The 131,123-nt window shown below is 32.9% G+C and overlaps 2 protein-coding genes and 1 long non-coding RNA gene across 5 annotated transcripts; all 3 read right to left on the bottom strand.

Moving 5' to 3' along the window:
- Nucleotides 1-37,012: 37,012 nt before the first annotated feature.
- LOC143079071 (uncharacterized) lies at nt 37,013-124,956 on the bottom strand. 3 transcript variants are annotated; one of them, XM_076254231.1, is made up of 7 exons: nt 124,885-124,953; nt 119,408-119,449; nt 117,190-117,340; nt 112,327-113,462; nt 109,479-109,642; nt 107,969-108,281; nt 37,013-37,947 (listed from the first exon to the last, which is right to left on the bottom strand). In XM_076254231.1, the coding sequence occupies exons 2-7, from the start codon at nt 119,436-119,438 to the stop codon at nt 37,754-37,756; spliced, it is 1,989 nt and encodes a 662-aa protein (XP_076110346.1). In that variant the 5' UTR covers nt 119,439-119,449; nt 124,885-124,953; the 3' UTR covers nt 37,013-37,753. The 3 variants fall into 3 exon arrangements, with proteins under 3 accessions (XP_076110346.1, XP_076110345.1, XP_076110347.1); XM_076254230.1 differs by lacking the exon at nt 37,013-37,947 and adding an exon at nt 101,881-102,672; XM_076254232.1 differs by lacking the exons at nt 37,013-37,947; nt 119,408-119,449 and adding an exon at nt 101,881-102,672 and having other exon boundaries at nt 124,885-124,956.
- On the bottom strand, nt 52,638-66,411 carry LOC143078473 (uncharacterized). The gene is made up of 3 exons (XM_076253331.1): nt 66,340-66,411; nt 60,384-60,587; nt 52,638-53,592 (listed from the first exon to the last, which is right to left on the bottom strand). The coding sequence occupies exons 2-3, from the start codon at nt 60,572-60,574 to the stop codon at nt 52,638-52,640; spliced, it is 1,146 nt and encodes a 381-aa protein (XP_076109446.1). The 5' UTR covers nt 60,575-60,587; nt 66,340-66,411.
- Nucleotides 94,042-100,523, bottom strand: LOC143078010 (uncharacterized). Its single transcript, XR_012978991.1, has 3 exons — nt 100,411-100,523; nt 97,027-97,188; nt 94,042-94,717 (listed from the first exon to the last, which is right to left on the bottom strand). It is a non-coding gene; the product is annotated as an uncharacterized LOC143078010 (long non-coding RNA).
- Nucleotides 124,957-131,123: the final 6,167 nt, after the last annotated feature.

Genomic DNA, 131,123 nt, shown 5'->3' with positions numbered 1-131,123 from the left:
CTCCCCTAAGCCAGAGTTTTGGAAAGATATGATATCGGTATCATTTATATTATAGTATCGTTTTAACAATGCAAGTTAGTACATTTATAGGATTCACGCATCAACTGAAATAAAAACTCATTTCATCAAAATACAACATAACATAAGAAAAACACGACTAAAACTCATGTTAATAGTTTGTTATCTAATGATCCCTCACCGTCTAAATAAAAATAAAAGAAAAAGTAAAAAAAACACCCAGTTGCCTAAAATATTAAGGATTAGAAAATAAAGTGTCAACACGTGTCAATGGTATTAAAGTATTACGTCTCATGATATTGACCGGACAATAGCATCTTTTTGTGTGTTGTTAAATGTTTCATATACACTGAAACATCTCTGGTTGTTTTCCAATGTCCTTAAGACATGATGACTTGTAAAAGCGGACAATTCCTGGTTATACAAGTTACCGGGAAATAAATGACTTGATCCTTTGTCCCTTACGTATGTCACAAATACATCAGCTGTAAAATAAATATTAGAGAAGTTTAAAAAAAATATTTCTAATCATAAAATCGCAAGTAGAAAGTTACTTGTCTAGGCAATAAAAAAATAAAAACAAATTTCATATCATGGTTATGTTGTAAAGTGGAGGCCCCAAAAAATAAAACGCTGTCTGTGGCAAAGACTGTTATAATGTGTGACAAAAGGTCAACTACAAACAAAGCTTGACCCCTTACCTATTAAAATTACAATAATTTGGTTGAAGCGGCGGTTCATTTAAAGTGCAACAGAATGGTCAAAGTTCTAATGAATGTCACTATATTATTATTTTATGTGTATTTTTGGTTTCGTAAGAATGCTATCTCAGTTACTTTCGACTGCATTAGTGGTCTCTTGATGATACAGAATGGTTGATTTGGGTATTAGATATCGTTGGTTTGAATCCCGGCTGGGTCAAACCAAAGTCTTTTTTTCATTTATGGATAACGAACAAAGACTGGTGGGCACGATGTCGGAATAAAGTTGCCGGGTAGGATGACATGTCTTCCTTCAGACTGCATATCTTTTTCTTTTTTTTTTGTGTATGAATTCAACTATGTGCAACTCATGCATAAATTGTGAATTTGTTAGGTCTATTATTGTATAGTTTTCTTTTAATTTGGTAGCACAACAGTCTAATGAAAAAAAATGAGATAGTTTTTTTTCAATAAGATATAATTTCGGCAATTTCGAAGATTTTTAGACAAATATACTAGTATTACCATCATACAGGAAAAAATTCAAGAATTGTTTACAAAAAGTTAGTAAAACCATTATTAGTGCATGAATATAATAGACCATACTTGAAAGAAAATTGTTAAACAATTATACTAGTCTAAATCTAACATTATCTTTTCATTTCATCAATAATTGAAAACTCCTTTTTATAATTATTACATTTTTTTTATCCTCTTATCATGAAGTTAAGAGTTTCATCAAGATTTTCGTTTGCTATCCATATTTTCAAATAATTATTTTTACATTGTCACGGTTAACTTATTCAGTATTTTCTAGGGCAATACAAATATATTCGAGTGCCTCACATTGTTGACAAATCTATGGATTCTAATAAAACGTACATGTAATGTAATTATACGAAACTAAACGTATATTTATTTCATCATCAAAAGTAATTAAAAATATCCACAAAACCATAAAACCATGTGTTAGAATATCTAAATAAAGTTAAAAAAATCAAATCAATTTAATATTTGCGATAAAACAAAAATAGATCAAGCCATTTATACCGTAAAAGAACAACAAATAATAAATCCGAGACATGGTTAAGCAACATGTATCAAATGTTTAAATTAAAAATGCAAAATCACAAAAATACTGAACTCCGAGGAAAATTCAAAACTGAAAGTCCTTAATCAAATGGCAATATCAAAAGCTCAAACACATCACACGAATGGATAACTTTCATATATCTGACTTGGTACTGGCATTTTCTGATGTTAACAAGGTGGATTAAACCTGGTTTTATAGCTAGCTAAACCTCTAACTTGTATGACAGTCGCGTCAAATTGCATTATATTGACAACGATGTGAATACAATACAAACAGACATAATAGGTAAAAATGTCAAAAATAAGGGTACAGTAGCCAACATTGTGTTATAATCTTGAAGCAGCTTAATGATACTTTTCATTTGGTACTCATTTGCTCTTATACCTCAGCAAATATAAATATAAATATACAGCATTACAAACAAGTCTCCTGCATTTTCATAAAAAGGCTTATGTACAATCTTAAGGCGAAGTGTACGTAATTGCACGCCTCTAGCGGATTACGGGATTAAAAACGTTCGTCGTTAGTTACGCAAGTTATCTCCCTTACTCCAAGAAAGGACACACGGAAGAGAAACTACTTTCTGCGGTCTATAATGAATCCAACAAGCACTCCTATGCTGTCTTAAACCTCATAGAAATTATCTAAATAACTCCAATTAGAAATCACAGCATTCTGTACGTTGTTCTGTGTGCAGCCTGACTTAAAAACACTGTTTTTTTTTGTTTTAGACGCGTAGGAGAAGGCATTTCGTGTTTATGATATCAACAGAAAGAAAAAACGCCTCACAACAAAATTATAAACAAATAAACAAATAAACATGTAACAATGTTTCTTCTATTGATATCAAATTAATAAAAATGAAACCTGAATTGACCCAACAATATCGTTTTAAAAAGCCGTAGTCTTGAACGAAAAACACAGTACTCAACGTAAAGTTTTATAATAGGTTACAAATAATTAATGAAAGACGTGTGAATTTAATTATTTAATTAAAAAGACGTTGAAATCATCGTATTTTGTGCAATTGAAAATTTTTAAGGACATGATTTATATTCATATAAGAAATCAGACGATACCAAGAGAATAATTTGACCACTAGTGCAACACTTACAGGTCGGAAGAACAAAGACGGAAAACAAACAAAAAATAAACAAATTAGGCCCCAAAAATTATTCAGTAACTTAAAAATTGTCTCACTCTAACATTTATATTAAAATAAGTAAAAATTATGTCATTCAACTCCCAGTTTTCAACCTTACATGTGCAGAAAATAAACAGGTGTCTTCTATTCCGTCCGCAATTTATGGGAAAACTAAATCTAAATTTAGAACCATATTGAAATTGAAAGTACACATGTAAGATAAAATATATATAACATGTTCTTTCACAAATTCCAATTTCGAAGAGATATATAGCGAAATCTGTTTTCTTTTATTGTGCCTGTGTGTATCATTCAAAATTAGAAAATGTAATTTTGAAGTATCAAGTCTCAATTCAAGATTATGAATGAATAGAATATAGAATTGGGGGGGGGGGGGGTAGGACCTTAATCGGAACTCCGGGATCGGGTGTTTTTAAGCTCGGGATTTCGGGATTGACCCTTTCGGGATCCGGGAATTCTATTTCCGAATTTCGTGTAGTCGGGATTTTATTTTTTTTTTAAATTCAGGACCTCGGGATGTCGTGTTTTTAAGCCCGGGATTTCGGGATCTGGATCCCCCGTCCCTCCTCCCTCTATTATGGTTAAAGAAAAGAGGTCAGGGAAGTTTTGTGATACTTGTAACTGCAATTTAATATTTAGTGGAATGAGAGGTGAAATGTGTTCAGACTATTACATTTCGATTTTTTTTTTTAATTTAACCCAAGTTTACTGCAAGAGGTGTTTAACAAACTCGATGATTATCCATGAGGATCTCGCACTCGGTCAGCTCTAGGTTTTCACCTAGTTCATGATCATACAAGAATTGAGAAGCCTGTGGTTTACAAGTCTCATAATATGAGACTTTGGAGTTCATATAATTTACATTCAACGTTTTTTATCGATTATTTCAAGGCTTTTTGACTATCAATGTTAACCCCCCCCCCCAAATTGATTGGATAAAATGAATGGATTACCCTATTTCAAACTAAAGTCCTATAAACTGACTGGTATTCGAATTTGTTAAAAGAAAAAAAATGGTATCTCTCATATTGATTCAATACCGTAATGCCGAAAAACAATTATTTGTTTCCGCGAATTCCGAACAGCTAGAAATATATTCCCGAGTTTCAATTGGAGTAACTCGAATAATTCAAGCCCTTTCCATGTCCGATTTTCTCCCACACGAAAAATGTAGCATTCGTTCATTAGCTGAATAATACGACTGAATTATTCGGGTTACAATTTGTGTATATCCCGAATGCACATAAAAGTAAAGGTCCAGCCCGACTTTCGGGAAAGGACTGTTGTAGATTTCAGTTTATTTCCAGAAATAAAACTTATACAAAAATGTTTCACGCAAATATTCGTGTAAAAATATAAAACGGTTACTAGCCGGTCTGGATTGTGATAAAAAGAAGCGCATGCAATGCATAAAAAATATAATGTCGTGGCTCAGGGAGGTGTTGCATTATAGGGATGCTTATGCGGCACAAAGATAAGATTAATTTACCCAAATGTACTAAGAATTACCACACAACTTAAATTTACTTAAATATTGATTTGTTATCCTGTGCCAGACAGATGGCTGATATTCTGAGAAGAGACCTTGATGAAATGAAGTTTTATGGGAACAAAGACTTTGAAAACACGTCGCAGTGTTTAGATTTTAACAAAAATAAGGCACCAAGGTCGAAAATAGTTCTAGTTCATAATGAAGAAAAAGTCAACCGTTTTCTAGCTTGGTGATTTCCGCACGCACCCGAATATAAAAGACAAATACAATACAATAGTACACAAAAAGTAACATAAAGAACTAAAGACCGAGCAACACGAACTCAAACAAAACGGTATATATTTCATACAAGTATAGATTTATATGAAGCGTCGTAACTGTTGCGGCGACGTCAATAACGTTGTCGTTGTGTTTTGTTGTTTTTTTTACACTCAAGATTCAACTTTAACAGGGTATAGCTTGAAAAGTAGCACGGTTGCTAAGGACTTTCTTTGCACAAATCGATTCCTCAAGACATTTTAGAATCGTAAATTAAAAAAAAAATCGATTGTCTAATATAATAGAAAATCTTGGAAATGTAACAATTCCTGCCGAATTTCACGATTTTCCCTATATATCCTTTGTAATTTTGGTGTATGATGCTGTTAACTTCAACAGCTCGTATCTCAAAAACGAAAACGGTTACCCCCTTTTTTTTATTTTACTTTCCGATTTATTATTACAAGCAGAATCTACATCTACATGTAAAATTTAAAAAAAAATCCATTGTGTAGTTTAATTACGTACACTTCGCCTTAAGGAGGTAGACCTAAGTTAAAGAAAATAACTCTTAAAATCATCAGTACGTTTGTGTCAACAATTTTCATAAATATATTCTAAGCTCCAGGTTACATAGGTTATTTTCAATCTGTGTTTCATGTAAATGCTTAAAATACATTGATCAAATTAGGCCGTGTTCACATTGACCTAAACTCAATGTTAGCATGTAGTGTAAATTGTGTACAACCTAGGCATTTAGAACATTAATTTTACCATGTATATTTAAGGAAGAACCGTTTTTTTTTAATAAAATTGATATTAATATCAATTTTTAATAAAGTTCTTTACAGAAATATTTGTCTAAACTTGATACATTGATTTGTTATAAAAAAAACTTTAGGTAGCTTTGTTAACCCTTTATCAAGACTCAAAGCATCATCATTGCCGAACACGTAATTCATTTGTAAAGGTCTTCTCGAATCGACTGGACGTACACAGAAATATTTGCCACTGGTATTTACTCAAAAAACGATTCATTCATAAATGCATTTCTAAAAAAGTGTGAGGTAAATTGTATTGTTTGTCTAGTATTTCAGATCCATTAAAATACATTTAGAAATTTAAAAAAAACATTACTCCCTCCCATTTCTAAATACTCCTTAGAGAAGAAATATCATTCGAACCAAACAGAAAAGAAAGAAATGTAGTGATCCTTAACATCTCAATCTTTTTTCTTCGTCTGTACGCACGCTGGCGTAGCCTACGTTTTCTAATGCGTAATCGAGACATCTTTAGTATCTTTAAACTACTGCAAATCATCAAAATTGCTTTCATAAAGGAGCAACCACTTAAGTTAAAAAAAGGGGGGTATATTTTGTTTTCTAAGACAGATTTTTTTTTTCTCGCGAACGTTTTTATTCAGTTTTTTCGATGCTTGCAATCAAATAATATTTTTTTCAATATTTAACACTATAATGAAAGGGGATACTCTGGATTCAGAATATTTTTTTCTCATCTGTATGACCAGAGTATTCTTTTTTTTATCAAATTGGGGGTCAGAATTTTTTTCAAGGAAACATCAATCCCCCCCTTTTTTTTAAGTCAAATGGTCGTTCCCTAACTGCTAGAAAAGTTGTCCGAAAAAATTGCATTCAGTTCTATGTCATGAACATGTAAACGACATATAGTTTAAAAGTGTGAACAAATCTTATGTACAGGTAATTAAACAAGGTCAGTGTGACTAAAGGTGGCACGGTAGTATTTCCTGGCCCATAAGGGATAATGATAGCCTTTTTAGAATTTTCACCACTTTCTAACACCGCAAAAAAATCTACATTCACAGTTAACTGAAGTACTTTCATTTTACTATTCAGAAATGAATTTGAATATGTATCATGACCGTTTACTTTTTTTGCTATTTTTAAAAACCTAAGGCCACTAGTACGTTTATGTCTTTTATGGTGCAGTGAATACAAAATTTAAAAAAATTCTCAAAAATTAATTTTCATCTGTATGTAAAATTATTTCATATTTTTCTACACCTGATTCATCCCTCAGTTTGGGAAAGTATGTTCAGTTGATACTGTATTTTTTGTCCAATCACACTGTTTAGATACATTTACCTAAGTAGGGTACACAAAAGAGCAACCTAAATTCTGGAATGCAAATACTACCGTGCCACCTAAACCACACCGGCAAACTTTGATCGGACTCGATGGTATCTAACATCCGGCACAATGACGGAACATCAATAAACAGAAGAAAGATAGGTTTCTTCTTATTTTCTTATTTTCTTAATGATATCGAAGAATATATATACATATACAACTATTTTCTATTGTGATATGCAATATTTTCTACAACCGTTCTATATTAACGAAGAAATAAGTAAAAATGCATGTCAAAATGACGAATTGAGTGAACCTTGTCTCGAAATTGTTTAATTTCTCGTTAAATTGTTCACATTGTACGGAAAGAAAGATACGGGAAGATAGATACTGACACGGAGATTGCAAAACTAGTCATTATGAGCATCTCAATACTTGTATTTCTGTGTATGGAACGAAAGAAATGGGTCATGTCAAATTAAAATACACCGGTTTCGTCATTGTTGTTTACTAACAATCACCCGGTTTCGTCAATATATATCACCCGGTATTTTATATTTTTTTAAAACCAACAATTTATAAAAAGCAACGTTAACACGGATCTGAACATTGTCTTACGAAAGAATTTATATATATATTTATTATAAAGTAAACTTGGCGTGTTTACATTTATTTACATAGGTTATTATAGTACTACACATGTTCCTAATGAAAGACGTATCCGTTATTTCACTGATCTTCAAACTAATTTTAAATGGAATATAAATACTCATTAGCAAACACTGATATCTGAGACTACTATAACATGTGTTATAGTAGTCTCAGCTGATATCTAATTATTTTTTTAACATTAACATTATGATATTTATTATATAGGTTTTGAGATACATCGCAATATGTGACCCCCCTTTTTTTTTACAAAAAAAAACCCTAAATAACGCTTAATAAACAAAATTTAAAACATCACCAAAAAGTATGCAGAAGTTAAGATTTATATTACTAAGAAGTGTGTAAAGTTTGATGCAATAATGATAAATCGTTTTGAGATATGGCGCGACATGTTAAAAAAAACCACACTCCTGTTTTACTTACAAAGTTCTGTAACTCAATAAGATTTCATTTGATTTTCACTAAAAGGTTTATAGATCGTTTGACCATTTCAAGAAATAACTTTGTTAAGTTTCATGAAAACTAGATAAGCTGTTCTCAAGTTACGGTGCGACATGTTTACGCTGGACGGAAAGATGGACGGACGGACAGAATGACTGATAGATGGAGGAACGGACGGATGGAAGGAAGAACAGACGGACGGACGGATGTATACAATAATACGTCCTGTTAAAATTTTGACGGGCGTGTAAAAACGCAATGAAATGAAAAAAACCTCTTAATAAAAGGTCAAAATTTTTATTAGGATATCGACCAAGTCGATTTATTTGTATATCTTCTTGACTTCCTAAGTCATTTTTGCTATATGACTTTTATATATGTGTTCGAAAATAATAATTTCTATCTATTATTTTATTATTGAAAAAAATTAAATTAAAGAATTCCAAACAAAATAACACCGTTCTTGAATTAAAAAAAAATGTGTAACAACTGAAAATTTCAAATTTCACGAACCGGATCGGACATAGCTTCACTGGCGTTTTTTTCAATAGAACAAAAAAGACATATTATTTATATTTAAGTGTACGCACTGACATGTCACAAATGCTTAAATGGTCGCAATTCAATTTATGGTTAAGGTCTGTGGCCGAAGGGAAAAATAATATAAAAATGTCAAGGGCAAGGGCAATGGACATATGACAAATAGGGAAAAAAATCGTTAGATCTGTGTTTCATAAGGAAAAAGAAAAACTACAAGAAAAACTATATTCAACGAACCAAAGAGAATTTTGGAAGTCTATAGGAAAATTGGGAATAGCGAGTGAGAGAAATGAAAGTATTCCATGGTCCGTAATCGATAATGAAGGAAATATCAGTACAGAAAAAGATTTTGTTTTAAAACGTTGGAAATCTGACTTTGAAGATCTTTTTAACAAAAATGACCATGCACAACCATCGATAGAGGATAACGAAAATGCCATTCAGTATGATGTGACGAAATTAAATGATCCTATATCACGAGAAGAAATCATCAAAGCAGTCGAAAGTGCTTAAGTGCGTAAAGCTACCGGTTTCGATGAAATCCCCGCAGAAGTTTTGAAAAACCCGACAGCTGTTGAACTTTTATTCGTCATATGTAATGGATGCTTTGAGTTGGGTAAAGTACCGGAACAGTGGACAACAGGGATTATTAATCCGATCTTTAAAACAGGATCCAACGATAGGAAGAATCCTATGAACTATCGTGGTATTACATTAGTGTCCGTTCCTAGCAAAATATACTGTCATGTATTAAATTCACGACTGAATGAGTGGATGGAAGCTAATAAAACTCTGTGCGACGAACAGAACGGTTTTCGTGAGAAGAGAAGTTGCGAGGAGCATATACATACGCTACATACTGTCATCAATGATAGAAAGATATCGAAACTTTCAACTTTTGTGTGCTTCATAGATATGAGAAAGGCGTTCGACTCCGTCCCTAGAAATCTTCTTTGGTATAAGATGTTTAAAGCTGGAATACGTGGAAAGTTCCTTGCCGCAATACAATCTCTGTACGATGATGTTAAATGCTCCGTGAAAGTTAACGACCGTCTTACACCATGGTTCAACGTCGATTCAGGGGTTAAACAAGGATGTTTGATGTCGCCTAGTCTTTTTGCGGTGTATATAAATGACCTGGCTGAACGAGTAAACAACTTAAACTGTGGTATTAAGATTGACGATATTGAGTTAAGCATACTACTGTATGCCGATGACATAGCTGTTTTTGCGCCGGATGAACACAAACTACAGAGAATGCTTAACGAGGTTGCGTCTTGGTGTGATGACTGGAAACTTGAAGTCAATCGGTCGAAAACTAAAGTAGTGCATTTTAGAAATCCTTCGATACCTCGGTCAGACTTTGATTTTGAATGTGGAACTCACAACTTAGAATATATTGACTCATACAAATATTTGGGACTTTGGTTCGATGAGTTCTTAACACTAGAAAAGGCAGTTACAGAACTTTCTAAATCAGCCAGTAGAGCTTTGGGAGCCCTTTTTGGTAAATTCATAGCGACAGGTGGTATGACTTGGAACGTTTATCACAAACTTTATACGACGATGGTAGAAACAGTTCTATTCTATGGTAGTGCTGTTTGGGGATACAAATCCCACAGAGTAATTAACAATGTACAGAACAAAGCTGCAAAATACTTTCTTGCAGTTGGGAAGCGAACCTCCAACACAGCGGTGCGCGGAAATCTTGGACTAACCTCATGTTATACGAAGCAAAAACTATCATGCCTACGTCTAAAATGTAAGATCATACGAGTTAACGATGATAGACTTATATCAAAAGTAGCAGCGTGGGCCTCGCGGCGACGAAAAGGGTGGCATCATCAAATAGACAAACTTGCAAACGATATACATGTTGCTGATATTGTACATAACGCCACTATCAGTGTTAAAACGGCGATGCGCCTCATAAGTGAAAAACTAACGAACTTTGACCAGGCTGATTTCGAGAAAGATTTATATGATGACAGAAACAATGCTAACGACAACAAGCTAAGGACTTACCGTATTTACAAGCAAAGTGTTAAAACAGAACAGTATATTCTCTCGCTTTTACCAAGAAACGTAACTCGAACTATGGCATTATTCCGCAGTGGATCGCTACCCCTAGCTGTAGAGACAGGAAGATACACAAGACCGCAGATTCCATTGAATAATAGACTATGTAAATTTTGTAAATTGAATGATATTGAACACGAAACTCACTTTTTAATGGTTTGCACTCTGTATGAAGACATTAGATATGAATTGTTTCAAAAGGCACGTCAATGTATTGAAAATTTTGAAAACATGAGTACAGAGCTCAAGTTCAATGCTTTAATGACATGTAATGACATTCAAGTAACACTGTCCTACTCTATTCACAAATTTTATGTCAGGAGAAATTTTTTTTTATAACATTTAATTGTCCATAAAGCCTATTCTTTTTATCAGGGTAAAAATATAATTTAAAGAAAATATATATTAATTAAGGGAAATAACTTTTGGTACATAAATAATGAAAGTATATGTATTGTAATAGTTTATGTAATATGTCAATAGAACATTTTAAATATATTTTTTGAAAATTGTTGAAAGTGGTTTAAATGTACTGATGATTCAATTTACTTTTAATATTTTATTCTTATCGCAGTTTTACCCATAATTTTGTTTTAGTCGTTAGACGCAATTTTTTAAATTCGGTGTATTTAACATTCTTACATTTCTTTAAAATCTAATTTTTATTAGTCCGTTTAATTTATCAGGTTTGCAATGTTTTGTTTTTTTTATATTATTTCTAATTTTGACATTGTGTGATTGAGCTGTTTTATATGTATATAACAGTGTCTCATAAGTCTTTTAAGGCTGGGTGTTGATCTTTTTTTTATGTGATTGTACTTGTGTAAATATTTTACTATTGTGTAAGATCAATACGTGACACTTTAATAAAATAAATTTATCTTATCTTATCTACCATACTTGTATATGTTACAGTCAAACCTTCTTACTTTTGACATATGCAGCTTTATACAAATACATGTAGTTCAAAACGCTATGAATTCGAATCAATTAGTGTCGCTTGTTTAAAAATATCAATGAGAATGTTTATAATAAACATAATCAGACTCACATAATCCGATTTCGCGGGTGTCCCTGTTTTCTTATTTCTTACAATATTTTAATTCGGTATACACTTTATAATATAAGTGGCGAATCTAGAAGACGTATATATTGCACCCCCTTCCCCCCGATCCAACCTTTGATGCATGGTAGTTGTAATCCTTTTCTTCCTATAAACATTCATTTTCCATGTCGATTATGCATGCATATATACATTTGTCTTATCATATTTTACATAATTCATATAGAAAACGCATATTTGAGAGCTTTAACCTCAATTTGCGTTATAACCTTCATTTATATATGTATTCTGCTGTTAAAAAATTTTGAATGCAAAATAAAATTAAAATTATTTGTGTTCTATAAGAGTAGGAATTCTAGTGTTTGCTTATTTATTATTTGAATCTGAGACTAATCATATAAATAATAAGCCGTTGTCCTGTGAAAGAACTTGTTTTCCAACTACCCGGTCACAAAACTCCATTTTTAACACTGAAGTTAAATTATCAATTATAATGCAATGCGATTATGATTTTTTTTTATTTGACCAAACCGGGTTATGCATTGTAAAATATAAGACCAAACCGGGTGGTACACATTGACGAAACCGGCCAGTTTCATTTTGACATGACCCATTTCTTTCGTTCCATACTCAGAAGTACAAGTATTGAGATGTTCATAAAAACAAGTTTTGCAATCTCCGTGTCAGTATCTATCTTCTCGTACCATTCTTTCCGTACAATGTGAACAAGTTAACGAGAAATTAAGCAATTTCGAGGCAAGGTTCACTCAATTCGTCATTTTGACATGCATTTTTACTTATTTCTCCGTTAATATAGAACGGTTGTAGAAAATATTGCATATCACAATAGAAAATAGTTGCATATGTATATATATTCTTCGATATCATAAAAAAGAAAGAAAATAAGGAGAAACCTAGCTTTCTTCTGTCTATTAATGTTCTGTCATTGTGCCGGATGTTAGATACCATTGAGTCCGAACAAATTTTGCCGGTGTGGTTTAGACACAGTGAAGGTGTATAGATTTGAACCAATTAAATGTGAAACCATGTACATTACATTAAACTAATTGTAAACATGTTTACTTAACATGGCGTATGCTGTGAACACGGCCTCAGACTTTCACAAACGCATACTGAATGATAAAGAGTTATCTCCTGAAATCCTTAAGTGTTGAAAACTTGGTTTAATAAGTTACATATTTTAATGAGATATCAAATGTGTAAAATCGTTTTGTGTATAAGAGCTTACCACCAATTCTCTGAGCAGCCTGTACAGTCACTAGCTTCTTAACACCCAAGTCTTGTCCAGGATTCTCTAAGATAACATTGCGTTCATTGAAGTCGACAAATACAAAGATATATCTTGCAGGTGGAATAGTTAGGATATCTTCATGTCTCCGGACCAGATGATGGATAACTTTTATGTTGTTTCCTCTTCTGCTTGTTGCTAGAGCCGATTCTACCAATTGCTTGTGCAAATTCATAGTTTCAGAGTTAAAGCTCAATACACATACTTTGTTATCTAAGACCGGAACTCTGTGAATCCTATCCAGTATACCCTGTGGTCTCTACAACAGTATTTCAATAATGGCTTATGCAGAAAAAAAACAAAAATTCATGAAAATCGTTTCATGATAACTGCTCAAAAAATTGTACAAAAACTGGAAAATCCCCTCTTTTTATGAATAAAAAACTCCGTAACATAAAACATAAAATCATGAATTTATTAAAATCGAAATGGAGCTTATACCAATAGATGTGAACAATTCACCAAAGTTTCATGAAAACTGCTATAAGCATATTGGAGTAATTGTCTAAAAACAGGAAAGTCCCCATTTTCCTAATGAATAAAACCCCATACCTCGGAAACGTAAACTCTAAAATTTATAAAAATCGAAAGGAAGATCATGTCAATAGATATAAACAATTCACTAAAGTTTCCTACAAATTGGTGAAAGCGTTTATGAGTTATTGTACGACGAACGGACGGACGGACAGACGGATAACGGTATATTATAATACGACACGTAAACGGGTATATGTAATGACAGATTAAAGAAAAAACTATTTTTAGGTGTTATTGGTCGTTAAAATGGGCACCTTAAAACGTTTTATTGGATGACGAGCTAAATTTAAACAAACCTTCAAAACACTACCAAAATGATTAAATTTCATTAATAGTACAATGTATATCAATAATAAGTACAATTTCATAAAGCCAAACTGAGTTCAATGAAAACTTATTCACCAAAATAAGAACAAAATAAATCAAAATGAGAAAGTCTCCAATCAAATGGCAAAGTCAAAATCAAAAGCTAAAACAAATCAAACGAATGGATCACAACTGTCATATTCCTGACTTGTTACAGGAATTTTCTTATTCGAAAAAAAGTATTTTATAGCTATCTATATAAATACTAGTAGCTATATAAACCTCTCTTTGTATGACAATCGTATAAAATTCCATTATCCTCACAACGATGTATGAACAAAATAAACATACATAATAGGCAAAAATGTAAAATAAAAATAGGGGTATATATATAGTCAATATTGTGTTATAATATCAATCAATGGAAAATTGAAAACTGTGGTATTTTCTTCTTCAAATTTTGCATCGAATAATGTGTAACAGATTGGTTAATAACCAATCAGTCCGTGACCCTTTCATAATTTTACATCGTAAAAACAGAGTTAAGTCAACGACTAATATATTTTAGGAAAACACTATGGATTTATAATTAGAGATTAATAGTTCTTTGACCAATTCAAGAACGTATATCGCCAGTTATATGTGCTTTCTACACAAACGTTCATTTATTTTGACAATTATTGTAAGTGTCTAACATAATTGTTATGTTCACATATTTTTAAATCATTTGTTTGATTTCAATAAAGAGTATAATTGTAAAAATGATTTTGAACTGTTTTTATTATCAATTTGCTTGGATTCATTCTTATCTTAGTCTTATTGAGAAGATACGTTGTGTTTACTTTATATAATATGGGTTTCTTCTACAGAATTCTTAAAACATTTGCAAAGTAAAATTGAATTTCCCAAAAAAATAATGTGAAATAATTCGGGACAGTCGTTTTCTATATCTGGCATCTCTTTGAATGTTAAGTATAAGCAAAATGAGATGTGAAATACTTACAACGTTACCCTGTCTTCTGCCATGTCCATTTCCGTTAGGATTTTGAGGCATATCGTCCTGGGAGTGTTCAACATACCAATGATGATTATTTAAATAGACAACAATTAATACAAGTACAAACAAAACATCAACGACAGATACTACACTCATCCAGGGAAAAGCATCTGCAATTAAAAAGAAATTAAGCTACATATAATCTGAACGAGGCTAGGCTGAAAGCTGTCCAAAAATATATTTCCCTTTTCAAGATGTTCTGATTGTTCATGATCCCCTCAAAATACTTTATTTTTTGTCGTTGTATTTAATTCGAAAAGGATTTCAGCTTTCCAATTGTAAACTTTCCATTTCTATGTAGCAGATATGTAGTGTATATCTCTCATGTTTTCCCGGGATGACTTTTCCTCTCATGACTTTCTAAAAAGACGGTTGTTGTTTGTTTGAAGCTGTTTGATCAAGGATGTGCCTAGTGGTTAAGCTAAAGTCGTTCCTTTGAAAATTGAAGCCACCATCAGTTGGTTTTTAATGTTTTGGAAGATGACTAATAATATGTTATCATTTTTGTAGCCCACCTGTCCCTATCTCCTCACCGAACGAAACTTGTCACTAAAATAACTATGATTAACACGACAGGTTCCACATGATGAGCATGACCTGGTTTTCCTACCGAAGCAGCTGAGATAATCACCAATTGAGTAGTCCAATATTTCGTGTCAAAAGACTAATGATTATCTTTCTGTCGTTTTCGGGATGAGTTTTTTCATTGTGTTGATGGTTTATCTTCGACTTTTGAATTGTTAGTGTTCTTTTTTTGAATTCATTGAATCAGGGTTCCTTTTTCTCTAGACATTAATCTGTCAAATATCAGTAATAATTTGTTTTACTTTTAAAATATTTTTTTTGATTCGACGTAAACAAATTCTACCAAAATAAGATTTTCCTATTAATACTAAAGATACATGTATGAGCATCAGTCTAACATTATTTGTGTATTTTTACAACAGCTATTACTTCACTTTTAATTACAATAGCATTACTATTTCTATTTAAGATTTTTTGTTGTTGTGCAGACAAGCACTGAATTTAAGCAGTTCCTGTATCAATAATTACACCCTGATTTGAACAAATTTTCACTGCAAATGCAAAAAGCTTGATTACATGTACAATAAGTAAACGACAAGCAATCGTGTTGATTTTCCACTTAAGAAAATGTGACATTCTAAAGAATCAATCCTTTTTCCTTTCTTTTTTTTCTTAACAAAAGGTGATTATTTTCTAAATTTTATTTTAATATGTTGAAATTTGATGAATAGAAATATGTGGGGAGTTATTTTATGAAATAGTATCCCGTTAATATCGAGCTGTTAGTAATGTTTTTATAACAATATTCATGAAGAAAGCTCTAATTTTCTTACCATTACATTATATTAGAAATATTTCTTTAAAGGGGAGTTGACTATAAAAGAGGGACAAAAGACACCAGAGTGACATTCAAACTCATTGACCGAAAATAAACGGTCAACGCCATGGTTAAAAAACAACCAAAGACAAACAGACCAATAATAGTACACAAGACACAACGTAGGAAACTAACGGCTTAGCAACATGAAACACCATCAAAAACTGGGCATGATCTCATGTGCTCTGGAAGAGCAAGCAGATCCTGCTCCACATGTTACATCCGTCGTTGTTACAAACCCGGTAAATAGTCTAATTCGGTAGGCTACATTCGTGGAAGGGTAATAGGGTTGTAGTTACGACATAAGGAATATATGCGATATCATCTGTGAAACGGATATTCCATAACGGTCAACCAACTCGTGATGGCGTCCGTAAAATTTGCGAAGAGATGATTTCAATTTCAATTTCACCATTTGGAACTCTTTGTTTAAAGGCTTCCTTTTGAGCAGCAACCCTCTATCAAGGAAATCATAATAAGAAATACAAGCCCGGGAATTTCGTATCAATAGGGGAGATATATAATCGGTATGCATGCACTGCTGGAATGTCAATTGCTACATAGAAATGAAAGTTTAAAATTTTGTTTTCAATCAGACCTTATTGAAAATTGTTTTGATGTCAAGTCAAGATATGAGGCAGACATAGCTGTATCTGTTGTATCCTCTAGTTTGATGGAATAGATGCATTCAACATTGTCACCAAATTTCAAAGTATTTAGTGAGAGAACATCGTATAACTTATTATTCATTTACCAAAAAACTTAGATTTAATAATGAATGGGTTCAAGAATTGAACTGTTTAAAACGGATGGTTTCAACTTTATAATATGAAACTCATACAAAATTTCTTTTATATTCTGGTATATTTTATATAGCAACCGATTACCGCAATGTAAAAACTTATTTACGCATGGTTTAAAATAGCGCACTGCAATAGTTTTTGCCATTCGCCATCGTATATATATGTAAATCACCGTCATTCAAAAGAGACTTCAAATTTGTTTTTCTTTCGCTTATCTTCACATTTTTCAGCATTGTGGTTTAATTATTGCTGCAATCTTTTATATTTTTGTGTGTAAATGTATAAACGATCGCAGCAATAATAGAACTCGGACATGTATTTGAAATAAAGTACTGTTATACTATAAATACAGTACTTTATTTCAAATATATGTCCCAGTTCCATCAAATTTTCAAACATATTATGTTTTTCTTTCAGTTAATATCGAACTAGTTCAGCTAACTCGTGCATAAAACATGATCATCATTTTCACATGGAACAGTTGTTTCTTTAACGAAATTGTCGCTATAAGATTATAGTAATTACATTCAACTAAATATATTTTAACAACTGTAAACTTAAAATAGATATTTTTACCTAAGGTCTGTAAGGTTTGCCCAATTGAAACCAAGGTTGGAAGTGTTTTTTCTATATACGTTGCGTTTGATGAGACTTCTTTGGACAGATTTGCAATCGTTTCATTAAGGGTGTCAATGCTCACATTACAAAACCACATCTCTTTCTGTACTTTCGAAGCAGCTTCGTCTATTTCAGATTTTATATTTTCTACTTTATTTCCACTTTCAGTCACTTCATTCTGTAATACATCAAATCGGATTTTCGCATTCGACACATCAATCTCTAACTGTTTTGTGCTTTCGTGTGACTTTTCAATGTTTGTATTAACATCAGATTGCTTATTTTGAAGGGTTTTTAATTCTTTTTCATAACCAGAAACACCACTGCTCAATTCGTCGACCTTTGTTGCCGTCTTTGATACAAAAGATTTAGTTATTTTCATTTTTAAATTCAATGTGGACATAATTGAATTAACGTTAATAATTTCTGTTTCAAGTTGGTCTACACCTTCATGCATTTCAGTCATTTTAGCAGCTGCTTTGCCGGCTATCTCTAACTGAGGCTGCAGGTCTGTTACATTCTTAGTTACTTCAGATAAATGCAAGGTCATACTATTGACAGAGTCATTTATTTCTAACATCCTTACGTTAGAATCCGTTATATTTTTAAAAAGCTCTGTCTGATTTTGAATAATAGGTGCCAGTATACTGTTTGCAGCATCTGCATTTTTCAATAATGAATCAATTTGGCTTTTGGTGGTTTCAATTGAAGTATTGAACCCCTCCAATTGCTCCCTTTGATTGTCAGATAACTGTTTGAGCTTTAAAAAATCCTTGTTAATCAAAGATACAGAAGACTCTATGTCTTTTACCCTTTTGTCTGTGGAATTCATACTTTCCAATTCCTTTCGTATAGATTCAACATCATGTTTTGCACCCGAAATAAAGGTTTTAATTACATCAATTCTTCTCCCAACATCTGTCAATGTATCTTTAAAGCGTGGAACATCTCTCTTTATCTCATTCAACCCATCGATGTGCTTTGTAAATTCGTTTAAGTGTTTTAACGCTAGGTCGTATTCGTTTAGCCTAATCATGTTGTTAATGGATAATCCTATACATGGTACTATCACTACACCTATTATTATCGCAAGTCTAAAATTATGTAAAATAATCGACTTTAAAATAAGATTATACGGCAGTCATTAAACTCAATGAGAAAGAATGATAAGGTCACTCAACACTGAATATATTCTTTGAAAGATAACTAAAACACTCTGTGTTAAAATAATCAAAGATACCAAGTCTATGCAAGACGCTTCAGTGACACTCAAATTTAAATAGATGGAAAATTCAATCAAATACGAGATTGAAGTGCACTGAAAACAGCTTAGCCCGATGTACAATTTGAAAACTTGTGGTTTTAAGGGCACAACCTTTGAACAATGTTAACGTTTTATTATCAGTTTAATTATCAGTTTTTCAACAGAAAAGACCATAACTATTAACAATAGAATATCATGTCAGCAAAGGTATGATAGGGGATCCTGGTATCTATGATGCGTTTATATACACCACACATAACTTTTTTATCCAGGTTTTTATTATAAAAAAGTGGTAAATTAAGAAAATGTTGGTATTGTCGCCTATTGCAGAATAAATAGTACCGCTTTCTCTCTAAGACCGCATTTCGCTTGTGATTTAGTACAAGAACAAATGGTATCGGTAGATTAAACTGAGATTGTTACCATAAAACTTATAATTATGTAGCATGACTTTAGTTGTTCTTCATCACAACTTCATAGGAGCACCCCCTGTGAATGATTTTTTTTTATGTGAACATCCAAATTCGCCGTTTCAATCAATATATGAGCCACGTCGGGTAGAAATCGACCTTGTGCAATTCGACGTCAAACCGAGTAACGTTACGATAAAGTTTCGCATCGTTTTCATACATGTAGGAAAAAAAAAACATGTTTCTTTCCTACAAAACACAAACTACGTTTTTTTCAAAAAAATATTGTGTGGACATTTCTAATCGAATGTTAATGTACTAATTGGTAGCAATAGAACAAGAATTGTCAGAGTTATATTTGTTTGTTTGTTGGATGTTGATGGTTAATATGGGCTGTTGGCCATGGTCTGTGGGATATTTTGGACAATTTCTGTTTTTCCTCGACATATTATTTTTTATCCAGACTTTCATCTAGGTTTTTCCCCATATTGTCCAAAATATCCCACAGACTAACAACCCATAGCAACATCCAACAAACAAACAAACAAAAAATGTCAAAACAAGAATGTGTCCAAAGTACACGGATGTCCCACTAGCATTATCATATTCAATGTTCAATGGACCCTGAAATTGGGAAAAAATATAATTTGGCATTAAAAAGAAAGATCATACAATAGGGAACATGTGCACTAAGTTTCAAGTTGATTTTACTTTAACTTCATCAAAAACTACCTTGACCAAAAACTTTAACCTGAAACTCGCACTTTCATTTTCTATGTTCAATGGACCTTGGAATTAGGGTCAAAAGTCTTATTTGGCACTAAAATTAGAAAGATCATAGCATAAGAAACATGTTTAATTAGTTTCAAATTGATTGGATTTCAGCTTCATCAAGAACTACCTTGACCAAAAACTTTAACCTGAAACTTGAACTTTCATTTTGTATGTTCAGTGGACCGTGAAATTGGGGTCAAAAGTCTAATTTGGCTTTAAAATTAGACAGATCATATCATAAGCAACAAGTGTACCAGTTTCAAATTGATTGGACTTCAGCTTCATTAAAAACTACCTTGACCGAAAACTTTAACCTGAAACTCCCACTTTCATTTTCTATGTTCAGTGGACCGTGAAGTTGGGAAAAATATAATTTGGCTTTAAAATTAGAAAGATCATAATTATCATAAGCAACAAGTGTACTAAGTTTCAAGTTGATTGGACTTCAGCTTCATCAAAAACTACCTTGACCAAAATCTTTAACCTGAACGAACGCACAGACGAACGGACGGACGAACGGTACGACGAATGAACGGAAGCACAGACCAGAAAACATAATGCCCCTCTAATGTCGTAGGTGGGGCATAAAAACACAGAACAAACAACTACTTACATGGTACAAAAAGCCATAATACCATAATAAAACAAAATTCAGTCATTGATATTAAGAGAAAAAAAATATACTTTAAAAATCCAACACTTAAAAGTTAGCGCAAAACATTACAACTTTCAAAATTGACCATGTGATTGTGACAAAATTGTATATATGACACAAAAGGGCGTTATAATTGTACTTACAATGATAATAGTTTTTTCTTTTCTTTTCTGCTAACGTCTTCTTTTAATCTCCAAAGATCTTCCAATCTCCGAAGATCTTCTTTGAGTTTTTTCATGTCCTCTCCATGTGCCTGTGCCTGTGCCTGTGTAGTGGGCATTGCAATGATAAAACCTGAAACCAAAATATATAGTCGATATACTCATCATTATAGACGTCATTTATGGCAAGCCGTTTTACTATTTATTCTATCTTCAAGATATCTCATCATGTTCATAAACTTTATAATATATCTTATATAGTGTATAAGATATCTTATATAATTTATGAGATATCTTATAAAGAAAATTATATAAGATATCTTATAATAAAATCAACGGTACTAATTTTGTTGCACCAGATGCGCATTTCGACAAAACATGTCTCTTCAGTGATGCTCGTGGCCAAAATATATTATAAATTATATGAGATATCTTATAAAGTATATAAGATATTTTATAAAGTATATAAGATATTCTTTACAAAAAAATATTCATAATATATCTCTTATACGTTACAAGATATCTTATAAACTTTAAAAGATATCTTATAACGTATATATAAGATGTCTTATAAAATATATGAGATATCTTATCTTATATAATATTTTTCTGAAATTAGGCAAAGTGTTGAAAGAGAAGCTAATGTACCTATGGTGAAAAGAAAGAAGTGATCGAAATCACCATGATTACTGTTTAAAATATTGAAAGAGATGTGGGCATAATCATATAAAGAAAAACTCGTCCTTCGTGGTATAGTTATGGAGAAAAAAGTAATATAGATAGATTACAATAGCAATGTTGCATTAATGTCATTCATTAGAAATTCCAGAAGATAAAACGATGTCAGTAGATCACATATTCAAATATAAAAGCAATTCCTTTGAAATCAATAAGACATATTCATTTAATCGTATTCACAATTTTATATTTATATTGAGAAACAATACTAATAAAGTTTCATCGTCAGTAAGGAATTCATATACCCCGAATATAAAACGAGTATTTCAATTTGTGTATAAAATTGTCAAAATGATGATCAACTATTAGTAGTTATCTCTTTCACATGTACGCAAATGTCGCTTCTATCTTATTATATTATTGTCAGATATATTGTAAGTTTTTCATGTATTAATCAGTTTTAAATGTCATGAATGTAAATGTGTAATGTTTGTATACATCCCGATATACATATTGCATTTTATCTATATCTCGAATTACTTCCATTAATTTACTGTACGTTGAATTTGTTCTGATTTTTACTTTTCTTGGTAACCAGGTTTCATAATATTCATTTATTTATTAAACATCTAACGAAAGTGTCGACTTACTTGACTGGGTTATAGAAAAATGCTTAACCATGGACTTTTCTCGTCAGACAGTTAACCCATTGGTAATTCTATAGTGGGTCGTTCGTTATGCTGTGTAGGTTGTATTTATACTGAACACGCATCCGGTTGTAATGGGACGTTACCATATCCTCGCGAAGAGAGAGTACTTACTCTGCTCACGGTGAATAAGATCCTTGCTACAGCATGATATGAGGGGTCCGTATTTTGCCTGTTTCAAGTCAAAATTTCTGTTTTGTCTATCATACTCTCTTTTTTCAATGGCAGTCAAATTTCTCAGTTCTTCCTTTCAGATAGCATGTCTTTCAGAAGCTTGCTATTTATTTGTGCTCTTCTATACAATGTATGAACTATTTGCCTCAAGAAGTTAAGCAAGGGAGCCACAATCAATCAATCTTACAAATGTGTATAACGTTGTATAATACTTGTTGATAACCAGTGAACAACTAGAAAGATTGAAATGCTGAGCTATTCTAAATTGTCATAATGAAACAAGATATGCTTCTATTAATTGATATGCATAAACATGCATGAAATGTTTGCCACTGGAAGTTAAGCCTATTAATTGACACAAACAAATATTATCTCATTATTATTTAAATATATTGGTATATTTTGTGAAGACTCAAGGGAAAATACATACACATTGGGGTGATGAAAGGTATTATGTACATGCAGTAAGAATGGTAGTATCTTGATAATGCATGTTAAATCAAAGCCTTGTTTAAAAAAAAATTGAAAATAAAATAGGTTTCAATTTACAAATTGTTTTCTGGTTTTATAACAACTCTGATAATCTAGCCTACTAAAGACCAGTCATGGCATTGATAAATTTAAAAGTAAATGAAATAGGATATATACCAATGGGAAGCTGGAGCTGAAGTAAAGACATGGCTTAGATATCTGCATATAAAAAAACAGCCGCTATATATATCTGCATATATTATCTGATAGGCAAATCATAGTATTTGAGTATCAATACATTACTATATTTAGTAAATAAGTAATTTGTACATGATGTATTCCTTAGAATTTACCATCATAATTAAATAAGTTGGCACAATATTGTACTTTTGTTATTAATAACATAATGATGATCTTTAAAAACCTGAATTAGTTGTTTCTTGTTTGCACTCTATAATTGGACCAAAATGTATTGTCTTCTTAAGAAATCAATAAGAAGTAGCTATTCTTTAGCTTAATTGAGTAATTAATGATAAATAAAATTTTGTGGTCACACCAAAGATTCTAAACTACACATACTTAATTTATTTTGTCTTTTTTATAACACAAACATCAGGTTTTCCTATAATTCTATTTGGTTCCTCTCAAAGGCAACTTTCAGCTCCAAATTAACCCCTCCATATGTCCATGTGCATGTAAGGAACCTAGTCAATTTTATCTCTTTGTTTATTTTTACTTTTTTGTCATCTGGATAATTTGATTCTTGATAGAAATCTTTGATGGTTTCTTATAAATTAAAGCTCATTTTTTTTCTAGTTTAAGCAATTTATCTTTAATCACTTATGTTTGTGATGTCTTGGTGTTCTGTGTTCTTATGTTGCTTTTGAATTAACATAAATCCCACGTTCATTTGTTTTTATATACCTTGATGTCCTTCAATAATAAGGACAATTTCAATTTAGACTTTTGATACCAATCCGGTCTTTTCCGTGATATTACTTCCTAGTGCAAGTAGCAAATAATCATTTACCTAAAAAAAAAAACAGCCTCTGTTATAGCGATTAGTGTTTACAATAAGAAATAATAACAATGGATATGCGGATAATTGCCTCAAAAATTTCTATAAGCATATTTAAATAATGACCGAGGAACCGAGAGAAATTTTCATCTTCACAACGAGATTATGTATTGTTGACTTAAGCCCAAAAGTAAAACAGAAAAATCGGTTATTTTTTAACTTTCAATTAAACACATAATATTTATAGGGGAGGACTCACTGGTTATATGCTATTATTGGTAACTGTATACGTACATAATAAATTAATACCTGAATTCATCAATTTGAAAAAAGGATTATTATTTCTAATACCCCAGTCCCACAAGGCCACGATCGCACTACGATCTGTGAAAAAAAATCATTTTTTTATGATCGTGGTACGATCTTGTAGGTCGCAGTAAAGTCGTGGTGAGGTCTTCAAAATCGTGAAGAGCGTGGCCAACTTTGAACATGTTCAAAACAATCGTGGTGCGGTCGTGGCGAAATTAGGTCGTAGTAGAAGCGTAGTGAGAGCGCACTAAGATCGTAGTAAGATTGAAAAGGTCGCTGTACAATCGTAGCGAGAGCGTAGCGAAAGCGTGATTCTATTCGGAGAGATTGCGCTTCGATCTCACAGCGACGTTATCACGACCTTACTACGACCATCACGTTCTCACCTTGACCCAACTACGCTTCCGCTACGACTTTACCACGCTGTTCACGACCATAGTACGATTCTAGCACGCCCTTGCCGTCCTCATCACGCTCTTCCCACGACCTTCCTACGTTCACACTACGATCATCATTTTTATTGTCATTTTCACATAAAATATATAAAAAAAAACTCCCTAGATTACGTTTGTCTGAATGTATTTATCCATTTGCCCTAACGGCTCAACCATGCTTCTCGTTTTTATATAGAATAGACCGTTGGTTTTTCCCGTTTAAATGGTTTTACATTAGTATATTTTTGGGCCCTTTATAGCATGCTGTTCGGTGTGAGCCAAGGATCCGTATTGAAGGCCGGACCTTGGCCTATAATGGTTTACTTTTATAGATTTTTACGTTGATGGAGAGTTGTCTCATTGACACTCATACCACATCTTCCTATATATATTGACACATCTGTGTCATCTCTGCTATCGTTCACTAAAATATCGTCATTTGAGCTTTATGGACCAGCAATAGGTTGTAATTTAGGTTTGATTGGTCGTTCCGACATCTCTTGATGACAAGTATTATACTACTTATGTGTATAGTATCAGTTTAATTGAAGTCTGGAGCTGGCATGTCAGTTAGCTGCTAGTAGTCTGTTGTTATTTATGTATTATTGTCATTTTGTTTATTTTCTTTAGTCACATCTTCTGACATCAGACTCGGACTTCTCTTGAACTGAATTTTAATGTGCGTATTGTTATGCGTTTACTTTTCTTCATTGGTTAGAGGTATAGGGGGAGGGTTGAGATCTCACAACATGTTTAACCCCACTATTTTTGCGCCTGTCCCAAGTCAGGAGCCTCTGGCCTTTGTTAGTCTTGTACTATTTTTAATTTTAGTTTCTTGTGTACTATTTGGAGTTTAGTATGGCGTTCATACTTTGCTCCCTCTGCCTCAACATCAACCCCTACCACCACGCCCACGTGTTCTAGTGAATTTTGGTGGCATGACTGTATTGTTTCCGAGAAATCTCCGTTTTAATCAGAAATAGAAGGAATAGAACTATATTGATATGAAACGCGATATTGACGGTATTACTGAGAACGTAGTAAGATCGCGGTATGAACGAAGTGTAATCGTGGTAAGAACGTGCTATAATCGCAGTAAGATCGTGTTGCAATCGGATTACTCGTGGTATGGTCGTAGTGAGAACGCGAAGAGCGTAGAAAGATCTTTATAAGCGTAGTGAGGTCGCAGAGTAAGCGCGATGAGAACGTGGTTTAATCGTAGCGGGATCGTTGTAGAAGTGTAATTAGGACGTAGTAGCATCGTGTAAGCAACGAAAATTAACATTTTCATGCCGCTCATACCGCGACCTCACCACGATCTAAATTTATTTTAGATCGCGGTGAGCGTGGTGCGATCGTAGTCTAGTGGGACTGGGGCTTAACAAAGGAAGTAAGACAGTCTCCAAGAACTACAGAGGAATTGTTGTGTTATTCATTTTATGTGAAGTCATTGAACACATCGCTAGAATAGACTTTAAACAAATAAGTTTGAGAAACAATCCCCACTACAAAGAGGATTTACACCTAGAAATTCCACTATAAAGGCATAAATTATATTGAAAGACATTTATCGAGAATACAATGACGGTATTAGTCCTTTATATTTAGCATTGCTTGATGCTTAATCAGAATTTGATGATGTCAAAGACTGTAAGAACGATTGCATGCTTGGATAACATCGCAATAGCAAGTCATAGTCCATATGAGTTACACATTTTGGTAAACCATGTCTTACAATTCATTTAACTAAACCATTATACGCTACTACCCCAGAAAAGTGTCATCACTTAAGCAAAGAGCAAAATGAAGAAAACAAAAAAAACAAAAAAAAAACCAACTGGACGTTAAATCTTATTAAACAAAGGCAACAGTAGTATAGGGAAAACGGTACTATTTATTCTGCCATATATAGGCGACAATACTAACATTTTCTAAATTAACAAGTTTTTATAACAAAAACCTGGATAAAACAGTTATGTGTGGTGTTATTACTTTATTACTGTATTCTAAAAATTGAAGCCAAATAGTATCATGACCAATTTCCAACGGAGCTTATTTGTGTTATCCATGCCCATCGTCATTTTGCACCAAATTTATGAAATTTTAGAAGCCTTTTCGAATAATTCTCTAGAAAGTATTTCAATAGGTTTTAAAAGTTATATTGTAAATTTACACACTGCAGTTATTCATAGATAAATAAAAAAAATATATTGTACCCTTACATCCAATCACAGCTCTCTTAAGTTGACTTCCTTCACCTGTCTTAGGTACACAAAAGGCCAACCTAATGCTGGGAAAATGTAATACTACCGTTTTCCCTATACTGTGACACAAAGCTATAAAGAATTCTTATAACACCATCAATGCAATACTGTGTTATTGTGGAAATCTTGACTGTAATTAATACTTGTATGTCCCTATTACTTAAAGAAACATGGATAATTCTATGACCCCACCCCTAAATGCTGATTTAACTTTTTCTCTACTTCTTTCAGATAAGGCTTAACAAACAACCTGAATCCAACTATATCTTATCTTATTTAAAAAGAATAATAAACATTTCCATTTAAGCAGATAAAAATGACAATTTCATTCAATTTGTAAACATTTTATCCAAAATTTACAACATAAGCACACATACAAGATTTGTCATACTAATCTCCATTCCATGCTTTAGTATATGCCATATTGTGGTTTAAAATTTCAGAGCTGGTTATAAAATCCAATATTCTGTTTTGAGATGATAAAAACAAGGATATTAGACACTTAAAACATTAAATCTGCGAAATACTCAGCTGTAAAGTTGCCTTTGTTGCCTGTATTAATCTATGAAAAAGCTGAATTATGTCCCTTGGGAGTATTAAATTCCAACAAAAGTCCTTTCAAACAGTACAAAATGACAAATTATATATGCCTGATATAATAAAAGATAGAAACTACAAAATGAAGCACTATTGAAATATTTGCTGCATGAATTGCCAACAATGTGAGCAATTCTTTATACAGGAGAGTATAAATTTTATCTAAATTTAGCCTCAAGAGGGCCTCTTTTTTTCTTAGATGAACAGTTCTAACAGTGAAAATGATTCAAGTATGACCAAATACTGCCTTACTATATAAACAGTACAAACTTAACCAGACAATATCCAATTTTAATAGATTGTGTCAAGGGAAATACCCAATTGATACATTTAGGGAATTACACAGCAAAAAAGGCAAATATTTCAGTTAAAAATATGTGTCGCGACTTGAATTTTGGGTCTTCCAATTGAATTAATCATTGCGAAAGGTGAAAACAAATACAAAAGAACAATAGTTTGGTGCAGTTTATACAATATAGTTAATATTGACACCCTAGAATAAAGTTTTATATCAGTACCCATCAATTTGACTTATTATGATGACTCAGCACTTTTCTCAACACAGTACTGTTCTCAGATAAAAAATTCTATTCTTTGTGGTAAAAAATCAAATGTTCTTATCAAATGCTTCAAAATAGTATATTATGACTGAAGTCTGATTGATTTTGATTTCCCTTGCTATCTTGATTATAGGGAAAACGGTACTATTTATTCTGCCATAGGCGACAATACTAACATTTTCTAAATTTGCAAGTTTTTATAATAAAAACCTGGATAAAACAGTTATGTGTGGTGTTAGTATTTTTTTTACTGTATTCTAAAAATTGAAGCCAAATAGTATCATGACCAATTTCCAACGGAGCTTGTTTATGTTATCCATGCCCACCGTCATTTTGCACCAAATTTATGAAATTTTAGAACCCTTTTCGAATAATTCTCTAGATCAAATATAAGAGAACTACGACACAACACTAACAAAGAAATGCTAAATAAAAACACTTCAACGCATTCAGAAATAATTCAGTCAACAACTAAATCAAATTCACATATACTCCATATAGAAAAAAATCACAAAAATACGTAGAATAGCATGACGTTTACTAGCAGGAGGTTTTTATGGGAATTACGATATGGATCAAGTAACACCCATATCAATATATATAAAAGACAAATATCTGACCTGTCCTACCAGTAGTTAACCCAAATTCAACAAAGATGCTAGAATTAGAGCAGTTTCAAAAGTTATTAACCCCCGGTTCTTTCCAGTACTTCTGTTTCATCCACCATAGTAGCAGGCTTCACATTGTCCCTGTGCCCCTTTTGCGTTGGGATGGGGATTGACCTTGTACATATTGTTGTGAATACGTTAGTAACACATCTCTTTTACTCTCCAAATAACGGAGGATTGAATCTAACAGTCCATACGTAATACGAAATAAAAACATCAGTACTTTATAATCTATTCCAAAGGGGAGCAATGTGGACATTACCACTGAATTGTTGTGATTTCTTTTATTCGAAACTGTCTTTGTGTGACTTTATTCTGCAACAATTTTTTTTTTCACATACAAGATTTGGTTTTAAACAGAATGTTGTATTTTCTTTTCCCTCTTATTTTGAAATGGAAACCAACAGTTTGTTTTACCCCTCCCCCCCCCCCTTTTTTCCACAGAAAATGGTTTGGATTGGCATTGTCTAATATATAATCATTAAAACAATGTTATTATATTTTTCTGAGACATATTCAATAACACCATCTGGGACTAATTATATGTAATAATTTTTATTCCACTACTACCTCCAATCCCCTAATGAAAGAAAATGACCCGATTCCCTTAGACATACCGTTTTAGATTGTAGAAAGTTGTTCCGAAAATTTTACCCTAAATTCATCATGGAAGAAAGATTTTGATTGGACAATGAAATAATTTTTGCCATACCATTAATGTAATTATGCGATTGCATAAAGCTTTTTGCGATTGCATTAATAAAAGTGCGATCGCATAAATAATTACGCCATTGCATAAATATAATTGTGCAATGGCAAAATTAATTAGGCGATGGCATAAAACGCCATTTATTCAATCGCATAATTATTTATCCCATCGCAAAATTATTTATGCAATCGCATAAAAAAATATATGCGATTGCATTAAAACGCCATTGTGACACTATTCCCGCGCCATAGACACCACACTGACACGATGTTAGATGTTTAAAAAATAACTTCGACTTTATTAAAACGAAACAGTTATTCAATTTTATATGACTAGTGACTGAGACTAGTGACATCATTTAAAAGAAATGGATGCAGAAATATAATATCGCATATTGTTACAGTAATTCCTACCTGTTGACTGTTGTCAAGTGCGTTAACGACGATAGTGAAAGTAGAATAATCGGAAATCCACAATACTTTTAAATAGCGATTATGTATAAATTATGTTCAACAAATCCGGGATCATACAGCAGTCACCTAGGGAAAACTTTATTTGTTCAAATCGCATTTTAAAAAAAACAATTACAATACACCAAATGTTTTTATAAATTATTAAACAATATTTGAAAAAAGATTTGTAATCAGCAGAAAGATACGTCCTTATATTATCTCTTTTTTCGATTATCTCCTAGTTATAAATGTTTATTACAATCTGTATAATTATATTATGAGATCTGGAAACAAGCTAGACAAATATTGCAATACCTATGTTCATACGGTTATTTGTACAGCTATTAAATGTTATACCTGTTCTATGGAATATGTGTATATTATGAGTATTCAGCATACTTTTTAAAATAAAGCTTATTATGTATGATCTTTAATTATAATAATATATAGTCTAAAATATGGTAAAATTAGTCTCACCATTGATTGATTATGTTAACGCCACTATCAACACTATTGGCTGTATCATGGCAGTCAGTACCTATTGGCTAAGGAAGCCGGAATGCCCGGAAAGAAACACCGACCTTCGGCAGTGACATTCTTTGTAAATTCAGATTTCTTGCCACTATCTTTTATAACGAAGTATATATCCTAGGTGTCGTAAGGTTTTGTCAAATTTGTAAAATACTTGTATTCATCTCCAACAAAGAATCGATTTTCTTGTTTATTTTACAGAAATAATAATGGTTTCCAGTTAAGGGGATTAAACGATACAAGTAATTTTAAAAACAACAAATCACAAAAATGACCAAGAATTTAACACCGTATGGCCTTCTACAATGAGCAATTCCATACCGCATAAGTGAGCTATAAAAGCGACAAAAAAAAAACAAATGTGTAACACAGCAACAAACGACAAAAACTAAATCACAGGATCCTGACATGGCGGACAGGCACATACAGAAGGTGGGGATAAACTCGTTTGTTGGCGCCACCTCCAACCCCCCCCCCCCCCCCAACCCCTTAAACCGTGGACAGAGGTGTAGCAGTACAACATCATGAGAACAAACTATACAAACCAGTTAAAATATGATTAACTCAACAAATGGATACAAATAGAAATACTTCAACAAAACAGAGTGGACGAGGACGCCAAAAAGAATTTGTACATACACACACAACCGAACGACAAAGTACAGATTTGATTGTAATCGCAGTTACCATGGTTACAGGGAGCTATTTCAAAGCCAATATCAACTAATGAAAAATAATGCATTTAAGACTAAAATATCAACCAGTACACATCCAAAATCCGTTTGATTTAGTATAAAGACGTCATAAACTGTCAGAGAAAAACACGACCTTGTGAAATGTCAATTTTAATATATGAGATACAGGTATCGACAGATTGAAGAGTCATGAATATGCATATATGTTTATAAAAATATGATATTTCATTAGTTTGATTTTAAATTACTGATATTAAAATCAATATTAATATTAATACCAATAAAACCTTATTCAAAGATCTATTCAGAAACATTTTATAATTAGTTTATTTGAAGATCGAAAAGTTTACACGGATCGTTTTCAAATTTCAGGGCTATGCTAATAACATCTCCGTACATATGCGGATGTGCTATCCCGTTTGATATTAGTTTTTACAAGTACAACCAAACTTCGTAAACAAATATTTCTATCTATTGAAGAATTTAATAAAGTTTTTTAAAAATACTGCTATTTGTTGTATTGAAATCCGTGACTTGATAATTCCCCAGTGATAGAATCACTGGTTTAAACGTTTTCTACTAAATATATATTTCTGCACCCAACTAAATAAAAGAAATCTGAGAGTACCGTAGATCCAAAAAGCAAAGTTTTTGTGTCATCTTGGAGAGGAAGAACTGAAAAATAATGTAATAGTTCATGTCTTAAATCAGTGTATATGGAACAAGATAACAGGAGGTGAGAATTTGTTTCTACAACACCACCACAACAATTAGGAGAGTTTACCAAATTGCGAAAGGAATAGGTCAGAGTTCCATTAATCCATTCTTATGAAGAACAAGAAGAATTTAACAAAAGATATCCTTTATAATAATACGTTGGGGCCTTAGTATTTTGAGTACAGTTTAACTTTTGAATAATGATAGAGATTCACATTTTCTTATGTATAAGTTAAGAGTGTTCCATAGTCTTCTTGTTGCTGAGAGAAAATATATTTTAATGTAGAAGAACTAAGAATGTCATTCTTAAGAACGTTATATATATGTGGTATTAAACGGCATACCACCATCCCATTGTTGGCTGCTCTGTCGGCCGTTTCAAACACAAACCGCTTTGAAAATACTTGAAGTTTATTTCTTGTTTTAGAAATAGGCCTATAATGTACTAATTCATGTTTCTTAATTATTTCAAAATCGAATAACCAAAACTTAATCGATATTTGTAACTTATTTATCTACATGTTGTAACACCAACTTTGATACAGTATATCCGATATTGTATTTTTAGGTCACCTGGCCCGAAGGGCCAAGTGAGCTTTTCTCATCACTTGGCGTCCGGCGTCCGTCGTCGTCCGTCGTCGTCCGTCGTCGTTAACTTTTACAAAAATCTTCTCCTCTGAAACTGTTGGGCCAAATTAATCCAAACTTGGCCATAATCATCATTGGGGTATCTAGTTTAGAAATTGTGTGGCGTGACCCCGCCAACCAACCAAGATGGCAGCCACGGCTAAAAATAGAACATAGGGGTAAAATGCAGTTTTTGGCTTATAACTCAAAAACCAAAGCATTTAGAGCAAATCTGACATGGGGTAAAAATGTTCATCAGGTCAAGATCTATCTGCCCTGAAATTTTCAGATGAATCAGACAACCAGTTGTTGGGTTGCTGCCCCTAAATTGGTAATTTTAAGGAAATTTTGCTGTTTTTGGTTATTATCTTGAATATTATTATAGATAGAGATAAACTGTAAACAGCAATAATGTTCAGCAAAGTAAGATTTACAAATAAGTTAGCATGACGGAAATGGTCAAATGACCCCTTTAAGAGTTATTGCCCTTTATAGTCAATTTTTAACCATTTTTTGTAGATCTTAGTTATCTTTTACAAAAATCTTCTCCTCTGAAACTGCTGGGCCAAATTAATCCAAACTTGGCCATAATTATCATTGGGGTATCTAGTTTAGAAATTGTGTGGCGTGACCCCGCCAACCAACCAAGATGGCCGCCACGGCTAAAAATAGATCATAGGGGTAAAATGCAGTTTTTGGCTTATAACTCAAAAACCAAAGCATTTAGAGCAAATCTGACATGGGGGTAAAAATGTTCATCAGGTCAAGATCTATCTGCCCTGAAATTTTCAGATGAATCAGACAACCAGTTGTTGGGTTGCTGCCCCTAAATTGGTAATTTTAAGGAAATTTTGCTGTTTTTGGTTATTATCTTGAATATTATTATAGATAGAGATAAACTGTAAACAGCAATAATGTTCAGCAAAGTAAGATTTACAAATAAGTTAACATGACGGAAATGGTCAAATGACCAATTAAGAGTTATTGCCCTTTATAGTCAATTTTTAACCATTTTTTGTAGATCTTAGTTATCTTTTACAAAAATCTTCTCCTCTGAAACTGCTGGGCCAAATTAATCCAAACTTGGCCATAATCATCATTGGGGTATCTAGTTTAGAAATTGTGTGGCGTGACCCCGCCAACCAACCAAGATGGCCGCCACGGCTAAAAATAGAACATAGGGGTAAAATGCAGTTTTTGGCTTATAACTCAAAAACCAAAGCATTTAGAGCAAATCTGACAGGGGTCAAAATGTTCATCAGGTCAAGATCTATCTGCCCTGAAATTTTCAGATGAATCAGACAACCAGTTGTTGGGTTGCTGCCCCTAAATTGGTAATTTTAAGGAAATTTTGCTGTTTTTGGTTATTATCTTGAATATTATTATAGATAGAGATAAACTGTAAACAGCAATAATGTTCAGCAAAGTAAGATTTACAAATAAGTTAACATGACGGAAATGGTCAAATGACCCCTTTAAGAGTTATTGCCCTTTATAGTCAATTTTTAACCATTTTTTGTAGATCTTAGTTATCTTTTACAAAAATCTTCTCCTCTGATAATACGTGGCCAAATTAAACCAAACTTGGCCACAATCATCATTTGGGAATTTAGTTTTAAAAATGTGTGGCGTGACCCGGTCAACTTACCATGATGGCCGCCATGGCTAAAAGTAGAACATAGGGGTAAAATTCAGTTTTTGGCTTATAACTCAAAAACCAAAGCATTTAGAGCAAATCTGACATGGGGTAAATGTTCATCAGGTCCAGATCTATCTGCCCTGAATTTTTCAGGTGAATCGGACAACCTGTTGTTGGGTTTTACAAAAATCTTCTCTGAAACTACTAAGCCAAGTTAATTATAGATAGAGATAATTGTAAGCAGTTAGAATGTTCAGTAAAGTAAGATGAACAAACACATCACCATCACCAAAACACAATTTTGTCATGAATCCATCTACGTCCTTTGTTTAATATTCACAAAAACCAAGGTGAGCGACACAGGCTCTTTAGAGCCTCTAGTTCTTTGTTTACAAAACAATGTTTTCCATTTTTAAACAACATACAAAGCGAAACTGTACTAATACAGCCCTTCATTTGATTACCATCCCATAATAGGATGGTAGTCAAATGAAGGGCTGTATATTGGGATTCCCATTATATAAATCTTCAAACTTTGATATACTTACTATAGGTATATAGTGTTGATCGGATATTTTCGAGTGTGACCACGAATTTTGATCTGAATATTTTTTGGTAAGACGTAGAAGAGGGCCGAAAGATACCAAAGGGACAGTCAAACTCATAAATCTAAAACAAACTGACAACACCATGGCTACAAATGAAAAAGACAAATAAACAACAGCACACACGACACAACATAGAAAACTAAAGAATAAACAACACGAACCTCACCAAAACACTAGGGGTGATCTCAGGTGCTCCGGAAGGGTAAGCAGATCCTGCTCCACATGCGGCACCCGTCGTGTTGCTTATGTAATAACAAATCCGGTAAATAGTCTAATTCGGTAGGTCACATTCATGAAAGGGAAGGGGATTGTAGTTACGACGTAAGGGGCGACATCAAAAGTTCAATGAAGGATAAAAAAAACTTTATTCACATAGTTTTTTCACTGACCCCCACACACCCCTCTTAACTTAATTTGGGAAAAAATGATTCACCAATAGGGATATATGTAAAATCGATTTTAGATTAACAAAACTTGCAGCAATGTTGACCAACCCCCCCCCCCTACCCCAAACTATTTGATTTAAGTTTTTTTATCCTACATCGATCTTTTGATGTCGTCCCTAAGGAACATATCCGATATCATTTGTGAAACGGTTATTCCATAACGGTTAACCAACTCGTGATAGCGTCCGTAAAATTTACGAAGGGATGATTTCAACTTCACCATTGGAACTCTTGGTTTGATAGCTTCCTTGTGAGCAGCAACCCTCTATCAAGAAAATCATAATCGGAAATGCAAGTACGGGAATATCGTATCAATTGGGAGATATACACCCCGTATGCAGGTGCTGCTGGAATGTTGCTACTTAGAAATTGAAAGTTCACAATTGGAAAGCTGAAATCATCTCTTTTGTCGTAAAGTTTTGTTTTCAACCGACCCTCATTGTCAATTTCTATATGTAAGTCAAGATATGAGGCCGACTTAACTGTATCTGTAGTATCCTTTATCTCTAGCTCGATGGGATAGATGCATTCCACATAGTCACCAAATTTTGAATTATTTAGTGAAAGAACATCATCTATATAGCGGAAAGTAGAGTTAAAGGATATTGCTAACTTCTTATCTTTCTTCTTAAGAAGTTCCTTCATGTAGTCAGCCTCATAATAATAAAGAAACAAGTCGGCAAGTAGAGGGTCCGGTTTGTTCCCATTGGACTGCCGACAGTCTGTTGAAAAACATGTCCTCCGAATGTAAAAAATATGTTGTGAATCAAGAAATCAAGCATCTTGATTATATCAGTTTCAGAGAATTTTTTGTTTGAATCAGACTGATCCTTTACAAAGTAGGATTTATCCCTCCCTAAGACAAGATACTTGTATCTACGTTGGCCATTTTTTTTTGTGAAGCAAAGCAATACCAACTCTTTCGATTAATCTCTTAGTTTGGGATGTGGAATACTTTTCTAAAGAGTACAAAAGTCAAATGTTTTAATACTGTTACCAGATGAAAGAGAGTTAGATCGTATGTACTCTAAAAGATCTTTTGAAATTTTATGTATCCACATTAGATTCACGCCCCCTCTAGAATAGGCAGTTTCACAATAACTTTGAAGCCCGTCTTTGATTGCTGATCAAATAGATGTTAATAATTTAGAAACAGGTTTCGTTGAGCACTTGGAAGACCCAGCAATATACCGCTGTTAAAGAAACTTATGTAGTTTAGGTATCCAATACAGTGATGGAAGATCCAGTTCTTCATCTTTGGTTGAAATTCCAAAGGAACACAGAACAGACCTATGATTATCCAGTATTTCCTCTTTGGTAAGTGTCGTGAGGGTAGTAAGAAAATATACATACTATTCATATCAGGTGTTACTAAATTTAAAGTAGGAAAACGCTATTACCTTCATTTTAATGGTGTAATAATTGTATTTGCATGAACAAAGACTTCTGACAGTAGTCGATTGTACCAAGTCAGGAAAATGGCCATTGTTATATTATAGTTCGTTTTTGTGAGTGTTAGATGTTTGTGTTGTGTTTCTGTTGTGTCGTAGTTCTCCTCTGACATTTGATGTGTTTCCCTCAGTTTAAGTTTGTAACCCGGATCTGTTTTTTTTTTTTCTCAATCGATTTTTGAATTTCGAACAGCGGTATACTACTGTTGCCTTTATTATTCAACTGGCATCGGTAAAAGTAATGTTTTGTTAAATGGGTGAAAACCAGTAAAGTATATTGATTATCCATGCTGATATCTAAAACTATAATGCATGGATTTAAAACTTCGAAATAAACATTTTAAATCTTTTAATATGCAAGTCAAAATATATGAACATAGAACGCAAGCATAAGTAGAAACTGCATAATTTTTAGTAACATTCATACAACCACTCATAAGTTTTCATTTACAAACAATACTAAACTACAACAGTTACTCCCCTAAGCCAGAGTTTTGGAGAGATATGATTTGACTGATGCAACACAATGATATTTTATTGTTCTCATTATGACGTAAAGATCCTCTTCATGTTATATCAATTGATCATGCTTTAAAAAGAACATTTCAGTAACTTCACTTTTCAAGCTTTGATTCACACACAAATCTTACTGAAGTTTATCAAGAAACAATTAGCATATGAACTGACATCGGTATCATTTATATTATAATATCATATTTACAATGGAAGTTAGTACATTATTAGTATACACGCATCGACTGAAATTAAAACTCACTACATCAAAATACTGCATAACGTTAGAAAAACCCAACTAAAATTCATGGTAAGAGTTTGTTATCTGATGATCCCTCACCGTTAAAAAAAAAAAAAGTAAAAGTAAAAAAAAACACCCAGTTGCCTTAAATATTAAGGATTAGAAAATGAAGTGTCGACACATGTCAATGATAATTCAATAAAGTATCACGTTTCATGATATTGAACGGATAATATATTCTTTTTGTGTGTTGTTAAATGTTTTATATACACTGAAACATCTCTGGTTGTTTCACAATCTCTTAAAGACATGATAATTGTCTTATGATATTGAACGGACAATAGAATCTTTCTGTGTGTTGTTAAATGTTTCATATACACTGAAACATCTTTGCTTGTTTTCCAATGTCCTTAAGACATGATGACTTGTGAAAGCGAACAATTCCTGGTTATACAAGTTACCAGGAACTAATTGGTTTGATCCTCTGTCCCTCACATATGTCACAAATACATCAGCTGAAACATAAATATTAGATAAGTGTTCTTGCATAAAACTTACTGTTAAACATATAAAAAATCTTTCTAATCAAAATATCTAGGTGTCCTGCAGGACGTAAGCCGTCTTAGACAACAAAAATAAGAACTGACCTCGCATTAATGTTGTGTTGCACAGTGGATGCGTGAAAATACAATATGATGTCTGCGACAACGGTTGCAATTATGTATGGCAAGAGGTCATCTACGGACAGTAGCTAAACGTTTTCTTTTAGGATTCGTTATCAAGTACGTGTACATAGCTAAACTATTTACGTATCAAATCGATTGACTGAGACCACGGTCCATTAAAAATGCAACAGTGAATGATTGAAGGACTGATGAATGTAAACTATGTATTTTTTAAATATTTTTAGCACATCAAAAATCTTAGAACAACATTTTTATGCTCTAATCATGAAATTAAAAGATTTATTAAGCTTTTTCTACGTAAGGAAATGCCATTTACCAAGTAAGAATATCAAAGTTGTATTTAATATGTTCAAGCTTTATATTTTGCCATTTGACAAGGGCCTTTCCAATTATTTTTTTATTTTAACAGTTTTATTTTGTTATTGTCTTTTTTCGTTTGTTTTTTCAGTGAAATATTTTTACATTGTCACGGGGAGCACATTCAGTCACAGCTGTTGTACATTATATTGAAATAAAATGATGTTGGAGTGCCTCGCGAAGGTCAGCCAATCAAATTGACGGATACATGTAGTATAAGTATGATAAACTGTATTTTGTTATAAAAAATAGAAAGTCCCCAAAAATACAAATACAAAATCAATTTTGAATATATGCAATTTACACGGTAATTTATTTTTTTGTGCTGTGAATGTGTACTGTCGTAAATTCATTTTATGTGTTTATTGTTATTCTGTGGCTTACATTTTAAAATGTGTTATCATGTCGTTTATTTGTGTATTTCTCTGTCCGAGGTATTAATGCATTTATTTGTACTGTATTCCTGTCACGTTAGATTGTCATTTTAGTGGTAATTTTTACATTACAATATAAGCGAGATGTTTTACTGGTTATATATCAAGTTTCAAACCACCATTTTCTCTTTACATCTATTCTACCAAGTTAGGGATATGGCAGCTGTTTCAAATAAATCGTTTCTATATATTGTGGCGTTTATTTTTGTCGCAGTTTAGCGTTTCTGTTGTTTTCGATGTTTTTTCTTATATTTGATGTGTTACCCTCGGTTTTGGTTTTGACCCGGATTTGTTTCAGCAAAATGGATTTGTAACTATCGAACAGCGATGTGCTTCTATTGCCTTAATTAACACTTGTTTTATGTGGAAGACTTACCACCAATGTTCTGAGCAGCTTGTACAGTTACAAGCCGCTTATCGCCTAAGCTCTGTACAGGAGTCTCTAAGATTATGTTGGATTCATTGAAGTCGACAAATACAAATATATATATTGCAGGTGGAATACTTAGAATATCTTCATGTCTCCTGACCAGATGCTGGATAACTATGATGTTTCTTTTTCTGCTTCTTGCTACAGCCGATTCTACCAATTGTTTGTGCAAATTCATAGTTTCAGAGTGAAAACTCAAGACACATAATATGTTTTTCAACACTGGAACTTTATGAATCCTATCCAGTATACTAGGAGCCCTCTAAAACAGTAACGTGAAAACCCCCATCAAACAGTTTATCTTTTAATACTGTTAAAGGGGCACTATCTGTCAAATTTATATTCAACGGTTTGCTAAATTCTCATTATTGATTTATAACTATGTAAAACATTTATCCTAATTATAACAAGAGGCTATAAAGAGCCTGAATCGCTCACCTGTAATGTTTTGCTTAAATCTTTTATCAATGATTAATTTTGCTATTTTTGCTAATTTATTTTAATGAATGGCTTGAAACTTCCATTGAAATGTTCTATGCATCTGTAATATTTTCCTCAAAATCAAAGAAATGCATTTTACCCCTTTTGTTCCATTTTAAAATACAATGTAGTGACTATGTTTCTTCACATACAAGAAAATAAAATATAAAATGTATATACTCTGATACTCATTCACTCCTTGTTTGTCATAGCTGATTCAGCAGTTTCAAATGAGAAAATGTTTCAAAGTAAACTAAATGAACAAATTGTGAAAAATTATTTTAAAAGGCAATAACTCCTTAAGGAGAAAACTAACAGTTTTGGTTATACGAACTTATTTGTAGATCTTACTTTGATGAACATTTTTGTTTATCTTTCTCATTAATAATACTCGAGATACTAACTAAAATCTGCAAAATTTCCGTTAAATTGCCAATTAAGTGGCAGTAATCAAACTTTGGTTGAAAAATGCATCTCAAAATTTCAGGGCTGACAGACCTTGGCCTAATTAACATTTTTTCCCTCAAGAGATTAGCTCTAAATGCTTTGGTTTTTGATATATAAGCCAAAAACTACATTTGACCCTATGTTCTATTTTAGCCATGTCGGCCATGTTTCTTTTTACGAAACAGAAAATAAAACACAAACTTTTAAACGATTATGATCATTCAGCAAAAGTTTGGTTGGAATTGGTTTAGAAGTTTTAGAGAAGAATATTTTTTTTAAGTTAGAAAACAAATTGTGTAAAATTGTCCTCAAAGGTCAATAACTCATTAAGGGGTCAATTTAAACGTTTAGTCTTATATACTTATTTGCAGATCTTACCTTTCTGAACATTTTTGCTGTTCACAGATTATCTTTATCATTAATATTATTAAAGATAATATTCAAAAACTGCAAAAATTTCTTAAAATTACCAATTTAGTCGCAGCAACCCAACAAAAGGGTATCAAACAAAACTGAAAAATTCAGGACTGATAGAACTCCACATAATGAGCACTTTTACCCCTGTCAGATTTGCTCTAAATGCTTTGCTTTTTTCATATATAAGCCAAAAACTGCATTTTACCCTTATGTTCTATTTTAAGCCATGGCGGCCATGTTTTTTGACGAAACAGTAAATCAAACACAAGATTTATTCTAGATACCCTAAGAATCATTCAGCTAAAGTCTGGTTGGAATTGGTTCAGTAGTTCAAGAGAAGAAGATGTTTGAAATAGTTCGAAGACCAGACGAACGATGACTGACGACTACGGACGACGACGACTGACACAAAGAGATGAAAAAAGTTCACTAATCCATCGGAACGGTGACCTAAAAAGTCAAACTGCAATGTAGCTTCGTTTTGTTTGTATTTTAGTCTGGACGCTATCTAATTAATTAATGAGTTGACATCCAAAGAACTCCGATGTTCATATAAGAGAAACAAATATATATATAGATATGAATAGAAAACGATCCCGTATTAGGAGATTTTTCTAGGTCTGATTAATTTCATATTATTGATTACAGTGAAACCTGTTATAAGAGACCACTTAAGGTACAGCAAAAAAGTTGTCATTTAAGACAGATGGTATTTTAATACAGGTTCTATTCATATGAAATGTACTACAGAGGGATCTAGAATTAATGGTTTTATGGCACAGGGTTTTTCTTTATACAGGTGGTCTCTTAAACAGTTCTGTCTGTTAATGTTAATCATCGTTTTTACCTTTTTTGAATGATTTTTATGGATCGAATCAGTCATTTCAAAGATTTAGCTTTGTTTCACTTGCAATGTTGACACTATTTTTCTTTAAATAACCACCAAACACGCACAATACATGCGTTATCCATGTCTAGCTAAGGATTTATATTGAAGTTCTACGGAATGTGGATTTAATGAGGTCGAATAATTCACTTGCAAGTGCATAATTAATTATAAATGTTTCTTAGCTTATTTGGATAAAATAGAACCATTCTGGTTGCTAAAAGCGAATCATTATTTCACTATTCCACTTTCATTAATGATTGAACAACAATAATCATGATTTACATTTTTCATATATCTCGTACCTAGTGCCCTTTAAGTAAGTACACATTTCCTCATGCATGCCAGATAAGACACAATTCCTTTATAATAGATACAGGAAGATGATGTATGAGTGCCAATGAGACAACTCTCTATCCAAGTCACAATTTAAAAAGTAAACCATTATAGGTCAAGGTACAGTCTTCAACACAGATCCTTGGCTCTCACCAAACAGCAAGCTATAAGGGCCCCCAATTACTACCAGCATTAAACCATTCAAACAGGAAAACAAACAGTCTAATCTAAATAAAAACCGAGAAACGAGAATTTACTTATTTTCATTTTTTCAATAAAAATATATGGAAAATGTGCCTCTGCTTTTATAGTATATCGGGTCTGTTTGCTCGAAAAACATGTTCGCACCCTTCACGTGTACACCGTAGTCCAAATGATAAAGACTTCAGAAAGGCGTCAAAGCAAACATTTCAAAATAACCTTCCAAGACGGCATAATTATTTGGACTAGTAAACACCGTTGGGTCGTTTTCACCCTATTTTTATTCGAATAACGTTTTAATTCGTATATTTGAAAACATTACTATTTTCAGAAATAAGATTCGAGAATTGTTCAAACTTTTTTTTTTAATGATTAGATGATTGATTATCAAATAATGTTTTATTTAAGATTACTGTTAATTGGTATACACAACGCATTTTTGGTATCAGTGTTATGTGTTGGTGTGCTTGGTGTAAAGTAAAATACAAAAGTTAACGTGTAAGAAAAAAAAACAATGAAGATTTTTAAAGAAAGAAATGAGAGATAACAGTTTGTTACCAGTTTGATAGCCGTTTGAAAATTAAACAATAAAGAAAAAACGGGGTGCGAACGTGTGAAGTGCGACATAAAAGGGGTCTAACAAAAATGTGAGCGAACAAGTTTGGTGGCTTGATTCTTGCAGATAACGTAATAAAGGGACATAACCCATGAACGGTAATAGTGACGCTCCCAAAATTTGTAGTTTATCTGAGTTGTATTTGGAACACTCGTTTCAACTAAGACTCGTGTCAACCAATTCGTCCCCAAATTGCTTAGTCAATTTTAAACTGTTTACCGAACAGTGTTAAACCATTTAAACTTTTGAAATAACCTTATATATTTAATTCTTACTGTATATATGTATATATGATAAATGTTAGAACTTATTTAAAATTGATTTTTGTGGTTTACACTAGAAATGATGGTATCGTTTTAAGCAAATATTCCATGACGCTGTTTTTTAATATTAAGTACTTAAAAGTAAAAGTCTTGTATGAATTCATTAAAAGAATACATCCGACTGATATCGTCTGGAAGACATAACGTTGCGCCGACCATTTAACAGTAAAATGCATCAGTGATGAACGCATGAATTAAAAAATAATCAGTGAAATGCTGTTGTTGTTTTCTGCTATATGCACATGTTAATATATTCTTATTTGTATCAATGCAGTGCATATTATATAAAACTGAAATCGTATTGTTTATGCATAAGTAAGATTATCTGAAATATTCCTACAGGTTGACTAGAAAAAAAGCAACGACAACACAAAACCAATTGGCTAGCATTCATCTGAGCTTTGTGGTAATACGCATTGTGTATAAGTTTCATAACATTAGGTTGCAGCAAATTTAAGTAAAAGAACGGAAACAAAAAATACAGCATTTTTTCAATTTATAAAGGGGTATAACTCAAGAACGGTAAAAGTGATGCTACCAAAACTCAATATCGATCTGGGTATTATTTGGTAATAAATTTAACATTGTGTATAAGATTCATTACATTTGGTTGAGACAAACTATAGTTGGAGAACGAAACAAACCCGATTTCCGGACGTACGGAAGAACGGACGAACGTACAGACGTACAAGGGTAAAAATGGTGACCCCTTTGGACATATAAAAAACTTAGTTTAATCATGAAATGTTATTCTGCAAGTGAAGCATGATCAATGATGAAAAATGTTTACAAAAACGTCAGACGCAAACTGAAAGATATGATTTAGACTGTACAGGTTGTACTGTTGTTATCAATTTAACCAATAATTAATTTACTGACAAATAAAAAAAATCGGTTCTTTCACTTCACAAAAGATTCATATATTCTGAATCTTATCTCGAGACGACATTTTTGTAGAAATATTTGATATTTAATGATAAAAAATGTATACTTGGTTTGTTTTTATAGATTGCATCTATTTTACCACTAACATTGATCGTTTCATATTTTTTCAACATATCTTATTTGTGTGGTCTGAATCACCTCCAATCCTGATGAAAAAAAAGTAAACTCACAAAAATACCGAACTCCGCGGAAAATTCAAATAAAAACAAAAATGAGTACCCAGTAAACGGATTCCTTACTCGCACTATCATTTTCTATGTTCATTGGACCGTGAGATTGGAATAAAAACTCTAATTTGGCATTAAAATTAAAAAGATCATATTATAGGGAGCATGTGTACTAAGTTTCAAGTTGATTTAACTTCAACTTCATCAAAAACTTTCTTGACCAAAAACTTTAACCTTAAGCGGGACAGACGGACGAACAAACGAACGAACGGACAAACGAACGGACGCAGAGACCAAAATCGTAATGCCCCTCTACTATCGTAGGTAGGGCATAAAAAACTATCTTTTTATTTGTCTTAATGAACATAGCTTTAACTGTTTAGTCTGTGATTGATGGTATCCCTTTGACGTGGCTCTGTATCTATACATCGCGTCATAGTGTTATTGATCTATGATATTTTTTGTATGCTTGTCTTTCATTTTTGTTCATACGTTTTGCCTTTATGCCTTTTTTGTGTTTCTTTCTTATATATAACGTGTCCCTGTACTTATATATAAGAATATGACAGTTGTTGTCTACTCGCTTGATGTGTTTGGGCTTTTAATTTCTTCATTTGATAACGGACTCTCCGTTTTGTTTTTCCTCGGAGTTCAGTATTTTTGTGATTTTACTAAAACATTTAAGTGTCCACATAAAGCTTTTGACAAAGTGAAATTCAGTGTTTAACAAAATTCAGAACTCTCTCTTTTAAAACAAAAAATCATGTAAAATTTGCAATATCAAAAATATATTTGTCTACCACATTAAATGGTATACGATGGATAAAACTTTTAACGGTCTATTGATGTCTATGTTGTTTATGTTTCAAATAGATTATGATACAGTCATAGTTTCCGCTGAAAACACTTGATCTTAAAATAAAAAAATCTAGTGTTGGGGTCAGATCATTAAATCTCGTCTAAATCCGAGAATTTTCAATACATGAAGTTTTTAGTGTTTCTTTATATTACTATGTGTTTGTTTTTTTCTACATTTGTTAGAGGTATAGGGGTGGGTTGAGATCTCACAAAACATGTTTAACTCCGCCGCATTTTTGCGCCTGACCCAAGTCAGGAGCCGCTGGCCTTTGTCATGCTTATATAATTTTTAATTTTAGTTCATTGATTTTTTTCGGAGTTTAGTTTGACGTCCATTATCACTGTACTAGTATACAATTTTGTTTAGGGACCAGCTGAAGCACACCACCGGTAGCTGGATTTTTCGCTGTGTTGAAGACCCATTGGTGGCCATGGTGGACTCCGTCTGTTTTATACTTTATGGTCGGGTTGTTGTCTCTTTAACACATTTCCCATTTTTAATTTTCAATTTTATGTTTATACCCCGGTAGAATGCCGATGTCTTGAAAATACGGCATCGCAATAGTTTAGCTTCTCTCAGGTGCTGGTAACTTTTATTTCTCAAATCCATTGTAGGTGTGCAGATAGGCATCTTTCTCTGGGAAAACGTGACTTATCTATAAGTCGATAAAACAAAACAAAAAAACTCAAATAAAATGTCTGTTCCTTTGTATAATTACAGGCTAAACATCTAATAGGGGCATTAAGGCCTAGTTTTGGCCAACAAAATAAAATGTTTGATAACCATTTCAAATTGGCACATAATGTTTAGAAATGGGGTCAAGAAATATAAATGAAAAACATAACGATTTTATCTGATGACGTCACAATGACGTCATAATATGTGCTTTTTTCACAAAAACGAGGAAAAAATAGATATTTTATGCAGTTTTCTATCTTTATTTCCGTTGTGGAAACATCCTGCGCAGCCATGAAAGAACAAAATAATTTAACAAAAGCTTTATTATAACTATTGTTTCTTGGGTGCGCACATACTTTTTCAACCTAAAATGTACTTAAAATTTGATGAAACAAGAATGTGTCCACAGTACACGGATGCCCCACTCGCACTATCATTTTCTATGTTTAGTGGACCGTGAAATTGGAATAAATTCTCTAATTTGGCATTAAAATTGGAATGATCTTGTCAAAGGGAACCTGTATACTAAGTTTCAAGTTGATTGGACTTCTACTTTATCAAAAACTACCTTGACCAAAAACTTTAACCTGAAATTTGCACTATCATTTTCTATGTTCAGTGAACCGTAAAATTGGAGTCAAAACTCTAATTTGGCATTTAAATTAGAAAGATCATATCATAGGGCACATGTATACTAAGTTTCAAGTTGATTGGACTTCAACTTCATCAAAAACTACCTTGACCAAAAACTTTAACCTGAAGCGGGAAAGACGGACAAACAGACGGACGGACGGACGGACAGACAGACAGACAGACGGACGAACGGACGCACAGACCAGAAAACATAATGCCCCTCTACTATCGTAGTTGGGGCATAAAAACAAGGAAAATCACGAAATTTAACATAATATGCAAATTGAGTCATTTGTTGCCATGGTAACTTGTTCGATGTCAAATTTGTTTTATTTTTTCTTAATTCCTTATACCTTAAGTTTTCAGTTATTTAAGGATATGTATGATAACTTTTAAATTTGCAATAATTTTGGGGCCAAATAAGGGCCTCATTGCCCCTACTCCTTTGTTTTTTAGGATTTTTACCGTTGTTATTCAATTACCTGAGACATCAAAGATTCTGTTCTCTGGTTCTCTCTAAATTGCGATCTACCAGTACCATAGCCGTAATATATCCGATAAAAAAACACAGCAATCAATATAAATGCCACAACTACATTTAAACAAACATTGATGGGTTCTAAATATCCTACAATGAAACGTTTGTTGGATGAGAGAAGTATTTGCCATGTATATCTCCATTCCTCCACGTCTATCTAATGACAATATACTATAAAAAAAAATAATCCTCGTACATTTTTTGGAAACTTCGTCTCAATACATTGTATTTATCAGGAAATTCCGTGTAAATGATGCTTTATTCAAAAATATTTCAAATCAGTGCTTGAACTATTCTGACACAGAAGATAAAAAACACGTAAGAGCTAAGAAATAAAAAAATGATAAATGAAACACAAAACAAGATAAGCATTCCACAAAATATTGTATCATTATTTTTATAATAATCATATATTTTAGGGGTAATAGGAAAATGTGCATTTCATTTAAGCTTCAGAATGGCTTTCAAAAAAAGTAATTGTGATAAAAATCGATTATCATGATGCAATAAGTTTAAGAGAATTTTTGTGTATTTATGTTTATTATCTACTTTAATGACGAAATCGTATTTTTATAAAATTACTATATATATGATATATATACAAGTCTAAATTAAAAACTACGTTCAAACATATGATTGCCTTTGATTAAAACCGCAATTTTTATACGTGTGCATGCAAAACAAATTTCTTGGTTGAGGGGTCTAAATACAACACAAACAACATTTTCCAAAAGACTAAGTGAAAAAGTATCTATCAACAAAACGCATTTGACTAGCAGGTCGAACAACAGATTTTCTAAAAACCCTGCCTTATATAAATATATATATATATATATATAACTCGTCTAAACATCAACCCAACAATGTTAGATCTGTAAATTTGCTTTCGCAAATTTTTGGTTCTTCCCTCGCCGGGATTCGAACCCATGCTACTGTGATATCGTGACACCAAATCGCCTGCACTGCAGCCGTCCCGCTAGACCACACGACCACCTGGGCTCTCTAAAAAAGAGCTTTCGCTGGCCGTGTGTTACCTTTCTATATATATATATATAAGTACGTCTAAACCAGTGACGACTCTACAACAGATTTATCCATCGGATCACCAGAGTGATTTATATTACACTTATGTACCCAGGTCACATTACCTAAAGGTCTGTGAAATCAGTGAAAAAGCTAGTACAAGTAATGAAATAAAACCGTTATTATCTTTTATTTACGTCTGAACCAGTGACAACACTACGATATATTTAGACGAATTACATATATTATATATGTCATATATAACAACATTTTACAAATACCAAAAAAGTGAGAAAAGTGTATTTGAACAAAACGCATCAGAGTAACAGGTCGAACAGCTGATGTTCTTAAACCCTGCTGACTGCCATTGACGATTTCCAAATAAATTATTCAGAAGAGTAACAAAATGGATCTTCATATTAATTAGTTACCAAACAGAAAACAATAAACTTGTGAGAAGGATAGTATACAACAAACATGAGGTGCAAAAAAAGTACACCAGATCCAGATTTCGACTATTAATGTCTCTTCAGTGATGTAAGTTATCGAAACAGTATTTGGAAGGCTTTATAATTTACTTCAATTTAGGATAGACTCTTGAATTTTAAAGAACAAAATACGATGAACGGATCATATAAACCGGAGGGAAAATATGATACAAGCCCATACAAAAAATATAAACAAGTCTTATTATTTGAAAACTGGTTAAAAACTGCAATTTTTATACTTGTGCATGTAAAACAAATTACGTGGTAGCGGGGGATAAATACAGCACAAACAACATTTTCCAAAAGAGTGAAAAAGTATATTTGGACAAAACGCATAAGGCTAACAGGTCGAACAACTGATGTTTTTAAAACCTTCTTACTGTCATTGACAATTTCCAAATAAATTAATCAGAATAGAAAAAAAAATGGATCTTTATATCAATTTATAACCAAACAGAAAACAATAAACTTGTGAGAAGGATAGTATACCACAAACTTGAGGTGCCAAAAAAAGTACACCAGATCCGGATTTCGACTATTAATGTCTTTTCAGTGATGTTAGTTATCGAAACAGTATTTGGAAGGCTATATAATTTACTTTAATTTAGGATAGACTCTTGAATTTTAAAGAATCAAAATAGGATGAACGGATCATATAAACCGGAGGGAAAATATGATATAAGCCCATACGAAAAAATATAAACAAGTCTAATTATTTGAAAACTGGTTAAAAACTGCAATTTTTATACGTGTGCATATAAAACAAATTACGTGGTAGCGGGGGATAAATACAGCACAAACAACATTTCCAAAAGAGTGAAAAAGTATATTTGAACAAAACGCATAAGACAAACATGTCGAACAACTGATGTTTTTAAATCCTGCTGATTGCCAAATAAATTGATCACAATAGTAACAAAATGGATCTTTCTATTTATTTATTACCAAATCGAAAACATATATATGTGTGGGTGTGTGTATGTATTTGTGTGTGTCTATGCTCCGAGACGTGCCCTTTAATTGAATACAATAAGTATTCTTATTCTTATTCTAATATTTATATCTTTTTATATCTTTTAATATGTAAACAAACTGAAAGAACCGAACGAGGAACACTTGCTAAATGGGTGCTTTAAGAACTCAAATGGTATATTTCTTTGTCAGAGAACGTTTTTAACACACTTTTGGAATTTAAAGATATTTCTGTTAAAGTTGAAACGATAAAAGTGAAACAACGATGTAAAGGTCAGGTAATACCATCAGAATAATAAATGATGATGTTTAAGTAGATATGTAGATATGTGTTGAATAGATATACAAAGATGTGGTATGATTCCAAATGGGACAACTTTCCATTCAAGTCACCATTTGTAAAATATAATCAATATAGGTCAAAGTATGGCGTTGAATGAACATTTAATTGACACCGCTGGTTGTGTATAGTTCGTTACCATATTCCTGGTGGATTCCAAACTAAAAGACAAGTTGAATGAGTGTGTCTTGCTTTGTTTCAATAACAAAAAATGTTAACGTAGATACAAGTATCTTGTCTAAGGGATGGTTACATCCTACTTTGTAAAAAAAATCACTAATTCAAACAAAATATTCTCTGAAACTGCATATCTATGAGACACAACCATACCCCTCTTCTTGTCTTTTAGGAAGAATGAAAAGAAGTTAGCAGTATCTTTAAACTTTACTTTTTGCTATATAGATAATGTTCTCTCATTAAATAATTAAACATTTGGTGACTGTGTTGAAAGCAGCTACCCCTTCGAACTTTGAGATAAAGGATCTGACAGTTGCAGTTAAGTTTGCCTTTTTATTGACTTACATCTATAAATAGACAATGATTGTCGGTTGAAAATTTAACTACATAACAAAAGGTACAATATCAACTTCTTAATTGTGACCATTGCAGTTATTTGTAGCAACATTCTAGCCGCTCCTGTATACGGAAAATATATATCTCAGTTGATACGATATTCCAATACCTGCTTTTCCTATCAAGATTTCTTTAATAGTTGCTGCAAATAAAACCAAGAGTTCCAGGTAGTGAAATTGAAATCATTTCTTCGTAAGTTTAACGGACGCCATCATCTTTATTGAATATCCGTTTCACAGTCGATAGCGGATGTAGAGATACAAGAAGATGTGGTATGAGTGTTAATGATACAACTCACCATCCAAGCCACAAATTGTAAAAGCCAATCATTTTAGGTCGAAGTACGGCCATCAACACGGAGCCTTTACTCACACCGAACAAAAAGCTATAATACCATTAACAATTACTAGTATAAAACCATTCAAACAGGAATACCAACGGTCTTATCTATATAAACGAGAAACGAGAAACACTAATGAACCACATCAATAAAAGGGCAACCACGGACCAACAGGTTCCTGACTAAGAACATCTGGAAACAAATGCAGCGGGTTTAAACTTTTAAACAGGCGCGAAGCTTCACCGTAACCTGAAATATTAGTGTAACATCTCAACAAAGAAAGACACACTAAAATATCAATTGAAATGGCTTAACTCAATATCTTTCTTTATTGTGTAGCTACAATCCCATCCCCTTTTCCCGAATGTCAGCTACCAATTAAGTATAAAAAAGAAGATGTGGTATGATTGCCAATGAAACAACTCTTCACAAGAGCTGAGACCAAATGACACAGACATTAACAACTATAAGTCACCTTACGGTCTTCAACAATGAGCAAAGCCCATACCGCATTGTAAGCTATAAAAAGCCCCGAAATGAAAAAATGTAAAAAAAAAATCAAACGACAAAACCAACGGTCTTATTTTTGAACAAAAAATATACAAAAAACAAATATGTAACACATCGACAAACGACAACCACTAAATAATTGTCTCCTGACTTGGGACAGGCACATATATGCACATTGTGACGGGGTAAACATACATATGTCTTAGCGGGATCCCAACCCCCCATTTACCTTGGACAGTGGTGTAACAGTTCAACATAAAAACAAACTATAAAAATCAGTTGAAAAAGGCGTAACTCATCAGATGGATACAATTGGAGTGGACGTTATTCCAACATCAAAGGACAATAATCACTAATCTTAGAGTACTTGCAGTTACTGACAGCTAGTGCAAAGCAACTAACAACTAATAAAAAAAATCAAGCATCTAAGACTTAATTAAAAAAACCACATCCAACATCCAATGGATTTATTGTAAAGACGTCATAAATAGTCAGGACAAAACATGACCTTGTGCAATAACATGATACAGGTATCGACATATTGTAGATCCATGAATGTGTATACGTATATAACAACAATATTTAATTAGCTGTTCATTTGCTGAAAACAAAATCGAAGACTTGATTCCGGGTTTGTACTAACATGAGCAACATGACGGGTGTTATATGTGGATGAGGATCTGATTCCGGAGCACCTGAGATCACCCCTATTTTCTAGTGGGGTTTGTATTGTTCAGTCTTTAGATTTCTATGTTGTAGTGTGTGTGCTATTGTTTATCTGTTTGTCTTTTTCTATTTCAATCTATGGCGTCGTCAGTTTATTTTCGACATATGACTTTCAATGTCCCTCTGGTATCTTTCGCCTCTCTTTACATGCTTTAATGTAGAAATATTGGCAGAAAGAATCGTAGAATGATGTACGGTGGAACATCAAAACTAGTCCTCTATGCATCGTTTCAAAAAAGATATTTTTGAAGTTTAAATCCAATATGGAGAAGAAAATAAGTCAACTTTGGATATCATTCAGTGTTTTGAAGGGGAATCACAAGTTTGCATTCTGTTTAACATTGTTTGAGTATCATAAAAGGAATGGAATTCCATATTGAAATAAAAGATACAAACAAAACCAAAAACGGTTTGCAAACTATTTAGAATAACCCCGAGTGTCAATCCTTCTATAAACATCATAAATTCATAAATGATTAATGCAGAACAAACATAGATAGTTATATATGTTAAGTAAAAATAATTAGTTGAACAACCGAAAGAAATCCAAAAAGATTTTAAATATGGGTTGAAGATTGTATCGGAGTATATATTCAAAAAAGTTATGGGTACATGCTTTATTGTTTTCAGAGACCAGTCTATGTAATCTATTCATTGATTAGAGATGCAGATTTTCGGATTTTGAAGATGAAAGGTGACTGTGACTATTCATTACACAGTCATACCACTCATTTATATTAACTGATTAAAAAATAATGTAGTTGCAAAAAACGTTAAAATGTTATGACATTGTAAAACTGTTAAACGACTATATCAAGTTCCTTGACCTTATGGTCTGTGTACTGGAAAATGAATTTCATCCTATTAACATCAGCACTGAGGGAATCCACATTACTTTTAAACTGTCCTATTTTCCCACTGTATTCGTCTACCTTTTCAACTATGATTCCTATTTCAACTTCTGTTTTGGAAATGTCAGTATTTAATTGACTTGTTCTCTCTAAAATGTTTCCTTCTAATGTTTCCAAATCTTCTGCTAATCTTGTCAGTCTATTCTTAATGTGTTCTCCTGTGTTTGACATGTCTTGTTTTAGTTGAGATAGATCGTCTTCAGTTTCATGTAGGTGCCTTTGGAGTTCAGGAAGATGGTGATCAATTTTCATGATCAGGGTTACAGATTTGTTGATTTTCTCTATAGTCGGCAAATGTATCAGCACTTCAGAAAACATATTTTGTATTTTAGCTACATTTTTGTGGACATTTTCGGCTCTATCAACTGTTTCGATAAGCAAACCTTTCAGAGATATCTGGTTTTTTTCTGCATCTGTAAGTTTTTCCTGGATATCGTTTGATTGATCATCAATTGAGGTAATATTGTTTGATATGTTGGAAATAATAGTTTCCATATTGTTAAGTTTATTTTCCATTTCAGTAAATCTTTGTTGTTGTTTTAGTAAATCGCCTTCTAGTATACTACTGGTATACGATATTAAGTTTATTGTCCTTTCATAGTTTGTTAAGTTTTCGTTTGCTGTTTTTATTTTGCTTTCAATATCAACTACACGTTTATCAATTGATACTAATCTTCCCTCTAGTTTGAATAAATTTTGTTCTAAAATAGGTACTTTTTCTGAAAGTGTCTTTAGTTCTTCCAAATATTTTTCATATTTCATCAACACTGCACATTTATTTTCGAACTCGTTTTGAGCTCGAATTATGTAATATACCACACCCATTGTTAACACTACAGTAGGTCTGAAAAGAGGATTGGTAAAATATATCGCAAATCAATTTCAAAACCATTTACAAGTTCCAGGTAAATTATGATATATACTTTCGATACTCAAGTTCGGTCAAACGATCATGCAGTAGTGAATTATTATTTTCTTGCGACAACTATTTAATTTCAATTTAGGGTTGCAAAATACTATCCATATGTATTTGTGTGTGGATTGTTTTATATCTACTATGAACATGTTAAATAAAACCGAATATACATTTCAGGCACAACAGGAAGAAATAAAAATGAACAGAACTTAATGAGAAAATTGAAGCATTTTTTTCTTCATATTATGTGCACCCTTTCCGAAATATAATAAACAAGTTTAAACAAAAAAATATTTTTGTCGTCTCGAACTTGCAGTATGGCGTTCTGTGTTAACGACATCAATTAATGTGACACTATTCAGTTGCGTTGGTTTTGCATTGAATCAAAGATTTTATCCTTTCTAAGACTAGACTCATTAATTTGAAATATATATAATCAGATGTGGTCGTTTGTTGAAGTGGTTCATAAGTGTTTTATGTTTTTTATATAGAAAAGACCGTTGGTTTTCCCGGTTGAATAGTTAAGCACTAGTCATTTTATGGGGCCCTTTATAGCTTGTTGTTGCTTAACGAGCCAAAGCTCCGTGTTTTAGACCGTACTTTGACCTATAGGGATTTACTTTGACAAATGTGACTTGAATGGAGAGTTATCTCCTTGGCACTCATACCACATCTTCCTATATATAACAGTACCTTAGACATTCAATACCTTTCAAGTTTAAATAAAGGCAGTAGTATACACCTGTTTAAAAATCATTATTCGATTAAGCAAATCCGGGAAACGAGTGCAGTATACATGGCGTTCTCTTGCACAAAGTATTGAAAAGGAATTATTGCATGCGTGTGCTTTGGACATGACTCTATAAACATAGCCAAATTATGAAATATAATGGTAGCATACCGGTAGGTCAACAGTCGGAAAGCAAGCCCTTAGAAACGACCGGTGTTGCTTCTTTCTCAAGACAACAATGGGATTGATATTAAAACCAACCATTCTAAAATTGCGTAAATTTCGCGGAAAAAATAATTTGGCGCCAATTTAGAATCTTTTCTTTTGTCTGTTTTTAAATTGCCATTGAGGTCAGAAATATATTTCGTTTGATTTTTAAAGCATGGTTGATCATGGTCCTTCTTATTAAAGAAAAAAATACTTTTAAAAATATGTTAAATTGGCCTTCTTTTAACAATTGCGTAACGCCGTTGATCGACGTTTGTAAATTATGCGAAATTGTCTGTTAATAGTGTTATTCTTCTTCTTTTGTACACAGATAATCAAAGATTATATAGATACTATATAAAAGATAACTATTAAGTATCTCAAAGTTAAAAAAAAACAAGTCTAACGTTCTATCAACCCTTAGGAATCCCCACTGGAACTAAATTCCAAACGAAAGACATTTTTTGACATTGTAGTCTTTTGGTCTTACACATCGATGTCAACTGGCATCTGAATACAATGTACACACATTTAGTGTGTTTGTTTGAAAAAAAAGAATGGCAAGTTCAACAGTGAATATTTGACTGGATGAACAATTCTCTTTATAAAGTTGGTGAAATGTTTGACTTAACTATAAACAAGGTAAGGAAATCTTAAACTGTCTTTGCACAGCCTTAACTGCTTTAGATGAGAGTTTGGATGGGGTTAAATGATTATAGAATAATGCCCTTAAGAAATGAAGATTAGAGAATAAACGGTAAAAAAAATGAAGATTAGAGAAATGTGTGGTCTAATTTTTTGAAGATTAGAGAAAAAAGGGGTTAATTTTTTGAAGATTACAGGAAAAGGGGTGAAAATTAAATGTTTACAGAATAACCCCCCCCCCCCCCCCCCCCACCACCAAGTTTGTTTCCAATATTTGGATAAAAAAATAATTTGTTCATTCAGAAATTAGAACGATACGATATGTATTTATCATTTTAAAGTTCAACGACAATTTTATTTTCCTTAGTTTAGTGGATAAAATTACATTTATCCTGTCATTATTATCTCAGTGTTTATCATGAAAACGATCACATTGATTTCAAATAATTTTAAGAAAGCACTGTTAGTAGACATTTCAAGAGGCAATGTAAGCTGACTGTAAATTATCTGAACAAGCTCATTTCTTGTCGACTTTATAATTATTTCAAACATTTTAATAGACGTCGGACACTCAACTTTCATAATTCTTGCTTTTTTCAAAGTCATGTTCATTTATTTTTAAAACAGACCAGAATTTTGAAACTTGGAGTTTAAAGGCCCTGCGGTTAGGCTACCTTTAATTTTAGAGGCGAATTTAGGGGAAGGCGATCCGGTCAGTCACCCCTTATAAAGGCTACAATTATGGTCAATTCAGACTTTTATAGTTTGGTGCCCCCAGCTACTCCCTTTTTAAAATTCATCCTTTATAGATCCGCATTTAAATATGTTCACTTTTTTGTTCTCTGCTCTATGAATATCTGTCTTTATCATGTAATATTGACAATGCAATCTCATCTGTTAAAGTTGTATATGATGGTCCCACAAAAATGTCGTAAATGCGTAAATTTCATTTTTTTCCCTAGTTTCTCTCAAGCGATAGCGGTACCTTTTTGGTCACTATTTATGTGTTGCGTCGAGATACGAATCGTAACAATTTATAGTGACTGAACAGGTAAAACGAGTACTTCTCATGAAACAGAAAATGAAAACTATACTTGGAACAGTAAAAACTCAGATTGGAACAGCAAGGACGATATGTTAGTTGTACGTCTAGACTTATTGTGCAAGGAAAGCTTCATACATTTATAGTGTAGATAACGCTTTTTTTAATCGGGTTTTTCATACATTTTCTGTTCCCATTTTTACAACAATCGTTCAAAAGGCAAAACTAACTTTGTGAAAGTTTCAAATAATGACAAGTGTTTCATTCACCAAAAAATTCGTGCGTTTCTGCGAAAAAAATCACGCGCAATTTTGTGAATGAATGTGAAAAGTAGATCCTTGCGCGTTGCATTCGCGCATGTCATTTGCGTACTGACCAAATAATTTTAATATCAAGGCCAGTCCACTGATACTGACATTATCAGCGAGTACACATCAAAGGAAAAATGTACAAATTACCGATAAATATTAATGTATAAAAATTACAGTTTACGCTATTGCATTTGCGACAACAAGGACAAGTGATTGTGTTATCATTTGTGATACTTAGAATATCATCTTTAATGATAAAATTGTGAATAGAAATAGGGAATGTGTCAAAAAGACAACAACCCGACCATAGAACAGACAACAGCAGAAGGTCACCAATATGTATTCAATGCAGCAGGAAATTCCCACACTCGGAGGCGTTCTTCAGCTGGCCCCTAAACAATTATTTATACTAGTTCAGTGATAATGAACGCCATTTAAAACTCGAAACATGTATGCCATCAAGATGCAGCGTTGCAAAATGAGACGTAAACTAACCATAGAACAAAAAACGATGACGTTTGTAAACAATTAAAAGTTATTGTATAGACATAAAAAAAAAATCAAAACGCTCAAATATCTGGGGCCGATTCGTTGCTTGTCGCTTTCGTGGAATTGTCAAATGTTCATGTCGACCATTTGGCTAAAATAGCTGTGTTTAAAAAAATCAAAAACTGGATGTTGTAGCGCACTTTATTATAGTTTCTACAAAAGGTTGCTCGACATTGACAAACGATCGGCAATAAACATGCACTGTGTAGCATCACCATCGGATAAATATGGATATTGCAATTGAAAAAAAAACAGTTTCGAATTCAGGTAAGTGATGTACTTAGGGGTGGTTAGGTGAAAAGTAATAAATTAAGAATTTAAAATTGATAGTTTAAGCTGGTAGAGCATTCCTTAAGGATAAAATAAGCTAAAAATATTGATAGGTCATGGACCTCCTTTTCGAGATATTTGAGATTTAAAATATGGCGGGAAAAGGCTGACTCTGAAGTTTACCTTATGTTTGCATTGGTATTGTGGTATTATTTGGGTCCCAAAACAAAAGAAAGAAAATCAAGAATGTTCTAAAGTTTTGGCAAATGACCTTTCATGAGCTATTTAGTTTTATATGAAAAAATGAATGGGTATTATGGGGCAAAATATTTTACCTTGTTTTGAATGAAAAAACACCAAGGAATCCGAAAATTTGACACGAATTCCAAAACCTCACCGAAGTAAATCCTTCAGTAAAGTTTTGCGGAAGTGATTCATAATAATGTAGCTACTATTTATGGCTATTAAGTATATATCCTTAATTAGCAGTCTTTCTCTTCAAATCTTCAAAACACTGCATTTCGAAAAAAACTATTTTTCACACAGACATGTAACATATCAAAAGCGGATAAACTGTTCGGCAAATATTTGTTTACTGTACGGGGATTTGAAAAGGTACTTTTTGCTATAATATTAACTCATTGCTTCCTGGTAACTATATTCGGTGGTGATGCTACACACTGATACATACCCTATAACAGTCTGACATAAAAACGGCGGCTGTCATATGCGGACCAAGATCTGCTTACCCTTCCGGAGCACCCAAGATCATCCCAGTTGTTGGTGGGGTTCGTGTTGCTTAGTCTAAATAGTTAAACATGTTGTGTACTGTGTACTAATATTTGTCTGGTTTTTTTTTTAGTGATGTAGTTGTCAGTTTATTTTACATCTATAAGATCTATGAGTTTCAGCGCCCCTCGTGTATCTTTTGTAGATATCTTCTGTATCGTTGAGTAGATAATATCAAGTGAAAGTCAATTAATTTCATCATCTTCAAGCACAGTAAAATCCAGAAAATGTATAATTTTATTTTCTATAAACATAAACTGCATTTAAAATTGATTTACCTAGAGCATGATATGCCTAAAAACTTATCCAAATGCACAGGTTTGTATGTACTAAATTTGAGGGAAATATGCCGCCATTTTAAGCAAAGGTCCACATGAACCTTAAATAGGAAAAGGGAACGAAATAGTGTCAACATCAAGGTTGACTTATATCTGTTGTTGTTTGTGACAAACAAAAAATTAAACAAAGTATTCTTTTGTAAAAAGTAAACAAAACCCTTTTGGTTTAATTGTAAAGGGCACACGCACTGTTGACGTGATGATTTAAAACAAATCGATAAGGATGACCTTCTCCTTGTAAGCTACCATATACGTTATTCAAGTTTGGTTCCAGCCCATGTTAGGTCCTGGAAATATGATCGATAAACGTCTTTTCTATTTATTTGTAGAGAATATCGCCTTTACATATTGACCTCTGAATCCATAGTACACAGGGAAAATTGCAACATATGTTTAACATTTGTTTTCGAAACATATGAAAAACATATAAAATTCATATGTTTAGGACAAACATATGATAAACATATGTTTACAATGATATGTTTTATATCATATGTAAACATATGTAAGCTAAAAATGTTTTCAAATGTTTTATGACAGATGAAAACATATGTTTAGGTCCAATATGAAAAATGAAAAACGTATGTCTTTATAAAAAACATATGAAAAACATGTTTTTTATGTGATTTTATAGACATATGTTTTTTAAACGATCAAAAAACATATGTTTTCATGTCGGGCCTAAATATATATTTACATCAGAAGTCAACACACGGTGGGAAAAAAGTTTTCAGATAATTTAGAAACTTAATAATAAATGCAAATTTATAGGAACATGTATGAACCAAACATGCAAATGTAAAAAAATAGTATGATATTCCTTGTGGTAGCAAATGTTACCTTGTACAAGAGTACTAACGTAGAATTCAGATAGACATTAAAAAATTATGTATTTTTATTGATTGTATGTTCGCCTCTTCACCATATTCATCTAATTGTAATTATATCAATTTATAAAACTTAACAACATATTTTGAGAAATGGTTGTCTAAATTTAACTCATAAAATCCAAAACCATGTATGTTCCAGCTCGTCCGTACCAGTATACGTATATGGTCCGGACCAAATACTCATGTGGTTTGCAACATTGACATTTGGACAACGAAATAAAATATCATTACATGAAAGAATTCAATCAAGAGTTAGACTATTCATATAGTTCCCAACTAACGAGAGCACACGTAATGACTTCTTGTATAGATTATTTTTGTGTGTTGAGACCAGGATTGATCAGAACGAAAACTTCCTCTTTGGAAGCATTGGATTGGGTTCATTTTACCATGATATAAAAAAGAAGATATGGTATGATTGCCAATGAGACAACTGTTCACAAGAAACCAAAATGGCACAGACATTAACAACTATAGGTCACCGTACGGCCTTCAACAATGAGCAAACCCATACCGCATAGTCAGTTATAAAAGGCCTCGATTTGACAATGTAAAACAATTCAAACGAGAAAACTAACGGCCTTATTTATATAAAAAATGAACCAAAAACAAATATGTATTTTTCTCTGACTATTTAAAGGTTAATTGTGAACACATTAACCTTTACCATTTTCCAGAACGTTTTATAGGTCATCAACAATTCAATGTAGTTAATAAAGGATCTAGGATTAAGACAGACAACTTATTACAACTGCAGCAGCGACCTCGAAATTCATTTAAACAGAAGAAACATTATGATACTGTATCTTAATGACAGAGTTTGCATGATTAAAAACATATTGTAACCTAAATAATGACAAATACTTTATTCTGAAAATTTACGTAAAAAAGACATGTATCTTGTCAAATTTTGTCTTCTTAAACAAAAGTTTTACAAATTATACTTACAGGGATAACTTAAATGTGAATGCTCGTCCAAAAATCTTTTTCGACATGTCTCTAGTTCTGTCTTGTGATGCTGACTGTGAAATTGTTAAACTATCTTCATCCTCTGAGAACTCATTATCCTGGTTTATCCCCAAGTAGTCAGTTGGTGGCTTGTGTTTCTGACGTTTTCTCTGTACTGTCCTCGTCGTCATAATATCAGATTCTCTACAACACATATATAAATACACAGAATGTAGCATTTGACAATATAAACTTATAATGTGGTCCTATAAAACATCAAACAAAGTTTTAACGCCGTTCAAAAGACGTCCAAAGCCGATGTTAGATTAAGTAACAGAAGAGACTATGCATCTTGACAATCAAAAGTAATTTAATAATCACAAAAATGTTTTGATCTTAATATCCCGTAGGTCAATAGTTATATTTTATCGAAGGTACCTGGATTATAATTTTATACGCAAGATGCGCGTTTAGTCTGCCCTAGACTCATCAGTGACGATCAGATCAAAATAGTTTATAAAGCCAAATCAGTACAAAGTTGAAGAGCAATGAGGACCAAAATTTCCACATAGCCAGAAATTTGTAGTACTTTTGCTAATTAATATGCATAATCTGTAAATAAGAATTGTACCACGTGATAATAGTTTGAACTGGACTGGCTTGATGTCATTAAAATATTTAAAACACGGATATTATAAGTTGCCTGTCCCAGTGTTCTTGTTTATAATCACGTTGATATGTTTGTAAAGTTGTCTGGCGGTCAAGATTAAAACAATGAATGCGAATTTAGTGTAATAACATGAGAACCTAGAGTTCAACGACTACACATACAAGGTTTGGAATTGCTTATTCTTTGGACATTCAAGTTTCAAGTTTCATCCCCGCAACAGATTTTTGTAATGACCTTGTTAGCCAATTTTCAACACGAAGTTTGCAAATTTGACGTTTCAGCCTTTTCAGCCTGTATTTTATACTGCAATGTTAAAAGCCTCTCGCTTCGATTTTTAAAATAGCTCATGAACCTTGATTTTTTGTATCGACAGTCATTATGTTTTACTTAGATAGTGTATTTTGTTGTGTATATTTATTTTCTGTCCCCGCAACCTGTCTATCACTTAAATTAAAGTTAAAACAGATATTTTTTTTCAAAATTCTCTATCATTTCAATATAATTTCCGTCATCCGTTTCCGATTTCTTTAGTTTAGGTAGCAATAAACAGTTAGGAAAAAACTAAAATTTTGCCCTTATGAATTTTACCATCCCCTTTTCATTGCTTTCTTGCAATATCAAGCTTACTGTTTGTGTCATATATGGGCATGTGTATGTAATCAGAATCTTCCATAGATTTTATATCCAGTAAATAAAATGGTAAAATATAATTTCTTTTTTGTGTATCTATGGCAACAATCTGCATTTATTTATTATAAAATATTGCAAAAGGGGGGGGGGGGCGGGAAGATGTCACATATTTCCCCAAAATTTTGCTAAAAGTAGAATTTCAATCGCTTGAAGTAATACCTTTTCTGAAACTGTGTACATATATCATTCAGCAAATCCAATGAAAATCATATGTCTTTCGTCTCGTTTTTTTGTAAAATTGCTTCAAAAACTTCGCGTAGAAAAAGAGTGTTTGTAAACAGTACATTAATTTCTGGACCGATGGCCGGTCTAGCTATGAAAATACGGATTGTCAAACAGAAAACAGCCCATAAAACATGTAACAAATAATCTTGATGAACTTATAAACCATCTTTGAAGGCTAAATTAGCACTCATCTGTCTAAAAATGAATTTTATTACACAATAACTTTCCTATTTTAACAATCCACAGGGGCCAAAATGCGAAACTAAACTCCTAACTGTGTATTGCTACCTTAATATTCAAATAAGCAAAGTGGCGTTGATTTCTGAAAATGAGTTGTACCAAATACGACTAAGGTAATATATTCCTGGGATTACAAAATCCTGAGTTTAAAAAAAATCATAGTTTTGTAACAGGATATATATAAACAGGACCATATAATTGATATTCATGTCAACATCGAAGTACAGACTACTGGGCTGGTGATACCCTCGGCAAACAGCAATGGCATCGACCAAGTATTGTAAACAGTTACTAGGATTATAATCTAATACACAAGACTCGCGTTTCGTCTACATAAGACTCATCTGTGACCCTCAGATCAAAATAGTTTACAAAGTCAAACAATCACCAAGTTGAAGAGAATTAAGGACCAAAAATTTTTAAAAAATGTGCAAAATACGGCTAAGATAATAAATTCCGGGGATTAAAAAATCTTTAGTTTTAAAGAAAATCAAAGTTTTGTAACAGGAAATTTATAAAAATGACCATATAATTGATATTCATGTCAACACCGAAGTGCTGACTACAGGACTGGTGATACCCTCAATGACGAGACGTCCACCAGCAGTTGCATCGACCCAGTGGTGTAAATAGTTTTCAAAGTAATCAAAATTATAATTCTTTACGCAAGACGCGCGTTTCGTCTACATAAGACTCATCTGTGACGCTCAGATCGAAATAGTTTATAAGTGTAATACCACCAAATCATGGTACGTCACATCCGGTTGTATACGAAAGTAGGTGTAAACAAATATTCCCTTGAATTTGACAGTTGTAGAAAATTAACCCTGCATTTCAATGCACTTAAATTTTTGTGAGTCATAAAAATGTATGTTGGGTGTCTGAAAGCATCATTCTTTTTTTTTTTGATTGTCGTATAAAATATTTTGGAAAGTTAAGGTTACATAGTTACCAAGGCAGTTAACCAGTAAATAACAGTGTAAAAATTGAGTTGTTTACTTCCGGTGATGGTTACCTTCTTATATGCAATTAAATGTAGTGTGAAATTTTCACTGTAGCACTGAAAAGGATTAAACTTTATTCATGCAAAGTATTTCTTTGGTTGAAATAAAGGTAACTATTGTTCATTTTTTTTAAAAGTGCAAATTTAACAAAGACTAATAGGAGAAAATCAATGGTGGTTTTACACCAAACCAAACAAGTACAAAATTGATGAGCATTGAGGACCAAAAATTCCAAAACATTGTGCCAAATACGGCTAAGGTCATCCATTCCTGGGATACGAAAATCCATAGAAAGTAAACACATGCTGTAATGGTATGTTCGTGTTTCTCCAAGGTTTGATATCAAAGATGATTTCTGTCGAAACTACTTGTTCTTGAGATTTTTTCCTAAGACGTAGATTTCTTAGGTGCGCATGGTTAACGTGCTTAGCATTATTTTCATACGCTAAACATTTAAGTTATTGTTAGTGCATGGTCCTTCGTTAGTAAAATGGTTTATTTACTTTCCAGTGATAAGTTACTTAGTTTCCGAAAGCCATCGTGTCGATGGTAATCTAAAGTATTCAGATGTCTTCAAGGCTTGTAAGCCCCACGTCTACAGTTCCAAGATCAAAAATGCACAAAAGCAAGACCTTGGATTAAAAAAATCGTCACAAAATTTGTTTAAGTTATAAATAAAAGAACAAACAACACGATGGTTATGTACAGCCGTTCTTGTACAATTTGAACACATCAGCACAGAAAAATCTCTCGGACTCGGAAAATCTCTTACTCTCTTCACGTCAAATATTACCCTTGCTACAACATACGAGGGATCCATAGTTGGCTTGTTGCAAGGTAAAGTTCCCTTATATTCCATATTTCTGGTCCTCAATCCTGGATGACCTAATTTGTAGAATCTAGCTATTGTTGTAAATGTTAATTTTATATTTTCCTGAATATGCATTAAATATTTGTCAGTGGAATTAAGGTATGTAACACTCATTCAATCGAACAAACGAGTTATACGCATGCAGTTTTAAACAATCACTAACTGCGAGATGTATATTATTTTGTTCAATCATTAATGAAAGTGAAATTTTAAAATAATAATTCGGTTTTAGATGCAAGCTAAGTATGGTTCAATTTTGTCAAAATAAGCTAAAAAAACATTGATGAACTCATTGAATCCGTACTCATATGAGCTTAAATTAAACCCCTTACCTAGTGGAAGATAACGCATGCATTGTGGTGTTAAGTTATTTAAAACAAATGTCAACAGTGAAGGTGAAACAAAGGTTTACTGATTCACCCACAAAAAATCATTATTAAGCATGCAGGTAAAAACGATGATTACCATATATTTTAAGTATATAATATGAAATTAAAGAGACCTAGTAAAATCCGATTACATGATTTCCCTTTCTATTTCTATTTATATCTATATTTATGTTTATATCGCTTACATGACAATCGGAGGTATTCGGAAGTCAACTCGATAGTAACAAAGATGACGTCAAGACAAAAATACATATAAAACAAAGCTACATATTATCGAGTCCATGCCCTGTAAATAGATTTTTTTAAGACTTTTATAACTTGGATAAATGTTTTACATGGTTATAATATGAGAATTTGATTCAAATAGGTGAACATGACTTTGACAGCTAATGCCCTTTTACAATTATTGACAGATTTATTCAACAAATAAATATAAATAAAAAGACAGTCACATAGATATAGGAAGATGTGGTGTGAGTGCCAATGAGACAACTCTCCATACAAATAACAATTTAAAAAGTAAACCATTATAGGTTAAAGTACGGCCTTCAACACGGAGCCTTAGCTCACACCGAACAACAAGCTATAAAGGGCCCCAAAATTACTAGTGTAAAACCATTCAAACGGGAAAACCAACGGTCTAATCTATATTAACAAAACGAGAAACGAGAAACACGTATATATTACATAAACAAACGACAACTACTGTACATCAGATTCCTGACTTAGGACAGTTTACATATATACATAATTACAAATATATTATTGATAATCTGTACAATATTTCTTTACTTTTGAACAGAAATTTATGTGAAAATTGCTGTACATTTGTTATCAATGATACAATAATTATATATACTTTTTAAACCCATTATCATAATAAACAATAACTCTTTGAATATTTTTCATAAATTTTTTTAAAATGTTCAATAAAAATGTGTATATGTTTGTCAATCTTTCTGTCTTATTTTCTTGTTTTTATTGATATGCCATTAACGACCCCTTTAATTTGGCAACAACTTATTTGATTTGTACTATACAGAGCGTACCAAATACAGACAACAGTAGTATACCATTTTTTGAAATTCATAAATCAATAGAGAAAACACAAATCCAGGTAAAAAAATAAAACTGAGGGAAACGTATCAAATATAAGAGAACTACGACACAACAGAAACACAACATTAAAATGTAACACACGCAGAAACGAACTATAATATAACAATGGCCATTTTCCTTAATTGGTACAAGGCATATTAAGAAAAAAACGGTGAGTTGCACCTGGTTTTGTGGCATGCCAAACCTCCCGCTTTAATGGCAATGTTAATAATAACATTAAAATGACAACATTACATATAAATGGGAGAATGTAGTTTTCAAAGGTACCAGGATTATAATTCTAATACGCCAGACGCGCGTTTCGTCTCCATAAGACTCATCAGTGACGCTCAGATCAAAATAGTAGAAGAAAAAATAGAACAGAGAAACAAACGAAATATAGTCAAAAGGTACTAAAGCAAGTTTGTGTTTCGACTTAAAACTTGAAAACAATAATACTCCATCCTTATGTTAGATGAACATTTATATCTAAAGACTATTTTACATTAATCACCTAACAATCATCAAATGCCGAAAATTCATCATAGAAAGTTTACTTCAATATAAGTTTATGATATACATGATATAGTCATAGGCATTCTGTAACAATCGAAAAATCGAAATCGAAAGTAGAATAATGTTCAAATAAAAAGCCATACTAATGTTTACAATTAATTGATCTAAACGTCAGCTTCTATAATACAATGCTTCTAATTACTATTAGCGTGTTAGCTGAGAAGAAGTTATAATAACTGATTTGCTACTCTACCTTTGATGGTCTTATATGTTACAATCTACCATAAGCTACTTTAATACGTGATCGACCTAAAACGAAACTAATCGTGGCAAATGTATATGATAAAAAGAGGTAAGATAAAAGATAAGTTTATTTTATTATAGTGTCACATATTTATTGACATAAGAAAGAACACAACATATTTATATCACCAGTTAAAACATTCAATCAATACCCAGCCATAATATTGACTTATGAGACACTTTTAAAATTCTATATTTACAGTAAATTCTTATAAAAAACTTTATTTACACTAAGTTACAATCGCATTGTCTGTTTAATAAAAAAATAAATAAATAAAAATTAATCTAGACGATTACAAATCAAATAAAAAAATATAGACAAAATATAATGTTAAACTTTAATAGTATAAGAGTTAATCATATTGCAATCCATTAAATAAAAATTTGTTTTACTTCAGTAAACAATAATAATTTAAAGTTAAAGCAAAAATATCATTAACCCTAATCATGTTATATCATTAGTCGAATGTGAAAAGTTTTCGACGTAAAAACAATTAATGACGACTCTTACGATTATATCTCTCAATTGATACGATATTCCCGTGCTTGCATTTCCTATCATGATTTTCTTGATAGAGGGTTACTGCTCACAAGGAAGCTATTAAATCAAGAGTTCCAAATGGTGAAGTTGAAATCATCCCTTCGTAAATTTTACGGACGCCATCACGAGTTGGTTGACCGTTATGGAATAACCATTTCACAAATGATATCGGATATGTTCCTCACGTCGTAACTACAATCCCCTTCCCTTTCATGAATTTGACCTACCGAATTAGACTATTTACCGGATTTGTAATCACATAAGCAACCCGACGGGTGCCGCATGTGGAGCAGGATCTGCTTACCCTTCCGGAGCACCTGAGATCACCCCTAGTTTTTGGTGGGGTTCGTGTTGTTTATTCTTTAGTTTTCTATGTTGTGTCATGTGTACTATTGTTTTTCTGTTTGTCTTTTTCATTTTTAGCCATGGCGTTGTCAGTTTGTTTTAGATTTATGAGTTTGACTGTCCCTTTGGTATCTTTCGTCCCTCTTTTACAAAAATATTGCTGTATTTCTTCGCAGTTCATGATATAAACAAATTGATAGATCATTTAAACATACATAAAAGTTTATTATTAGAGTTTTCTTTTGTTCTAATAAAATTATACAAATATAGACGAATGTCTTTCCTGCTATTTTTGAAATATTATGACACAATTCAACAGAGGAAAGTACCAAGCTTCTTTATAACAAAGCAATTATCGATTAACAATTATTTCAACCTAAATTAGAATATGGAGGAGTGGTATAATTGCCAATAGAGTTAGCTATCCACCCTAAAGTACAAATGCAATGGATGTAAGCAATTATAGGCAACTTTAACCTTCCAAAACGAGAAAACTCCATACCGTATAGTCGACTATAAAAATATGAAACCATTTAAGTGAGAAACCAATACCAACCACTGAATTAAATGCTTTAACTTTGGAGCCCATTAAAGGTTTATAAAGACTTTTAATGTGTAATATTTTTGTTAGCGCTCTACATCCCCTTACCCTGAGACAGTTTTGTATCAGTTATACAGATGTCAATTGCTTAGAGTTAACTTAAGTAGACAGAACTTCGGTGTTGACATGAATATCAATTATGTGGTTATTTTAATAAATTTCCTGTTTACAAAACTTTAATTTTTTCGAAAACTAAGGATTTTCTTATCCCAGGCATAGATTACCTTAGCCGTATTTGGCACAACATTTTGGAATTTTGGATCCTCAATGCTCTTCAACTTTGTTTTATAACTATTTTGATATGAGCGTCACTGATGAGTCTTATGTAGCCGAAACGCGCGTCTCGCATACTAAATTATAATCCTGATACCTTTGATAACTATTAATATATCAGTACGAAACACACATTAACATAAAATAGACATAAGGCAATGTTAATTACGGACAACCTAGTTCTTGTCCATGTAAGTGAATAGTGTTTCCTGACAGTGTGTGAAAAGGTCATTTAAATAGAACAAAATAAAAAAAAAGCAATTTCATCAGACGTGTGAAAGAGAACGCGTGGTTATGTTGTGCTGTTTTTATGTGCCGCCCTGTCTTGTTTTACGTTTACGATTTTATAATGTGGTTAGTCAGCATGTTGACATGAATATTAATTAATAATTTTGATAAATATTAGCATGTTTAAATGTATTATTGTATTGTTTATTTGTATATTTCTCCGTCCTGAATGTTCTTGCATTTATTTGTACTGTAGTCCTGCCGTGTAATGTTGTCCTTCTTGCGTTTTATTTAACACTGCCATAAAAGTGCGAGGTTTGGCTTTCCAAAAAACCAGGTTCAACTGACCGTTTATTTTTCTTAAAATGTCCTGTACCAAGTCAGATAATAAGCAGTTGTTATCGTATAGTTCGTTAATGTGTGTGTTACATTGCTGTTTGATTTTTTTGTTGCACTTCAGTGCTTCTGTTGAATCGTTTTTTTCCTCTTATAGTTGATGTGTTTCCCTTGGTTTTAGTTTGTAACCCGGATTTGTTTTCTCTCAATCGATTTATGACTTTCGAACAGCGGTATACTACTGTTGCGTTTATTCATCAAACAAAGCAAGGAATTATTTAATAATTTAAATGTGTAACAAACGAATTATTTTGTTTATTATAGATAGAAATGAAAACTCTTGACACACAAAACAAATGTCAATATTTTTTTACAATGATTACATGTGAATAAAATATGGAACAATGTCAAACTGCTTGTTTTCCAATGAGCGGCAGATTTGTGTTAGTAGCACTCACAAAGATTGATAATGTCTAGATTTAAAGCAAATATATTATAGTTATTATCACAATACAAATGATCCATTAGCACAGAAGGAATCTTATATTTTCCCATGTAGTAAAAAGGAACAAAATCTATATTAGATGATGCAAAGTATCAGGGATCAATTTTTTGGCAAAGCAGTCAGAACATTCAATTTATAGGAATCTATGGTTGGCTTTCAACTAACATGCATATCTTTCTTTTTTTGTTAGAGTCTAATGTCAGCTATGTCAAAGCAGCAACATTTTATGAAAATAAGTAGAGTTACAGAGACCATATAAAAATACCCCGACTTTTTGACACATCCCTGACATTCGATTACAAAAATAAGAAGATGTAAAAAGATTGCCAATGAGACAACTAGCAGTTTATCAACACAATTGAACAATTTTAGAGATTTAATATAAAGCTCTTAGTTTGAGGTATTTACATTCAGTTCACTCGTTATTGAGTGAGTTGAGACTCAATCCTAAATCTTTAAGTGTGATTAACAAAGGAAGAAAACGAGTTTTGCTTTTCTTCTTCTGTTCCTGTCCGTCATTTAACTCAAACATACAGAGAAAGCTTTATCTTGGATGGATTTGTCTTTACTCTAAGTTCTTGTCGAATATCTCCTTAACTGTTTCGGTTTTTATGCATTATCAGCTTTCAAATATGTGGCTTTGCGCGTTCCCGATGAACGTAATTCCACATAAGATTCGAACGCTTATTGTTTGTTATTTTAATTTTTGTGGAAATATTGGAACTATTGTTTTAAGTCCTTTCTAAGGCACTGGCCTCTATATTAGAAAGTATCACTATGTGAGCTACCAAATCTATAAAATGTAAACACTCTGAAATATAGTTCCCTATGACTCTCATTTCTGTGTACACATGCACCTATAAACATTTTGGGTTATATCTTTAGAGCAGTTCATTTGAGTAAGTATGTCTTTAGTTTTGTCAACTGCATGGATAGTTTTACAATTTTAATTTGGTTAGAGTAATGATACACTGTCGTCAACTACTGTTTGATACATGCTTACTTCAGGTGTAACTATTTCAAATTGGTTGAAGATATCCCGTTTATCATAAGTTCGTTGAACTTTTTTGAAGAAACATTTAATAACAAATTAATGGTATTTGAGACCACATAAACTAATCATAAAAAATAGGATTGACATTTTCTACATGCGCCAGACGCATGTTTCGTCTACAAAAGAATCATCAGTGATGTTCGAATAAAAAAAAGTTAAAAAGGCCAAATAAAGTGCAAGTTTGAAGAGCATTGAGGACCAAAATCAACTAAGAACTTCCTGACGAAAATAGTTACACATTTAAACCATATCAAGGCAAACAACATTGGATCGTGAATCAGTATTGTAATAACCATAGCTGTTGTACATTTAAAGTCAAGATAAACTAAAAACGTTGAGTTGAGTTGTATTTACAAGGACATACAATTACTAGTACCTAGTCACCTTTGATGTATGAAATATGTTAAATGAGGATTTTGCTGACAATTATCCTGAATAAACAAATGAGTTATATAACTCAGACCAATGGGTTCCAACGAAATGCTAGAAAAATATTATACATTGCATGTCATGAAACAGTTTCAATACCAAATTAGAATTGGAGCATCATGACCAGAATGCTCGGGTGACATTTATTTTTTCAGAAAAAAATAAAACATATATACATTAAAGCTAAACAATAAAAATCAATAAAAACAATGGTTATAACATTATATTATGTGAACAGAAACACATTTCCTATCAATTAAAAGGAATACTAAAAAAAAGTAATTTGAAGAAAAATTAGAATTAAAGTACAAACTTCTAAACAACGACTACACTTTTATTTTTAAGTTTTGAGTAGTTATATCATGCACAGATCTAGGATGCAATATATTCTTTTTAAATTGCATTCAATTTTTCACCTTGTACATTTTTAACATTACTTAATTGCACATTTATATTATAACAAGTGAGACAAAGACGAAACAAAACAGGAACAATGATAAAGACCATTCTCTGTCTTTAGGCAATAGCCTGAGCTACTTTCTCTCGCTGTGTGATGGTGAACTTCTCATGGCATGTTATAACTCGGTTTCTCTGCTCAAGTTGTTTGAGCTCGAAATGTTCGGCTACTGTAGTTAACTGTGGATTGTATAGACATCCTGCCATCAGGGATTCTGATCCCTCATCACCTACATAAATCACAAACACATCGGCTGAAATATAAATTCAGTTGAATTATGAAAATATGATTAAGAAAGAAGTGATAATATAACGATGAGCAGTAGATTAATAATGGTAAAGGAGTGCATTGAATCTAGATAAAAGAAAGCTATTCCAAAACAGTGGACCAATATCATCAAAAATTCACCATCTAAACATACACAAGTCAATATAAATATAAAAGAAAATCTGAACATCATAAACAAAAAGCCTATTCAAACCCTAAATAACCATGATATTTATAACTTCTTACTAGAAACAAAGGAAATGCAAACACCTATTGGCTTTTTAAAATGGAAATCATACTTTACACTAGAAAATACTAATCTAGCATATGAAACATTAAAATTTATCTTTACATTTTTAGATGATAATAGATATAAAATATTTAGATGGAAACTACTTCATCATATACTTCCCTGTAATCAACTATTAAAACAATGGCATATAGTAGAAACAGACACCTGCTTACACTGTAAACAAATAGAGAATTATGAACACTTCTTCCTCAAATGTTCATATTTTGAATTATTCTGGGAAAAAGTACAACAAATTCTTAAGAAACTAAATATTGGAAGACATGTTATCAATCTAAAAAGCATAGCTTTTGGATATAAAATACATGATAAAGAGTACTATGGACTCAATTTACTTTTAACTATTATTAGTTACACAATATATAAAGTATACTATATGTCTGACAAAAAAATAAAAGTTATACAACCACTCAAAATATTAAGACAAGAGATCAGAACTTTTATTGAAATAAGAAACTTTTTAGGATATAAAATTGACAGACTATTAAAGCAATTCAATGAACTGAATGTCTGACTCATTCACCCAAATACAGAGATTATACTGTAATTTTCTTCAAACAAGACAAAGGTATAATTACCTGTTTATGTTTATGTATATACATGTAAATATTTGATTTGAAATATTGAGATTATACTGTAATTTTTCTTCAAGCACAGCACATGTATAACTACCTGGTTATGTATGTGCATGCAAATTATAGTGTTTATAAATTGTGAGTTTAGATTTGACTGTATTTTCACACAACAGTCAGCTGTTGTTTTATATGTATTTGTTATGTTTTCATGGTTATTACTTGTACTATGTATTATTCGTCTCTTTTTGTTGTTGTCCACTCATATCCCCCCACAAGTTTAACGTTATCCAAGACATAACGTTAAAATCTATAATCTGACATAAATGACAATTACCTTCAATTGATAAAATAGCATCCGATTTTACTGTAGTCATATTTGGCAAAATGCATTTGCATATCAATCGAATATTCACAACAGAAAAAGATAACGGCATATCAATAATCCTTTCAAAACAAATATTTTGGAAACATTTCCTTGAATAAAAAGCACTTATTAGTTTATATTCCATATATATATGCACTGCACGTGTTATCTACCTTCTTTGTAAACAAAGATACTAGTTTAGAAAATCATTCTGGTAAAGACAAGAATTATATCCGGATTTAAGAAAATTTGTGTACTAACATAATTAACCATAATTTTAGATGTATTATACTAATGTTAACGAGGCCGGGATAAGGTACCGGTATTTGATGTATATATTAACAAATGTAAATATGTTAATAAAACTTAGTTTTAATGAAAAAAAAAAAAAAGAATCTAGATAAAAGATACCAAAGGGCAAGTCAAACTCATAGATTGAAAATAAACTGACAACGCCATGGCTAAAAAATGAAAAGACAAACAGATAAATAATAGTACGAAAGACACAACATAGAAAACAAAATAAAAGTGAGAATGGAAACGGGGAATGTGTCAAAGAGACAATAACCCGACCATAGCGAAGACAACAGCAGAAGGTCACCAACAGGTCTTCAATGCAGCGAGAAATTCCCGCACACGGAGGCGTACTTCAGATAGCCCCTAAACAAATATATATACTAGTTCAGTGATAATGAACGCCATACTAAACCCCAAATTGTACACAAGAAACTAAAATTAAAAATAATACAAGACTAACAAGGGCCAGAGGCTCCTGACTTGGGACTGGCGCATAAATGCGGCGGGGTTAAACATGTTTATGAGATCTCAACCCTCCCCTATACCTCAAGCCAATGCAGAAAGTAAACGCATAAAAGACTATGCAACATAAACCCCACCAAAAACTGGAGGTGATCTCAGGTGCTCCTGAAGGGTAAGTAGATCCTGTGCAATATGCGGCATCCGTCGTGTTGATCATGTTATTACAAACCCGCTAAACATTCTAATTCGGTAGGTCACATTCGTGGTGAAAAGGGAAGTGGATTGTAGCTACGACATAAGAAGCATATCCGATATCATCTGCTAAACGGTTATTCCATAACGGTCAACCAACTTGTGACGGCGTCCGTAAAATTTAGGAAGGGATGATTTCAACTTCACCATTTGGAACTTTTAGATTCCTTGTGCGCAGCAACCCTCCATCGAGGAAATCATGACAGGAAATACAAGCCCGGGAATATCGTATCAATTGGGAGATATATGCTCCGGATGCAGGTTTTGCTGGAATGTTACTACATAGAAATGGAAAGTTCATAATTGGGAAGCTGAAATCATCTCTTTTGTCGTTAAGTTTTGTTTTCAATCAAAACCAAGGAGTAAACAAAGACTCACAAAACCAAAGGACATTTACATCAACAGTTATGAATAATAAATAAGAAACAACACGAACTCCACTAAAAACCGGGAATGAAATCAGGTGCTCCGGATACGGCACCCGTCGTGTTATTTCTTTGTTTAGTTCGATAATGATGGAAGGATTTTATGACTGAGGAAGTTTATCAGATATGATTTCTGACACACTTTTGTCATAATGGCTAATTAGCTCATGATGGCGACCGTAAAATTTCTTGAGTGATGACCTTAATTTGATTGATTCATAGCCCTGTCTTAGCAACTTTTGAGAAAGCGGTATTCCTCGTTCAACAAAATCAACGTACTTGAGCTAGCTCTAGAGAAACGTTTCAATTGAGACACATATACTCCATATGGTGGTGCCGCTAGGATGTTGCTACACAGAAATGGAAAGTTGACTATAGGAAAATTAAAATCCTCGTGTTTGTCATAAGTTTTGGTATTCAACCTACCATCAGTAGTCATTTCGAGAAAAAGGTCTAAATATGAAGCAGATTTATCTGTGTCGTTGGTATCTGTAATTTCAAGTTCACTTGGAAAAAAGTGTTAGTGATCACTGAATCTATTATTATTAAGAGACAGTACATCATCAATATACCGAAAGGTGAAATTAAAAGACTGGGCTAATCTCTTTTCTCCTTTCTTTACAAACCCTTAGATAAATTCTGCTTCATAGGAATATAAAAATAAATCTGCAAGTAGAGGAGCGCAATTGGTACCATTGGGATTCCAATAGTCTGTTGGAAGACCAAACCTCCAAATTCAACAAATATGTTGTCAATTTAAAACAAATGATATCCTCGTCGGTATATTTTTTCCTTGACTCTGTATGATTTTTCACAAAGTAAGTTGAAATACAGCCCAAATAGTTTTCAAAGGTACCAGGATTATAATTTAGTACGCCAGACGCGCGTTTCGTCTACATAAGACTCATCAGTGACGCTCATATCAAAATATTTAAAAAGCCAAACAATCACAAAGTTGAAGAGCATAAATAAAGGCAACAGTAGTATACCGCTGTTCAAAACTCATAAATACAGGGACAAAAAACAAAATCGAGGTAACAAACTAAAACCGAGGGAAACGCATTAAATATAAGATATAATATTATATATATATACTAGATATATAGTTAAAGAAACATAAGCTGACGAGTTCTTTCAGTCGAGCTTTAAGTTTAGTGTGTGTAATAGTGGTATAAAGAGTTGAAAAATTAAAAGTTTTAATGTTGGTACAACGCTTTAATGATTGAGATTGTAAATTCACCAATTTCTAGGTGTAAGTCAAGATATGAGGCCGACTTAACTGTATCTGTTGTATCCTTTATCTCTCGTTCGATTGGATAGATGTGTTTAACATCGTCACTAAATTTTGAATTATTTAGTGAGAGAACATCATATATATGTTTCAGACCGTATGAGCTCGAGTATTTGGACCGTACGCGTACGGTCTGTACCGTATGTGTACTTTTTCAAACTACTCATCATACGGTACGCGTACGGTCGGACTAATATCAAGAAGTTGGTCACGTTTATGAGATACAAATGCATATAACAGATCAAAATAACTTAACTCTCAAATTATTTAAGATAAACCACGCTAATCAAATATGTTAATCTCTTGTATATCTTAGCATGTCGATCAGATATAAATTAATTGAATTATATGATCACTGAAATTGAAGATATCTGAAGTAAACACAATGTGGGAGTACAATATTTAGCAACTTTACAAACAAAAAAATGCATAGGAATATGCATGAATTGCAAACATGTAAACATTAAAAATATTACGTTACTTGTGCTAGCAATTGTCAACTTGGGCGATAGTACCAAAATAGGATTCAGATATACATTAAACAAATGTTTAATTTCAATTGTTCGTTTTTTCATTTTATCTATCTAATTGTAACAGTAACAATTTGTAGAACTAAAAATAAAGATTGTGATAAATGGTTTTCTAAATTTTTAACCCATATAATCCAATAACATGTATGTCAGCTCGTACTTGACCATACGCGTATACTCATACGGTCCGACCGTACGCGTATGGTCGGACCGTACGAGTATACGTATACGGTCCAGACCGTACGCGTACGGTCCAAATACCAAATAGCGGAAAATAAAGTGAAAAGATATAGCTAACTTCTTATCTTTCCTCCTAAGAAGTTCCTGTATGAATTAAGCATCACCATAATAAAGATTGAAATAAGTCGGCAAGAAGAGGGGTTTAATTGATTACCATTGTAATACCGACAGTCTGTTGACAAACATGTTCTTCAAACGTAACAAATATGTTGTCAATCAATCAAGTACTTTGATAAGGCCAGTTTCAAAGAATTTTTTGTTTTAATCAGAGTGATTCTTTACTATTAGGATTTATCCTTTCCAAAGACAAGATACGTGTGCCTACGTTCGCCATTCTCTTTTATGAAACAAAGCAATACCAACTCTTTCAATTTGTGTATACTGGACGGTCGAGTGAACGTGCTAGAACAGCATATAACCAATTAAGAAATATTTATTTAAAGAACATCGACTCAAAGAGCAAATTATGAGAAACACGTGGTGTGTCGAGTAATCCTAAAAGTTCGAGAAGTCAAGTTTACATGAAATGTAAAAAAAAAACCGGATGACTCTATCTTGGCTGTATTTGGCGAAACTTTTAGTAGTTTTGATGTTCGGTGCTCTTCAACTTCGTACTTTCTTTGGCCTGTTTTACATTTGTGGAATCGAGCGTCACTGATGAGTCTTTTGTAGACGAGGCGCGCGTCTGGCGTAAATACACAATTTGAATCCTGTTATCTATGATGCGTTTATTTGCAAACACTGTGTCGATGCCACTCCTGCTGAAGTTTTGATTCTCCGAAAGTATCAACAGCCCAGTAGTCAGCACTACTCTGCTGACATGAATCCTCACTGATATGGTCATATTAGACATGTTCACCATAAGCCGTAACCGAAACTGAATCCGAAACCGAAAACCGATACCGAAACCAAAAATAGTAGTGTGGTAAATAATAAATGTTTATAATTTTAAACTAACTCATCCCTTTTACTCCATTATATTGTTTAAAATTTGAAAACACTAGATGGAGTACTACTTCAATTCAACAATTTACATGCATCTATCTCCCAGAGAAAAAAAGTTTGCTTTAAAAGCTAATTCTTTACTCTTCGAAGTCATTTGAACGTTTTGCTCCCGTTATCAAATTCGTGTTGAAATATAAATTCAACCTGGTGAATTCGATATCTTACTTTGTTGAAAGGTCTTTGTGACTGTTCGTATCCAAACAAGGATTGTTTGATTCCATAACAAGTGTCGGATATATGCCATTAAATGTAATTAAAGCTATATTGAAAATGTATAAAATATGATGCGCAGTAATGCCTATATTTATTTTATAAAATATATACGATTTTCAAAATAATATTGAGACAAAGATAACAATATTTATCACATATTTGTTACGAATACGTCGGGTTTTGCATATGAAATAACCTCAAAATTGCCCGGGGCAAAAAAGAGTATATTGATATTGTGCCCTGATTCTAAATGACGTCATTGCGTCCTTAACGACACGTTTGTGATAAAATGTATAAGATTTTACCTTTTATCTTTCATTAAATTGTTATAATTGACCTTTTTTCTGTTTTCTGCAGAACTTAAAATATGTGATAAAAAGATTATAACATGTCTTTTACATATTGGCCCTGGTATCATCCCTCGACCCATATCAGCCCTCGGCTAAAGCCTCTAGGCCGATATGGGAGTCTCGGGATGATACCAGGGCCAATATGGAAAAGGGCATGCTATAATCTATACGTATTGGTTTCACTAATAAATAATGTTTAATTGATGCTGTTAGCCCCACGAACGAACAACATATATAAATGATGTTGATATTTTAATAGTTTCCCAATTCATTGAATGTAGAAAAGACTTTCGAGCCCGATTACTACCTAATGAAAGTTTAAACCAATATTAAGAAAATGACATTTACCAGCAAGGTATAAGGCATGAAATCAACTTCTTCGGGATTACCGGTAAAACAGTATATAGTTTTAAAGAATTATATTTGATACGCATATGAGCACTAAACATAATAAGACAGAGGAATAAAGAAGCGATTCTTATAAGCTTACACTTTCAAACTTTGAAATGGATTTTATATTGGTTAAGATGTTACTCTACATTAAAACAAATGGCTATGATGTTTGATGTTAGGCCACACCAATTTAATTTCTTGTTTTACGGATTTTCTGACTCCAAAATTTGGGGCGAGCGAGCGATTTGAAAATTTTAATAAAAAAATATTTAATTTGCAAATTTTTCAGGCGAAGCTTGAAAAGTTAAGGCGAGCGATTAATTTTTTTTTGTAAACATAAAATAGTAGGTTTCGACATTTATTAAAACTTGATTTATCACTTGTACTTTGACATTTCTTTAATTTATGAAGCAATTTTTCCCTGTTCACCAAGAAATAACTGAATAATTAAATCTGGTCTATGTATGTGTGACTGACAATGAGACAATTCTCCTTCCAAGTCATAATCAGTTTGGGAACAACCCCTTAATTTTATAAATATCCCTTTTATGAGGAGTCAATATAAGTAGGGACTTTCTATACTAAGTAAGTAAAGAAAGTCCCTGATATAAGTTATAAAATATTTTTTTGTGAAAAAAACACTTTTTAGTACAAAAGGGCTCATATTTTCACAAGAACTATATAACTATCTAGAATTAAATGGTCAAACATGTCCAAGCATTTTGTAATATTCCTGGACTTTTATCATGTTAACATATTTACTTTAACAGCTCAATATTATTCAAAATAAGTGGAACCCTCTTTTAGAGTAGTGGTTTTAAAAATGATGTATTTCTTCTCATTTTGAGTACAAAATTCTAAGTTTTCAAAGGTTTTTTAGTAGCACTATACAAATTCTTGGTATTTCTATTTTCATTTCTACATCAGTAAAATGATTCCTTGTCTGAGGGAGGGTTGCTCCTAACCTGATAATGACAAACACAGGTCAAAGTACGGCCTTTTATACAGGGCTTTGATCCAGACCGTCATCAAACAGCAAGCTATAAAGGACCCTAAAATTATTAGTGTACATAATTCGAACAAGAAAACCAACGATCTAATTTATATATCCAAACCGGAAAACGGAAAAATACAAATGAACCGCATCAACAAACGACAACTGCTGAACGACAGGCCCCTGAATCAATCAGGACAGGTGCATAAACATGCAGCAGCTATGGATAGTTTTGTTTCGCCAGCATACAATATAATTGCAGTTAAAGGCAAATCCTTCAGAAGTTCTTTGTACTTTTAATTCTAACAACGAACATTTTTTTATAGGAAATATGAGTAAGGGGGAAAGAAATCAACGTTTTGTTCTTTACAGGTATTTCCGCTGTTATATATTTATATCGGAACACTCCCACTTTGGATACAAATATTCTCACAGATATTTACAGTGTGGTGGGGTGCTTATAGGTTTAAAATCGTTATATACAGGTTTAGACTGTAATTTTAAAAACAAATGTTGATATCTTTTTATATCATTTACAAAAAACGGTTCGGGAAATGGACATGATTACATTTCCGGATGCGGAAAGCGGGAATATAAAAAAAAAAAAAAAAAAATCTGTTTGAAAAAAATATGTGCGGACGAGTCCGTCGAGCAAGGAATTAAATTGGTGTGGCCTTATCATCATTAGTTCATAAAACTATCTATGAAATTTGGCCAATTTTTTATCAAGCTTTCCGATCAACGATAACATGGCTTCAGCTAAAGAATTGGAATCTATATAGCTGTGAAGGGTGATTTGCCAGAATTTGATGACGCAGTTGGATCTATTGATGACACCCCCATAGAATAAATCGTCCAACCAAAAGCTTGGAGTTGTTTTATACTGGACATCGTCGTATACACTGTATTCATACACAAGTCATTATAGACACAGAAAGAAAACAAATACATAAAAACTGTTTTCCTAGGTTGAAACAATGACACCGATGACTAACAGATTGGTGGATGTGAACGGTCCAATCGATATATTTTGTTACTTATTTTGCTATACCATTTATCCATCTGAACATCCTAATGCAACACCATTTACTATTAGGCAGCTACGCAATTACAATGGAATTTTTCACGATCAACGCAAATATGCAAATGAAAAGATTCGTATAAGAAGAGTTTATGTAGAAAGACGAATGAAAGTTTATACATATAGGTTCTCTTTATAGGTACCAGTCTTGTATTACATTTTCAGTTTCCGGTGCATGTCAAAACATGGAGGGTAATAAAATAGTCCCAATTTTTCTGAATTTTTTCATGTTAAAAATGCAAATTTCCCAGGATGCTGCAACTGATTTACATATTCTGGGTACTATACTACCTCATGGTATTTTTTAAATGGATCCTCAGTGGAAAGTTGTGCAATTAGCAGGCTTAATTTAAAAAATTTATCAAAATGTCCAAAATTCCAAGGGTTGCCAATTTTGGTCGACAGTATTTTTAGTCAATCAAAGAGAAAGGGGTTTAACTCGTGGTCCAAAATATGGTCGCCTTAAAGTAAAGTGGCCAAATGGAAGAACAAAATTGTATCTGGCCCATAGATTCATGTTTATGTTACAAAATGATCTAACAGAGATAGCTGCGGATTTACATGTTTCGTACCTATGTCACAATAGTTTGTGTATAAATTCTGAACATTTGTCTCTAGAACCTCCCAATATAAATAATAGCAGACAAGTATGTAAACATTTAGTTCCACAAACCTGTCAGACACATGGAATGTACCCAGAATGCATAATTTAGTTGCAGTAAGTAAGTAAAATACAGAAATATCACTTTGTATAAGAATGATCAGCACGAGTTCTCCCTTTACTTGTTAAAGTCTTCTCTGAATCCAACAGATCTTTCTGATATGTCTCTTTTTCTACAGATTTTTCATCGTAAAGTTCAAATCTTTCAAGTTTCGAAACAGTTCGTTCATGTTTAACAACAGGATTTTTTTTACGCAACTGGTGGTATTCATAAATTTCGTCTTCCCTTTTCAGTTGATGGATCGGACGTGAATTTGGAGAAAGTGGTACACCAAGAGCTTCACATTTTAAAAAAGCTGATTCTCCAGGTCTATGATTAATTCTATGTGCAGTGGAGTGAATTCTAGCAGGAAAATTTCTCTGGTAGGTAATATCCTTGGAATTTGACTTATTATATCTCTGTTTGTAGCTTCACATTTTTGAATACTTGTTCCGAATCGCGTTTTCTCCAAGTTTTTCCTCCCAAATCTTATATTCATACAGTCACGCACTAGTTTTTCATCATCCTCTGTCATATAAAGGCATCTGGCATGTTCAGGCAAGAACTCTTTTCCTCAGAAATCACTTTCTGTCCCTTTACAAATATATGAATAGGCACGGCATGTATCTCCACAATGTCCTGTGTAACAATCAATAATACAATCAGCTTCATAACTTAGTCTATTTACAAGTTTATCCAATTTCCCAGCAGCCTCCTTGATTGCAAAGTTATATTCAACAGTGCATCTGTTGGTTAAATCCAAGGAAAATCTCCTGTGAATCTTCTCACGGTTTGATTTCGTCCTTCCGTCAAACATGAGTTCACTAAAAGCTGCCTTATCAATGCTCCGCAATTTTGTTGACGCCAAGTGTCGTGGGTCTCGCAAGTTTTCTGGTGTCAGGTAAACACTTTCACTATATTTCTTGCTGAAACCTCTGTAGGCATGGCTGTCCCCATCTGTTGTTAACTGCCCAATAACTAGAGGTTGTTCATCTTCTGCTAATTGGTCTGCCAGTAATTCACCATACAATTCCTCATTACCAATAGAATCCCATGGTTTTAAGTTTGCAGAACAGTGGCCTTGGTGTCCCGGACAAATTGCATTTTCCTCAGTTGACCTTAGATAGCTGGCTGTTTTGCAGAGCTTATTTGCACCATGTACAGCAATGATCTTCTTCCTAGATGTCACATTTTCAACAATGGTAGTTGTTGCTTGCGTCCCAGGTTGAAACGGGGTCCGCGTTCGAGATCTAAACAGTGGATTGTTGTATCGAGTGGCACATTCTGCTGGTATCGTCGTGTCGGTGGGGAACCCTGAGCGCTCCAATGTTTGTTTTACAATCTGTCGCTGCTGTTTCATATCTTCCCTGTTCATATCGACCAACATATCACCACATTCATTGGATTGTCTCTGCATGTCGGTCCTTGATGGAGCTGGATGGCTACATCAAGGACTCGTAATTACACAGGGTACAAACCACTTTTTCTCTCCAACACATGGTTATCTGCTCTTCGGCATCATAATCAAATTGAAATTTCCCATAACAGCCCGGTGACTGCTCCAAATGTTCATGAAAGGCTCTGGTGAATAGTTTACAGGTTCTATCTGCATGCAAAAACCTATAGGTGTTCCTATCTCCTCTGATTAAGTTGTCTGTGTATCTTTCAAACACAATGGGTTCTCCAGGCTGTGGTCTCAGTACAGATATTACTTTTGAGTTTTTATAGTTATCTACCTTGGTTACATTTTCCTTCAAAATTGTCAAGGCTATGTCATTCAAACTTTCTTCTTTGGTCTTTTCAGCATCTGGCCTGACATATTTCTTCCTATAGCTAATTTCAGTCTTTTTATCCCACTCAACAACAGGAATTAGTCTCCTATCATCACCTCCCTTCTTAAACGGAACACTTTTGGACTTACTTGTAAATGGCATCTTTGAACTCTGATGCCTATTTTGAAAATACTTCTGAATTTATACTCTTCCAACATCATCAATCAACTGTTTCAAAAGTCAAAACACCACAAAAATGCAACTGTTTGCATATAAATGCCTGATATTACAGCCTCTTAGAACCTTAGGGATGATAATGACAATTCAATAGAATTCCACCACATGACATTAAAGACCCAATTTTAACCTTGGTGTGAAGTACCATAAAACCATCAAAGCAGTCAAAAGAATGTACACACATTCTGCTACACAGAGTCATCTAATTATGAAGTATTAAAACTAACACCAAGAAAACAATCTAACTTTTATTTGATAAAAAGCAACTTTTTTACAATACAGTAATTAAAAATACATAAAAATTACATAATATTAAAATATACAGTTTTTTTCTTTAATAATTAGTAAGATCAATGTATAAGGAACAAAAATATCACACATTGAGCTTAAAATCTCCTATAAGAAAAATTTATAAGCAAAAACTAGAGTTGACCCTATAGTTAAAAATCTGAAATATCCCAAAAAGGGTACAAGTCTAAAAAATGTAATTTTAGCCGCAATTTAATAGAGCTACAAAAATAATTTGGCATACAAGTCAGAATATGGTTCTTCTTTCTTAAATAATTTTTTCGTAATTTTCCAAGCAATGTTGAATCGGTTGTAGGTACCAGTCTTGTATTACATTTTCAGTTTCCGGTGCATGTCAAAACATGGAGAGTAATAAAATAGTCCCAATTTCTTTCCGTGTAAAGACCTATTGGATTTCTTCTGATTATTATCATTATTATTTTTTTTCTTTTGCCAACTTTTTTTTCCTTCGCTGTTTTTTTGTTTTGCAAGATATCTCTTAGACATATAGTATATGATATCGAACAGTTAATACGCTTTTGAAACTGACAACGCGTACCTAAATTCTTTTCCATGAAAGAGTTATTCCCGAACACTGTTTTTCTTGTTATTACTTATATGTCACAACCGTAAAAGAAACCGACAAATTTATTTTACCAAATTGCTCGTTATATCCTCAGGATGATTTGATTAATTTTGACCGGAGCTATCCGGAGACTCCATATGAGAGTTATCCCCCCTTTTGTATATGATATAAGTGATCTGTATTTATAACTGATAAATCATAAATGATAGAGACCTAAGGTCTTTTGATTTAGGATCCTTGGTCCAAAAAAAATTAAAATTAGGTCAAGGTCAAAGGTCAAGGTCATGTTCAAAATTTTGATTTTGGCTCGTTATCTCTTATTTTAAGAAATCTTATAAGATATCGACAAAATATTTTCACACAATTGTTAGTTGCGACATGTCGTAACAAGAAAGGGTACGTAGAAGGTTGAGGCGAGTTTTTCCCCCTTTTATATCTAATATTAGTTGTAATATAATATAACTCATTAACAGTATAAGGTAGAGGCCTAGAGTCTTTTGATTTGAAGTCTTTGGCTGATGACCTTCAAATTGAGATGAAGGTCATAGGTAAATTTAACGTTCTAGATTTTGACCTTTGCTTTTACCTCATATGTATACATGATAAAGCCATGGGGCTTTTTGCATTCGGTTGCAAGCAATGTGATCTAGAAAAAGCCAACCGGAAGTGACTTTTTGTAAACCGGAAGTAGCTATATTTTGTACTAAATTAATGTAAAAGTATATAGAACCATATATTTTTGGAATCAGTACCAAATAAAGTATAAAAAAATACCGGAAGTAAAAAATTATCTCCCTTAATTATACCTTTTGTATAGAAACCATATATTTTTTTAATCAGCCTTCAATAAGCTGTCATTTGACGCTTAAATTGACATTTAAAACCAAATCTTAATACTTTCAAATGAAAAAAGATCCTTACTGGTGGAAAGACCATCAATGGTTCTCTGAACAATTGGTTTTTAATTAGGTCTTTTCACCTTTCCGTGGAAAGACCTATTGGATTTCTTCTGATTATTATTAAAAAAAATTTCCTGCGCTATTTTTTTTGTTTCACAAGATGTCGCTCAGACATATAGTATATGATATTGAACAGTAAATACGCTTTTGAAACTGATACTGCGTAACTAAATACTTTTATAAGAGTTATCTCCCCGAACACTGTTTTTCTTGTTATTACTTATATGTCGCTACCGTATAAGAAACCGACAAATTCATTTTACCAAATTGCTATATCTTCAGGATGATTTGATCAATTTTGACCGAAGCTATCCGGAGACTCCATATGAGAGTTATTTCCCCTTTTATATTTAATATAAGTGATATGCATTTTTAACTGGAAAACCATAAGTGTTAGAGGCCTAAGGTCTTTTGATTTGAGGTCCTTCGTCCCAAAAATTGAAAATGAGGTCAAGGTCAAAGGTCAAGGTCATGATTAAAATTTTGATGTTGGCTTGTTATCTCTTATTTTCAGAAATCATATAAGATATCGAGAAAATATTTTCACAAATTGTTAGTTACGACATGTCGTAACACATAAATTTTAGTCGAAAGGGTATGTAGATATTTGACGCGAGTTTTCTCCCTTTTTATATCTAATATCATACGTATGGTAATATAACTCATTAACAATATAAAGTAGAGGACTAGAGTCTTTTGATTTTAGGTCCTTGGTTTATGACCTTGAAATCGAGCACAAGGTCATATGCTTATTTAACGTTATAGATTTTGACCTTTGCTTTTACTTCATATGTACACATGATAAAGCCTTTGGACTTTTTGCATTAGCTTGTAAGCAATGTGACCTTAAAAAAGACAACCGGAAGTGACCTTTTGTAAACCGGCAGTAGCTTATTTTTGAATAAATCAATGTAAAAGTATATAGAACCATATATTTTTGGAATCAGTGTCAAGTAAACTATCAAACAATTCCGGAAGTAAACTTTTTAAAACGGAAGTAAAAGATTATCTCCCTTTTTTTATTCTTTTATATAGAAACCATATATTTTTGGAATCAGCGTACAATAAGCTGTCATTTGATGCTAAAACTGACATTTAAAATCAAATGTTAATATTTTCATTTTTAAATAGATTCTTACTGATTAGACCTTCAATTGTTCTCTGAACAATTGGTTTTTAATTTTATATATATTTGAATAAGTGTATTTAATAATTGTAGTTTTTAACTTAATCTTTTGATAGATTTCTAATTTATTTATAATTCTTATGCTTTTTACCTCGGGATTGGATGGCCGTGGCTGTATTTGGCAAAACTTTTCGGAGTTTTGGTCTTCGATGCTCTTCAACTTCGTACTTTATTTGGCCTTTTTTTTTTACATTTTTGGAATCCAGCGTCACTGGTGTGTCTTTGTAGACGGGGCGCGAGACTGGCGTAAATACAAAATTTTAATCCTTGTATCTATGATGAGTTTATTTACCGAAACACTGTATTTCTCAATAATAACATAACTACCATATTTTGCATCTAAAAACTTCAGAAGTTTATGGTAGAATCCTTTATTTCTGGAGCTTAATGTAGCAGTTGTCATTAATTTTCTGAATGTTTTTCATTTGATGGCGACCAATATGTCCCATTTGTCGTTACTACATTCCGGTCCCATTTCACGACGATGCCAATTTAAGAGCGGAATATGCCTACCCTAAGGGCGCACAGGAAGGAGATCAGGCTATATAAAGTGGGGTCCGTTTTGCACTGTTTTTAGATTTCAATGTTGTATTTTGTGTACTTTTGTTTCTCTGTTGAGCATTTTCTTCTTTTATCAGTTTACTTGTTTGACTAATAGTTCGTGTGTCCCTTTGTTTTGGGGTCAAAAAGAAAAATCTTACTGTACAAAATTAATCTTTGATTCTTCAAAGTTCAGTTTAGCCATAATCAAAAGGAGTATATAACAGCAATAGAAAGTCATAAACACTGTAGAATTAAACTGTTAAGATTTCAGGCGGAATTTATACTGTTGAGATAGTGTTAAGACATATTTAAGACTCAAGAATGGGTCAATATAGTTATCAAAGGTAACAGGATGATAATTTAGTACGCCAGACGCGCGTTTCGTCTACATCAGACTCATCAGTGACGCTCCAAGACATATACAGACATTATTTCGAATGTCAAGAAGATGTCAAGACATATTCAGACATTATTAAGAATGTCAAGAATATGTCAAGACTGATCGAGACAAATTTAAGACAGTCAAGAATTGATCGAGACTAATCCATACTGTTATCAGATAATACAAGAAGTGTCGAGAAATTTTTAGACAATGTTCATACTGTCAAGACACTTGTCAACAAAATCAAGAACCTTGTTAGACAAATTCATACTATATCAAGATTGATTTTAAATTATTCAGACAAATTAGGAATGTCGAGTAAAAATTCATTCAAATTCAGACAAAAACTGGTCTTTTCAGACTTTTTGACTTTTGTAGTGCAAGCTTCAGTAACTATGTAACCTCAAGTTTCCAAATATTTTACAGGAGCACCAAATTTAAAACATGAGGGTTCTTTAAACTACCCAAGATATATGTTTATGACCTAGAAATGTTTTACTGCAATGGGATGAAGGATTAGCTATCTTCAACTGTCAAATTTAAGGAAATATTGTGTTCGGCCTTTTTTCGTATCCAACGTACTATGATTTGGTGGTAAAACCCCTAAAATGTATTTGCAAAACTTCATATTTTAATTCTCTCTAACTGACATACGCATCAAAATGTCGGACAGTATATCTAGTATACGATATATGATGGCACGTCCTAATGATAATTCTATCACAATAAAACCTACCTCCCATTTTACGGCAGGCCTGTACGGTTAATAATTTAATATCTTCTTCATCGTCACCTGGGGTCTCTATAATAACATCTTTCTGGTTGTGGTCCACAAACACCAATATAACTTTACAGGGAGGTATTTTCAACACACTGTTATCGTTGGTGACCACGAAATCTGTTTCGTTCATTTTTTGATCCTCAGTCGACCCTCAACACTTGGTCTGGTGATTCTTCTATGTTTGTTGTGTGTTTCTTGACTGAAACTTATTACACAGAACTTGTTTTCCAGTTCTTCTGGTTGTCTTCTCTTTATTTGTTCAACAATACTTAGGGACTCCTGAAAATGATATTTTTGACTATTATGGCTCTTAGCATCAAAAATCTAGATTCTAATTTTATACCATAAGAAAGGGTCGTAATGGGGGTACCTTCGAATAAGGATAAAAATTATTGCAAAATGAAGTTAACGTTAATTTTGGTGCATGACGATCAAATGTACACTTTCTTTTAGACTGTGTTCGACGAATGATGTTATTTTTTTTTCAAAAATAATGGTAACGATAATCATTTGACACTGAAATTAAGGGGTTAAAGTTATAAGTCCCTTATAATCAGAATCAGGGCCAAAGAATAGATGTGACGGTGTTTAATCATAATTGCCCAGTGGTTTAACAATAGAAAATTTTATATAATTTTTGCATTAAAAGACAAAACATGCAGGCCTATTGAAATAAAAGACTGTTGGCAGGAGAGGCAAAATGATATACAAAAATGTACATTTTAGTATGACGTCCAATACCACTGAACTAGTACACATGATTGTTTAGGGGTCAGCTGAAGCACGCATAACGGTTGCAGGATTTTCGCGCTATATTGATCAAGACCTATTGGTGGTCTTCGGCGGTTTTCTGCTCTTTGGTCGGGTTGTTGTCACTTTGAAACATTACATTCTCAATTTTAACCTTGCATACTACGCATATCTAATCCATCCCCATCCACACGCAATCGTTCAAATATAAAAATTAAGATCACAAAAATACTGAACTTAGAGGAAAATCAATTCGGAAAGTCCATAATCATATGCCAAAATCAAATTACAAAACGCATCAAAAACGAATGGACAAGAACTGTCATATTCCTGACTTGGTACAGGCATTTTCAAATGTAGAAAATGGTGGCTTAAACCTGGTTTTATAGCACTAACCCTCTCACTTTGATGACAGTCGCGTAAACTAAACAGACACAATAAATAAAATAGTCAAAATATGGGTACATCAGTCATCATCGTATAACAATTTTAATAGGAACAATTTAACAGAAAACAAAAACATCTATCTACAAACACATTCATTGATTTGAGTGTCTGACGTCAGATATTTTTTAATACGTCACATAAATTTGTCGTTCAATGTGCATGCAAACAATTTTAAAATTTACATAGGCAATGTTAGCATCTAGGGTTAAAACATCAAAAGTATGTAAGAATAAATATCAGAAATAGACCGAGATTGAAAATAGTCCACAAGTTATATATAGAATTTATAAGAATCTACAAATAGTTAATTCCACTATCAGTCATCATCGTATAACAATTTTAAAAGGAACAATTCAACAGAACACAAAAACATCTATCTACAAACACATTCATTGATTTGAGTGTCTGACGTAAGAAAATTGTATACGTCACATAAATTTGTCGTTCAATGTGCATACAATCAATTATAAAATTTACATAGGCAACGTTAGCATATGGGGTTAAAAAATCAAAAGTATGTAAGAATAAATTTCAGAAATAGACCGTGATTCAAAATAGTCCAAAAGTTACATATAGAATTTATAAGAATCCACAAATAGTAAATTCCACTACGCAATTGAATGATTTTGACGTTTATGGTTCAACGTATTTTGTAATTCATAATAGAAATATATCATAATGACATAAACTAGAACAATATCATACTGACGGGATCTTCTGAAGTACAGAGTCACGTTATAAGAACCAAAGAAATACAAAAAGTCGCATATACAAATAGTTATCAAAAGTACCAGGATTATAATTTTATACGCCAGACGCGCGTTTCAAAGCACGACACCAAAAATTGAAAGACAATACAAACACATTGACGAGATGTACAAGTACCGAGCCACGTCAAACGGATATCACATAAAACCATTCAACAGTAAAAATAATCTTAATAATAGAACAAAGACAAATGAAAGAACTATAAAACACGTTGTTAAGATAATAAACAACATCAGTACGCAGAATCTATACATCAAGACCATCGTGTATTATTTGTGAAGTTGATACGGAATATTTATCAACAAGGTCTTGATACCTTCCGATGAACTTTTTTTAGAAAAAGGACGAGTCGTTCTTTGACATACCCCTGGTTAATTAACTTTCTACTCAGACACTGATGACGTTTTACAAAGTCTGAGTAGGAGCTGCAAGCTCTTGAATATCGAATAAGTTAGGAAATATATATATCCCATATGCAGGTGAAGTTACATATACATAAGGTATATTGCTACTAAGGTGGGGGAAATTTATAATTTCAAAATCAAAATCGTCTCGTTTGTCATAGATTCTGGTACTGAGATGACTGTAAGTCAAATTCGAGATATAAGTCTAAAAATGAAGCGGAGGAAGCCGTGTCTGTTGTTTCTTTAATCTCTAGTTCTGGGGGATATATAAATGGAACCCAATCAGAAATTAAAAGTTCGGATTGTTTATGGATAGAACATCATCAATATATCTGAAAGTGAAATTAAATAATCTGGCTTCTTTGATCCTCTTGTTTTTGACAAGTGTCTGGATGAACTCCGATTCATAAGAAAATAAGAAGAGGTCGGCAAGAAGAGGCGCACAGTTTGTTCCCATAGGAATGCCGACAATTTGTTGGGAAAGTCTACCTCCAAACTCAACAAATATGTTGTCGATAAGAAACTCCAGCATACTGACCACTTGTTCTTCTGTGTAGCATGTTGTACCTTTTTGTTTGTCACTGTTAACAAAATATGCCTTATGAAATCCCAAAGTAATAAGTTTATAGCGTATGCTACTATTTTTATGTTGAAAGGCATTGTGGATTATTTCTTTAAGGCGATTTTTCAATTTCACATCGGGAATGGTGGTATACAGGGTTGAAAAATCGAAAGTTTTGATAGAACTTATTTCAGAAAAAGACCGAGATTTAAAATTGTCTAGAAGTTCTTTAGAATTTTTAAGAATCCACATATGGTTAATACCACTACTCGAGTAAACAGTTTCACAGTATTTCTGAAGACCCTCTTTCACTGCGGACAGAATTTTAGTCAATCTAATGGATAATTCTTTAGTGGAACATGAAGATGAGCCAGCAATATACCGTTGTTTGTACGGAATTTTATGAAGCTTTGGTATCCAATACTAACAAGGTAAGTCCTCCGATTTGGTGTTCAATGTAATGTTTATTGAAGCCATGAAGGACTTATGATTTGCTAAAACCTCATCCTTGTCAAATGATATGTCTTTGTATGTGGGAATACCTGATTGCTCCTTTATACCCAATTCTTTTACAAGGCATTCGTAGTAATACGATTTGCATACAAAGACAATATTATTTTAAGCTTTGTCCGCAGGAACAACAACATACTTATCATGAAGAGATGATAGACATTTCATGGCCTCTTTGTCTCTAAAAACAGACTTTGGTCGATCGTTCACACAGTTTTTCAACTTGTGAATGCGACGTTTTATCAGAGACCTGATAGTTTTAATCCATTCTGAAAAAGTGCCAAGTTCAACTTCTTCTCGCTTAGCCCATGCTCTGGCGTAGTCCTCAATGGAATCCATAATTATTTTGAAGTTATGGTTCCAATTGATGTGTTGGGGTTCTCCTAACTTCGGAGCATGAGAAATCACCTTTTGGAGATTTTCATGTTGAATTGTTTAGATCCCCAGTTATAACATGACCAGGGGAACTGTAATTATAAGGCGAGTGGGAACAGTCACATGTCGGAGGTTTTTTTTATGTATTGTTCTAAGTCAAGGTCCTGCAATGCTTGTTTTTAGTTAAATATTTTAGGTGCAATGGTTTTGGTGTAACTGTAGGATACAATAGGAAAATAAATAGGAATTTTAGATGTTACCTCCTTGTGATGTAGAACGTTGCAGATATTGATTGCATCAATTCCTCTATTGGCAAAATCAACAGGAAGGAATTTCCTCTTTTCCTCATGTAAAGGTTCCGATCTTACTGGTTTGAAAGACGGAAAAGAGCTACATCACAAATAATACTGACTAGTCTGTATATTGCAGAAAATGTATTGGTGCCTCCTTTGTCAAGTGCATAGTCTGTCAAACGTTTCAGAAAATTAACTGGCAGTGAAAAGAGAATAGTTCTTATATAATGTAACCTTAGTGGATGATGAAGATGTGAAAGAAGGTCATCAAAGCTCCCAAAGGGTGATCTATATTTGGAAGACTTTTTTACATTAGGCCGATGGTAATGTTTTTGCCCATGACTACGTTGTTGTCCTAAGGTAGTATTAAATAAACTCATTACATTAACATCACTGCAGGCAGGACTTGACAAATTTCCTACTCCTTTTATATTATCATTGCAACAATATGGCATTGCAGTCCCTAACTACCTTATCCAGAAATTTTCTCTATCTTTGCGGAAAGGAGTATACTTAGTACAGGGCTATTTGTGTGGTGATAAATTTTCTCAATGATGCGTACTTTCATAGATAAAGAAGGATCATGGTCCGGTTGATTAAAATGGTTATAAAGAACCATAAATTGAGGATCTTTATTATCAGACCGGTGTTGATTCACTCTTTTACGCAAAGTTTGACGAGTTTCACAAACATAAAGTAGTCCACACAAAGTACATTCGATTCCGTACACGACATTGTCCGTGGAACAGTCCAGAGGCTCGAAATACATTGTGACATATATTAATTCTCTTGGGAAAGCAAGGCCAGCTGCATTTGGCTTACATTCTGCTGTTATCATTTTTGCACAATTCAGCGGATGCTATTCTTCTCATGGGCGCATCCAGAACTTTTCATAGGGGACCTAAATGGACCAATTCCAGTCATGCTTCAGTGATTCTCTGTATGATCAACCAAAAATCCCCCCCCCCCCCACCCTGAAATCTACCTTTGCTTCTTATCAGACAAAAATTGTACTCACATACTGCAAAGATAGCTTATCCTTGTTTTCTGTTAGATATCTTATTTTCTTTTCAATATCATCAATCTTGTGATTTCTGCTATATAACAGACCCCCACATATGGACAAAACAGTGATAACAAAAGCAACAGTTGTTCTCTGTACCAGTACCCATTTGTCTTCTATGTCTAAAACAAATGTTTCTATAAATCAAAATTCACATTTTTATGAACTATCATGAAAGACGTTATACTACTAATTTTAACATACTGCAAGGATGGTTTATCCTTGTTTTCTGTCTTCTCCATGTCGCCAATCTGAGTTCCTCTATTAAAAAACTGATTACCCTATACGGTGAAAACAACCAGAACAAAAACAACAGTCATTTTCTGTACCAATAACAATTTTTCTCCGATATTTAATAAAACAAAAAAGGTACGATGTAAATAATTTCGAATTAAATCTTCTGCATTGTTAAAGAGACACAACATTATAACTTATTCATATATTTGTTTTGAAACTTCTCTTTCACCGGGTTGAAGGCAAATAAAGGTAACAGTATCCCGTTGTTCAAAAGTCAATTATTGATTTAGAGAAAGCAAATCCGGGTAACAAACGTAATCCGAAGGAAACATATCAACTACTAATGTAAGAGGAAAACAACGAAACAACAGAAACACTGAGGTGTAAAACACAACGACAATGCGATATACATAGAAACGAACTATAACATGAAAACTGCTATATTCCTGACTTAGTACAGGACATTTACAGAAAATTGGTGGGTTAAACCTTGTATGTGGCTAGTCGAACCTCGGGCTTTATGACAATGTTAAATATCCGCTAACATGACAACATTACATGACAGGAACACAGTACAAATAAATGCAAGATCATTCAGGACAAAGAAATGCAAAAGTAAATAATATAACAGTACATTTAGACATGTTAACCACAGAATTACAAACAATACCATAAATAATTACGGACAGTACACAAAAACAGCATAATATAATTACGAACTATGCAAAATCCTCCTCTCAAATGAATAGTAAATTAGGTGAATTCAAACATACATGCAACTGTGAGTTACGGTACTTACCTATACTTAGATTTTCTGTAGTTTTGTTTAACGTGTGTAATCTATCGGGTATTTTTGTGATCTCTTCGCCATGGGTTTTTACTTCTTTTAATACAGAACCGACTGATTGATCTGTTTTATCTAATTTCACTCCGATTTCCTTTATTTCTTTCTGTTGTACAGTTTCCACTAATACCTTTAAGTTGGCGAGCATTAATGGTAGAAACATTCTGATAAATTGTTTTCACATCTTTTTTAATCATTTGAAAAGAACTGTTTACGTTTGCATTATTATCAAAAACATAACTTTGTGTAAAGTTTTTTAACTGAATCAATTCTTTATAGTTATCATGTATCTTTTGACTAAACCTGTTGTTTTCTTGTTGTAAAAATGATGAATCTTTGTTGAATTTTTCCATCTGCATATTCACATTTCTAAGTCTTTCAGCATTGCCTTTGAGATCATCTTTTAAAGGGAGACATTGTTCAATAGATCGTTTTACTGTATTCATTTCTTCTTTCATTGTCCCAATAATAATATCTTGATCTGTTATTACAGTTTCTAGCTTTTTAACCGCGCTATCTAACTCAGACTTTTTCTTGCTCAACCCTTCTTTCATTTTTGTTTCAAAATCATTTTTTATTGATCCAACCAACAGAATAAGTTCACTTTTGAACATTTTACTGGCAACTGTCATTCTTTCTTCATTTCTTTTAATTCTTTTTATCGATACTGTGCAACTTTCTGTCTTCCTTACAAGATTAGCAATTTTTACATTTGATTCTGTCTCTAACTGATTTACTTTTTCAAGCAAACTTTGAGTGCCGGACTGTAAAGTGGCAACTTTTGTATACAATGATAAATTCAAAATAAGGATTCCCAATATTCTGAAATGAAACAAATGATGTGTAAGTATGCTTGCAGGAAAAAAATTAGATCACAAAAATACTGAAATTCGAAGAAAATTCAAAACGGACAAAAAAAAGTCCCTAATCAAATGGCAAACTCAAAAGCCCATCCACATCACACGAATGGATAACAACTATCACATTTCTCACTTGGTACAGGCATTTTCTTATGTGGAAAATGGTGGATTGAACCTTGTTTTATACCTAGCTAAACCTATCACTTGTATGACAGTCACCATACGCGCCATATGCACCAAACGCGCGTTTTATTTAAATCACTACAAAAGAAAACCCTTGTTAAACAAAATATCAAAACTTTGCTTCCGTTCTAAATCTCAGCAGTCATAAAATACTTATAGAACTGCATCATTATTTGATGGTGGTTTCCGTACCCAAAGATGACATACTCAATCGGAACAATTACACAATGACAATATTTGCAATTAAATCGGTTTTATGTTGTTTGCTAACTTGCTTTAAAACAAAGCACAATAAATGCCGAGATAAAAAAAAAAAGCATCCTGCTTTGATATTGGTACATGTAAGTTTTACATGAAGTGATTTCTTTGCTATTTTTTTTTTTGTAAAAATAATCATTATAAATACCAGTATTAAATTTAAGACGCCCTAAGCGCGTTCCTGATGAAGGTATATTTAAAAAAGCGCTTCGGAAATTGATAAACGTGTTGTTTTTTTATCTATCAAAACTCATCGATGTCGCTCGATCGAAAAAATCATGACAAAATAAAGTACGTGGTGGAGGTAGGTGTTTGATTCGTTTATATCAATACTAATCAAGACACGTTCGCTCTATGACGGCATCCATTTTGTACTTTTAAATAATCCAGTTTTCTCAGAAAGAATTACCGATAAGAAAATTGACTGTGTTTGTCAAATTAGACCAGAGTCAACACTTTATTCCGGATGTTAGAAGCACTGTTTTTAGCAATGGATATACCAGCAAAATTCGAATATTGTGTTTATTCTTTAATCTTATATGAAGAATTTCTTAAATTTGATGAAATTTTTTTCAAAAATATTGTATTTACTCAACATTCAATCCCAGTATACAGAACCTGTGACAGTTTTGAAGGTGTTATAACTAGGAAGTGTGTCTGTGTAAGTTTTACATTAAGTCACAGAAGAGATATGTATGCCCTCAAGTTTATAAAGCGTCAATTTATTCAATTAGAAAGCAAAATAGATGTGAAAATTGAGTTATGATTTAGAGCGACAGGATGCATCAAAATCTTGAATTTAATAAAACTGGTATTGACTTGAATGCAATGAAATGAAAATCTGTAATGTGCATATACATACAAATAGTATTTGTTAATTCAAAAATCAATTCATCGTAATCTTCAATAAAATAACGAACTTCACTATTCTGTAGGTGACAATGCAAGGTTATTTTGTACTGTTTTATGAGCTTTCGTTTTTTATTGTACGTGTTTGTTTTTTATTCTGTGGTAAGTCACCACTTCGGTGTTGACATGAACATCAATTATGAGGTCATTTTTATAAATTTACTGTTTGCAAAAGTAATAATTATTCTAAATACTAAGGATATTCTTATCCAAGGCATAGATAACCTTATCCGTATTTGGCACCACTTTTTAGAATTTGGGTCACCAATGATCTTCAACTTTGTACTTGTTAGGCTTTCTTTACTATTTTGATCTGAGCGTCACTGGTGAGTCTTATGAAGACGAAGTGCACGTATGGCGAATTAAATTTTAAGCTTGGTACCTTTGCTAACTACTAGCATGTCGAAATGTCCTATTGCAATGTTTATGTGTGTATTTCTTTGTCCTAAATGTTCTTGGATTGATTTGTACTGTAGTCCTGTCAATGTTATTATTTTAATGTTATATATAACATTGCCATGAATGCACGAGGTTTGGCTAGCGCAAAAACCAGGTTCAACCCACCATTTTCTTAAAATGTCCTGTACCAAGTCATGAAAAACGTCATTATTATATTATAGTTCGTTTCTGTGTGTGTTACATTTTGGTGTTGTGTTTCTATTGTGTCGTAGTTCTCCTCTTATAATTGATGTGTTTCCCTCAGTTTTAGTTTGTAACCCAGATTTGTTTTTTTCTCAGTCGATTGATGAATTTCGAACAGCGGTATACTACTGTTCCCTTTTTTCGAATGAAATCTGAAGAACATCTTTTTTCCCAGATATCTTTCCCTTATAATTGTGACCCTTATTTATAACCTCCTTATGCAAATTATATACTTTTGATTAACAATATGTACGAAATAATAAAACAATCTATATATACCCCAACAACACCAGAATTATTAATGGAGACAGTTGTCTGTTAATATGATGTTTCTCTGATGTCATTCTTGAATAGCGGCTTGACTGATCGGTTTGTCTCTGTGTCAGCTAACTTTGTGTCCTCTGCTTTATCTGCTCCACAAACTTCTGTGCTCGGGTTCTGCTATTTTCGAGTATTTTTAAAATAAAAGACATACTATCATTCGCAAAACAGTCGTAAAGAACGTGCAATGTTCTGTGTTTTTACCATATCGAACTCACAGAAGATAACAGAAGACCTTGAGATGACTTCCTAAAGAAAGAACAGATCTGCATTTTAAAGGTATTCTTCCTTTACAAAGCAGAGTCCATCATGACTGACGAATAAAAGTAACCCAAAAGTGTAATTCTTAAATATGTTAAAAAAAACACAGCTAATACATTTTAAATTTATGATAGTGTGCATAAAACATTGCTGATAAAACTTAAAGAACTATATATTCATATTTACAGAATAATCGTCTAAATACAGCATGTCATACAATGTAGAAGACAACTGACCAGCCGAGGTTTTTGTTTTTGATGGTAGCTCAATCTCTAGTGTTCTTCGTGGTGCGTTGTATACTAGCAGTTTTCCTCTTATCTTTTTCAGTTTTTTTTTACCGTTGTTGTTTTATCGATTTTTTTTCGACGTATGATTTTGAATAATACCTTGGAATCTTGGCATTTTTTACTATAAACATTAGTAATAATGCCTAAAATGAGAGCCATTTTAAAAACGTTAAAAAAAGATATTTAAGAATGTTCAGTACTATTACTTCAAATGATTAAATTATTATCTTTCATTTTAAGTTTAAAAGGGGGGATGACAATCATGAATATACACGTTATTCTATATTATAAAACTCACCCGCAAATTTAGAACTTATTAACATTTAATTTGTTAAAAAATATTGTAAATTGTTAAGGTTCAAAATGTGAAATTGATACTTCAAGTAGCTAAAGAGTGGTTAACACTCACGAATACCGCCAGCTGTTATCTTACATGTTTGTTATGTCGTGTTAAATGGTTTTTATCATTAAAATGATATCGTGTAAATCGTAGATCTTTAAGTGTCTTCAGTTGAAGGTTGTATCTTGACCTCTTGAGGTCATTTATTTAATGTTTTTATTGTTAAGAAGGGATCGACAGATATGCGTTATGTAATGTATTCTTTTGTTTTAGAAATGACTGCAATACTAATATTGATTATGACTGCGAAGAAATAACATCATGCACGTAGTGCACACTGTATAATCCGCTCAATGTGTCATTTGAAAGAAGTGTGCACTATATTTGTTAGGTTATTTAAAGCATTACTTTTTGGGTTCGTGTTGCTAAGTCTTCAGTTTTTTATGTTTTGTCTTATGGACTATTGTCTGTTTGTCTGTTTTCTTTTTGTATTTGATTGCATGTGCATATTAAATTCATTTAAAAAAAACACAATGCAAAAGACATTCAAACTATTATTATTAACTATTACATTGGTTGCAATGACTTACCGTGATTTCCCAGTGTAATAAAAACTGATAATTTCACATGTGAAATTAACTCTGTCCTTTTATTCCTCAAATATCATACAACAATAGTTCTTGCAAAGACGTTGTCGATAACGTCGAATTAATGCAAATTGTGAATGCGTAGAAAACGATATAGTTCATTAAATTTTCTACTTTAATTCTATTGAAAAGCCCATTGTCAATGTTATAAAAAGAAAAATTATTCAAAGAATTCAAATATCGAAAAATATTCAACTCGTAACCGAACATCAGTGCTAATTAACAGATGCTCAGCGTATTTGAATTCTTTTATAGTTACTTCTTATTCATGAACAGTAATTATTCATTGAAACGATTAATCAATTGACATTACAGATTATTTAGAAAAGTATGATACCTTTTACTGCTCGTGGTCGTCCCTGTATTTATGATTGTTTCTTGTGTACTAATATTTGTCTGTTTGTTTTTTTTTCATTTTTAGCAATTGCGTTGTCAGTTTATTTTCGATTTATGAGTTTGACTGTTCCCCTGGATTCTTTCGCCCCTCTTTTGGTCTTTGGAGGATAGATGTCTCATTGGAAGTAATACCACATTTCATTTTTTTATATTAAGAAACCAAGGTTTTAAGTTTATAAGGCAAGGTACGGCTTTCAACATGGAACCTTGGCACACACCGAACAGCAAGCTATAAAGGTCCCCATATCTGACATAACTAGTTATAAGCATTCCTTATGGATTTTAATCAAGAAATGCGCTTCAGGGATTTAATTATGCAAATCACAAGGAGGACATACTTGCCTGATACCTTAGATATGAAAGACCAAATTTAAGACATTTTTTTAGGTATGAAAACATACATTTTTTTCATGTCTTCTGGTTTTCTTTTAATGGCTATCTTGGAAAACGAGTTGAAACATTTGAGCACACATCAGCCTGATTAAGATTGACTCAGCATTATTTGGTATAAAAAGAAGATGTGGTATAACTGTCAATGAGACAACTCTTCACAGCAGACCAAATGACATATAAATTAACAATATAGGTTAAGTTCATTTCCTGTATTATACAAATACAGATACGAAGGTGAAAAAACTATTTTACCATTAGTAACGAATATGTTACCAATGCAACTCCAAACTATTCAAATTGATCATTTTTTTTATACCGGTTCATTCGTGAGAATCATAACAAACAAATATGTCTTTTGGTATTTACTTGTTTTTTATTGTTATCTCGGAAAAAAATGTTATATTCGTCATGACGCGCGTTTTTCGTATCAAATTATAAGCCTGGTACCTTTTATAACTATTTGAACCAAGTTTGATTTAGAGTGGAATATTTTCTTTTACCAAATTTAAATACAGAAAACAAAATATGAAATGCCACCCTCATTTGAAGTAAAGAAAAGACAATCCAGTCTATTATAACATTAAAGGTTATTGAATAGCAAAACAAGGAAGATAGGAAGGTTGATAAGAATACAATACGGGGGAATAATTAAAATATGTGAACATGTAAATCATGAAATCTAACTTATAACCACATTCGTTACCCACGTCCCTCCCTGGAACAAAACACTCATTGATCTCCTCCCGTGAACAACCAGTTATCTGTTATATATCTATAAAACAGTTCTTTGCTTTTAAGTCTCAAGAAAAAATAAAACGTTCATAGAGGTCATTATTATCTAAACTGATTAAGAGGCAGAGACGCACTGACTTGAAACAAATATTACAACATTCCACACCACACTAAATTAGTTCTTCTAACCTTTTACCGGTGTATTCAAATTTGTATTTGTTTATCATTGTTTGCACCAAATGTAATTTTTTTAAACCGCGACTTAACCATGAAATACATGTCTTACCTGATTTTGATGTGTTTACATACTTTAGATCTGGAATTAATCTTTATCATTAAAGTCGAATCTTAAACAGTTATTAAGTTAAACAATGCATACACCATTCTTGAAGATTTCAGGGATTTCCACAGATTTTTATTGTTAACTTGATTTTTAAACATCGGGTTATAACAATTACCTAATTGTAATAGATATTTGTAATGTGCTTATTCAAAAGATTTTACATCCGCTTAGATACAGGCGGATCGATATTGTATGTGTCATAGTTTGAACAAATAAATTTTCTATTTTTATACCACATACAAAACCTAACAGTTTAACTGTTCTGATACAACCCTTCATTTCATATCCTTTAAAAAATCTGGTATACAATCTTTCTGTTCTGAAAGTTATAAAGGAAATGATAGTTTTTTTTTAACAGCGGTATACTACTGTTGCCTTTATTTTTTTTTTGAAGACATTAAACAAGTTTGAAAATGCTGTAATATCATATTTCATAGAAAAATGATCTGTGGTTTGTATATATTGCGGTGTGTCACATCTAGATAATGTATATAGATTCACATAGATACTTTTTTTGGTGTAAATAATTCCTTTTTTCTCTTTCAAAGGCATCATTTTCAGGCATATATTTTATATAATGCATTGTTTAAAATATGTTCCATTCAATTTTTTATGATCCAAATCATTCTTGCTTTTCCTGTTTTTTATGACTTTTTAATAGTAGGAAAATGCATACTCTTCATACCAGGTGTTACTAAATTTAAAGTAGGAAAAGCCGTTTTGATTGTCTTCATTTGAATGGTGTACTGATTCTATTTGCATGAACAAATGCTTTTTACAATATTCGACTGTATTTGCGGGGACAAACGCTTTTGTCAATATTTAACTGGCATCGTCCCTTTTTTATATTAAAAGGATGAAAAATTAGCATAGAATATCCTTGGTTCATTATGTAGCTTTGTCATTTTGCTTAGATTTTTTGTAACCTATTCTGACATCGGACTCGGACTTCTTTTAAACTGAATTTTACTGTGCGTATTGCTATGTGTTTTTTAATTCCATATTGGCTAGATGTATAGGGGAGCGTTGAGATCTCACAAAACGTGTTTTAAACCCGTCGCATGTTTGCGCCTGTCCGAAGTCAGAAGCCTCTGGCCTTAGTTAGTTTTTTATGTTTTAAATTTCATTTCATTTATATGTTAAGGAGTTTAGTGTGACGTCCATTTTCACTGAACTAGTACAAAATGTTATTCAAGGGACAGCCGAGGACGGCCTCCGGGTGCGGGATTTTCTCGCTGCGTTGAAGACCTATTGGTGGTCCTAGATTGTTGTCTGCTCTTTGGTTGGGTTGTGTCCCTTTGACATATTCCCCATTTCATTTCTCAATTTGAACGAATATCCATGCTGCTTTTCATAGTCTTATTGAAAACTATAATGCATGGATTTAAAACTTTGAAATAAACATTATTTGAATTCTTTTAATATGAAAGTCAAAATGAACACAGAACACAAGCATACATAGAAACTGCATAACATTTAGTAACATACAAACAAGCACTCACAAGTTTTCATTTACAAAACAAAACTAAACTACAAGCGCTTCTCCAGTAAGCCAGGGTTTTGGTCAGATATGATTTGAATGATGCAACATATTGACATTTTATTGTTCTAATTATGAAGCGTGTGAAGTAAAGATCCTCTTCATATTTTTTTCAATTGAAAAAAATATTTCAGTTACATCACTATTCAAGCACACACACAAATCGTAATGGAGTTTATCAGGAAACATATATGTGATATGAACTGACATCGGTATCATGTATATTATAGTATCATTTTAACAATGCAAGCAAGTACATTAATGGGTTTCATGCATCAACTGAAATTAAATCAAAATACAGCATAACGTAAGAAAAACACAACTAAAATTGTTAAGAGTTTGTTATCTGATGATCCCTCATCGTTTAAATAAAATAAAAAGAAAAGAAATAAAAACATCCAGTTGCCTAAAATATTAATGATTTTAAAAAAAAAGTGTCAACACGTGTCAATGGTTAAAAAGTATTACGTCTCATGGTATTGCCCGGCCAATAGATTCTTTTTGTGTGCTGTTAAAAGTTTCATATACACTGAAACATCTCTGGTTGCGTTCCAATCCCCTTAAGTCTAAATGACGTGTAAAAGCAGACAATTCCTGGTTATACAAGTTACCCGGAAGTAACTGATTTGATCCTCTGTCCCCCACATATGTCACAAATACATCAGCTGTAAAATAAATATCGCATGTTGAAAGAAAGTTACTCATTCACGAATATGACCTACCGAATTAGACTATTTACCGGATTTCTAATTACATATTAAAGCAACACGACGGGTGCCACGTGTGGAGCAGTATCTACCTACCCTTCCGGAGCACCTGAGATCATCCCCAGTGTTTTATGGGGTTCGTGCTGCTTAGTCTTAAGTTTTCTATGTTGTATATTCTGTACTATTATTTGTCTGTTTGTCTTTTTATTTTAGCCATGTCATTGTAAGTTTATTTTCTATATATGAGGTTGACTGTCCTACTAGTATCATTCGTCCCTCCTTTACTCGTATAAGCAACAAAAACATAAAAACAGATTTCATATAAATATCATATTGTAAAGTGGAGGCATAAAACATCAATGCGATGTCTTCGGCAAATACTTTTATAATGTTTGACAGCAAGTCAACTACGAACTAAGATTGACCCCTTACCTATTAAAATGACAATAATTTGGCTGAAACGCCGGTCCATTTAAAGTGCAACAGAATGATCTAAGTCCTAATGGCTGTCATTATATATTATTTTAATGTCTTCACTTGGAATTACTAAGCTTTCTAACGTTTCATTCTGTTTAACATAAACATGTGTTGTTTTGTTTCGTTCGAATGCTATCTCAGTTTCATTGGACTGCATCAGTGGTCTCTTGGTGATACAGAAAAAAAGTAAAATCACAAAAATACTGAACTCAGAGGAAAATCCAATCGGAAAGTCCATAATCACATGGCAAAATCAAATGACAAAACACATCAAAAACGAATGGACAAGAACTGTCATATTCCTGAGTTGGTACAGGCATTTTCAAATGTAGAAAATTGTGGCTTAAACTTGGTTTTATAGGGCTAAACCTCTCCCTTTGATGACAGTCTCATCAAATTCCATTGTATTTACAATGATGCGTGAACTAAACAGACATGGTAAATAAAATAGTCAAAATACGGGTACAGCAGTCATCATCGTGTAATAATTTTAATAGGAACAATTTAACAGAACACAAACACATCTATCTACAAACACATTCATTGATTGACGTGTCTCACGTCAGAAAATTTTATACGTCACATATATTTGTTGTTCAATGTATATACAAACAATTTTAAAATTTCACATGGGCAATTTTAGCATACAGAGTTAAAAAATCAAAAGTATGTAAGAATTAATTTCAGAAATAGACCGAGATTTAAAATATTCCAAAAGTTATATAGAATTTATAAGAATCCACAAATAGTTCATTCCACTACGCGATTGAATAATTTTGACTTTTGTGGTTCAACGTATTTTCTAATTCATAAAGAAAATATCAGAATGACATAGAATAGAACAATATCATACTGACGGGATCAATTAAATAAACTCATCATAGATACCAGGACTAAATTTTGTATATACTCAAGGCGCGCGTTTCGTCTACAAAAGATTCACCAGTGACACTCGAATCCAAAAAGTTTAAAAAGGACATGAGTGTTTTGGTGCTAGATGTCGTTGGTTTGAATCCCGGCTTGGTCAATCCAAAGTCGTTCCCATTTACGGATTACGAACAGAAACTGGTGGGCACGATGTCAGGATAAAGTGGACGGGTAGAATAATATGTCTTTCAACAGACTGCATATCTAGACTAGTGGGATCAGTGTCGGTATAAAGTGGCCGTGTAGGATAACATTTTTTCCTTCAAACTGCATATCTAGACTGGTGGGCACGATATCAGAATAAAGAGGCCGAGTGCAAATCTAGACTGGTGGGCACGATATCGGAATAAAGTGGCCGAGTAGAATAACATGTCTTTCTTCAAACTGCATATCTACACTGGTGGGCACGATATCAGAAGAAAAAAATGGTCGTGTAGAATAAAATGTCTTCCTTCAAAATGTATATCTAGACTGGTGGGCACGATATTAGAATAAAGTGGCCGAGTAGGATAATATGTCTTCCTTCAAACTGCATATCTACACTGGTGGGCACTATAACGGAATAAAGTGGCAGATTAGGATAACATGGCTTCCTTCAAACTGCATATCTAGATTGGTGGGTACGATTTAGGAATAAAGTGGCCGAGTAGGATAACATGTCTTCCTTCGAACTGCATATCTACACTGGTGGGCACGATATTAGAATAAAGTGGCCGTGTGGGATAACATGTCTTCCTTCAAACTGCATATCTAGACTGGTGGGCACGATTTCAGAATAAAGTGGCCGTGTAGGATAACATGTCTTCCTTCAAACTGCATAGCTACACTGGCGGGCACTTTATCGGAATGAAGTGACCGGCAGAATAACATTTATCCCCGGCTTAGTATATATCTAGGATTTTGATTGAATAACATACGTCGTTACAAAACCCATAGTCCCTGGGTGTTGCTAACCCATATCCCCTGACGTTGCTAACCATTATCCCGGGGAACTTCACGCAAGTTTTCCTTATTTCCATGATTGCTCCTTGTGAAATATTAAATTCTGTAGATTATCCATGATGTTTGTAATCAAATATTTAATTCATTAACGATTTTATCCTATTATGCCGTTCCTTTACACTCATTTCATAAAATGCATCACTTGACTGCAACATTTTCAAGGAATGGGACTACTGACCAGCTATGCAAATGACCCACGTTGACGTCACACCATCTATGACGTAACTGTCACAACATTGAGCGCCAAATTTGACTCAATCCAGTTTCTCTGTCTCTGTATTAAAAACGTCTTATATTTGACTACCTGTAGGGTTCTACCACAGGTAGTACTCTACACCCCGTTAAAAATATGTAAAATTTCCAAATTTCAATAAAACTGTTTTAGATAATGAAAAAACGTTGTTTTCACGTTACACTTTGTACCCGAATTTTCATAAAACTCGACCGATTCGGACTAAGACCGGGGATAAATTCGTTATCTACATTCATATTCGTAGATATGGATATTTTAACACCCTTCAGTACCCTGTACACTCTTCGGCTACGCCTCAAGGTGTACTTGGGTACTTCAGGGTGTTAAAATATCCATATCTACGGATACGAACGTAGATAACTTATAGTATTCCTTCAAACTGCATCTCTAGACCGGTGGGCACAATATCGGAATAAAGTGTCCGTGTAGGATAACATGTCTTCCTTCAAAACTTCATATCTGGACTGGTGGGCACTATGTCGGAATAAAGTGGCCGAGTAGGATAACATGTCTTCCTTCAAACTGCATATCTAGACTGGTGGGCACTATATCGGAATAAAGTGTCCGTGTAGGATAACATGTCTTCCTTCAAAACTTCATATCTAAACTGGTGGGCACTATATCGGAATAAAGTGGCCGAGTAGGATAACAGGTCTTCCTTCACACTGCATTTAGACTGGTGGGCACGATATCGGAATAAAGTGGCCGAGTAGGATAACATGTCTGCCTTCAAAGTAGATATAGGAAGATGTGGTATGAGTGCCAATGAGACAACCCTCCATCCAAATAACAATTTAAAAAAGTAAACCATTATAAAGTGCATATCTAGACTAGTGGGCACGACATCGGAATAAAGTGTCCGTGTAGGATAACATGTCTTCCATCACACTGCATATCTAGATTGGTGGGCTCGGTGTCGGAATAAAGTGACCTTGAAGGATGACATGTCTTCCGTCAGACTGCATATCTTTTTTTCTAAAAACTTTTGTATGAATTCAACTATGTTCAACTCGTGCATAAATAATTAATTTGTGAGGTATATTATTGTATAGCCTTCTTTTAATTTGGTAGCACAAAATTCTAATTTTAATAAAAAAAAATGAGATGGTTGTATTTAATTAGATATAATTTCGGCAATTTCAAAGATTTTAAAACAAATATACTAATATTACCATCATACATGAAAGAATTCCAGAAAGTGTTTACAAAAAGATATTAAAATCATTATTAGTACATGAATATAATAGACCATACTTGAAAGAAATTTTTTTTTTAAATTATACAAAACCATGTGTTAGAATGACTAAATAAAGTAAAAAAAATAAATTAATCTAATATTTGCGATAAAACCAAAATAGATCAAGCCATTAATACCATAAAAGAACAACACAAATTAAGTCCGAGACATGGTTCAGAAACTTGTATTAAATGTTTAAATAAAAAAAAAAAGCAAAATCATACCAAATACTGAACACAGAGGAAAATTCAAAACTGAATATCCCTAATCAAATGACAAAATCAAAAGCTCAAACACATCAAACGAAAGGATAACTTTCATATAACTGACTTGGCATTTTCAGATGTAAAACCTGGTTTTATAGCTAGCTAAACCTCTCACTTGTATGACAGTCGCATCAAATTCCATTATATTGAGATCGATGTGAATGTGTGAACAAAACAAACAGACATAATAGGTAAAAATGTCAAAAATATGGGTAAAGAAGCGAACATTGTGTTATGATCTTAAAGCAACTTAATGATACTTTTCATAAAGTACAAATTAGCTCGTATGCCTTATACGAAAGATAGAGCATTACAAACAAGTCTCCTGCATTTTCATAAAGAGGCTTATGTACAATCTTAAGGAGGTAGACCTAAGTTAAGGAAAATAACTCTTAAAATCATCAGTACGTTTGAGTCAACCATTTTCATTATATATATATATATATATATATATTCTAAGCTTTTAAGTTACATAGATTATTTTTAATCTGTGTTTCTGGTAAATGCTTGAAATACATTTATGAAACTAAACTTTCACAAACACATCATTGAAACATTAATAGGTCTACATCCTTAAGTGTTGTAAACTTGGTTTAATAAGTTTCATATTTTAATGAGATATCAAATGTGTAAAATCGTTTTGTGTATAAAACTGAGCGTCACTGATGAGTCTTATGTAGACGAAACGCGCGTCTGGCGTATAAAATTATAATCCTGGTACTTTTGATAACTATTTACACCACTGGGTCGATGCCACTGCTGGTGGACGTTTCGTCCCCGAGGGTATCACCAGCCCAGTAGTCAGCACTTCGGTGTTGACATGAATATCAATTATATGGTCATTTTTATAAATTTTCTGTTTACAAAACTTTGAATTTTTCGAAATACTAAGGATTTTCTTACCCCAGGAGTAGATTACCTTAGCCGTATTTGGCACAACTTTTTGGAATTTTCGATCCTCAATGCTCTTCAACTTTGTATTTATTTGGCTTTTTAACTATTTTGATCTGAGCGTCACTGATGAGTCTTATGTAGACGAAACGCGCGTCTGGCGTATAAAATTATAATCCTGGTACTTTTGATAACTATTACCACCAATTTTCTGAGCAGCCTGTACAGTCACAAGCTTCTTATCACCTAAGTCTTGCCCAGGGTTCTCTAAGATCACATTGCGTTCATTGAAGTCGACAAATACAAAAATGTATCTTGCAGGTGGAATATTTAGGATGTCTTCATGTCTCCTGACCAGATACTGGATAATGTTGTGTTTTCGTCTTCTTGTTGCTAGAGCCGATTCTACCAATTGTTTGTGCAAATTCATAGTTTCAGAGTAAAAACTCAATACACATACTTTATTATCTAAGACCGGAAATCTGTGAGTCCTATCCAGTATACTCTGTGGCCTCTACAACATTATTACGAAAATGCAGAAAAAAACAAAAATTCTTGAAAATCGTTTCATGATAACTGCTCAAAGAATTGTACGAAAACTGGAAAATCCCCCTTTTTTATGAATAAAAAATTCCGAAACATAAAACATAAAATCTTGAATTTATAAAACAATTCACCAAAGATTCATGAAAACTGCTATAAGCATTTTTGAGTAATTGTCTTAAAACTGGAAAAATCCCCACTTTTTAATTGAATAAAACCCCCTACCTCGGAAACGTAAACTCTAAAATTTATACAAATCGCAAGGGAGATCATGTTAATAAAAATAACAAGGAAAATTCAAAACAGTAATTGTCGAATCAAATTACAAAATCAAAAGCAATGCTCAAACATATCAAACGATTGGATAACAACTGTCATATTCCTGACTTAGTACAGGAATTTTCTTATGTAGAAAATACTCAAAATAGTATTTTAAATCTAGTTTTATAGCTATCGAAACCTCTCATTTGTATGACAAATGCATAAAATTCCATTATCCTCACAAAGATATATAAACAAAATAAACATACATAATAGGCAGAAATGTTAAAAATAGGGGTACAGCTGTCAATATTATGTTATAATTTTATTCAATGGAAAATTGAAATCTTTGTCTTTTCTTCTTCAAATTTTGCATCGAATAGATTTGCTAATAACCAATGAGTCAGTGACCCTTTTATTATTTTAAATCGTTAAAACAGAATTTATGTCAACGACTAATATTTTTGGAAAAAGAACTATGGATTATAATTGAAGATTAATAATTCTTTAACAAGAACGTTTATCGCCAGTTGTATATGCTTTCTACACAAACGTTCGCCTATTTTGACAATTATTGTAAAACTTTGTCATAATTGTTATGCTCACATATTTTAAAATCATGTGTTCGGTTTCAATGAGGAGAATAATTGTAAAAAGGATTTTGAAATGTTTTTATTATCAATTTGCTTGGATTCACTCTAAGCTTAGTCTTATTCAGAAGATACGTTGTGTTTACTTTATATAATATGAATTTTCTTCTCCAAAATTCTTAAAACATTGGAAAATTGAAATACCCGAAACATTAATGTTAAATAATTCAGGACAAGGTCTGAATATGTCAGTCGTTTTCTATATCTGGCAACTCTTTGAGTTTACGTATACGCAAAATTAGATGTGAAATACTTACTACGTTACCCTGTCTTCTTTCATGTCCATTTCCGTTAGGATTTTGAGGCAAATCTTTCTGGGAGTGTTCAACATTCCAATGATGATTATTTAAATAGACAACAATTACAACAAGTACAAACAAAACATCAACGACAGATACTACACTCATCCAGGGAAAAGCATCTGCAATTAAAAAGAAATTAAGCTACATATAATCTGAACGAGGCTAGGCTGAAAGCTGTCCAAAAATATATTTCCCTTTTCAAGATGTTCTGATTGTTCATGATCCCCTCAAATTACTTTATTTTTTGTCGTTGTATTTAATTCGAAAAGGATTTCAGCTTTCCAATTGTAAACTTTCCATTTCTATGTAGCAGATATGTAGTGTATATCTCTCATGTTTTCCCGGGAAGACTTTTCCTCTCATGACTTTCTAAAAAGACGGTTGTTGTTTGTTTGAAGCTGTTTGATCAAGGATGTGCCTAGTGGTTAAAATAAAGTCGTTCCTTTGAAAATTGAAGCCACCATCAGTTGGTTTTTAATGTTTTGGAAGATGACTAATAATATGTTATAATTGTTGTAGCCCACCTGTCCCTATCTCCTCACCGAATGAAACTCGTCACTGAAATAACCATCAGTAACACGACACGTGCCACATGATGAGCATGACCTGGTTTTCCTACCGAAACAGCTGAGATAATCACCGATTGAGTTGTCTAATCTTTCGTGTCAAAAGACTAATGATTATCTTTCTGTCGTTTTCGGGATGGTTTTTCATTGTGTTGATGTTTTTTCTTCGACTTTTGAATTGTTAGTGTTCTTTTTTTAAATTCATAGAATCAGGGTTGTTTTTTCTCTAGACATTAATCTGTCAAATATCAGTAATAATTTGTTTTACTTTTAAAATATTTTTTTTGATTCGACGTAAACAAATTCTACCAAAATAAGATTTTCCTATTAATACTAAAGATACATGTATGAGCATCAGTCTAACATTATTTGTGTATTTTTACAACAGCTATTACTTCACTTTTAATTACAATAGCATTACTATTTCTATTTAAGATTTTTTTTGTTGTTGCAGACAAGCACTGAATTTAAGCAGTTCCTGTATCAATAATTACACCCTGATTTGAACAAATTTTCACTGAAAATGCAAAAAGCTTGATTACATGTACAATAAGTAAACGATAAGCAATCGTGTTGATTTTCCGCTTAAGAAAATGTGACATTCTAAAGAATCAATCCTTTTTCCTTTCTTTTTTTTTCTTAACAAAAGGTGATTATTTTCTAAATTATATTTTAATATGTTGAAATTTGATGAATAGAAATATGTGGGGAGTTATTTTATGAAATAGTATCCCGAGTCTAAGCATAGTACATAGACTTACTTCAGCTGTTTGTAATGTTTTAATAACAATATTCATGAAGAAAGCTCTAATTTTTTTACCATTACATTATATTAGAAATATTTCTTTAAAGGGAGTTGACTATAAAAGAGGGACAAAAGACACCAGAGTGACATTCAAACTCATAGACCGAAAATAAACTGTCAACGCCATGGTTAAAAAAAACCAAAGACAAACAGACCAATAATAGTACCCAAGACACAACATAGGAAACTAAAGGCTTAGCAACATGAAACACCACCAAAAACTGGGCATGATCTCATGTGCTCCGGAAGAGCAAGCAAATCCTGCTCCACATGTTGCATCCGTCGTTGTTACAAACCCGGTAAATAGTCTAATTCGGTAGGCTACATTCGTGGAAGGGTAATGGGGTTGTAGTTACGACATAAGGAATATATGCGATATCTTCTGTGAAACGGATATTCCATAACGGTCAACCAACTCGTGATGGCGTCCGTAAAATTTGCGAAGAGATGATTTCAATTTCAATTTCACCATTTGGAACTGTTTAAAAGCTTCCTTTTGAGCAGCAACCCTCTATCAAGGAAATCATTATAAGAAATACAAGCCCGGGAATTTCGTATCAATAGGGGAGATATATAATCGGTATGCATGCACTGCTGGAATGTCAATTGCTACATAGAAATGAAAGTTTAAAATTTTGTTTTCAATCAGACCTTATTGAAAATTGTTTTGATGTCAAGTCAAGATATGAGGCAGACTTAGCTGTTTCTGTTGTATCCTCTAGTTCGATGGAATAGATGCATTCAACATTGTCACCAAATTTCAAAGTATTCAGTGAGTGAACATCGTATAACTTATTATTCATTTACCAAAAAACTTAGATTTAATAATGAATGGGTTCAAGAATTGAACTGTTTAAAACGGATGGTTTCAACTTTATAATATGAAACTCATACAAAATTTCTTTTATATTCTGGTATATTTTATATAGCAACCGATTACCGCAATGTAAAAACTTATTTATGCATGGTTTAAAATAGCGCACTGCAATAGTTTTTGCCATTCGCCATCGTATATATATGTAAATCACCGTCATTCAGAAGAGACTTCAAATTTGTTTTTCTTTCGCTTATCTTCACATTTTTCAGCATTGTGGTTTAATTATTGCTGCAATCTTTTATATTTTTGTGTGTAAATGTATAAAAGATCGCAGCAATAATAGAACTCGGACATGTATTTGAAATAAAGTACTGTTATACTATAAATACAGTACTTTATTTCAAATATATGTCCCAGTTCCATCAAATTTTCAAACATATTATGTTTTTCTTTCAGTTAATATCCAACTAGTTCAGCTAGCTCGTGCATAAAACATGATCATCATTTTCACATGGAACAGTTGTTTCTTTAACGAAATTGTCGCTATAAGATTATAGTAATTACATTCAACTAAATATATTTTAACAACTGTAAACTTAAAATAGATATTTTTACCTAAGGTCTGTAAGGTTTGCCCAATTGAAACCAAGGTTGGAAGTGTTTTTTCTATATACGTTGCGTTTGATGAGACTTCTTTGGACAGATTTGCAATAGTTTCATTAAGGGTGTCAATGCTAACATTACAAAACCACATCTCTTTCTGTACTTTCGAAGCAGCTTCGTCTATTTCAGATTTTATATTTTCTACTTTATTTCCACTTTCAGTCACTTCATTCTGTAATACATCAAATCGGATTTTCGCATTCGACACATCAATCTCTAACTGTTTTGTGCTTTCGTATGTCTTTTCAATGTTTGTATTAACATCAGATTGCTTATTTTGAAGTGTTTTTAATTCTTTTTCATAACCAGAAACACCACTGCTCAATTCGTCGACCTTTGTTGCCGTCTTTGATACAGCAGACTTAGTTATTTTCATTTTTAAATTCAATGTGGACATAATTGAATTAACGTTAATAATTTCTGTTTCAAGTTGGTCTACACCTTCATGCATTTCAGTCATTTTAGCAGCAGCTTTGCCGGCTATCTCTAACTGAGGCTGCAGATCTGTTACATTCTTAGTTACTTTAGATAAACGCAAGGTCATACTATTGACAGAGTCATTTATTTCTAACATCCTTACGTTAGAATCCGTTATATTTTTAAAAAGCTCTGTCTGATTTTGAATAATAGGTGCCAGTGTACTGTTTGCAGCATCTGCATTTTTCAATAATGAATCAATTTGGCTTTTGGTGGTTTCAATTGAAGTATTGAATCCCTCCAATTGCTCCCTTTGATTGTCAGATAACTGTTTGAGCTTGAAATAATCCTTGTTAATCAAAGATACAGAAGACTCTATGTCTTTTACCCTTTTGTCTGTGGAATTCATACTTTCCAATTCCTTTCGTATAGATTCAACATCATGTTTTGCACCCGAAATAAAGATTTTAATTACATCAATTCTTCTCCCAACATCTGTCAATGTATCTTTAAAGTGTGGAACATCTCTCATTATCTCTTTCAACCCATCGATTAGCTTTGTAAATTCGTTTGAGTGTTCTAACGCTAGGTCGTATTCGTTTAGCCTAATCATGTTGTTAATGGATAATCCTATACATGGTACTATCACTACACCTATTATTATCGCAAGTCTAAAATTAGGTAAAATAAACGACTTTAAAATAAGATTATACGGCAGTCATTAAACTCAATGAGAAAGAATGATAATGTCACTCAACACTGAATATATTCTTTGAAAGATAACTAAAACACTCTGTGTTAAAATAATCAAAGATACCAAGTCTATGCAAGACGCTTCAGTGACACTCGAATTTAAATAGATGGAATATTCAATCAAATACGAGATTGAAGTGAACTGAAAACAGCTTAGCCCGATGTACAATTTGAAAACTTGTGGTTTTAAGGGCACAACCTTTGAACAATGTTTTATTATCAGTTTAATTATCAGTTTTTCAACAGAAAAGACCATAACTATTATCAATAAAATATCATGTCAGCATAGGTATTGTAGCGGGTCGAGGGTTGGTAGCGTTTCTTTATTGTCTGTTGCCTGGTATATCAGATACCGTGACTGCTATGCGGAAGACAATATATACTATTGGACTGCTGGTAAACAGTTGTCTCACTAATCGATTAATATTCAGCTCAACTGCCGCCGTGGTCTTGTTTGTATAGGTAACGATAGCAGAAAGGGGGTGGGGTGGGTAGCCTAACTAGCTGTATAAATAGCGGGTTGGCGTTTCAATAAATACAAAGTCGTATTTCGAACTTAATATGTATAATTTAATAAGTTAGACTGACGAGTTATTCAACATATTACATATTTATATGATTTATATAATCAATAAGTTTAACAAATAACTATATTATAACAAGACTCTGTTATAGCTACAACTTTATACAGGAACGAAATATATAGTCAATAACAACTGGTTACTTCTCTGGTACCTGTGATAGTTACAAAAGGGGGGAGTGGGGTTGGGGCTGGGGTAGCTCTGGTTCAATATGGGTAAATGGACTGGTAATAACCAAAAGTACTTAATAAATAATCAAAGCATATAATCCTTACAGATCCTTACACATTTTAGCATAAATTGAACACTTAAGTTAATATATTTAAGGAATATTGTAGAAGATATTTAACAGTTTATAGTTAAATATGACGGTTTCCGCGGTGTTCCGCAATCGGCGGTACTGTATAAATATTCACAATGAACTTTCTTATTTAGCTAGCGTGATCCTAATAAGCCTTTATAATAAAAAGATCTAGAATAAATATTAGCAATAATCCTCAAAATCCTAAATTATTAGAACCTAACCTTAACGAAATAACTGGATATATATGAATTCTCTATTTCTGCTAGTTTGTTTATAATTTAACAATATGGCTGCCCAGGAGGAACAAGACTGAATAAGAGAGAATGTCGCGCATGAATTTATAGTACACGACACACTTTGGACACGATTTGGACACACTTTTGACGTTTCTAACGTCAAATGACGTCACGACACAAACTGCACTGTAAACATACGGGGACTTTTATAAGACTTTGTAAATAAAACAATGGCGGCCCCCAGGGTTGAAGTGACCCGTTAATAAAAAGGGATAAAAGCTACATGTCTCGGAGACTTATGATCGTTGATACCGGTATAACTACAACAAGGAACCAGAGAATCACGTTAGTTTTACTTGAGTGTAAGTTAAATGTACAACTCGTACATTAAAATAGTAAATTCTACACTTGTCACATACATCATACAATTATAAAAATATATAGTCTTTGGATTTGTCCCCATTTCCCGTATCATTTGCCTTTCCATCTATAATAGTATTTACATTTCATTACACAATATAAAGAACGTGACCCACAAAAGACATGATCAAACATGAATAAGTTAGAATTACAAATCCGTAACAGTATTATAGGGGATCTTGGTATCTATGATGCGTTTATATACACCACACATAACTTTTTTATCCAAGTTTTTATTATAAAAAAGTGGTAAATTAAGAAAATGTTGGTATTGTCGCCTATTGCAGAATAAATAGTACCGCTTTCTCTCTAAGACCGCATTTCGCTTGTGATTTAGTATACGAACAAATGGTATCGGTAGATGAAACTGAGATTGTTACCATAAAACTTATAATTATGTAGCATGACTTTAGTTGTTCTTCATCACAACTTCATAGGAGCACCCCCTGTGAATGATTTTTTTTTGTGTGAACATCCAAATTCGCCGTTTCAATCAATATATGAGCCACGTCGGATAGAAATCGACCTTTTGCAATTCGACGTCAAACCGAGTAACGTTACGATAAAGTTTCGCATCGTTTTCATACATGTAGGAAAAAAACATGTTTCTTTCCTACAAAACACAAACTACGTTTTTTTTCAAAAAAATATTGTGTGGACATTTCTAATCGAATTTTAATGTACTAATTGGTACCAATAGAACAAGAATTGTCAGAATTATATTTGTTTGTTTGTTGGATGTTGATGGTTAATATGGGCTGTTGGCCATGGTCTGTGGGATATTTTGGACAATTTCTGTTTTTCCTCGACATATTATTTTTTGTCCAGACGTTCATCTGGGTTTTTCCCCATATTGTCCAAAATATCCCACAGACTAACAACCCATAGCAACATCCAACAAACAAACAAACAAAAAATGTCAAAACAAGAATGTATCCAAAGTACACGGATACCCCACTAGCATTATCATATTCAATGTTCAATGGACCCTGAAATTAGGAAAAAATATAATTTGGCATTAAAAAGAAAGATCATACAATAGGGAACATGTGCACTAAGTTTCAAGTTGATTTTACTTTAACTTCATCAAAAACTACCTTGACCAAAAACTTTAACCTGAAACTCGCACTTTCATTTTCTATGTTCAATGGACCTTGGAATTGGGGTCAAAAGTCTAATTTGGCACTAAAATTAGAAAGATCATAGCATAAGAAACATGTTTAATTAGTTTCAAATTGATTGGACTTCAGCTTCATCAAGAACTACCTTGACCAAAAACTTTAACCTGAAACTTGAACTTTCATTTTGTATGTTCAGTGGACCGTGAAATTGGGGTCAAAAGTCTAATTTGGCTTTAAAATTAGACAGATCATATCATAAGCAACAAGTGTACCAGTTTCAAGTTGATTGGACTTCAGCTTCATCAAAAACTACCTTGACCAAAAACTTTAACCTGAAACTCGCACTTTCATTTTCTATGTTCAATGGACCTTGGAATTGGGGTCAAAAGTCTAATTTGGCACTAAAATTAGAAAGATCATAGCATAAGCAACAAGTGTACCAGTTTCAAGTTGATTGGACTTCAGCTTCATCAAAAACTACCTTGACCAAAAACTTTAACCTGAAACTCCCACTTTCATTTTCTATGTTCAGTGGACCGTGAAGTTGGGAAAAATATAATTTGGCTTTAAAATTAGAAAGATCATAATTATCATAAGCAACACGTGTACTAAGTTTCAAGTTGATTGGACTTCAGCTTCATCAAAAACTACCTTGACCAAAACCTTTAACCTGAACGAACGCACAGACGAACGGACGGACGAACGGTACGACGAATGAACGGAAGCACAGACCAGAAAACATAATGCCCCTCTAATATCGTAGGTGGGGCATAAAAACACAGAACAAACAACTACTTACATGGTACAAAAAGCCATAATACCATTATAAAACAAAATTCAGTCATTGATATTAAGAGAAAAAAATATACTTTAAAAATCAAACACTAAAAAGTTAGCGCAAAACATTACAACTTTCAAAATTGACCATGTGATTGTGACAAAATTGTATATATGACACAAAAGGGCGTTATAATTGTACTTACAATGATAATAGTTTTTTCTTTTCTTTTCTGCTAACGTCTTCTTTTGATCTCCAAAGATCTTCCATTCTCCGAAGATCTTCTTTGAGTTTTTTCATGTCCTCTCCATGTGCCTGTGCCTGTGCCTGTGAAGTGGGCATTGCAATGATAAAACCTGAAACCAAAATATATAGTCGATATACTCATCATTATTGACGTCATTTATGGCAAGCCGTTTAACTATTTATTCTATCTTCAAGATATCTTATCATGTTCATAAACTTTATAATATATCTTATATAGTGTATAAGATATCTTATATAATTTATGAGATACATGTATCTTATAAAGAAAATTATATAAGATATCTTATAAATTATATGAGATATCTTATAAAGTATATAAGATATTTTATTAAGTATATAAGATATTCTATACAAAAAATATTCATAATATATCTCTTATACGTTACAAGATATCTTATAAACTTTAGAAGATATCTTATAACGTATACATAAGATGTCTTATAAAATATATGAGATATCTTATCTTATATAATATTTTTCTGAAATTAGGCAAAGTGTTGAAAGAGAAGCTAATGTACCTATGGTGAAAAGAAAGAAGTGATCGAAATCACCATGATTACTGTTTAAAATATTGAAGGAGATGTGGGCATAATCATATAAAGAAAAAATCGTCCTTCGTGGTATAGTTATGAAGAAAAAAGTAATATAGATAGATTGCAATAGCAATGTTGCATTAATGTCATTCATTAGAAATTCCAGAAGATAAAACGATGTCAGTAGATCACATATTCAAATATAAAAGCAATTCCTTTGAAATTAATAAGACATATATTCATTAAATCGTATTCACAATTTTAAGTTTGCTTTAATTTATATTAAGAAAAAGTGCTAATAAAGTTTCATGATCAGTAAGGAATTCATATACCCCAAATAATACAAGTTTTTCAATATGTGTATAAAATTGTAAACAAAACTGCAGGGGTGGATCCAGCCATTTTAAAGGGGGTCCAACTGTATGTCCCCATTCAAATGCATTGATCGGCCAAAAAAAGGGGAGTTCCAACCCCTGGAACCTACCCCCTCTGGATCCGCCAATGCATGACGATCAACTATTAGTAGTTATCTCTTTCACATGTACATTTACGCAAATGTCACTTCTATCTTAAAAGGACGTATAACTAATATACGTCCTTGTATCTTATTATTCTATTGTCAGATATATTGTAAGTTTTTCATGCATTAATCAGAAATGTGTAATGTGTGTATACATCCCGATATACATATTGCATTTTATCTATATCGAATTATTTCCATTAATTTACTGTACGTTGAATTTGTTTTGATTTTTACTTTTCTTGGTAACCAGGTTTCATAATATTTTTTTTTTTATCAAACATCTAACATCATTATAGAAAAATGCTTAACCATGGCCTTTTCTCGTCAGACAGTTAACCCATTGGTAATTCTATAGTGAGTCGTTCGTTTTATACTGAATACGCATCCGAATCTAATGGGACGTTACCGAATCCTCGTGAGTATTTGCTCTGCTCACAGTAATTAAGATCCTTGCTACAACATGATATGAGGGGTCCTGTTTCAAGTAAAAATTTCTGTTTTATCTGACATACTCTCTTTTTTCAATGGCAGTCAAATTTCTCAGTTCTTCATCTTATTTGTGCTCTTCGATACAATGTATGAAATATTTGCCCCAAGAAGTTAAGCGAGCGAGCCACAATCAATCAATCTTACAAATGTGTATTACGTTGTATAATACTTGTTGATTACAAGTAAATAACTAGAAAGATTGAAATGCTTCAAGCTATTATAAATTGTAATAGAGAAACAAGATATGCTTCTATTAATTGATATGCATAAACATGCATGAAATGTTTGCCACTGGAAGTTAAGCCTATTAATTGACACAAACAAATATCATCTCATTATTCTTTAAATATATTGGTATATTTTGTGAAGACTCAAGGGAAAATACATATACATTGGGGTGATGAAAGGTATTATGTACATGCAGTTAGAATGGTAGTATCTTGATAATGCATGTCAAATCAAAGCCTTGTTTAAAAAAAATTGAAAATAAAATAAGTTTCAATTTAACTTTGCAAATTGTTTTCTGGTTTTATAACAACTCTGATAATCTAGCCTACTAAAGACCAGTCATGGCATTGGTAAATTTAAAAGTAATTGAAATGGATATATACCAATGGGAAGCTGGAGCTGAAGTAAAGACATGGCTTGGATATCTGCATATAAATAAAAACAGCCACTATATATATCTGCATATATTATTTGATAGGCAAATCATAGTATTTGAGTATCAGTACATTACTATAAACTAAATAAGTAATTTGTACATGATGAATTCCTTAGAATTTACCATCATAATTAAATAAGTTGGCACAATATTGTACTTTTGTTATCAATAACATAATGATGATCTTTAAAAACCTGAATAAGAAGTGCACTCTATAATTGAACCAAAATGTGTTGTCTTCTTAAGAAATCAATAAGAAGTAGCTATTCTTTACCTTCATTGAGTAATTAATTATAAATAAAAATTTTTGGTCACACCAAAGATTCTAAACTACACATACTTAATTTATTTTGTCTTTTTTATAACACAAACATCAGGTTTTCCTATAATTCTATTTGGTTTCTCTCAAAGGCAACTTTCAGCTCCAAATTAACCCCACCATATGTCCATGTGCATGTAAGGAAGCTAGTCAATTTTATCTCTTTGCTTATTTTTACTTCTTTGTCATCTGGATAATTTGATTCTTGATAGAAATCTTTGATGGTTTCTTATAAATCAAAGCTCATTTTTTTTCTAGTTTAAGCAATTAATCTTTAATAATCATTTACCTAAAAAAACAGCCTCTGTTATAGCGATTAGTGTTTACAATAAGAAATAATAACAATGGATATGCGGATAATTGCCTCAAAAATTTCTATAAGCATATTTAAATAATGACCGAGGAACCGAGAGAACTTTTCATCTTCACAACGAGATTACGTATTGTTGACTAAAGCCCAAAAGTAAAACAGAAAAATCGGTTATTTTTTAACTTTCAATTAAACACATAATATTTATAGGGGAGGACTCAGTGGCGGATCCAGAACTTTTCCTAAAGGGGAGGCCCGCTGCCTGACCTAAGAGGGGGCCCGCTCCAGTCATGCTTCAATGATTCCCTATATAATCAACCAAATTTTTCCCACGAAAGGGGGGCCCAGGCCCCCCAGGGCTCCCCCCCCCCTGGATCCGCCTATGGGACTCACTGGTTATATGCTATTATTGGTAACTGTATACGTACATACTAAATTAATACCTGAATTCATCAATTTGAAAAAAGGATTATTATTTCTAATACCCCAGTCCCACTAGGCCACGATCGCACTACGATCTGTGAAAAAAATCAATTTTTTATGATCGTGGTACGATCTCGTAGGTCGCAGTAAGGTCGTGGTGAGGTCTTCAAGATCGCGAAGAGCGTGGTCAACTTTGAACATGTTCAAAACAATCGTGGTGCGGTCGTGGCGAAATCAGGTCGTAGTAGAAGCGTAGTGAGAGCGCACTAAGATCGTAGTAAGATCGCAAAGGTCACTGTACAATCATAGCGAGAGCGTAGCGAAAGCGTGATTCTATTCGGAGAGACTGCGCTACGATCGCACAGCGACTTTATCACGACCTAACTACGACCATCACGTTCTCACTGCGACCCAACTACGCTTTCACTACGACTATACCACGCTGTTCACGACCATAGTACGATTCTAGCACGCCCTTGCCGTCCCCATCACGCTCTTCTTACGACCTGACTGCGTTCACACTACGACCATCATTCTCATTGTCATTTTCACATAAAATATATAAAAAAGATCCCTAGATTTTGTTTGTTTGAATGTAATTATCCATTTGCTCTAACGGCTCAACCATGCTTCTCGTTTTTATATAGATAATTAGACCGTTGGTTTTCCTTTATAAATGATATAACACTAGTAATATTTTGGGTCCTTTATAACGTGCTGATTGATGTGAGCCAAGGCTCCGTGTAGAAAGCCGTACCTTGGCCTATAATGGATTACTTTTATAAATTGTTACTTGGATGGAGAGTTGTTTCATTGGCACTCATACCACATCTTCCTTTTGGTGGCATGACTGTATTGTTTCCGAGAAATCTACGATTTAATCAGAAATAGAAGGAATTGAACTGTATTGATATGGAACACGATGTTGACGTTAAATTGCTGAGAACGTAGTAAGATCGCGCTATGAACGTATTATAATCGTGGTAAGAACGTGTTATAATCGTGGTAAGAACGTGTTATAATCGCAGTAAGATCGTGTTGCAATCGGATAACTCGTGGTATGGTCGTTGTGAGAACGTGAAGAGCGTAGAAAGATCTTGATAAGCGTAGTGAGTTCGCAGAATAAGCGCGGTGAGAACGTGGTATAATCGTAGCGGGGTCTTTGTAGAAGCGTAGAGAGGACGTAGTAGCATCGTGAAAGAAACGAAAATATTCATTTTCATGCCGCTCATACCGCGACCTCACCACGATCTAAATTTATTTTGGATCGCGGTGAGCGTGGTGCGATCGTGATCTAGTGGGACTGGGGCTTAAGATCTCACAGCTACGTTATCACGACCTTACTACGACCATCACGTTCTCACCTTGACCCAACTACGCTTCCGCTACGACTTTACCACGCTGTTCACGACCATAGTACGATTCTAGCACGCCCTTGACGTCCTCATCACGCTCTTCTCACGACCGTCCTACGTTCACACTACGATCATCATTTTTATTGTCATTTTCACATAAAATATATAAAAAAAAACTCCTTAGTACATTTATTGCACACTATAATTACATGCCAGAAAACCGACAACATGCGTTGTCTTATCAAGAAATCACTAATAGAACTTTTTGTCCGGTTTATAAACAATTTAAACGGGAAAAACCAACGGTCTATTCTATATAAAAACGAGAAGCATGGTTGAGCCGTTAGAGCAAATGGATAAATACATTCAGACAAACGTAATCTAAGGATATGTTTGTGACATCATATACTACACGTATTCAGTTATGATTTTTCTTAACTTTATATTGATAGCTACACCTTTAAAATTTCCTGTAATGATTTTATCTCCCTTTTTTGTAAGAACCGATGGTTTTCCTTTAAATCAGCCCCATCACATCAGTCTTTTTTTTCTTCTGTACTTTATAAACTCTTAGAAAATGTTATCTATATGAAGATCTTCGATAGTCTCTTGCAAATTGAAAACAACACTTTCAATAGTTAAAGCAATTTAGAGCAACTAAATATTGTTTAATGGTTCATGCAAATAGATATGGAAATAACGAATGTGTCAAAGAGACATAAATCATACAAAAAAGCAGAAAAAAGGCCGAGGTGTCTTCAATACAGCGAGAAAATACCGCACCCGTCGAAAAGGATCTTCAGTGGTTGCAAATAAACTAATCATAGATACCAAGATTAAAATTTCATATTAACGCCAGACGCTCATTCGTCTACAAGACTCATCAGAGACGCTCGAATCAAAAATGTTTTAAAGGTAAAATAAAGTACGAAGTTGAAAAGAAAGACTTGAAAATATTGTGATATTAGCGTGATCAAGGACGCGCCCCATTTTGTATAGAATATGCTGCAGCAAAAACAGTTATAATACACATAAAATTGAGAATGGAAATGGGGAATGTGCCAATGAGACAACAACCCGACCATAGAGCAGACAACAGCAGAAGGTCACCAACAGGTCTTCAATGCAACGAGAAATTCCCGCACCCGGATACGTCCTTCAGCTGGCCCCTAAACAAATATATACTAGTTCAGTTCAGTGATAATGAACGCCATACTAAACTCCAAATTGTACACAAGAAACTAAAAGTTAGAATAATACAAGACTAACAAAGGCCAGAGGCTCCTGACTTGGGACAGTCGCAAAAATGCGGCGGGGTTAAACATGTTTGTGAGATCTCAACCCTCTCCTTATACCTCTAGCCAATACAGAAAAGTAAATGCATTACAATACGCACATTAAAATTCAGTTCAAGAGAAATCCGAGTCTGATGTCAGAAGAAAATAAACAAAATGACAATAATACATAAATAACATCAGACTACTAGCAGTTAACTGACATGCCAGCTCCATACTTCGATTAAACTGATTGAAAAATTGTGTCTTCATCATATGAATATCAGGCACAATCCTCCCCGTGAGGGGTTTAGTATCATACCATCATAACATATATGAGAAGAATATAACCCGTGTCATGGCAACAACTTGTTTATTAATAATAAATGTGTTTAGTTCCGATGCAAAGACCCTATAAGTGAATCAGTACTAACGCCAAAATATGCAATCTTTAATGACCTGACAACAGTATCGTAACTATATCCCTTCTTAATAAGTCTATTTAAAGGTTTTGTTAGCTTCTGCGGTGAATACTGACATTTTTGTGCTTTATAAAGAATATTTTCCAGTCCATTTATTAGATATTTAAAATAGAGAATACTCAACTCAGAGAATTTATTCATTCGGATTTTATCATATAACGACAAACGCTTGATAACATTTTTTACGAAAACTTGAACATAAGTTTTGAAACAAGTAAAACATTGGAAAATATTTACCAAATTGAGACACTTAACTGCAGGTTTTAAGTACATTATTTAAATTAGAGTTATCTTTCTTTCGGCCTGCTTGTTCTCTAACTATTTGTTAGTCTTTGAATATTTTTCATAAATGTTTTAAAAATGTTCAATAAAAACGTGTATATGTTTGTCAATCTTTCTTTCTGATTTATACCATACAGAGCGTACCAAATAAAGACAACAGTAGTATACCATTTTTTGAAATTCATAAATCGATAGAGAAAAAAACAAATCCAGGATACAATTTAAAACTGAGGGAAACGTATCAAATATAAGAGAACTACGACACAATAGAAACACAACATTAAAATGTAACACACGCAGAAACGAACTAAACTATAACAATGGCTATTCCTGATTTGGTACAGGGCATTTTCAGAAGAAAAAAAACGGTGAGTTGAACCTTGTTTTGTGGCATGACAAACATCCCGCTTTAATGGCAATGTAAACTATAACATTAAAATTACAACATTACAAGACAGGACTACAATACATATCAATAGGAGAATATAGTTATCAAAAGTACCAGGCCTATAATTTTAATACGCCAGACGTGCGTTTCGTCTCCATAAGACTCATCGGTGACGCTCAGATCAAAATAGTAGAAGAAAATGTAGGACAGAGAAACAAACGAAATATAGTCAAAAGGTACCAAAGCAAATTGGTGTTCGACTTAAAACTTGAAAACATTAATACTCCATCCTTATGTAAGATGAACATCTATATCTAAAGACCATTTTACATTAATTACCAAATCATCAAATGCCGAAAATTAATCATAGCAAGTTTACTCCAATATAAGTTTATGATATGCATGATATAGTCATAGGCATTCTGTAACAATCGCAAAATCGAAATCGAAAGTAGAATAATGTTCAAACAAGAGCCATACTAATGTTTACAATCGATTGATCTAGCCTACAGCTTCTATAATACAATGCTTCTAATTACTATTTAGCGTATAAGCTGAGAAGTAGATATAATAACTGATTTGTTACTCTACCTTTGGTGGTCTTATATGTTACAATCTACCATTAGCTCCTTTAATACGTGAAACTAATCGTGGCAAATGTATATAATAAAAGGAGGTAAGATAAAAGATAAATTTATTTTATAATAGTGTCACATATTGATCGACATAATAAAGAACACACATATTTATATCACCAGTTAAAACATTCAATACCCAGCCATAAAATTGACTTACGAGACACTTTTAAAATTCTATGTTTACATTAAATTCTTATAAAAATCTGTATTTACACTTAGTTACAATCACATTGTCTGTTTAATAAATAAAAAAAGATCGGGAGACTGGTCTGACTCAATCGACAAGAATGTTCGGGCTGGTTTACCTTTGTCGTCATCGATCTGACTTTCTATACGTGAGTTTTGGACATGTCAATACATTCGAGTAAGGATCGAGAAGACAGTCACTCGAGACGAGATCGATAATTTGTCGAGTAGTGGTCGAATTGATAGGAAAAGGATCGTGTAGAGATCGTGATTGGTCGGAATACAAATAGTTTTCCGATCAGTACTCGATCATTTCGACTTTTGCTCGACTGATTTCCCATCATTTGCCGATCAACGCCAATCTGTCCGATATGTGGTCCAGATTAACTCGACTAATTCCCAATCGCTTCATAATCACAGCGACTTCTATATTTATTTTTATCCCAGACCAACTCGACCAATACCCGATCTCTACTCGACCATACACGTTCTCTAAATATGTGCGCAGCCTTGATAAACTCCCGGAAATTTGCTTCTGCAAAACTATAGAAGTCTATGTCTCTATTTATTTTTTAACTATACACAAATTCCACGCGTCTCTACTTTTGCAAGGATGTGTACAATTTTAAAAGAGAGACAACAGATGCTAAAGGAACAATCAAACTCAAAGGTCGAAAACAAACCAACACAGCCATACCGAAAAACGAAAGCCGACGAGAAGAACAGTCTACATAAGACAACATAGAAAACTAAAACTTAGCAACACGAAACCAAATAAAACCTGGGATGATATCAGGTGTTCCAGAAGGAAAGTAGATCCTGCTTTTCGTCCCCAGAGAATATTTCAAGTATGAAAAAAGTAATTGTGCATTAAAACTCACTATTAGACAGATGATGACTAATTTAGCTTTCGAAGTTGGTTTTTAAGAACATCCATATTATATTTTACCTGTCCTCATTTTTACGGAAATGTTGTTAACCGTGGCCGGAAATTTAGAAATGATCCATGTAAACTTATCGCTCCTTTAAATAAATTTATTCTAAAAAGTTACCAATTCAATACTGTAATAAGATCATTGAATATTGTTTTTATTCGTGTAAATATTGAGTTTGTTATCAGTAAACTAAAAGCAAATTAAATATTAATAGTATGTTATATACATATACACATTCATGGATCTACATTCTGTCGAGACCTGTAACTTGGCATTGCACAAGGTCATGTTTTTCTCTGGCTGTTTATGACGTCTTTACACTAAATCCATTGGATGTTGGATGTGTACGGATTGATAGTTTAGTCTTAGATGCGTGATTTTTTTTATTAGTTGTAAGTAGCTTTGATCTAGCTGTCAGATAACTGCGAGTACTCTCATATCTGTTCCTAGTGATTTTTTGTTGTCGGGATGTATAAGTTCCCGGCCACGTCAAGTTGTATTTTTGTCCATCTGATGAGGTAAGCCTTTTTCAACTGATTTTTATAGTTCGTTTTTATGTTGTACTGTTATACCACTGTCCCAGGTTAGGGGAGGGTTGGGATCACGCTAACATGTTTAACCCCGCCACATTATTTAAGTATGTGTCTGTCTCAAGTCAGGAGCCTGTAATTCAGTGGTTGTCGTTTGTTTTATGTGTTACATATTTGTTTTTTGTTCATTTTTTTATATAAATAAGGCCGTTAGTTTTCTCGTTTGAATTGTTTTACATTGTCCTATCGTGGCATTTATAGCTGACTATGCGGTATGGGCTTTGCTCATTGTTGAAGGCCGAACGGTGACCTATAGTTGGTAATGTCTGTGTCGTTTTGGTCTCTTGTGGACAGTTGTCTCATTGGCAATCATTTTTTTTATATTAATAGACTTTTTTTGTTTGACTGCCCGTATTTTCCGTATGTCCAGAATCTTTTTAGTATAAAATTAGTAGATGTGGTATAATTGCAAATGAGACAACTCTCCACAGGAGACCAAATGACACTGAAATTGACAGCTATATGTCACCGTACGGTGTTTACAAACACTTTTTCAAACGCTAAACGCAAAAGGTATCCTGACATCTTTACCACCTTTTTGCAATATTATTAGTAAAAACGAGCAGACCAAGTTGTTGCCATGGATACACCAACAAGAAATATCTTGAACCATTGAACTACTGGGTATCAGCTTTATGGAAATTTATACTGATTACACACATATATGTTTTTGGCAAAACTTTTAGGAATTTTGGCCCTCAATGCTCTTCAACTTCGTAATTTATTTGGCCTTTTTAACTTTTTTGGATTCGAGCGTCACTGATGAGTCTTTTGTAGACGAAACGCGCGTCGGCGTATATACTAAATTTAGTCCTGGTATCTATTATGAGTTTATGTATGCACATATATGACACAAACAGAAGGCTTAATTTGTAAGAAAGCAAAAACTATAGAGGCTCTAAAGAGCCTGTGTCGCTCACCTTGGTCTATGTGAATATTAAACAAAGGAAGAAGATGGATTCATGACAAAATTGCGTTTTGGTGATGGTGATGTATTTGTACATCTTACTTTACTAAACAGTCTTGCTGCTTACAATTATCTCTATCTGTAATGAACTTGGCCCAGTAGTTTCCAGTAGATGAACTAGAGGCTCTAAACAGCCTGTGTCGCTCACCTTGGTTTATGTGCATATTAAACAAAAGACACAAATGGATTCATGACAAAATTGTATTTTGGTGATGGTGATGTGTTTGAAGTTCTTACTTTATTGAACGATTTTGCTTCTTACAATTATATCTATAATGAACTTTGCCCATTAGTAACAGAGAACTATATTTGGTAAAAATTTACATAAATTTACCAAATTAATGAAAATTGTTAAAAATTGACTATAAAGGGCAATAACTCCTTAAGGGGTCAATTGACCATTTAGGTCATGTTGACTTATTTGTAGATCTTACTTTGCTGAACATTATTGCTGTTTACAGTTTATCGCTATCTATAATAGTATTCAAGATAACTAAAAACGGCAAAATTTCTTTAAAAATTACCAATTGGAGGGCAGCAACCCAACAACCAGTTGTCCAATTCATCTGAAAAATTCAGGGCAGATAGATTTTGACTTGATTAACAATTTAACTCCATGTTAGATTTGCTCTAAATGCTTTGGTTTCATAGTTATAAGCCAAAAACTGCATTTTACCCCTATGTTCTATTTTTAGCCGTGGCGGCCATCTTGGTTGAATGGCCAGGTCATCGGACACATTTTTCAAACTAGATACCCCAAAGATGATTGTGGCCTAGTAGTTTCATTGGAGATTTTTTTAAGATTACTTAAATTTATGAAAAATGGTTAAAAATTGACTATAAAGGGCAATAACTCCTAAAGGGGTCAACTGACCATTTCGGTCATGTTGACTTATTTGTAAATCTAACTTTGCTGAACATTATTGATGTTTACAGTTTATCTTTATCTATAATAATATTAAAGATAATAACCAAAAACAGCAAAATTTCCTAAAAATTACCAATTCAGGGGCAGCAACCCAACAACGGGTTGACCGATTCAACTGAAAATTTCAGGGCAGATAGATCTTGACCTGATAAACATTTCTATCCATGTCAGATTACCTCAAAATGCTTTGGTTTTTGAGTTATAAGCCAAAAACTGCATTTTACCCCTATGTTCTATTTTTAGCCGTGGCGGCCATCTTGGTTGGTTGACCAGGTCACGCCACACATTTTTTAAACTAGGTACCCCAAAGATGATTGTGGCCAAGTTTGGATTAATTTGGCCCTGTAGTTTCAGAGGAGAAGATTTTTGTAAAAGATTACTAAGATTTACGAAAAATGGTTAAAAATTTACTATAAAGGGCAATAACTCCTAAAGGGGTCAACTGACCATTTCAGTCACGTTGACTAATTTGTAAATCTTACTTTGCTGAACATTATTGCTGTTTACAGTTTATCTCTATCTATAATAATATTCAAGATAATAACCAAAAACAGCAAAATTTCCTCAAAATTACCAATTCAGGGGCAGCAACCCAACAACCAATTATAAACATTTTTACCCCATGTCAGATTTGCTCTAAATGCTTTGGTTTTTGAGTTAAAAGCCAAAAACTCCATTTTACCCCTAAGTTCTATTTTTAGCCGTGGCGGCCATCTTGGTTGGTTGACCGGGTCACGCCACACATTTTTTAAACTAGATACCCCAATGATGATTGTGGACAAGTTTGGTTTAATTTGGCCCTGCAGTTTTAGAGAAGATTTTTGTAAAAGTTAACAACGACGACGGACGACGACGGACTCCGGACGCAAAGTGATGGGAAAAGCTCACTTGGCCCTCCGGGCTAGGTGAGCTAAAAAACGATAAAAGTGACGCCACCCAAATTCGCACTTGATCTGTATTTTATGGTATTAAGCATTGTTCAAACGTTTCATAGAATTTGATTTAGGCAAAATAAAATTAGAGAACAGAAACTAATTGTTGGAACGTACGTATACGTACTTACGGACGGACAAGGGAAACACTTAATGTCCCTCCGCTGAAGCGGGTGATATAAAAGATTCAGACGTTTTAAACTGAAATTGTACATACCCGACCAATGCCCGACTTTTCATACGACCCGTATACGATCAAGTAGATCTGGTCTGGTTGAGATCAGGCTAAGATCGAGTATAGTTGAGTTCGTCTAAATAGTCGAGTAAAGATCGTGTAGACATCGTGAATTGGTCAGAATCATCGAACATGTATTCAATTAGTGATTGGAGTCTTGGAGGAGTCGTGAATGGTCGAGTTAAGTTCGTGTACAGTCGGATAGCAGTCAGGTAGAAGTCGTAAACAGGCCCGATCAAGAATTTTGTTTTGCTTGGTCGTGGAATGTTGGGCAATCGGGATCATCGAGTTGATCTGATCGACACGATAATCTGAAATGTCATATCATTGCCTGAAAATTGGGGTCTACGTTCGTAACAGATTCCTTAGGGTCGAAAAGGTCGCCCAGGCTACCCCAACAGTTAGGTGCGTCCCGTGTCATTCTTGGAAACTAAGCCGTTCGGTCTGCTCGGATTACTATCATGATTATGTCCCGAAATATAGCGGGCTATAAAAACCAGGTCACCACCATTTGCTACAGAAAACAGGTCGGTATCAAGTCAGGAATATGACAGTTGATATCCATCCAATTGATGTGTTTTAGCTGTTTGGAATTTGCTTAGGAACTTTCCGTTCAGATTTTTCTCGCGGTTCAGTATTTTTGTTTTATTTTACTTTTAACATAGAGTTACAAAGTAATTCAAAGTGTAATAACACTAGCTTCTTATTATATTATAATTTTAAATTGGATATGTTCACAGTAGGTTTATAGCGTTCTCCGGTTGGGATACTGCTCTTTGAGAGTGTTGATCGGGTAGTTTGGCGTGTGACCACGAATATATGATCTTAATATTTTTTGGTAAAACATGGGAAGACTTGATATATATTCATAAGAACATACAATACAAATTCGTATATGTGATAGATAGCTATGATCAATCATCCAAACATTATTTTCTTTTATTAAAATTTAATTAAACCTTAAAAAAATCTTCATTTAAATTTGATTTAAACATTTTGTAATCACAAACAAATTAAAATACTAATAACAATGGAAATGCATGCATAGAATATGTATATCTTTAGATTTAGACAAACTACAAATCCTATTTTATAAATAAGGTTAACTTCAAATGAATTAATCTTTATATGTCCCGGGATTTATCAAAAGCAGACAAGGTTTTTTCAAGTATTGTCAATGTTTTATTGTCAATGAGTTATTTAACAAAAGTTGTATGTGTTAAAATGTTGTCTTTAATATATTTACTTTTGGTAAACGCTAAACAAGTTCAAATAGTTTTTTAAAGACATTAAACAAGTTTTGTAATGCTGTAATATCATATTTTAGAGAAAAAGCATCTGTGGTTTGTATATATTGCTGTGTATCTAGCTAATGTATATAGATTCACACAGATACTTTTCTTGGTGTAGCAATTCCTT

Source organism: Mytilus galloprovincialis, chromosome 6 (genome assembly GCF_965363235.1).
Source record: "Mytilus galloprovincialis chromosome 6, xbMytGall1.hap1.1, whole genome shotgun sequence".
NCBI lineage: Eukaryota > Metazoa > Mollusca > Bivalvia > Mytilida > Mytilidae > Mytilus > Mytilus galloprovincialis.
This window is presented reverse-complemented; position numbering and strand designations above follow the sequence as displayed.

Bases quoted from the DNA above. Each gene is read 5' to 3' on its own strand.
- LOC143079071 (XM_076254231.1), bottom strand. From the start codon at position 119,438: ATGTCTTTACTTCAGCTCCAGCTTCCCATTG. The intron at 117,341-119,407 runs GTATATATCCAT...TTTTGGTTTCAG, and splicing joins TCAGCTCCAGCTTCCCATTG to GTTTTATCATTGCAATGCCC. The intron at 113,463-117,189 runs GTAAGTACAATT...ACCTAATTTTAG, and splicing joins AAGAAAAAACTATTATCATT to ACTTGCGATAATAATAGGTG.
- LOC143078473 (XM_076253331.1), bottom strand. From the start codon at position 60,574: ATGACGACGAGGACAGTACAGAGAAAACGTCAGAAACACAAGCCACCA. The intron at 53,593-60,383 runs GTAAGTATAATT...TCCTCTTTTCAG, and splicing joins TTCACATTTAAGTTATCCCT to ACCTACTGTAGTGTTAACAA.